The 110,195-nt window shown below is 46.7% G+C and overlaps 1 protein-coding gene across 1 annotated transcript; it reads right to left on the bottom strand.

The window, feature by feature from the left end:
* Positions 1-9,653: 9,653 nt before the first annotated feature.
* MARCHF4 (membrane associated ring-CH-type finger 4) lies at positions 9,654-81,979 on the bottom strand. The gene is made up of 4 exons (XM_081142841.1): positions 81,443-81,979; positions 30,645-30,800; positions 25,434-25,626; positions 9,654-11,413 (listed from the first exon to the last, which is right to left on the bottom strand). Exons 1-4 carry the CDS (start codon positions 81,962-81,964, stop codon positions 11,046-11,048), a joined length of 1,239 nt encoding a protein of 412 aa, XP_080998967.1. The 5' UTR covers positions 81,965-81,979; the 3' UTR covers positions 9,654-11,045.
* Positions 81,980-110,195: the final 28,216 nt, after the last annotated feature.

Here is a 110,195-nt window from a genome sequence, read left to right as displayed (position 1 = left end):
TGTAGACGTAAGTAACAGAGACTGCTGGAGATGTTGGTACTAGCACAAAGTAGAATTGCATTTAAAGGTGGAAGAGGGTGTCTTTGACTGGAGAGGAAGGATGGAGCCTTTTGATTTGGGGGTAGGCACCTGAAGCCTGGAGGCACGGTAAGAGCAGGTAGATAAGCCCGTTGTCCTTGCTGGTGACCAAGCAGAGCACTTGGATGAGGAATGACCTTGAAGTTGCTTTTTAGACTTAGTCTTTATGCAAGATGGCAACAGACATCCTTTGGGTCATCTGTTATTGGTGGCCTTAATCAGCAATTTTCCAATAAAACTGAGCTCACTATTTGTTCTAAGGGCTCCCACCTTGATGTTTTCCCAGCTGGGAGGGCTAGGCTGTGGGAACTAGGTTTGGCCGGCTCCCTGAAAAAAATCCACCTGCTGAGAGCTGCAGTTGTCTCCTTGCCGTCGTGATGGACGTGACACAGAGCATAAAAGTGGGGCAAGTGGAAGAATGAATTGAAATAAAGGAAATGAAGCACCCTGTGAAGAACCAGCAAACAAGACTATGTCAGCAGTGAAAGTCAAGGAGGCAAACACCGTCTGGCCCTGAAAGTGAATGGAGCAGGAAAGGATGGCCTCGCCTCCTGGGGATTCGTGCTCCAGGGGTTCAGAGTCGTGTTCACGCCTGCCTGAGACTAGCCTGGCTCGGGGCCAGGTGGGGGGCAGGTGTTAATACATTTCTGCAGAGCAGGATGTTGGACAGAGACTTTTCCCCCTTGTTAATACATCAGGCATAGTCTCATGTCATGGAAACTTCAGCAGGAAGGAGTTACAGCAGCTGCTTCATCCCCATCTCCGCACAGAGTGGAATTCAGGGACTTGAATACAGTGGAGTTGTCCATGAGAGGCACGGCTGGTTTGCACGTGACCACTTGCATTCATTCTTTCAGTCCTGCATCATCCATCCTTCCATTCACTCTTCCCTCTTCCTCTCCTTTACACCACCACAGCTTTAGTCCATTGCCAGGGCCTCCTGCCTGGCCAGCCTGCCTCCCTCTGAGCTCTCCTCCTTTCACATGACCACCAGAACCTCTTTTAAAGCCCTGATCTGCTCTGATCCCTCCTGATTGTCAGTGACTCCCCGCTTCTCACGTGCAACACCCCCCGTGATGGACCGGCTCCAACCAGCTGACCTCATCTCTTGCAGCATCAACTCTCCCCACACCCCAGCCTACACTGCATTCGTGTCCTACTTTTACAGGCCACTAATGAGCCACATTGCTTCTTGCTTTGGAGCCTTTGCTTATGCAGTTCCCTCATCCTGAAACATCTTCCCTTTGTCTTCTCCTACATTCCCTCACCTATATGCCTGCTGATATTACTTCAATCTAAAGACCAAGTGGGACTCGGCCAGTGTGGCTCAGCAGTTGAGCATCAACCTAGGCTCCAGGAGATTGTGGTTTGATTCCCGGTCAGGGCACATGCCTGGGTTGCAGGCTCGATCCTCAGCAGGGGACATGCAGGAGGCAGTCGATCAATGACCCTCTCATCATTGATGTTTCTACCTCTCTCTCTTCTTCTCCCCTCCTCTCCCTGAAATCAATAAAGACATATTTAAATAAAAAATAAATAAAAATAATGACCAAGCGTGGCAGCTATGAAAATGTGCAACTCCTATCTCGTGCTTCGGGGAGCGTGGTTGGCAATGCCCCCAGCTGCCACCCTGCCACCACCTTCATTTTGAGGCCGTGATTTCTGTGGGCTACTCCCAGCCAATGACCTTGCACAGTGGGTCACTAAGGCAACCCCATCCAACAAGATACGAGAGTCCTCCAATGGGTAACTTTGGTCCAAACCTTTTTGGAACTGCCCTGCAGTCTGAGACTCTTCCTACCTGCCCCTCCTTTTCCCACAGGTATCAGGCACACAGTGTGGTCTGAGGGCTCTTCCTGCCTTCTGCTCCCCCCACTAATAAATCCCTTGCCTGTCTAACCTTCTCTTTGCATCTGCTTTCCCAGGAACCTGAACTAAATTCACACCACCTCTTGTTTTGAAGACTTTCCTTACCTTCCTTGCAGAACTGAACCCTCTCTCCTTCACACCCTCCCCTCTCCCTTCTACGTACTTGTCATAATTACACCAATAACTCTTCACTGTAATTACCCGATCATATGGCTGCCTCCATCTCCCAGACTGTAGACTCCACGAGGCCACTGTCTTATTTGTCTTGTCACTGTCTTATTTGTCTTGTTAATCTCATTGCCTAGTATAGTGCCTGCTATATTCAGGTACATCATATATGTTTATGAAATGAATGAATAATTGATCTACGCATCCATTTATCAACTCCAGTTGTTCTAGACCACGCAGTAGGTGCAGAGGATACAGAAATTAATGGATGAGACTTCCTGCCTTTAAGACACTGAGCCTGGTTGGTGGGATTGGCATGCAGATGACTATTTTATAACTGAGAATGGAATAGGTGCTAGCAAAATGGTTCTAGCAAAATGAAATAAGGGGAAGGTGTGATTCATTTCTAGTGGGCAGTGGAGGAGGGGGGAGGCATCAGGAAACGCTTCCTAGAGAAAGCAGCGTGTGAACCGGGGCGTGTGGGATCCACAGCACTTTCCCACAGGCAGTTGAGAGGACCTGTCTTCCAGGCCAGAGATACCGCACACACCAGGGCACAGAGGGTGACGATGAGGACTATTTGTTAATTTCATTATGCAAATTTTCCAATACACAGAAACAAAAAGGATAGTGTCTCGCTTCTGTTACCTTTGGTCGTTGCTGCTGCCTAAGAAGGCTTTGTTTATTTGGTGTTTGTTTGCTCTGCCCGATTGCCGAGTGTCTCCATCTGCCTCGGAGCCCTCGCCATGTTTTTTCTGAGTTTCTCCACATTGTCAGTCCCCTTGACTGACTTTGCAGATTCACATCTGGCAGGCTCCGGGGCCAGGAAGATGCCTGGGAGGCTCCAGGCATTTGGCTGGACAGGCAGGAGCCTTCAGTGTCTGTCTCCAGCTGACAAGTCCCCAGGCAGAGGACTGACTGGCTCCTATTATCAGAGCCCAGTGGCTCCTGAGCCTGGAGTGGGCATGGGGAGGGGACGCAGGCATCACACCCCGTGTACACTGTCATCTGCTGTTGGAAGACATCCATCAGCTGCTGCCTAGGGAGGTGGGAGTAGGGAGGTGGGACAGAGAAGGGGAAAGAGCCAGGTGCCTGGAGCCTGGATGCCGCTGGCTCTTGCTGGCCAGCTTTGCCTGCAGCTTCTTCGGGCACACCCAGAGCGGCCTGGCAGGCGGCCCTCTCACGGTGCCTGGCTGCAGGCACCCGGCGCCTCTGGGCAGGCAGGCGCCTCACGTGTGTGCTGGCAGCAAGAGCTCAAGATCTCTGGGAGCCCCAGGGGCTGCTTTAGAAACACTCTGGTCTGGAGACCTGTGGAGGGCAGTGAAGGTGTGGGAGGCCACATCTTCAGCACAACATGAGAACTTCCTCCCTGCCCTTGCCCTCCCTCTGTTAGATCAGCGAATAAACTCTCAATGGTAAATTTCCTTATCTCAGGAACACAGAAACTTGGAGGCCCCCAGGAGTCTCTATTCCACACCCCTGCAGGGCTGCCCCTCCTCCCAAGAAAAGTTCTCAGGAAAGATAAGCCAGGACCTCCTCCAGGTACAAGGTACCTAATCTTCTCAAAAGAGTTTCATCATTGTTTTCAATGGTTACTCAATATCCCACTCTATATATGTACCACAATTTTGTTAATTACATAAATATTACATGAATTCATTCTGATTATTAAAATGCTAACCACATAAACAGGTGTTTCCACTGCACATGCCCTTAACTTCACCCTCTCCCGGAAATAAATAGCTCTAATCAGTTGGGTGGTACCCTTCCATATTCTTCTGGGGTACAGCATTTTAACATTGAAGTGTGGGTGGAGTTCTTGTTTTCTTCTGAAAAATTAAGAAAACTCGAGCACAGGGTGAGTCTGCTTCCCTTTTCTTCCTCACACCCTCCTCAACCATAGCTCCTCCTCTTCTCTGAACATCCTCAGAGCCTTTGGGTCAGAACTGAGTGTGACTGTGAGGTGTTTGGTCCATGGTTATGGGTCACTTAAAGAGGAGGGACTCATCCCAGTGACCAGTGGCAGGGGCCCAGGAGGATGCCGAGGGCCTCGCTTCTCATCGGGCTGGGGCTTGGGCAAGAGGAAAGCCTTTACCCAGTGGGTTCTTGTTCCCAGGGGGGCTGGGTGAGGAGTGGATAGGGAATGCTAGAGCGGGAGAGTGGATGCTTAGCCAACCAGCTGGCCATCGACCCAATGCAGCCCAGGCCCCAGGCTCAGATCTGGGGTGAAGCCAGTCCTAGATCCTCACCACTTAGAGCAGTCTTGAAGTGTCACCCAATTGTCCACGGTGCTCCAAGCACTTCTCATTTTCCATACTCCATTCTGCCAATAAAAGTGGAAGGAGATGTGTGGGGAGAAGGCTTAGGACCCTTGCATCACTGCTGTAGGAGCAGACTCTTACAGGTAGAATCATCCTTGATTGCTTATTACTGATGGATAAACGGGATAACTTGAGGAATAGTGCATAATGTGTCCTGTCCCCTCCTTTCTCTCACTCCCACAGTACAATGAATTCTGCTTACAAAGAGCATCATTACTCTTAGGACCTGGTTATTGTTCCATCCGGACCACACTGTTGTCCTCTTTTGTACATGTTGGATCTCACGCGTAAAACAAAGAAATAGTAGTAAATTATCCCATAAAAAATTCTATGATTCTGGTGGTTCCATGCTCTAGATGGGGACCGATTTCATTCTCCCGATAGAGAGGGACAAGGCTTCAGAATTGTGGGGTCCTCTGAAATTTTGTGGGCTAGGGCTAGAGCCCTCAACTCACCATTCTGCACCACTCGCTGGGAAACAGGGCCAAAAGTCTAGTCCTGACAAATAGGGTAAGTTTCTATTTTTATTTTTTTTTCCTAAAAGGAGAAGACTCTGTGATCCCTAGGGAACCTGGGCATTTGCCTATAAAAATGTGGTTGAAGTAAGTCCAGTGTCTTTTCAGAATTCTTCAGTGTCCAGATACAGCCAACTTTCTATTATTCCGGCTTTCATTCAGCCAGGATATTATCTGGACATCAAAAATCAATTTTTAGGTAAACTCATTTTTGGGGGGTAGGGGACAGAAATTGTTTATAATTATTTAGCCCCAATTTCCCCAAAATTTTCTATAGGCCTCTACCATGATGAGCTCCCTGCATTGGCTTGACTCAGATTTCCCTGAAACTAGTGCAGGTGTCCTGCAGGAGTGCAAGGGAATGCTTACAATCAAAGTTGGATAGTCCGGGATGGATTCCTGGCTGTTGGTGATGGGCTGGCTCCTAAACCTCTTTGCCTCAGTGTCCACATCTGTAAAATGAAAATAACAATGGTACTCGCTTCATCACTTGTGGGAATACTAAGAGGATTGATACATATAAAGTATTTCATTTGGTGCCTGGAACATGGAAAGGACCTCAGGTGTCAGCTAGCATTTTGCCCTATGCCTGGGCCGTACTCATGGATGACATGCAAGTGAATTCTCTGGCCACTTCTTGTTCTGCATCAATAATGCCACAGGAAGTCGGCACGTTTGTCTGGTGGTATGAAGGTTGATTTGCGCATCTGGAAGAGGAATGTAGTCTCTGGTCATCAGGGTGCACTTCTACTTCACCCCCCAGAGATGCATATAAAATATAAAAACCCAATTCATTCATTTTTGGACCCATTAGCTCCATTTCCCAAGGAAGCTACCATCCTCTTGGGTGAAGTCAAAAGTGGACTTTCCTTTTCTGCACTATGATTGAACTTGAGAGCTGGAATGTAAGTGGAAAGAAAAAGAGGCATGTCTCCTGCATGCTGAAGGTAGTCCTGTCCTCTTCCAGGAGTATCTTACTCATCCACAAATATTTCTCAAGCACCTAAAATACTCCATGCACTGTCGCACATCCTGGACATACAGCAATAAACAAGACAGACAAGGCCTTTGCAGTCTTGGAGCTTCCATCATTTTCAACAATCTCTAGGGTTCTATGAGAATTTTTCATTAATCCGATGTGTCTTCTTCAGTAGCATATTCTGAAGACAACCCTGCGTCACCACAGAATTCTGAGGTGCCCTGTGATTCACCAAAGACAATTTGATGGCCACTCTAGTTGTGGTGAATTGCACATCATTGCATTCTTTTTTTTCTTTTTGTATATTAATCTTTTTTTAATTTATCTTTATTGTTGAAAGTATTACAGGTGTCCCATTTTATCCCCCCAATTGACCCCCTCCACCTCGCTCCCACCCCCTCCCCTGGCCTTCACCCTGTTCTTGACTGTGTCCATGGGTTATGCATATATGCATATAACTTCTTTGGTTAATCTCTTCCCACCATCCACCCCCCTTCCCTCTTTCCTCTGAGACAGGACCGTCTGTTGCATGCATCAGTGTCTGTGGATCTATTTAGTTCATCAGATTCTTTTGTTCATTAGCTTCTTCTTGAAGAAAACCCTTCAACATTTCCTGTAGTGCTGGTCTGGTGGTGATGAACTCCTTTAGCTTTTTCTTATCTGTGAAGCTCTTTATCTGACCTTCAATTCTAAATGATAGCTTTGCTGGGTAGAGTAATCTTTGTTGTAGGTTCTTGTTTTTCATCACTTAGAATATTTCTTACCACTCCCTTCTGGCCTGCAAGGTTTCTATTGAGAAATCAGCTGACAGTCGGATGGGTGCTCCCTTGTAGGTAACTAACTGCTTTTCTCTTGCTACTTTTAAGATTCTCCCTTTGTCTTTAACCTTTGGCATTTTAATTATGATGTGTCTTGCTGTGGGCCTCTTTGGGTTCCTCTTGTTTGGGACCCTCTGTGCTTCCTGGACTTGTAAGTCTATTTCTTTCCCCAGGTAGGGGAAGTTTTCTGTAATTATTTTTTCAAATAGGTTTTCAATTTCTTGCTCTCTTTCTTCTCCTCTGGCACCCCAATAATATGAATATTGGGCCTTTTGAAGTTTTCCCAGAGGCTCCTTATACTATCTTCATATTTCTGGATTCTTTTTTCCTTTTTGCTCTTCTGGTTGGGTGTTTTTTGTTTCATCATGTTCCAAATTGCTGATTTGATTCTCAGCATCCTCTACGCTACTGTTGATTCCCTGTAAATTATTCTTCATTTCAGTTCATGTAGCCTTCATTTCAAATTGGTACTTTATTATGTCATTGATGGTCTCAGTTGTTTTCGTAATACTCTTACTAATATGCTTGAGCATCCTTATAAACAAAATTCTGAACTCTGCATCTGTTAGCTTGCTTGGCTCTTTTTCATTTAGTTCCTTTTCTAGAGATTTCTTCTGTTCTTTCCTTTGTGACATGTTTCTTTGCCTCCACATTTTGGATGCTTCCAGGTGTTTGTTTCTATGTATTAGGAGGAGCTGCTATGTCTCCTGGAATATGTAGAGTGGCTTTGTGTAGTAGGTGTTCTGTAGGGTCCAGTGGCTCAGCCTCCCTAGTCACCTGAGCTGAGCCTTCTAGGTTCTCCCCTGTGTGGGCTGTGTGCTCTGATCTGTTGTAGTTGAGCCTTGGTTGCTGTTGGTGTCACTGGGGGGAATTGACCCCCAGGCCAATTGGCTGTGAGGACCAGCTGCAACTACAGCCTAAGAGCTGCTGTGCTGGAGACACCTCTGTGAAGCAGGATTTACTTCAGTGGAGCTTTGGTGTTCACCAAGTGCTCCCCTTGAGTGTGTCACTTGTGGATGTAGAAGGGTTGTAATCAGTGTGGTCAAGTCTGACCACCAAGTGCACTGTCTCTGGGGCCTCCCAGGAGGTGCAAAGTCAGCCTCTGCCAGTGCCCTGCCCAGGGCCACCCAGCATGAGCTACACAGCAAACCGTAGGTGGCTGCTACTTGTGCTGGGCTTGGAGGTGCCCAGGAGAGGCCAAGCTATGAGCCAATGCAGGCTGCTGCTAGTGCCAGGCCTGGGGCCACTTATCAAGCCATGTGGGGCCCGCTGCTGCTTGTTTGAGAGATTTTAGGAAAGTCCCAAGCATGAGGCTGGAGAGGCCACTTGCACAGAGAAGCCCCTGGAAATGGCCTGGATGAGCGGCAGGTGGGGAGGGGCGGGGCCTCCGGGAATCACGGGGCGGGGCCAAAGGTGAGAGTCAGGTGCTGGCGATTCAAACATGGCGCCTGCCTGCGGGCTGTGCGTGGGGAGGATGCGACAAAGGAGCAACGGCCTCTGCCAGCCCTTCTGCCTGGGAGGAAGCCGCCCCTCCGCCTCCCGCCCGGATCTCAGGCAGGTTAGTCCCTCCCCGAGTGTCCCGGGTCCTTTCAGGCTGCTGCCCGGCGCTGGGCTCAGAGGGAGCGTCCGAGTGAGTCCGTGCCGGGCCCTTTAGAGGAGCTGCTGGGGCTCCCGCAGCCTCCGCGACCCTCAGGGACAGTCCCTGCTGGTTTCACAGCCCAAAGCTGTGGGGACGTCTCTTCCCGGCCCTGGAGCCCTGGGCTGGGGGCCTGCTGTGGGGCTGGGACCCCTCCCTCTTTCGGGAAACCTCCGCCGCGGAGATTCCCTCCCAGGTTTAACCCGCGGAACCGGGTGTGGGCCCGGCACATCTCAGGGATCCAGCCCCGACCCGCCCGCGTCTCCGTCCCTCCTCCTGGTCTCGATGCTTCTCCAGTTCCCTGGTTGTGAGGCTTCTGTGCAGCCAGATCTCAGGAGGTTCTGGGCGATGGTGGCTCTGTGTTTTAGTTGTCATTTTGATGTGGTCGCGGGAGGCGGCAGGTGCAGCTGTTACCTTGCCGCCATCTAGTTTCTCTCCTGTCATTGCATTCCAATACTTTTTTTGAAAAGATATCCATGTAAGACGTCTGTATTTTCCATAAATATTTAATTTACCTGAATGGCCTGTTCTGAGACCCCATAGAAATACACACCTCTACTCCACAGGAAATATTTCTACAGGTTTGTTGGTTTCACTCATTTATATGTCTTTTTTGTCGCCTCCTTTGGTCGCTCGCCAACTATTCTGTCCATCAGGGGAGGAGCCCTCCTAAACCTGCGCACATCCCACTGATGACATTGCTTGACCGACTGCCAGCCCTGAGGAAGGAGGCCCAGGTCAGGTGGCAGGGAGGAAAGATCTCGTCTGCTGCCTCACATGTCCAAGCCCTCTCCTGGGACCCTGACCTGGGGCTGTTGTCTGATAGTCAAAGGAAAAGTGTCAGGAGAATGAGGCACAAACACATTCACCCTCCTGTGGTTCTCTTGGCTTCTGTAAAATGACCTGATGGGATGAAAGCTCTCCAGGCTTCCTCCCAACACTGGTCCCTGCTTCTAGATTTCCTGGGCAGGAACCAGGGCATAGTTTGGGGAGTTGTTCTTTTCGACTTGAAGGAATCATCTGCAAGGAAGCCAAGAAGGAGCCAGGAGTCCCAGGGCTTCACAGCAGGCGCGCACACACACACACACACACACCTGCCCTACCCCACCCCATCTGTACCCTCAAAGCAGAAATGAAAACACCCTGATTTCTTTTTATGGGGGAGACGCTGGGGTGGAGAAGACAGGAGGGTGAGGGAAGGCAGGATTGTTCCACAGAGGGAGAAAGGGCCAGAGCAAGGAAAACTCACATATAGAAAAGGACACTAGTGGTAGGGAAAGAAATTTTATTTTCAAGCTTTTAAGAGAATAATACAAACAACAGAGAGTTTTAAAAAACCCTAAAAACTGGTTTAAAAAAGTACTTGACAGTGTCCCTTGAATACCCATGGATGATGCAGCCATTGTGCAATGACAACAGGAAACTCTGCAGGTGGCCACCCAGGCAGGGGCCTTCCCTGGCAGGGTCCCAGGAACCAGCGGGTGGGCTCGAGGGACAGTGTCGCACCTTGGTGCTCAGGAAGGACAAGGGAGCACTAGCACTGAGGGCTTAGCCAAACCGCCCAGGGGAGGGTCCCCAGCAGCAAGGAATACTTCGACTGGTCTCCACTCCACTAGCTGGAACACACCCGGCCAACTCCCTCCCACCCTGCCGCAGCTCTGGGCTAGTGCTGGCAGAAGGGGGCATGGCAGTGAGCGAGTCCTGGCCATGGGTGGGGCAGGTAGTAGGGAAAGTCGCTCCTGGATTGACAGCTTGAAGGCTGAAGTCACAGCAGCAGGACTGTGCTTGAGATGCCCATGGGAAATCTGTACTTTTCTCTAGGGGTGTGTGCGTGTGTGTGTGTGTGTGTGTCCTGTAAACATCTTTGAGCCAAATCACCATAAAATAAAGTAACAAGGGCACAAAAAGACAACCATCTCCAAACCTAAGCCCTCTTTAAGCCCACCTGAAATTGGGATTCCACTTTGGAAGGTTGGAGAGGGAGGAAAAGTCTCCCTCTTCCTCTGGCCGCTCACACGAACATCTCCCTCCCTATACTGTCCACCCAGAGTCCCTAAAGCCATCTGATTTAGAAATCCTGCCCATCCAGGTGAGCCCAGGGGCTGCAAAAAACTGTGTCATCCCTGCCAGCCCTCACCCGTCCCTCTCCCTCCCCCCACAGCCAGTGGGTCATGGCCCAGAGAGAAACCAAAACAAACTCAAGGGTAGAGCAGGGCAGGCTACAAGTGCTTTTCCTTCCTCGCCCTTTGCATTTTCTCCCTCCACAAGTGCACGTGGGCACCACCCCCCCAGACCGGCTCTGCCCTCTGCAGCCTCCACTTCTCCCAGGTGTTTTGTGCATGGGTTCATCTGGCCGATGTAGTTGTTGTGTGTTGCTAGGTTCAGTCTGTATTGCACTTCGTTGTGGAGTTTGTATTGGCTTTCCTTGCTCCTGTTGGAGAACCGTATTGACTGATTGGAAACCACGAAACCGCACCAGCATCACTCACCGAGGCTCCAATCCTGCCCTCCACCCTCTGCCTGCCCTCTGCTCTGGCCCCCGGGGAGCCACCTGGCCTCCCCACCCCTGCTCCCCAGACCAGCACCCCAGGGGGTCCAGCCCCTCCCCGGCTCGCCCTCCCCTCTTGTGCAGGTCACGGCCTCCCTTCCAGGTCTCTCCTCTCACACTGTCGTGACCCTCATGACGAGCTCTCGGCTGCTGCCCTGGGGGCTGCGCTGTTCATGAGGTCTTAGGTGACTCAAGATGTGCAGGATGGTGTAAGCACAGTGGTGATCAGACAGAGGGCCTGAGGGCTGGCTCGCTGCCCGGGCAGGGCCCTCCTCGGGGGCAGGGGTGTCCGCAGCCGCCTCTTCTGAGGAGAGGGCATTGGCCTGGGTAGACGAGGAGGTCCGGGGGTTTGTCCTGCCTCCTGACTTTTGATCCTCCAAGTCTTTCGTCTTATCATAGTTCAGCACTTTCCACTGCTGGTTGACAGCCTGCCACCGTTTAAAGATGCGGTACACGGAGGGTCCCTCGTGGATGATGAGACCTAAGGCAGCAGGGAGGACGAGAGCCACGTAAGGGAAAGCAAGTCAGAGTCTCCCTTTATTTAAAAATAGCCTTGGTGTGGGGCAAGCCAGATTTATATAGTTGATTTGTTCTTTTCAAACCTACCTTTCAGCACATGGTTCCCATCCCTACATTCCTAGGCTCAACGGGTGCAAACCACACCAAGCCCATGCAACAGCCGAGCACCTCCATGTGGCACCTTTGCCTCCCTCTCCTCTACCGGCCCACACCTTGACTTCACAAAATCCAAATCTGTTGTCCTTTGAGGCATAATATAAATTTAGGGTGGGACAAAAGTAGGTTTACAGTTAGTTGTTCGTGTGGAAAATAATACAATAATTGATAAATAATAATACAAGAATAAACTCTGTGTTTTGAGTACTCACAACTGTAGACCTACTTTTGCCCCACCCTGCATCTTTTCCTCTCTCTACCATGTATCCATGGCACCTGGTACTTAGTTGATGTTGAATGAATCCTGTGCTTTCAAAGGCACCATAAAAGAAACCCATGGTCATTCCATACCTGCCAAATGATGTCTGAAATTCCACTGATTAACTCTCTGTATAAATAGCCCAATGCCCCTGATATATACCCACCCCTGGAGAGAGAACTTTGATGCAGTTATATTGGCCAATGGGGAGGTAGAGTCAGAAATGCCATGTCAGACAATCAGGCAAATAAGTATTAATTGCGTACCTACTGTGTGCCAAGCACTAGAGACACTGCAGTGAGCAGGAGAGGCAGAGTCCTGCCCTCAGAGAGCTTACATTCATTCTAGTGGAGAGACACACAACAGACATGTAAACAAGCCAGTAGGACTACTTCAGGTACTGAAAAAATGCTATGAAGAAGATAAAGTTGTGTTAGATAGCCACCGACTGCAGATGTTAAAGGTCCTGTTTAGCAAGAGGGTGGTAGGAAAAAGGCCTTTTAGGGGAGGTGATATTTGAATTGAGACTTAAATAATGAGGAAGAATCCATACAAATCTCTGAAAAGAGAGCATTTAGTGGTAGGAATTGCAAGTGCAAAGGCCAAGGGATGGAAATGAATGAAAAGGGTCAGAAAAGAGGTCAGTGTGGCCTGGGTACATCGAATGAGTGGAGAAGTTCAGGGAGACAAGTGTAGAAGCCAATCCATGATAGTGCCTTGTAGGCCATGGCAAGGAACTTATGTTTTATCCTGAGTACAGTGGGAAACCATTGAAGGGTTTTATAGGAGGAATAATGTGAACTTACTCTCCAGAAAGTCCATTCTGGCTCTTGTGAAACAATAACTAAGAAGGAGCAGAAGACCAAGCAGGACGTGATGTAATGGTTCAAGTTGGAAATGAGGGTGGCCTAGACTAGGGTGACAGCCGTGGAGACAGGGAGCACAGTTGGAATCAGGATGTATGCTGGGGGTAGAGCTGACAGACTTGCTGACAGGTGAGGTGTGAGTTAAGAGAAAAATCTGACCAACTTGGAAGCTTTTGGCCTCATCTGTTAGTAGTGGTGCCATTTATCGAGATGTGAAAGGCACAGGGTAGGGAGTATGGATTTGTGTGGTGGCAGCAGTGACTGTATTAGTTTTCTACGGCTGCTGTAACAAATGACCATATATTTAGTGGCTTAAAATAACACAAATGTATTCTCTTATAGTTCTGGAGATCAAAAGTCTAAAATCAGTCTCACTTGGCTGATCTGAAGGTATCAGCAAGGCTGGTTCTTTCTGGTGGCTTCGAGGGGAGAATCCATTTTCATGCCTTCTTCAGCTTCCAGAAGTCACCTTGCTTCTTCCTTGCATCAGTCCACCTATTTCTTCCAAGTCATAGCTCCTACTACTCTTCTGTCTTCAAGTCTCCCTCTGCCTCCCTCTCATAAGAACACTGTGATTACATTGGCCCACCTGAATCATTGGGATAATCTCCCCAAGTTGAGATTCTTAAATTAATCACATCTGCAAAATCCCTTTTTACCATATAGGCAACATTAACAGGTTCCAGGGATTATGACCTGGATGTCTTTAGGGCATTATTTAGCCACAGTGATAATTCTATTTCATTCATAGTAAACTTAAGATGTCTGATAGAAATCTCACTGGAAGGACCAGCAAGGCAGTTGAATATATAAGTCTGAAGCTTAGGGAGGGGTCTGGCCTGGAGATAGAAGTCATCAGTGCAGAGGTAGAATTTGAAGCCTTAGGAATGGCCCAGATCTCCTGGGGAGAGTTGGTAAACAAGAGAAGAGAGCCGATGACAGAGCCCTGGGGCTGCAGATATGTAGAGGTTTGGTGGCGATTTGGTGGAGGTGGAATCAGCAAAGGAGGCTCTGGAGGAGCAATAAATGGTGTAGAAGCAAGACCAGTAAGTGTGGAGATCCAGAAGTCTAGAGAAAGACATGTTTTAGGAAAGAGAGAGTGGTAACTCTTTGAGATGCTGTTGAGAGGTCAGTGAAATGAGGAGTGACCATTGGGTTGGTGGGCACCTTGAAGGTAAGATGATAGAAGTGAATGTGGCAAAATCAGGTAGTTCTCATCCAAGTGCATCTTTTTCTTCCATGAAGTCATCAGCTAAGGAGGAAGGGATAAGGGAGGAAGTGCTGACAATTGCGGAGAAAAGAGAAAGTGAAAAATAATTATCTTGGAAAGTGGGAGAGTGAATTTACAAGGAAGATATGGCAGAATTATCTGATGGTGTTGGGTACTCACAAATTTGAAGTGAGCCTAGTCATTAGTTGTGTGATTTTTCTCTACACCTTCACCTGTTTGCTGGGTGCATTTATGGAGTGAGAACAGAGCTGGATGTAATTAGTGTAGACTGTTTCTCTAATCAAATAAGACAGGAGAGAGGGTGAGAATTATGGGTGTTTGCAACAGAGTAGTTACTACACTGGCTTATGGAGTCTAGACTGGGGAGGAGGGAAGTGAAGACACAAAAAGGGTGAAGAATAATGAAAAAAAGGAGCCGGGCCGGCATGGCTCAGTGGTTGAGCGTCGACCTAGGATCTGGGAGATCACGATTCAGTTCCCAGTCAGGGCACATGCCCGGGTTGTGGGCTCGATCCCCAGTCAGGGGCGTGCAGGAGGCAGCTGATCAGTGACTCTCTCATCACTGATGTTTCTCTCTCTCTCTCTCCCCCTTCTTCTCTCTGAAATCAATAAAGATATATTTTTTAAAAAAAGGAAAAAGGAAAGCTTTAGGATCAATGACAAGAGGTCTCTATGAAGTTGGAGAATTGCCTTTTTCAGCTTCTAGAAGTCTCCTGTGTTACTTGCCTCTTCCATGCATCAGTCAAGGAATCAGTAAACTACAAAGATGGAGGGTAGGTGATAATCAGAGAATGGGATGTTTAAATCCAGATCCAGAAGTGGTGTGGTTCTTGGTGAAGAGGTCTAGAGGATGGCCACTTGAGTGAAGCTGAGTGGCTGATTTTCTGCATCAGCCGTCCTCAGTGCTATCAGACCAAATGTCCTCTTTTTATAACAAATATATTTTAATATCCCCTTTCTTATCCTGAAACGAGATTCATAAGATAAGTCACTATGGTTGCTTTTTAAAGTAATAATAATAATATAATGCCCTATCAGATAAAGTAAAAAAAAGAAGGGAAGTCATTTATAACAAGACTATATAAATTTCAATATAAATGCTGGGGCACAACTACATTTCAAAACAAATGAAAAAACCCTCATACATTTCCCAAATTCCCACTAGAGGATGGTACCACCTCTATAGAGCAGAACCACTGATCTATAGAGATGCTGAAGTCAAGACTGGTGGGAGGAAGTGTATGGGCCACGGAGCATGAGTAGGCAGTCAGCAGCCAACACAGCCAGAAGGGGGAAGGGGTGGTAATATATGATGACACGCACTGCAAAGGGGCTGGGGTTTCTGAAGGACAAAGGAAGAGAAGTGGTTTGGAAGTGGTAATGCGAAGCAAGGGGGACATGGCCCCTACCTCCAGACTCCACAGGACAGTGTATGAGTGAGAAAGCAGCCACCACCTGAGACAGCCATGCAAGAAACACTGCCCCCAGGAGACAGTTATGTTGCAATTAAGGGAAGATGAAAGTAACACTTAGAGAAGAGGCTGCCAATGATGGGCCATGAGGTCCAGAGGGCACAATAGAAGGGCTGGGAAGATGGGGCCAGGAAAGGGATAATTGTCCATATTGTGAGGGTGGTCTTAGAGGCTGGGACCTGTGATGGTGAGTATCATGATTGGGGATGAGGCACAATGGAATTTATGGCAATTGTAAATCTAGGGGTGGCTGGTCTGGCCCCTGTGTTTAAGCACAGACTCATAGGAGCAAACAGCAATGAGTCACTCCAGCCTCCTTGATGTGAAGCAGAGACTGGATGGGAACTCCTCAAAGCCTCTCCAACTTCCAACACACTGTGATTCTAGGAGGTAAGACAGCTACCCACTGTCACTCTTTCCTCCAGTATTCCTTCCTAAAGCTCCTGAAAATTGCACTTTGTGCAGTAAGTCTTCAAGGGCTCGGTGAAGGAGAGACAATCTCCCTGTAGCTCAGTAGATCCTAATGTGTTGGGTATGTACCCCTTTGAGGATCTCATGGAAGTTAAGGACCATCTTCCTGGAAAAAAACAGACACACAAACTGTGCTTATAATTTTAGGGAGTTCATAAATCTGCAGACCACCATGGATCCCTTCACCAGCCTGCCTGATTATGGACAAGTAGGCTTCTTCTTTATTCACTCTCTCCCCCTCTCCCAATGTGCCAACTCGCTTCTTTCTTTCAACCTTTTGAATACATGCTGTGCATCCTTGGCAGTGTAGTGCTCATTTGTTCATTTATCCCACAAGCCTTGTTTGAACACTTGCTGTGCTCCTCCCCCTAGGTCATAAGCTCCTCGAGGATAGGAGGTGTGGTTGAGGTTTGGGCAGCTAACAGTTCCAGGAGACTAATAAAGCCTCAGTGATGATGGAGGAGACAGGGGCGTCGGGGAGAGAGAAGCAGGATCTTTTGAAGCCCTAAACTAACTCCAATAAGAGCCACTACACTTAATTCTTAATTAGCTTCTTGATCAGACAGTTTTACTCTGATTGAATAGGGTGGCTTAAATTTTTGGTCTGAATGCTGCCTTCTAATTATCTAACTGTCTAGTGTTCAGGAAGTAATTAAACCATTTTAATGGATAGGTGGCTGAAGGAGAGGAAGACACACATGTTTTTGTAGATAATGCTTGTTTGGCAAAAGTTGGAAAAGCACAAACTACTTCATTCGCATCTGCTCCCTGGCACTCCCTTGGCTTCCTGCTCTACAAATTACTTAGGATTCCTAGGGTGGCAGAATTTTAAAAAGGGGGCGGGGGAAGATGGGTGGAGCTCACCTGACTGGGACAGGCAAGCGGGCAAGGTTGAAGAGATGGAAGAGAAAGGAGATGGGTGGGAAATGGCAGTGGATAGAGAGAGAGAGACTGAAATCAGAACAGGGAAAGACAGCTACTGGTGAAGGGAGGCGGAGAAGCAGCAGGAGAAAACTGAAAGTTAGAGCGCATGGGAGTATTAGAAACCCAGTAAGTTCTGACTGAGCCTTTTTCTGGGGTTTTCTGTGTAACTTAACAATTACCTGGTAACCACCTACGAGGTGCCCAACCCTGAGCTGTATTTGTGGGAAATCCAGTTCCAGGGTTATCGCTGCCTTTGTCTTTCTAACGTCTCTCTTCTCCACAAAACTGTAGGCTCCACAGGTCGTCAGAACCTTTCATTTGTCATCATATCTCCCCCGGACCTCCAGCTGAAATGGCCCTTTGCTCAGCGCAGCCCATGAGGGAAGGTGGCCATTGTGAGTGGGTGGATGGTCCTGCCAGCGCGGCTCCCACGCTCGCCACTGTGGTGTCAGGGAGCTCTTCCTTCCAGACGTAGCATCCCCACCCTCCCCTGCTGAACCTTAGCCATTGGCTCTTGCTGTGTCCACAGCAGTAAGATACAGTTTAATTCCAGTTGCTATTTCCTATTATGTGCTTCTACGAGCGTCCAGTTTCCATCACATATGGAATTAAGAGGCCAAAGCTAACTGAGAAGTCTGTAGAGAAGCCTCTGGTCCCCTCCCCAATGCTAGAATCCCCCTCCCTGTCCCCATCTCCTGCTGGTTAAGAGGCATAAAAGGTGCAGACCACCCTCCACAGTGCTTCTCAAACTTTAGCACACACCAGAATCAACCAGGGAGTGTGTTAAAATACAAATTCCAAGGCTCCACCCCCAAAGAGTTTGACTTAGTAGGTCTGGGGTGAGGCCTACGAGTTTGCATTTGCAAGAAGCTCTCAGGCAGTGCCAGTGCTGCCCATGTGTGGACCCCACTTGTGTACCTAGAACATGGTCCTCATCCTGGCCTACTGCCTCACAAAGCCTCTACATTTTGAACAAAAAAAGGTAACTATAAGTAACTTTAAAATACTCTGCTTCAGATGTGACAGGATGAAAATGTCAGGCTACTATAGAAAAGGATTATTCCTCTCCGAGACCCAAAGACCTTTGGGCCCCACAATTTACTCACCAATGAACAGGCATTGACATTCAGAGCACTGTCACTTACTAGCCTGTGGCTTTAGGTAGGTTATTTCCTTTTTCTGAGTAAATTGGGGCTGATACCCCTTCCTTAGAGGGTTGTCATGAGGTTAAATCAAGTAATGAGCCCTGTGTGCTGATGCCTGGCACAGTGCCGAGCACACATTTAACACTCAATGCTACATAACACTGATTGTTGTGGGGACGGGGGAGATTATGGGACAGAAAAAGCCCACTCATATCTCTTTCCCTTCTTCACTGCCAACCCCATCCCCAAACACAAGCACCTGTTCTTCTACATCCTAACTGTCCTTCCCCAGTCTCAGGCTGAGTCATTGTTTATTGATGAGTAACATGCTGGAACTGAAAGGAGCTTTAGAGACCAACTGACTCCACAGAAGTAGAGATGAACCTTCACACCTGTTTCTCCTCTCCCACCACCAAGAGCCTTCAGTACTGACCTAGAGGAATGCACCCCTCCCCCTGCAGAATTACAGGCAGCTGTGGGGCAAGACACCTCCTAAGCCCCACCATTGCCAAACCCTCACCTTCCAGATGCTAACCCTCAAGGGGCTAGCCCTACCCATGACCTGCACCAAACAATGTATCAGGCAAGTGTGGGGAAGAAATCAATATAACTAGCTATCTGGGGCGGATTCAGAAGATGCTGCCCAGACAGGCCTGATTGGCAATCCACTTGCCCAATATTCTCCAGGGGTACAATATTCTAAGCTTCTCACAAGCTGAGCCAGGCTCTACTTCTCAGGGCCTCCCTGAGGAATTGGCGAGATGTGGGTCCAGGGTCCCATTTGGGCAGGCTCACCTGGACTTGAATGCTTTGAGTTACCTGACTTTTTCCACAAAGACTCAAAGGACAGAGGACACTGAATGCACTCAGTGAGGGCAAATGCAAAGCCACCTCCTGTTTCCATCTCTCAGTGCCTTGTCAGTGCCCAGGGAGAGATGTCCCCTGGGAGGTGACTTCTAAAAGAGTTCCCTTCCGAGCAGGGCCCCTGCTGGCCAGCTGACCTTGGTCAAGCTGTACAGAGTGTTTCTCAGTGCGCCAGCGTGAGAACATTCCAGGATCTCGGCATACTCAGGGTAGTGCAGAGACCTGTGAGAAGACCTTGGCTGGAAAATCACTGGCTCCTGAGGCTCTTTGACATGAAGTAAGCTTAACTCAGTAGGACTGAGTAGTGAAGAGAAATATCCTGGAGCCCCGAATATCTTTGCATTGGTATAATTAAAAGATCCATTCCTGTGAATTATGCCCTAAGATATTGTGGATAATTTTCTGTGGGGCTCCTTTATGAGGCTTAGAGTTCTCACTGTCTGGACAGATACAGACAGAATTGCATTTCTCAGTCACTCTGGATGGTGATGATGAAGGTGCTGGTGATGATGGTGATTGATGGTGATGATAGTCAATATTTATTGAACGCTTACTATGTCTGTCACTCTAAAACAGCTTTGCAAATATAGTCTACTTTTCATAGAAACCCAGTGAGGTAGATGCTACTTTCCAGAAGAGGAAACTGAACTCAGAGAGGCTAAATGTCCACAGACACACAGCTTGTACATAAAATAGGACATAAACCTAGGTTTATTTGAGACAGAACAGTGCTGTGTGTTTGGGCTGCTTCCTCTTCTGTGCTCAAGGTCAGATGCACCCTCCAGAAAGAGTCCAGCTATGGAGGAGATAATTTTTTTGGAAATTATATATGTGAATGTATATGTAATTTCTATTCTAATTCATAATAAGATGTGTTTTAATATATGTGTTACATTGCTATAACAGAGTAGATGAGGCTGTGGGCTTTGGAATCTGATGGAACTGGGTTTTAGTTGTATGACCTCGGGTGATTTACCTCTTAGCCTGTTTCACATCAAGAAAATGGGCATTATAATAGTAACTACAGCACAGAGTTATAGGGAATAAATAAGATGATGTACATAAAGTACTTTCACAATGCTTGGTACATAATGAATAATAAATGTTAGTTACTATTTTATTGTCACTATTATTGAGGGGGAAAGTGTGTGTGTGTGTGTGTCCCTTATCCATGTTCTCTTTTATTTTCTATTAGCTGGATATAAAAGACTCAAAAGTTCTGTGAGAGTTTGGAGCCACAAGATGGAAGCTATTGAAATTTGGAGGGTTATTTTTTTATATATATCTGCTGGAGTTATCCTAACTAAAATCACTTCAGTGTTAGATTAGAGGCCACAAGAGAAAAGGAAATTAGGGCATGTTTCGTGTGGTCTCCAAAATGTATTAGCTGGCTTGAGCATCCACCTTATTTATCAGATTGGGCTATTTCTAGTCACAAACCCACTGGCAACAGAGAGTCATGCCCCTCTGAGCCTGTTCCAAAGACTGTGCTGCAAGCACTGAAGACAGTTCTCAAGAGGTATTCCTAAAATATTTTGAGCCTGTCAGCACAACTGGATTAAGTGAATTATCACCCAAGGGGTCTCCTTTGAGGGGGACAGTGCTCACTTTGTGTGTCTGCTTCTAAACCACTCATCTTCATCCTCCAAGCACCCCGCAGCTCAGCTGTGGAGAGAGGTGGTCGTGCATGTTCTTGGGAAGCTGTGGGGGTGAGGGAGGGCATGGGTGAGATATGAGTTAATAGTTAATTCAGAAAGTTAGACAAACCACTTGCAGGTAATGGAACATGGACTGAACCTCACTTGCTCATTTGTGTGGTTGATGCCTATGGGTTGTTCGGCCTGGCCCACCATTACTGAGACTTCCTTACAGCCACAGTTGTCAACCTCTGAGAATTATGACATCTTCTCACAAAGGAAGTAACTTCAAAATCCTAGGATGTCAGACCTAGAAAGACCTTGGAGATTGTCAGAGTCAACCCTCTTATTTTACAGATAAGTTAACTGAGTTGTAGAAGGAGGAAGTAACTTGGTCATAGAGGTAGTTAGTAGTTGATCTTGTTTTAAAACCTAGATCTTCTATTTCCTAGTCTCTTCCACTGCATCAGGCTGCCTCCTCCATATTTTCAAAGCTTCCTAATAGGGGAATTAAAGGTTTGACAGGCAGATCATTTCTAGCCCAAAGGAGGGAAGAAAGGAAGGAATCTTTGTGGTATACATGTATTTTTAGTTAATGTGAATTAAAATGAAGTTTGAAAGATAATGTTGTTATAGTTCTGCTGCTACCACCCCCTGCCCACTTGCTATGAATCAGGATTTGAATTCCTTTATTTCAGAGGGCAGGTACCAGGTATTTCTAAATCATAGGAAACAACCTGAATAGACAGCGCACAGAGGAAGCTTTAACAAAAAGACTTTAAAAATAATTTTGTTAATGACCATATTCCACTGTTTTAAAGATTTGGAGCAAGCTCAGAAGTGTTGCTCTCCTTCCTCCCCTTGACCCCATTCCACTCACAAGTGAAAAACAAGCATGGTAAGGATGAGGTCCTCATTTTTGCAAAGTTGACTTTTTGATGGCCAATCTCTTGTGTCTCTGGTGTTAAAAAAAAAATAATATTTTTGGTGCCAAAGACCTTAATTAATTTGCTCTTGTTAAATTCTAATAACTTGACCCACTGGAGCAGAGAACGTCCCATTTGTTTTCTGTGAGGCTCTGTCAGCGTCTCTGCTGGGGCAGACGGCGTCATTAGAGATGACGGAAGAGAGGCAGGTGGAACGAGGACATTTAATGTAATCAGATCTTCTCATTGCGGGGACACGGGTGAGGGGACCCAAGACCTTCCAGAATACTGCTCCAAATAACAGCAGACTCTCAATTACGTGAGGACACGGGGTCAGGCTCTGAAGGCTTTGACTGGATTGGGCAAACCTTTATTGAGTCCCTACTAGGAGCGGAATCTACCCTGATCAGGTGCCTCCTCGCCTGGTCACTGATATTTAGGAAGTGCCTTCTTGTTTACATACACCATCTTAACCAGTCCTAGCAAAAGCTCTGAAGATGGTGTTATTGTTCCATTTCACAGATAAGGAAAGGGAAGCAGGGACTTTTGTGGGGGCCCTGGAAGCCATGCCAAGGTGGACCCTGTACCCACTGTTGTGACTCTCATCTCCTTCCTGAGCAATTAGTTGAGGGCCAAGAGACTAGCCCTGGGCTAGGATATGAAATGTCCTGCAAGGACTCACCTGCAGAAGTAAGCCAGACCTGCCTTGTGAAGGCCGTGTTCCTGTCCTACATTCCTCTATGTGAATCTGGTGCCAAGTGTGCCCACTGGTAGTTCTGTGAGTCTGAATATCTAGTTGAGCCTGGAAATGGAGAGAACTCTGGTAGACGTTGCAGGCTCCACCTGCTTCTCCTTTCCAGAGAGCCCCTAAAAAGCTGATAGTCTGTAACCTCTTGTGCAGTACTGTGTGTTTTTCCTCAACTGGCCAGCACATGCAGAGCAGGAGAAGTGACCCGTACTTGAACTTTACCCTCAAAACTACCAACATTGCAACTGATCATCAACACCATCATCTCAACCACCATAAGAATCTGTGCATTTCAGCTACTGCCTGTCACCTCCCTCTCCCTTCTCTAGGTTACTCCCCTTTTGATTCTGTCTCCCAGCATTTTCTCCTTGGACAGCCTCTCCTAGAAAAATAGCGAACTGAGAGTCCTACTCTGCTGCCCGACTCAGCCTGAGACAAATCTTCAGTCTCAGAGTTTTACCATCTGAAAAGTGGGAAGAATAATCCTTGCCCCAGGGGACGTGCTCTGACACTGAATTAGCTCTAGTTATAGCCAACAAAGTGATAGAATAGCCTAAACTTTTGAAAGATGATAGTCTGACTACTTTTTGATGGCACCAAAGGCAATTAGGGCCCTATGCATTCCTCTCCCATTCAGTGGCTGTCTCCAAGCAGTCACTGGCTTGTCGGAGCAGAATGGATTATGTTTTTCTAAAGGCTCAGCAGGAAGGAAAACAATTTGAAAACTCTCAGTATTTAGCCTGCTCTGCTTCTCCCAGAAACTGAGTGACTACATGTGACATGGATATAAGAAGAGAAAGAATTAGAGAGATAGAAGTGGGCCAGGTGACGGCAGACAGACAGAGAAGAGCCAAGAGAAAGACAGAGGAGGAGATGGTGCCGCGGAGCCCTACTTAGGAGGAGATACTATGAGCAGGAGAGACCAGAGCACCAGGCAGGCCAGAGTGGGGGTGCTGGGTGGCTCAGAGCCACAGGGAGCAGAGCAGGCCTGTTTGCAAGGGCTCTTCCTGTAAGTGGGCCCAGGTGTACCAAAGCAGCAGGTGTCATCTGCAGGTATCCCACAAGTGATGCCATGGGACTCCTCTATCTGATACGAAAGGGCTAATAGAAGGAGCACTGGACTGCCAGTCAGGAGACCTTGTTTCTAATCCCAGATGAACAATCTTGAGCAGATCACTTCCCTTCTCTGGGCCCCAGCTCTCTCAACTACAAAACAAGGGAGTTGTACTGGTCGATTGTACTATCTCTTCTATGTTTAATTCTCTCAGTCTTCAGATCTATGGAGCCCTGAGCGTTAGATGGTATTTATGCCCCTCTCTCTCACCCATGCTCCCACCAGAGAAGGGGGAGTATTCTTCTCTGCCCCACCACCTCTTTGATGTAAAACTTGTTGGCGACTTGCATTGGCCAATGTCTGTGGACAGGAGGAGCAGTGGGCAGTACTGAGCAGAAGCTTTGAGAAGCATTGCAAGTGTCAACCAGTCCTCTTGCGTCCCTGCACTTGGCTAGGAGAAGAACATATCCCTGTAGTCCCTGCTTCTTTAGTCTGGGTCCCAGCATGAGGAGATGCTCAGAGCAGGCCTAGACCCAATGCACAGTCAGAAGCTAAATCCAGCCAAGCCTAGCAGAGCCACAGCCATCTCTTAGACCCATGAATGGAAAATAAAGCTTGTTGTAAGGCCCTGCAATTTTGGAGTTGTTTGTCACTGCAGCCAAAGCTGACTAATATACTACGTGACAGGAAAGTATGTCTCATAGAAGCTCACATCGGGACAGATCAAAAGCCTGCCTGAAGGAGAATGAAGGGCAGCTGGAGGGGCCCCTACAGGAAGGCCCTCCGCTGCTTCCCCCTCCATGCCAGAGCCTCCTACCGCCATATGGAGACACACCTGGCTTTTGGCATCAAGAAACCAGGCTCAGCAGGAGTAGGAAGGGAGTTTTGTGGGAGAGGGAACTAAATTAGAATGCCTCAAGTCATTTTCCTCCCATTAACAGTCCTCTCTCTTCCACAGCCCTCCAAACCCGGGCAGTCTGTTTCTTTCACTGCCTACATGCCATAATTAAAAGTCTCTTGAACTGGGGGTTGATGTATTGGTTTTGCTAGCACGGAGAGGCAGCGAGATGCTAGACAAGTTTACAAGTTCCAGCATCGCTGGTCTCTAGCTACTGTAATCAGTATGCAAGTCTCCAACTTCTCCGGTTCTAATATTTAAAGACCCCTGAGACACTCACATTAATATCATCCCAGCCAAATTCTAGCTAATAGATGTTTTTCTGCCAAATGAAGCAATGTAGCATTTTGATATAATACACAAACGAATGCCCAGAGAAGACCGCTGTGGAGCTCTGATGCTGTCAGCATCATGGCCTAGGGGTAATCTGAGAGGTCTGGGTTAGGACATGCAGCCAGTGCTAAGCATGCTCCATGTCACTCAGAGAAAACCATGGCCACTCCCTGCCTCCTTAGCCACGTGGACGAAGACTTCAGAGTTGACAGTCACAGTCATTTGCTGGGAAAAACAAAAAGACCCAGCCCTTCACCAACCAACCTAACACGATGGAAGACAGGGGAACATAGATTTCAGAATGGGATAAGCAGGGACTCAAAGGGTGGGTTCCCAACTTTTTTCTAAAACACCAAAGCCTTTTAAACAGAATTGTACCTGAAATGGAAACGTATGTAAATAGATAAAAGAACAGAAACTAGGGGTGATGCAGGGGTGAAGATTCAGAGCCTGTCTGGGCAGGATTCTGGTTCCCTCTCCTGAAGGTGGCTCCTGAAGCTGGTGTGGAAGCCCAGGGCCACACACAGTTTGAAAACAACTAGACTAGAGAAATCTTGGGCATTGGAATAGGCTTATGGAAAGCTGGACCAAGGAAGCAGGCATCCTCAATACTGTGTCTGGGCATTTTGCTGTGAAGAGAATAGGATTAAATGTTCAGGCTTCCCGGGTTTGGCTTGGCACCCACGGGGTACACAGCAGAGAAGCCTTCCTCATCTGGCTTGAGGCAGACAGACTCACCAGCTGGCTTTTCACAATTCTTCTTAGTGGGCAGCCCCCTTATCCTGACCTTCAACCAGGCAGGACAGATGTGCTTAGATCTTCCTGCCCTTTCCTGCTCCCCCCGTCCCTGCTCACCTCTCAAATCTAAGCCTCTGGTCCCTCCTGAGCTCACAGCTTTCAAGGCTGCTTTGACCTTCCAGAGCGTGGGATCCCAGGGGATTTGTCTAACTCACTGCCGTGCAGCTTCCCACTCCCACAGAGGCAAGCCTCCCACTCACCGATGCACACCACATCCATGAACCCATACATCCCGTAGCAGATCTGGAAGAGGAGGTCCTGGCGCTGCCATTTTGCCGAGGGACTGAAGGTTGACCAGATGAGCCAAGAGATACTGGCGATGAGGAAGAGGGAGCCCAGGATGGCAGCTGCGATCTGCACCTTCTCAATGACTGTCAGGGAGATGGCCTGCCACTGGGGAGAGGAGAAGGGTAGGTTAGCTGATGCTCAGAGACCCTCACTCCACTCCCATCCCATTCCCATCCCTCTCCCTTTTGTCGCCTCAAGCTCTCACCACTGGTTTAGGATTTGCAGATTTCTGAGTTGTGGAGGAAACCTATGTCACACCACATGATCAAAAGTCATTGTAAAGATGGGGTTTGGGGCAGGCATGGCTAGGAAGGGAGTTGATTATGATACAGATGGCGAAATGGGAAGGAGGAAGTGGAAATGCAGAGCTAATGTGGGGGGTGTTCCAGGGCCCAGAATATTCTTTTCAGAGCAACACTGTTTACTTTTACACTAACAGGCACTGAGAGGACAGAGGCCTTTTACTACTTTTCTGCAACACTTGGCATGCCTTTAATGTACATGCTAGAGATACCAATTCAACAAACAGAGGACACAGGATGTGGGGGGGGGGGAGACAAGAAAACCAGTATAATCTACTGACTACATACGAACACTGAGATTTCTTTTTTTTTTTTGAACAGAAAAAGCATTATACTAACAGCAGTATTGTATTGATGGATGGGTTTGAAGGCTAAGGTGTGGGTGAGTGTCAACTCTGAAATTCTGCTATTCTATGGCTGGTCTAGGTAGCAGAGGCCTAAATGAGCCTGGAGTTGGATTTTAGTTTGGGATTTATTCATGCTGTCACTCAACAAATACGTACTGAGTGTTCTCTATGTGTCAGCCACTCTGCTAAGTGCTGGAGACAAAGTAGTAAGCAAAAACATATAAGATTTCTGCTCTCATGGAGCTTACAATCTAGAAACACAGACAACCAAATAATTACACATATAATTTATCAGGAGTAAGAAAGGGAGGTACATGGAACTGTGGAAGTCTAAAAAATGGGGATTTGACTTCCCAGAAGAAGTGGTGCTTGAGTTGAGTAGGAGTTTACTAGGGAAAGAAAGGAGAGGCGAGTGCTCTAGGCAGAGGAAAGAACATGTGCAAAGGCCCTGTGAGTATGAAAACCTGGAAGAACAGAGTGAGTGCAGCAGAGAGAGCAAAAAGGTTGTTGGGTGAGAAAGCTGGAAATAGATGAAGGGAAGACCATGTGGAATCTTGAAGAACAGGCACAGATTTCTGACTTTGTCTTAAGAGTAAATATGATGCTTTTGAACAGTTTTAAGCAGGGAAGTTGGACAATTTTATAAGAATCAGGTTTGGGAAGGTGGAGGGAAGGCCAATCTCCTGATTGTAGGAATTTGTGTAACACCTCACAGAGAACACCCCGGAGGGCATTGCAGCCTGAACTGGAGGAGGGTCAGGCTACCTTCCACTGCCAAGTGAGCCCTCACTAAGCATTCAATGACCTGGATGGGGCACTGATTCTGGCTCCAGCCAGGACTGACCAATGGCCCCCAAGGAACTGTAACCATTGGAAAACATTTCACTTGCTAGTCTAGATGTAGGACATCAGCCTTTACATTTAATTATACAGACAGCGTTCCATTACAGGTAATTGGGCCTTTAAATTTTCCACTGCTTCTCCCAGCCTAGGGTTACACATAACAAGGGCATTTTCCAGAAGAGGGCGGATCCTACAGACTTTGCTCATATAGGGCAAATGCTTTTTCCAGAGCCTGCCCCGCTGTCTGCGAAGAGGGTTCTTGACAGGGCTTTTTGTTTCTACCACCAATAACCCTCACCTTCTCCTGCTCCAGACTTTAAAAATCCCAAATTCAGAGGCACAGAAAGTTCCCCTAATTCCTCAAACCCCTTCTTACCAGCTCCCATGTCCCCTATGGAAACTAAACAGGGCTCCGACTACAATCAAGCATGATGAAGGAGCAGGGTGGGGTGCCACTGTCAAGGCTGTCCTCCTGTCTGTCCCACATGAGGCTCCCCAAGAGGCATTGGGAGCAGAAAGTGCAAGGAGAAAGCAGAGAACAAGGGACTGACGTCTCCGAGAGAGGCTGGGAAGGGGAGAAGGGCTCCCCCACCACCAGCCACCACGTGAGATTCTGAGTGCAGTATCCGGATTCTCGTGCCCCGCCTGTTCTCAGCACAGCGAACACACACACAAAGGGGGGGGGGGGCGCCACGCCTGCCTGGCTGCTTCCCTCCTTATGACAAGGGGCACAGGGCACGGGGCACGGGCCGTGACCCAATTCCAGCAGAGCTCTATCCCAACCTGAGGAGTATGACCTAGGGGAAGTCAATAAATGATAAAGATTCTCAAGTTTCCTTTTGTAAAAGTGGAAATAATCAGTCCCACTTCCTGGAGTATTATGAGGGTTAAATGAAATAACTCTTTATTCAGCGTTTGAAGGGTGTGAGCTGCATCATTTCTATTCTTCATTATGTTTCAGCAAAAATACAGTTATGCATGTCGAGGCCGGGTCTTCCTAAAGGTAAACGTACTCGGCAAACTCCGCGCTGTGCGCTAAAGGGTAGAGGTTAAGGGCCAGACTTGGGAGGTGGAGCCCCTGGAGGCAACCCTGTGCCACCAGGGCAACCCTGGGCACACTGCTGACCCCTCCGTGCCCCCATCATCTCATCCATAAATTGGGAGTAACAGTACCCACTGCATGGGGTTGTTTTCAGTGCTAAATGAGATCACATATGAGTACTTAGAAAGGCGGCTGGCCTCAGTAAGCACCAGCCAAACGTGAATGTAATTGCAGTTTCAGGTGTAGCAGAGAGGGTGAAAAACAGCCGCGAAGTCTTGAGACCACGGGGCCACCCTGAAACTCCTCCTTTCTCCGTAGCTCTTCTGCTAGACCCAGAGCTTACAGAAGGTCACTGAGGGAATATGCTGTCACGACTGCAGTTTCTCACAACTTTATATGGGGCCTGGAAGAAAGCTCCCCACCCTGAGCAGCGGTAGCCCCGGCACCCCACCCATTGCACTGCTCTCTCTCAGTGGGGCCTGCCTGCTCTATCCTGTACCATGGATGGTCTGCCTGGCCTGTGGGAGCAGAAGTTACCCACTGAGGCTCAACAGGCAACTGTCTCACACTTGGCTGGGCCCAAGGAGCACGGGACACACAACTGGGACAATTTGGGCCACAACCACACAACACTGCTGCTAGTCCAAACTACTTACTTCTGCTGCTGCTGTCTGGAAAAGTGAAATGGTTTTTACTGAGCACACACCATTGCATTTCCAAAAGCAGCAGAATCATAGTAGTAAGTTAGCAATAAATTAATAGGTCAATTTTGTCAATACTGCCGTTTGCTTACTGTACTTACGAGATTAAAATACCCTCCCCACCCCCGCCAAGAAAGAGTTATCCCTAAATGGTTTTTCATTTTACGAGTCAAAGGGCAATGCCTGATTTTGAGCCAAAGGGACATTTTGGGGTAGACTTGTAGGTTTGGACTCTGACCCTTCTCCAAGCTGGAATCAGCTGAGGAGGGGAGAGTTAATGCACCCAGGGCGTGGAATCAGCCGTCTCACAACACTGCTATTTTAAGATGCTGCAAGACTTGACACATGACTGAAGATGGAACCGGCACAGGGAGGGGCACCTCTTGTTCTGACCCCTTCTTCCACCATTAGGATGGCTGAGGTGTCTGGGGGTTTTAATGTCTCCTTCCAGAGCCCCTGGTCCACATGCATGTACTGTGTGTACACACACACACACACACACACACACACACACACACCCCACATTCCTGGCAGTGCCCCATGTACAACTGCATAGGGGCTAAAATAAAACACCCTGGATACTGCAGCTCCAGGTTTCCAACTGCCCCGCCCCCCACCCCATGCAGAGACCCCCACCCCACCATCCCCACCAAACCACCACCCTCCTGCGCTTGAAGGATCGACTCTCCCCTCCCCCTCAGGGAGGAGTGAAACCACTGTGCAGACTGCTCAGGTTCCCATCCCCGAGAGCCTGGTGGCTAATTGATTACGTAGCAGCTTAACTGGCTGACCATGCGTATGTGGAGGTATTTTCAGAAGCCAAGCGCTCTCTGCATGTGCGTGCCTGTGTGTGCCTCGGAGGGAGAGCTGTTTGAGTGTGAGGGTTTATGGGGTGGTACAGGGCCTGAGGGCTCCTCTGGGATGATGGCTGTGTCAGGGCAGAGTTGGAGGATGGGGTGAGGGGACTCCTTGGGTCTTAGAGGCCCAGCCCTGTCCGAGTCTGCTATGCAGACCCCACCCCCAGCCCTGCCCCTCCCTGCCCCTGCCCTTCGAAATAGCCTCCCCCTTTCTTTTCTCCCTTGTTACCCATGCTTCCCTCTGCCTCCCTCCCCTGTCTCTTCTCCATTCTTCTCTGGTCTCTTGTCACAAGGACCAGCAGAATCTATATGACCCCCGTCAACCTATAGCTTATCAGAAATGCAGAATCTCAGGGCCCGCCCCAGACTCCTGACTTGTGTCTGATTCCAGATGAACTGCATGTACATTAAGATGTGGGAAGTGCCACTGAGTCTCCTCTCTCCTTATTTCTTCTTTCCCCCCCCTTAGCTTCATCTTAGTCTGTCTCCTCACCCCTCCCGCCCTCTGTCTTTTTTCCATCCTGATCTCTTCTGCCCTCTGTTCCCTTCCCTTCCCTTCCCTTCCCTTCCCTTCCCTTCCCTTCCCTTCCCTTCCCTTCCCTTCCCTTCCCTGCCCTGCCCTGCCCTGCCCTGCCCTGCCCTGCCCTGCCCTGCCCTGCCCTGCCCTGCCCTCCCCCCTTCTTTCTCCCTTTTCCTTCCCCTGGCCTTTCCTTTCTGCTTCCACCCACCCACGCACCCACCCACCCTACCAGCACTCCCTTATTCTCTCCCCCATCGGGCTCACCACACTCCTTTCCTTCTGTATCTATTTCTCTCTCTTTGCCTCCTTCCTTTCTTCTCTTCTTGCTGAGGCTTAAAACCCCCACTCAAGTTCTTCCCTTTCCTCCTGCCCGAATGCCACCTGCGGTCTTGCCCACCTAGCCCACCTCGTTCCTCTTCTCCAAGCGGCCCTGACTCTAAGGTGTAATGGCCTGCTGCAGGAAAGCAGGGCTGTGAGAAGCCCCAGGCCAGCAGGCAGCCCCCCGTTGTACCTGCAGAGGATTCTTTGTGCTTATGGCAATGACGTGGTACTTGTAGTAGCACAGCTCGCAGCTCCAGCAGCCCCGCTCGCTGATCCACTTGATGAGGCAAGGCTGGTGGGTGCACTTGACGGAGCCGTCGCAGCGGCACGGGCTCAGCAGCTCCCCCTGCAGGGCGAGAGGCACAGGTGGTGAGGCCCAGAATTTGGACGGCAGGCCAGAGGGCGGTAGGCTCTGTAGGTGAGATCACGCCGTTGAAACCAGACCCCAGGCTTTGTTGGAAGGCCGCAGACCCCACAGAGGAGAACTGGGCTCCAGCCTCCCCACCCTGGGAGCCAGGAAGCTTCAGTGAACTCAACTAACAGTTCTAAACCTGGGGTCCGACTCGGTGCTGCCCAGTCCCAGGGTTTCTGTGAAAAAGAGTGGGTCGATTTCTAAGGAGCCTTCTTATCATCCAAAGGGGGCATCCGCCTCAGCTGGCTTCTCTTTAAAGGCTCAGCCAGGGGTCTCAAACTCAAATGCCCTCAGGGCCAGACAGGAAACACAAGTTTCAGAAGCCAGTTGGTGGGGGAATGGGGCAAATTGAAAGGCCCAGACACCAGTTAAAGGGACAGATACCATCAGACCCAGCCAGCTGTAGACATGGGAATCTATGTAGCAATTTTTTATGCAAAATCTCCTAATAGTTAAATATGAGCAGCTAGTGAAGTTTTAAAAACATATTGTGAGGGGCCTCTGCCTGAGTTTAGAGCTCTGATCCAGAGCCTTTACACTCTCCCCCAGGCCAGCTCATAGAGACACACGTCCCCCCTGCACAGCCTCTCCACCTGGCTCCCAGACTGATAAAACCATGGCAGGCGGGGACAGGCCTGAATCCCTGGGAGCCAGGAGCTTGGGCCTGGTCCCTCCTGGCAGCCTCAGGCCTTGCTGGGAGTGGCAAGGATGATCAGGACAGGGGAAGTGGAAGCAGGGAGGCAAGGACCCACTCAGCTTTTCCAATATTGGCAGAGCCTCTTCACTGTGGCTCCAGGCCCTTCCTACACCAGTTAGAGCATTTTATCCATCTGTCTCTGGGTTGCTACACTGTTACCCCTCACAGAGACAATAACTAATTCATCTTTATGCACCCTTAGCAGCTAGTACAGGGCCTGAAACAGACACTTGATCCACCTTTGACCATGGGATGCATGCGTATCTGTTTGATGGGCAAGAGGCTTTGCTTCTCTAGATAGGACATGGCCAGCTCTGGCTCCAGGTGGACAGCCATGGCACCCGGGGGAGGAGTAGAGATGGCAGGAGTTGCCCACATTGCTGGGCACTCACTGCTCCAAGAAAGGCCTAAGCACCCTGTATGGAGTAGCTGCTACGTGTCTCTGGGAAAGAAATAGGAGGAGGAGTGTGGAGAGAGGTGCTGGGGGAGAGGCGAAAGCACTCATTATTCATGGCAGCATTTCCTGGGCTCATTTATTCTAACAGGACGAGCTGAGTTTGATTAATCGGGTTGTTAAGCAGCCATGTCAAATTGCCGATCAGGTAAGAGACATTACTCTCGGTCCCTGGCAATGGTGCCAGGGGACAGTGAAGGCTGCACCCTTGCTTCCCAAGCAGCGGCCAGGAGACAAGGCAGGAAGGGCTGAGTCACAGCTGATAACAAGGCCTGGGCTCTCTTTCATGGCTCTGGACATGGGACCACTGGGGCTCACTGGAGCCCCTACCCCCAACCCAGCCTCAACATACTTATCTGAAAAGGGGAAGCATGACCTGGTCCCAGTGCCTGGCTATGGGCCCAAGAGGTCAAAGGTGTGTTGGTTCCCTTGGAGCTCCTGGTCCCTCACTGCCCCTTAGGACTGGACAACCCAAAGGCAGAATAGGGACTTTTCAGGCACCACAGATAGTAAAAGCAAGGATATCAAAACTGTAAGAAAAGGTTGACTTTGATGAAGGAAGCAATCCAGGATTTTAGAAAAGAAAAAAAATACATCTGCAAAGAAGCTACTTTAATCTTGGCATTTATGCAAGTTTTGTATTTTACGGTTTAGTATATTTTTATGTATACTGGGAAGAAAGCCATAATCTTTTTGTGTTTAGGGCTCTGAGAGGCCTTAACCTGGACGCTTCACCATCTTTGGCTGATCATAGCTGTATTGCTCAAGAACAGGAGGAGTAGAAATGAGCCAGCGGCCAGACGGACTCAGGTTAGACTTGACATTCTTTGCAGAAAACCTTGTTAAAGGCTAAGATAGTGGAACATGGAGACTGAGGTAGTCAACATCTCTCCACATAAGAGGGGCTTCTATCGAAGGGAAAGGTTGAATGACCAACTCAAGGTCACTTAGTCAGCCAGTGCCACAGCCAGAACGTGAAGCCAGGTCTTTCTGATGTTAGACTCCAAGTTTCTCACTGCACTTCCCGCTCATCTCCCTTCTGCATCCTGGTCCCTGCTGTCTCTCCCACACCTGTGCCCACTGGTCTCTTCCCTGTCTCTCCTTCCCAGATCCCACCCCCACCCTGGCCCAGCTCAGGCCCCACCACCAAGATACAGACTTGTTTCCTCTGGGATTGGGGCTGCTCCTGTGTAGAACTGGGCACATTGACTGGACGGAACCAGGATGTGAGGGAGGACCAGCCCCTCTGGTCCAGCCCCTGAGGCTCCAGCCTTTGGGCTGAGAGGATTACTATGATCTTGTCCCTGGAGCTCAGCAAACTCCACAGATCAACAAAGGGGCTTATTAAATGCAAAGGGCACCACACACTTCCTTGCTGATCTGCTTGGAGCTCTGGGGCCCAGGGACTGCCCTGGGAATGACTAAGGTGAGAAAAATCAGTCCTTTTTTAATCCCCAGGCCTCCGCTGGACACAGTGTGGGGGAGGGGAGAAAGCATGGGTTTTGGAGACACTCCTTAGATCTGAATGCCTCTTCACAGCTTACTGGCTGTGCAAACTTGGGCAAGTGTCTTAACCTCTCTGAGGCTGCATTTCCTCATCTTGCCATTGTGAGCAACTCTTACTTTCTCAAGGGTGGCTATAAGGATGGAGTGAGATCAAGCACACAAAATGCTGGGCACGGTGCCTGGCACAGAAAGTCTTCCTGTGAGAATATTACAGTTCTAACTTGAATTTCTCTAAAGACTTTAATTTCATAGTTCAGTTACAGTTCTACTACAGTTCTACTTGATTCTCCTACTGTCAAATAAGGTAAAGAAGGGAACCATGCCTTAAGTAAATGGTCTACTGAGCCCCAGAGAGGGGTTGAGATTAAGGAACTGTCTAAGAGTCCAGCTGGTGTGGCTCGGTCAGTGTCGTCCCATGCACCAAGAGGTCACAGGTTCGATTCTCAGTCAGGGCACATGCCTGGGTTGCAGGCTTGATCCCCAGTAGGGGGCGTGCAGGAGGCAGCCAATCAATGTTTCTCTCTCATCGATGTTTTTATATATCTCTCTCCCTCTCCTTTCCTCTCTATCTAAAACCAATTTTTAAAAAAACATATTTTTTAAAAAGTTAAAAAAAAAAAAAAAAAAAAGGACTGTCTAAGAGTCTGCCCCTCTGAGGTGGGTAGGGGGCCAGAAGATGGATCTCCTGACTTCTGGCTGAGAACAGTCCTCTGTGTTATCATGAGGTCACTGAGAGTGTTTGGGGGCCCCCATCCCTGGGGATGCTGAACAGAACAGCGTGAACCCCTGGATGGGTTAAGTGGGCTCATGCTAGAGGCAGAGGCAGGACAAGATGATCCACCGCCCTTGGCCGTGGCTGAGCTGGAGGGTGGGGAGAGAACAGAATGGGCTCTCCTTGGTGCCAATGACACAGCGAGTGGCAGGCGCAAGGCTCCCGTCGTTTCTCCATTCACAGATTTCTTTCTCTTTATTTTGGGCTTTATTTTTTCCCCCTCTCAGTCTGAAAGGACTTGCTTCTGGAGTCCTTAGGTTACCTAGTTGCCATGGCAGTGGCAGGTAAGCCAAAGAGTTCCCCTTCTACCCACACAGGCACCAAACATCCCTACCAACAAGCAGAAAAAGAGAAATCCAGTCTAGCAAAGTAAAGGCAGCCCCAGCCCTGCTGCAGTGTGCAGCTCTGGGAGGTCAAAACAAAGGAGATGATAGAAACACCAGCCTTTGGGTTGGAGTTTGGGGGCCTCTACCTTTGCTGAGACTAGTGTGCTGGATAAGAGTCTGGACTCTAATCCCAGGCAGAGTTGGGTGTATCCAGGCCCTTACAATCTGTGTGACCCTGAGCGAGTTGCTTAACCTCTCTGGGCTTCATTCAGTTATTCTTTTATTCATTAAATATTGACCTAATATGTCCTAAGTTCTGTTCTATCTGTCAGGGATACAGCAGTGAATGAAATTGTCTGTCTGAGAGAGACAGACAATAGAAAAGAAAAGAAAACTGTAACTGCCTAAGATGTTGTCATGTACTATGGAAGAAAATAAGCAGGGAAAAGGGCAGTGGAATACCAGGGAGATGGCGGGTTGAAATTTTAAATGTGGTGGCTATGGAAGGCTTCATCAAATGGGGACAGCTGAGTGGAGATCAAAGGAAGGTAAGGAAGCCACCCATGCAGGTGTCTGGGACTGAGCATTCCAGGCTGAGGGGACATCCAGTGCAAAGGCCCTGAGGCAGAAGCATGCTTGGCGTGTCCGTCCTAGGAACACCAAAGCGGCCGGTGTGTCTGCGATTGAGATGAGGGGAAGAGGGGTAGGAGGTAAGGTCAGAGATGTAGTGGGGATCAAAAATGGCACCAATCAAGTGAGGCTCATGAATTATTTACTGTGGATGAAATGAGAAATTATGAGAGTATTTTCAGCAGAGGACCTGCCTTGATCTGACTGCGTTTGATAGGATCACTCTGGCTGCTGTATTGAAAATAGACTAGAAGGAAGTAAAGGCTGAGCAGGAGACAGAAGGCTGGGGCAGTAATCCAGGCACGCAGGGATGGTGCTTGGGACCAGCATGGTCGCAGTGGAAGATCTGAGAAATGGTCAGTTTCTGAATATATTTCCAAGATACAGATATTAGGATTTGCTGATGGATTGGATACGGTGAATGAAAGGAGAAAAGTCGAGTATGCTGCTGATTTTTAGCTGAGCCATGAGAAAGACAGAGAGTTGCCTTCTATTGAGTTGGGAAAGACTGAGAGAAGGGCAGGTTTCAGAGGGTAGATTGGGAGCTCGGCTGTGGACATGTCAACTTTGAGATGTTTATTAAATGTCTAAGTGGAGACATCAAATAAGGACTGCAGTGTACATTAGTCTGGATTTGGGGGGAGAGGTCCAGGCTAACATACAAATTTGAGAGTCACTGGCATACAGATGGTGCTTAAAGCCGCGAGCTTGGGTGAAATCACCGAAGGAGTAAGGGCAGGTGGGAAAGAGGGGAGACACCAGGGCTGCTCCCTGGAGGAAGCCAAGATGTCAGAGCTTGGGAGATGGGACAGAATCAGTAGAAAAGACTGGGAGGGAAGGTCAGTGAGATGAGAAGAGAACATGATGTTCCAAAAACCAAAGAGGGAGTGATCTGCCCCGTCAAATGGGGCTGATGATGGGTCAGGTTGGATGAGAACTGAGAATTAACCAGATATTTGGCAAGTTTCCTTTGATTTCTCCCATGTTCCAGGGGAAATATGAAGCACAGTCATGAACTGGATGTGCAGGTGGGGAGGAGGTATTGGACACCTGAGAGTTAGTATAAAATCCAGGGGAGTTTGAGTGGTTAGAGCAGAGAAATCAGGAATGATTGTTGGAGCACTGAGAGTCCTTTCTACTAAAATGAAATGGCTAATCTGTGAAATTGAAGACTATATTGAAGTAAGAGAATATATTTAGCACCATGCCTGGCACACAGTAAGAGCTCAGTAAAGGCTGGTTAATATGTAAGGGGTTATAGTGCAGGATATAGCAGATCTTCACGTCTCTAAGCCCACCTTCTCGCTACTTCAAACACTGATCAATAGCCTCCTTTCCTTCCTTCCTCCTTTATATAGCATTCTTATTAATAATCCTAATGGTATACACATTCACAGTTCCAACAAATACTGTCATAGACATTCTACCATCCACTACCACAATAATTAAATGAGGCTAATAATTAATTCTCCTGTTTTACCTATGCAAACAGCCACTCAGAGAGGTCGTTCTTGCACAAGAGAAAGGCAGAGTAAGGCTCTGACACCCGTTCTGTCCACCAGGCTGCCTGTACCCCAGCATCTCTGCACCCCAGCAGCCTTGTCCATCAGATCCTTATCTTTCCAGCTCTGAACAAAGAGATGGCCTTGCTGGCTCCCCCATTAACATATAAACACAAAGGCAGAAATCCTTTGCCCATTTCCCCTCCCCTCTGAACCCTGTTCCCAGCAGTGTTCTTCAGGTACTAATTGATGTGGTGGTGGTGGGGGGGAACAAGATAGGGTTTGACTGCCCCCTCCCTCCCTCCTCACACCCCATCCTTGATGGAGAGGAGACATTGGTTAAGTAAAAATTAAGAGACAGAGGCTTCTGTAAGCATAGTAATACATTCAGGTTTTCTCTTTGTTGCAGTCTAGATTAATAAGGAAGGTTACTGTTGCCTATAGATGCTCCACTGTGAAGACTCAGAGGACCTTAAAGTCAGATTGTCCCCTCAAGGATGGACCCAGAACCTGTGCGTGTTGGGGTGCGGAGAATAGAAAAAGGTCACTGGGATTGTAGATATGAATAAGAAGAGATGCCAAAGAAAGTAGGGACTCTCCAATGTCCATCTTAGGTGGTCTCTGGACTTAGAGGGCCGATAGTTGACTAGATAGGGAGAGTAAAGAACTTTGTGTATCATTCCTTGGACTTGACATATTTGGGGGACCAGTTAACAGTAAGGACTACCAGTAACCCTTCCTCCCAACTTTATGGGCACAACCAAACCGGCCCATGATATTGACCAACTATTTGTGTCGCTGTAATCTGGTTTGATGGGGGAGGGTTGGGGAGAGAGGACACAGAAGAAGAGCACAGATGGGGCCAATGGGTGCAAGAAACCTAGAAGATTCCAAGTGTCTTCTTCCTGCAGGAGACCAGAGAACGATTTCTTGATTCCACAGACCTGTAAGAGGTCCATGTACACTGGTATTAGGCTCAAGAAAAATGACTTATCATGAAGACCTACTTCCCAGCAAAGGTTGTGACTCAAAGATGAATAGGAGAGAGTGTGACTGCTGCCTCCCCCTTATCTATGGGAGGCTGATCTGCAATATGACCTTCAAAGATCCTTGTGGCCCGAGGATCCATTAGTATACACAGATCAGCTAGTCTCAATTCTCTGTACATTGTGTCAAGCAGAGTATAAGCAGCTCTTTGCTTTCTGCCTGGAGCCCTTTCAGGCCAACCTGTTAGCTCTGCTCCCCACCCACAGCATTTACCATGCTCCCTTCCCAGCCAGGCCAGGCCTGAGCTGCTCACTGCCCCTGTCTGTGGCGCCAAGGCCAACCCTTGGCTTCAGGAGACTAATAGTGTATCCACACTGGCAGAAGGAAATATGCATTGGTGCAAGATAATTTGATTTAAAAGGAAAGAACTCTATTACTAAGTAGGAAAAAAAAAGATTTAAGGCCTTAATGAGCTGTAGTCATCTACATTAAATCCAATTAACCACATAATTATTTCTAGTTTTACTCTCATGCCAGCAGCTTACTTCACACACACATACACCCCTATAATCTGCCTTCCTCTTCATGGAAAACTTTCCAGCCTTCCTGTTTATCAAATAAAAAACAAAGAATACAAAAAAAAAAAAAAGACAAGGAAAACACACAGAGACCCAAACCAAATCCTCCAAACCATGTTTTTTCATTTTTATGACAATTATTTTTTTTCCAGCAGTGCTTTTCTCCCTATAATGTAACTGGTATAAGACAAATGTACCTATTCCCTCTAACAGCCTCTAAATTTACTCAACTGGTACTAGAAAGAACTTCACCTCACAATAATTGAATTTAAATGACGGTTAGTTCCATACAGTCAAACATGATCTGCATAATAAACAAACCAAGCAGTCCAAGGGCTGGTGGAAAGGTCATATTTTATGTTTGTTTACAATCGTATCTGTATTACTGGTGACCTAAATGTACAACAAACCATCTGTTTGTCTTTCTGTAAAACTCATTACCATCACCATCGTTACCAAAGAGCTCAAGTTAAAGGCTGATCTGCCCTCAGACCTCTGCCTGACTCAGTTGAAAAACACAATTTTGATAAACCTTGACTGGCCAGAATTGGTCTGTTTGTGTACAGCAGTGAACTGGGCTGCCTCCAAGGTTCCAGGCCACCAGGCTGGAATTTCAGAGATTCCAGGTCACTGTGTCCTTTCTTTCCCACAAGCTGGGCCACACCAAGGGCACAAGTCAGTGGCAGGTGAAGGGGCGAATACTCAGTTGCCCCAGGGGTCAGCCCTCCGCAGTCCCCGTGCACTGGCAGAGCAATGCCCAGCTCCAGCTGTGCAAAATCTTTATGTTATTCGAAGGGGCTGGAGTGAAATTCTACAAAAATTCATTTTCAGTCACTGTAACTAATATATCATTCAGTGTGTTTGGGGGATACAGCAGATGTTACAAGTGTAAACGAGCTATGATGACATGTTACATTTCGCAAATGTTCCAAATGGCTGACTTAAAGAACGAAAGAGCAGGGTCTTTCCTGGGTGTCAATTTCAGCCCCGACACCCTCTGGCTGGTGACCTTGGTTTAAGTTATCTAAGCCTCGATTCCTTGGGTCTCAGAGTTTAGCGTACATCAGAATCACCTGGGAAGCTGGTAAAGAATTCATATTCCCAGGCTCCGCTCCAGGTTCAGATTCCATGTAGACTCACTTCCCTCCCTTGAAGCAAGGTTTGCTAAGGCTCATTCTGTGAAGCTCTGGACCAGATACTCCTCAGCAAACCTGTCTCCTTTGTCGCTTTAAGACTCTTGTGTATACAAAGATAAAAATAAATGCCAATAGCTAGAACTTTATTGAGCACGTACTATGTGCCAAGCCCTGCATGCAAGCTTTGACTGCTGGATTCAGATCCTGGTTCTTCCCCTTACTCGATGAGGGACACTGTGCAAGTTACTTACCCACTCGGAGCCCCACTCCCGTCACCTGCATCTATACTGATGTACAAATGCTCCTGTGTATGCCTCTCTCACCAGCTCACACTGACTGAGCACGTGCTGGGGGCCAGATATTATTCTAAGCCCTTGACATGCACAAGGCGGCATAGTGTGGTCGCTGGGGCCAGTGGACCCAGAGTGGCCACTTTGAATCCTGGCTCAGCCCCTGATTACTGTGACCATGGCAACTTTGCTCAGAGATAAAGTGGGACCAAAGATACTTCCTGCCTCCTGGGTCTCATGAGGATTAAATGAGATAATACACAATGAGAAGTACTTCAAACCCTGCCTGACACATAGTGGGTGCTCACTTTAGGTCATTATTTATGATGTCTCATGGGCCCATCTATCCCGATTGAGTCTCTTCACATCCTAACAAGAGGAGGTGGGCAGAGGCCACCGCTCTCTCCCACTGAGCCAGGGGTCTCTGCAATCAGCTGCCTGGCGCCTGGATACGGAGTAAAGATCAGCCTGATGAATTCCAGGAGCCTCCAGGTGCTCCCCTCTGCCCTGTTATTTCAGGGGGAGAAAAAAGCTACCCTCCACCCAGCTGCCTCAGTGGATGTGTCTTAGGAGCCGCCCTCCCCAAGCCATCTCCCCCCCCACACACATGCTTTCCTATCTCCTGGGGGAGGGGGTAGATGAGAAAGTATTCAGCTTCCAGTGTATACAGCCATCACTTCTCTTCCCCTCCCCCTTCCAGGAAAGGCTGTGGACCTGTGTTCACGGCGTGAGGTACGGGCTTTGCGATGCCCTTGCAGGTCCAGGAATGGAGGGGACATAACAACAGGACAGGGAGGTTGAAATGGTCTTTGTCATGAAGAGCTTAGTAAGGAAAAGGGAAGTAAAAGAGGGAAAAAGAGGTCTTATCATTTCCTCTGCCTGCTTTGTAGAGAGATTACAGTAAACATTGAAATGGTTTTCAACTCTTTCTCTGGATGGGACTTGAATTTCTTTGTGATGAGCTTCATTCCAATTATACTCCATTTAGACTGAAAAACTTGAAGCCTAGCGTGGTCTTTCCTGGGTGGTGCTGAAATAGGGAAAAATGACAGCCCCCTGCCCCCCTCGGTTCAGAGCTTGAAAGGGTCCTCTCCACATCCCTAGGGACTGATGCCTCTCACAGGGAGACTCAGAGCCGCTGGAAACTCAGCCCAGTTCCGTTCACACCTCTCAGGGACGCGTGCTATTCCTGAAGTCCTGGCTCCAGCTCCCTGTCAGGGAAACGCTTGCTGAGTAGAATGCGAATTACTCTGGCGTGTGACTAGACTCAGTCTGTTGACTCCAAGCTTTTGCTAAGCTGCTCCAAGTGGTTGTAGCTTCTGTCATCTTGGCAATTTCAATTTTTGTCGGAAACAATTCTATATTCCTTACTTCTAGGGCTGGGAACAAGAGTCTTCAAAGGCCCTCCCCTCTATCCCCAGCCTCTGGTCAGATGGGGTGCTCCCGTACAGAGATAATGGCAGGAAAGGGGACCGCATGCTTATCAGTGCCTTCCAGTTTTCCCTTTCAGATCCATGTATGAAAACCAGTGCAGGACAAGGCCAAAGCTCACAGGTCAGCCCAAGCCTCTGGACTCAAGGACTGGGGTGAGGGGGATATTTATGGACCACCAGTGCTTCCCTCCAAAAGATTGAGACTATAGTCCATAGCCTCCTTCATGTCAGAGCCATTGAGTGGCCTCGGGTGGGCACTCAGCCCTGGTGCTGAGAACTCAAGGTGGCGCCTGCCCAGGAGACACACTCACCTGAGGATATGCTTTCTTAAACACGTCCATATTCTCAGCTTTTGCCATGGTTTGAGGTCTGCATTTCACTTAATTAGTGGCTGGTATGTAAAATATTACTTCCTTTTATTTCTCTTTAACCTCTTTTACATGACAAGGTGGTTCAGTGAGCAATCAAGATGCTATTTTCAACCAGTTTTCTGGGATTTGGCAACCCAAGACCATGTTCCCTCTCTGCTCGTACTTCATGATTGTTTAAAAATTTATTCATCTTCCCCTCAGCAGTCATCTATCCACACTTAAAAGTCCTATTTTTAGATTCTATTCTCATGTCATGCATCATTTCAATCATTTATTTCTAGACCTTCATCAATCTCTTAGGTTTTTAAGGCAAGTTTTCCTGCTATGTCCAAGACAGCCAAGAATCCACATGTCCAGAGACTGGGGGAGAAAAGGCCATATCTTAAAAATATATAGAGATTTATTATTAATCAAAATTTTCCTCATAACTATAGCCACCACCACCCACATACATCATTTCACCCAAAACCAGAAACATACAGCCTGTTTTTAATTTGCATTTTTCCATTCACACTATGTCATGAAAAACTTCTCATGGTGACCCATGATTTTGTGGATCATATCCAAGATTATATCCTTAAAAATCCAAGAATGGAATTACTAACTCAAAGAGCATGGGCATTGTTAAGGCTGTTGATACATGTTGTCGAATAGATCTTCAGAAAGATGACACCAGTTTCCATCCATATCATTACAGTATGTCAGCATCTGCTAATGTCGCCCCATGTTCAAGGTCTTGTCCTTTCTTCATAGTCTCATGGGCAACTGTTAGTAGTACCACAGCTGTGGCCCTGAGAAGGAAGGCTCAGCAAATGCAGGCAGTCTGTTCCTTTCTACCCTTCTTTCCACTGTAGGGAAGGAGCAGGAGGTGGTTGTGGGATGGGGCAGAGTTTAGTCGGGAATTTGCAGCAAAGCAGCCCAGGCATCCTTGGGAGAGAGTTTCAGCCATAAAAGAGAGTCAGGAGGCACCTAGGCAGCTGGAGGCTACAGAATCTTAGTCTGGGTGCTGTGGGGCTGCTTCTTCTCCAGGGAGCTGATGAAGTCTAGGGATGATTCAGAAGACTCTTGTCAAGGGTCTCAGGGTAGCCAGTCTCTGAGATGGCAAACTATGGGGCTAAGACACCCGGGGGAAGGGTCCCACAGTAAACACTCTGCACCTGGATAATTTCCCATCACTGCCTTTTAAGATACCTGAATATGGGAATACCATACTCCTCCCAGGAATACTGTGTGTGACTGGGCAGCTTTGTTGTAGAAAACATCGTAATCTAACCTGTGTTTTTCTGCTATTGCTTCAACCTTTTTCTACCTTTTCATGACAAATGGACAATGCATAGGCTTTAAGATCAATGTCTGTGTCTTCCATTTACTATTATCTGTTAGTTCTAGCTGCTAACTAACTATGCTCCCAAAATCAGTGGTTTAAAATAACCACGATTTATTATGTTTCACCCATCTACAAATTGGCTGAATGGCTCTGCTGATCTGGGTTAGCTCGTCTCGGCTGGGTTTGCTCAGGCATCTGTGAGTTGGCTAGTGGCTGGCTGATCTAGGATAGGATGGTCCACTTCTGCTTACACCTCTCTTAGCAGCCAGTAGGGCTTGTTCACACCCTGGTGGAAGCATTCCCACAAGCAAGAGAGGGCAAGCCCTGGTCACAAGCACTTTTCAAGCCTCTGCTTAAATAGTTTGCTAATATCCCATTGGTCAAAGCAAGTCATGTAGCCTTTCCAAGTCAGTGTGAGTGGGCATTACCAAAAGGAAATGACTATGGGAAAGCCTAAAGATCTAGGGCCATTAGTACAATCAATCTATCACATTAGCTCTGTGACCTTGGACACTTTCCTTAATCTCTCTGAGCCTTATTAGTTCCATCCTCTGTAAAAATGTAGAGTTCTTGCAGGATTCCTTGCTATAATGCATGTAAACTGTCTGGCACATAGAAAACATTCTATATGTGTTCATTTCCTTCTCTTCTCCCTTTCCATCATTTGGGATTTTCTCGTTTTTAAAAAATGTATTATTTCTGTGCATTATCTTCTACATTCAAAGCTTCAACATAATAACACAAAACATTATGCCTGTGGTTTCAGTTGAATCCCCAGCTCCTAGCCTGTGCCTACGAGCATAGGCCCTCGATTCATTCTGATAACCTGGAATTTGAATCCTAAGGCAATCAAGGGGTTTCTCTGCCCTTTCTTCCTGGGACTGTCCAGTTGAGAGATGATCTCCTAGCTCTTTGATCCAGCCCCACTGCCAAGAGAGAAACAGAAGGGCTAACACGTCTGTAATAACTGATGACTGAATAGAGGCAACAGGATGGGGAAGCTCCAGTTCCTAATTTAAAGGTGGCCTTGGAGGTAGAAAAAGTATCCTGCCCTCTCTTTAGCTAATCAGGCTCCAGAAGAGACATTAATTGCAGCCAGTTCATCCTGCTGGTGAGACCCAAGGCTGCCAGCTCCCTTGCTGGGAATGGAATAGAATTTTAATTGGCTGTGAAAGCATCGTGGCAGGAGGTTCATGAAAGAGTTGGTCCTCTCCCCTGGAGCAGGTGAGAGGCTTCAAGGGAAAGGCCCTGAGGAGGCACCGGGCAGTAAAGATCCTCCCCATTCAGGGGCCATAGTTCCAGGTGCAGGCTGGGCCCCAGCCAAGGTCAAGACCCTCTTGCACAGTGCACTTGGAATGGTCAGCCCAGGCGCACCGAGCACAGGACCTTTCCTCTGTGCTTCCTCTGACTTTCATGAGAAGAGCACTATGTAGGTGCTGTAACTTGTATAGCTAAGATGACCAGCATCCCCTTCCTCAGAGAGGCCTCCAACCTTAAGTGTACCCATCCTGGTGTGCATGTATGTGTGTGTGTGCGCGCGCGTGTACATGTGTGTCTCCATTTGTCCATTTGTGTGGTTTGAAGCAATGGCACAGCGTTTCTGTTCTGTCATTTCAGAGCAATGTTAATATTTTTTCACTCAAAAAATGAATGTGATGATGTTTGGTGAAACTATGTTCTTGAGGCAATGTGTGTGCTCTTTCTGCCTTGACATTTCCTAGGACACACATATAACATGTGATGATGTGTAGGTCAACGGATGCAACTAAGAAAAATAAGACAGTGTAAGCTTGTTAGCATAAACACACACTGATGCAGGTTGTGGTTTTCAAAGACTGTTGGTCAAGTTGTTTAACTTCCTTGTACCTTAGTTTCCTCCTCAGTAAAATGAAGGCAATAGTAATGGGACTGTTGGAAAACATAATGAGATATAGACAGCTTAGGATAATGCAGAGACTCAAAAAACGTTGTCATGAGTACATCTAGTGAAGAGGGAGCTGGGCACTGGCCACTGGGCCCTGTCAGCCTACTGGTATAGTAAACCTGTTGGCAGAAAGCAAAACAGAGAAACGAACAAAAAAAATGTACAAGCAAAATCAATGCTTCCAGAAAAGTATTTTGTGAGATTATAGCTTGATACAAATTCAGAATTTTCAATACTTTAAAACTTCATTAATACTTTATAACTTTATGAATACTTTAAAACTTAAAGTGATAAACTATCACGTAGTACTGCTAAACAGTTTGCTTTTATTATATATTTTGATGTTTATTATCAAATTTTTATTGGAAGTTTATCACAAATTTAGTTAGGGAAAGGAAGATGCATTGAAGGAGACTGTTGAAAATGGAATTTTGTAATTTATAAAGATATGAAGAAAAGCTTCTAAACAAAAACAAAACAACTCAGTTCCACTCCCACACTCGCCACCCCTTCCTCACTCTCACTCCTGCCTTCTCACTGGGGAATAAGGCTTCTTCCTGGGATAAGCTCAGAATATAGAAGTGAAAATAGTCAGAATAAGAGCAGTGGCCAAGAACAGCATCTGCTCTGAAATGGTGAGAAATTCATCTCTTAAAAAAGGCAGACAGAAGTCTTTGACCTTTGGGAAAAAGAGACCAAGGAAGATGGCATTGATTCATACCCTCAGGAGATGGAAAGGCATGTCATTATTGAAAACAGCCCTTTTCCCCTCCAAATCTGATTCCCAGGGCACACTTGGGTGCCCAGGCTCCTGTGCCTAATCTCTTCTAACTGGGACCACCAATGCTTGGGAAATTAACAGGACAACTCAGCAAGCAAGCACCCCATGGGTGCCATCCCTAATCATGCCCCGGCTTCTCAGTGGCAGGGAGCTCACTACCTCACAAGGCTACCCACTGCATTTTTAAATTGCTTTAATCGGCTAATGCTTGCTAGGGGAATAATAAATATTAGATTGCAAGGTAGAGGAGGGCAGGGCTGTGTACAAGCCATGATGATAAGACACTACAAAAGGTTGGAGGGTGATTAGGATTATGGTGATGTGCACCTGTATTGGGATGAATGGTATGCATGTGGAATCAGAAAAGGAGATAGGCAGATGCAAGTTTAAGGTTGCACATTTCGGGTTTGTCTGAATGCTCATGTGATCATGGTACATGGCCTGAGTGCCCTTTCCCATCACCTCTGCAACAGTTTCCCTGTCACCTGCCCCACCTCCCTTTTCGGGAGTAAATTTCTACCCTTATTCACCATAAACAGCACACGTCTTGCCTTGACTCTAACCCCCAGACAAAAACACCAGAAGCAAGAATAAAGGAGAGGCAGAAAAGAGGAAGGAAATGTGGGATAAAAGAGCCAAGCTGGGGTGCTTAAGAGCTGCTAAAAGACTCACCAAGAAAGCAGTGGAATGGAAATGGGACCTGTGGCTAAGAGCTCCGATTCCCTGAATCTTCAGCCTGCCACCTCTCTGCTCAGGGTTACCATAGGTCCATGTGGAAATGGAGCAACTTGTGCTGGAGGTGTCCTAGGTGTCCTGGTCGGACCAATCATGTGGAAGGAATCAAGAGCCGGTCGTCACCAACCATCCCACTGTACTCAGTCCTTTCCCTTTAGCCTGAATCCCTCAGAGGAATGACGCAGTATAAACCCTAGAGAACAGAGAGTCAGGGGGGCCACACACATCTTCTTCTGGTATCCCCCGTTTCTAATCACTGTCCTTATCAGGATATCCCAACACATCTGCCTCACTGCACCCCACCCCTCTTTCACCTAAATATTTCATAATAGTCACTGTTCTTATCATTATGATCCCAGTAGAGATTGTTTCAATGGCACCATTTGGATCTCAAGGGCATTTTGAGTCTGTGTTTACAATCGCAGTGTTTTAATGGACATTACATATGCCCAGACTTTCCTTCAGAATACATTTTCCACAGAGAATTACATTAAGCCAATTTAATTTTTGATCAATCTTTTTTAATATAGAGCAATTAAACTCTTTCCATTTTTTTTTTCTATTTCTCATCTAATGTTGAAATTTTTCATCGGGGCTAAATCATTTTATAAGTAAAATATGTGTATAAGGAAAATGTGCATTAAAATTCACTAATTACAGCTTCTGTCATTGAAAATTTTATTTTGTGGTCTTTATAATCCTCCCAAATTTAATTTTTTCTGGATCAAAGTTTGCAGATATGAATTTTGTCAAGAAGCTGTGAGTCTTCTGCCCAATTTTAATAAATAATAAATTTTACTGGGGGCAGTTCTTAGCCACTATCAGTTTTCTGGTATTGAATGTTTTTAAACATCATCAAAATGAAGATGTCCCGGCCCATAGAGGAAGGGTAGTTTAGTAACCGTCCAGTACAGCGGGCATCCAATACACATGATCTCATTTAAGTCTCCAGCAGTGCTGAGAGGTGAGTGCTATTATCCCCACTTTATAGACAAGTGAACTGAGGCTAAGAGGGGCAGATCATTCGCCCAGTGTCATACAGTGATGAACCTGGGAATTGGAAACTAAGCTTTTGAGTGTTAAAAGCTTTCATTTTTATTTATTTATTTTTTTTACCGTATCACAGTGTCTTTTTCTTCAATCAGAATTACACTTCTCTCTGTCTCTCTCTCTCTCTGTCTCTCTCTCACACACACACTCACATTCACACTCCCCCCCCCCCCCTTGTGCTCTGACAAAGCACCTCAGACTGCGGTCTGACGCTGGGCCTCGCCCCAGAGCAGCCGGACTCACTTTCTCTTCTCTCTCTGTTGAGTCCCACAGCCATCCCAGGGGACCACCTGGGAGGAGATTCTATTGGCAGCACCTTAAGGGGGGCCTCCTTAGGTTCACATCCGTGTGTGCCCCCAAGTTCCAGTGGAAACCTGAATGAAGTAGCTGTGTGTGTGTGTGTGTGTGTGTGTGTGTGTGTGTGTGTGTGTTTGCATGTGGGTGTGAGCAAATGGGTCCCACCCAGTATGGGGGAGCAGGCTGCTGCCCAGGGTGGGGGGAGGCCAGGCCTCTCAGCCCAGCCACTCACAGTGACTCACGGGGCCTCAACCTCCAGGTGGGGGGAATACATCAGCGTGTTGTTTTATTTAGTCAGGACAAGCACATCTATTCTGTGGAACACATCCAGACAGTTTCCTTTTTTACAAGTTACAGGGGGATGGGAAGGAAAGGAAATGGAGGGAGAGAGAGAGGGGGAGAGGGGCTTCTATTTTTAAACCCTTGCCAGGCATTAGTTCTGTGGAAGTTTCTGTGAGAAAGGAAGAAGGGGGGAGAAGGGGGAAGTGAACAAGGGTAGCTGAGAGAGGGGCAGGTCTAGGATGGCCGTTTTCAAACATACTTTTTTTTTTTTGTACGTAGCTGGAGCCTTTTCTTCAAATGTCTCCTATGAAGAATGCCAGTATTTAAAACAAAAGGGGAGCTGTGTTCACTGGCATGAAGGTGGGGATTCCAGATCCCCACCCACTGGGCCTTTCCCTGTGCACACAGTGGTCCTGTGAGCGCTCTACTAAAAACAGCTAAACCATGTGTCAGGCAAGTCACAGGAAGAGGGTCACACTTCCAGGCGTTCATTCGTTCCTCCTTCATTCACTCGTTCAGGAGCTTGTTGGCATATTATGTGCCCAGTGCCGTGCAAGGTGCTGGGGGACACTGTGGCTTATAAAACAGACCCTGGTCCCTGCGTACAGTTTCCTGAGGGCTGATGATGGGCCCCAGTAACCTACATAAGCAGACTGGACAGCAGAGCCTCACAGTGTGCCTGGTCCTGCCCACGATGTGGCTTGTGAGCCAGGACTACACTTTGTTTTCTGAACCCTGTGTCCAACCCTCCCACTAAGCACTGTGCTTCCCACCGTTTGTCCCTGAGAGTCCCCAGAAAGAGAGCTTGCAGGTTGACAGAGGAGCCCAGACGATGACGCTTGCATTCCACCCAGACAGTTATATATCATTCATAGCTCATTACCCTGAGCTAAAAAAGGAAAGCCACTTGACATAGCCAGCTGCTAATCCTCAGGGCACTGATCCTGGTTTGGTTCAAATTATACAACCCACTCTGGGCCCCCTGTTCCCAGCTTCCACTCCTTTCAAGAGGGCGTGGGCAGTCAGACCTATCAGGGTTCTTCTTCATGTTTGCTTCTTGTGAATGGCGTAGGCAAAGCATTGGAGAGGGAAGAGTATAGTTGTCATGGCCAAAATGAAGCCCCAGCACTGTTTGTAGACGCCCATTTCCTCTTCCTCACACTCATCCCCCGTAAGCATAAAAAATGAAGAGTTGATTCTAATGGCAACATATCTTTACAAAGCATCTGGTTCTGAAGATCCCACGGCAGTTTGCAGATGGTTTCTGGAAACCTAATTAATCCTCACAGTGTGTCTGTGAGGGGAGTGGTTTCCATCTAAATCTACCCTGAAGATGGAGCTGAACAAGACGGGTGGAAATTACAGCAGAAGGATTGCAAGCTAGAAGGGAGTCAGAATTACCAGATGGTGTGGATGTGAAATGCATTTTTATGGCAGCTGGTACACCTCTTTTTCCAAAATATTTTTTTAAATAGGAGAGAACTCCCTATAATGGACATAAGACACCCTCCTTTCTACACACCGCTCAACCCAGAAGGCTCATGTAAAGTTAACTTGCCTCCACCACACCCAGGTTTCAGGTGTGTGCCTGTGACCCAGCTTAACCAATTAGTGGATAACTATCCTAGGACACAGTGATTGATTTAGGGATGGGTCACAGGGCCCAAACCACCTGAGGAGGTCTTCCTAAGGATATTAAGTTTCAGAGGAAGACACTGTCTTAGTCTGAATTCATGAGCTGTAACTACAACATAAACTCAAGACTGTCAGAGACCACCTTGCTTCCCCATGAAGAGGCTGTGTCAGGCAGCCAGACTCAGCTACGTGGACCAAGGGATGGAACTGAAAATCTGATTCTCCTGCCATTTAAATGATTTGAGTTAACCCATGAACATCGATTGGATTTGGAAACTGGTATTAAGTTTGAAAGATTAATTGAAATTGAAACTACTAGAAATAAGGACCATTGGCTCCGGCCAAATTGTACCCAGTTCCTGTCACTTTGGCTTCCATGTTCTTTGGCTTAATACGCTCTCTATTTTACTGGATACAGGATTTTTGTCACTTACAACCAAGAGTGCAAACTGATACAGCTCCATTTCCCTGATCTCCAAGCCCCATCCCATCCCACTCACAAACAAACCCCCTTGTCTCAAGTGGCTGTGGTGCCTTCCTGTTTGGAACTGAGGAACTAGCAAGAAGAAGGAAGAATGACTAAGTGATATTTCAGGGCTCTCCTGGGCAAAGCATAGAGTCACTGTCCTAGATGACACCTTGGAGGGCACCTAACCAATACAACCACTCAAGTGATGCCAGGCCCCCTCTCAATTTTGTCACCAGGTTGTCCCCTAGCCATGGCCCCAGCGATGAGTATCCCTTCTCACCGAGGATGCCCTTTCACTCTGGGGCAGTTACAATCATTAGACAGTTGTTTCTTACAGTGCACTCAAATCTAGCTGTCTGTTATTTCCAGCTATTGGTCTTGCTTTCTGGGGTGACACAGAATATTTTGCTCTTTTTGCTTCATAATAACCTCAGGCAGTCACGGGCAGCCGGTCTCACGTCCCAGTCCTGTCTATGTATTCCAGCCATTTTCATGGCCCACAGCTTGATGTCCCTCCATCATGTCACCCTTTTATTAACCCGCTTCTGGAGGTGTATGCTCGTAAGGTCTCCATCCTGCACATAACAGGTGCTGGGCTGGCAAGAGAGACATGCAGGAGGGCTCTTACTTCCCTTTTCTGGATTCCGCATTTTAATGAGTGTAGTCCATACTGTGGCTAGATCCTGAATTTTTTCATGTCCTTATTGTCAGGCACTTAGGTTTTCTCACATTTTTCTTTAATGAACTACTGATGAGCCTTTTTTTTTTTTTTAAATCCTCACTCAAGGATATTTTTTTCCATTGCTTTTCAGAGAGAATGGAAGGGAGAGAGAGAGAGAAACATCAATGTGAGAGAAACACATAGATGGGCTGCCTTCCACATGTGCCCTGACTGACCGGGTCTGTGACCCTGGCCCAAATTGAACACAGGACCTTCAGTCCGAGGGCTGACGCTCTAACCACTGAGCCAAACTGGCTAGGGCTGATGAGCTTTTTTTAGTAGAGATTTCTAGAAATAAGATTATGAGCAGTTATATGGTGGACATTTGTCAGTTTCTTGCTTCTTCCTGGCAAATTCCATTCCAGAAACATTGTATCCATTTATTCTCCCATCCAGTAGCATATGAAGCACTTGTCTTACCACATTCTGCTCAGCATTATGGATTATAATTTCTTATACTGCAATGAATTTATTAGGAGAAAATGGTATCTAATTGTGGTTTTTAAAGTATATTTTTGGTAAAGTTGAAATTCTTTTAGGTTTAATAAAACAATTTTCAGATGGAGTAACATTGGTTCCTTTTTTTGTGACTTCTTCAATTTTTTTAGAGGTAAATGGTATCTAATTGCTCCTGGAAGTTGCATTGCCTTGATTATTAATAAAGTTGAACATTTTTAGTTCATTACAACAGTTTTTAAATAGAGTAAAATCAATTCTTTTGTGACTTCTTCCATTATTTTATGCATAGTGTATTACTTTCATAAATTGGAAAAACTACTGGCATAAAATCTTAAAGACTAAAAGTTATTGTCCCCATGAGCCTGACTGTAAAGCTGCCATAGCTACTCTACTGGTCGGTTTTGAAAGAGCAAATGGCACGTGGCATGAGACAGCACCGAGAAACATTAAAAGCACATGTAAGCAACTGTCACCATCTTTCTCCTCCTGTTTCTAACTCTCCATTTCTCGTCTTCGTTCACATCTGTTACATGTGGTCCCTGGATTTGGTACCACATTTAACAGTTGTGAAAGGTGTAGAGAACTCCAGTGTCTGAGGGTTATGGAGGGAGCATAGATTTTTCAGGGCTTCCAAAGGCTGATGTGAATATTGTATGAAACACACCAGGTATCGGATTCCCCTGCCATTGAAATGATTTGAACCAGCCAGTAAATACCATTAATTAAGGGTCCACTCTCGGCTAAGCCCTGAAACAAGCATTATGGGAAGCACTTAGCACTAAAGCAATAATGGAGCCAGGGAAGTCCTGGTAGAGAGAGCAGCTGATAGGGCTGGAGAGCCATCGATTCCATCCCTCTCCTGCACCCCAGGTTTCATTGCTTTGTTCCAAGGGAAATGGGGATTATGAGAGAACCAGTTTGCTTTACAATTGTGTGTTGTAATCGTCAGGTACTATTTGGAAAACTTAATTAGATCTCTAGTTCACACTTCAGACCAAAACAAATTCTAGATGGATTTAGCACTCCCAACAACTTTTAACAGAGACCTTTTGTGTATCAGCTACGTGCCAGACACCAGGTTAGGTGCTGGGAATACAAAGCAGATGTGGTTTCTGCCCTCCATAGAGTTTATGGCCTGGGGGCAGATACTGAGTAAGTAGGCAAATAAAATGTGTAACTACAATTCTTGATAAAACTTAGGAAGGAAAGCAATAGGGTGCTAAGAGAAAGAAAATGGGGGTTGGGAGAACCTTCTCTAGGTTATATAAGCAGGAAAAGCTTCTTGGGAGAGATGGTGGTTAAGCTGAAAGTTAAGGAATGAGAGGGAGCCACCCAGGCAAAGGGGCCTGCGGTCAAAAGACCATGAGAATTGAGAGAGCTGCAACACCCAAGAAAAAAAGTACAGATAAATATTTTTTCAACCCTGGACTAGAGAAGACCTTTCTAAATGTGGTTCCAAAAAAAGCTGAAACCACAGACGTTAGACCACATCTGAATTTTTAATTTCTTCATGGCCGAAACTGCGTAAAGTGAAAGACACATGGTAAACTAGGCAAAATTGATATCACTTGTATAAAATAAGTTATTATCTTTAACGTATAGAAAGTACTTCTAACTAAGTATCAGAAAGGTTGCCACTCCTAACAAGGGCAAGGGGAAGGTCAAGGGAATTCACAAAACTAGAAATAAATGGCCAATAAAGTAGGAAAAACTATTCAACTCCTCTAATCAATAAAGAAGTGCACATCAAAACAATTGTAAAAATCATTTTTCACTCATAAAACTGGTAAAGAAAAAAGATTGTAATCCCCAGAATTGAGGAGGGTAAAGACAGGCAGGGACTCTAGACCCTGGTCACAGGGATGTGCACTGTTATACTTTTCCTAGAGGACAGAGAGCAAAAGTCTTAAAAATATGCAAACTCTTCAACAATCCACTTCTAGGGATTTATCATATGGAAACACTCTCAGTTCTGCAGAAGGATCTAACTATGAGACTGTTCACTATAATACATTCTATCGTGATTAAAAACTCAGAGGCAACTTCAAGGGGTTCATTTATACAATGGAATACGCTAAAATCACTAAGAATGATTTTGTTAAATTTATATTCCATTGACATGGAAATGTGTTCAGGATGTTAAGTGCAAGATTCAGGTGAGAAAACAATACTTATGATAGGCCTGTATTTTGTTTTAAAATATGGTACATATGCATAGAAATGTCCTTAAAATGCTAATAATGGTTATCCCTGAGTAATGGGATTGCATGTAATTTTTACTTTTTTCTTTATACCTTCATGTGCTGTATGACCTTTTTAGAATGAGAAGGCTTATTTTTTATACTAAGAAAAAATAAAGCTGTTTTCATACTGAGGTGGGTAAAAAGTGAGTCAGCACAGCCCCCGTGGGCCAGCAGGGACTGGAAGATGATCCTGTCTGTTTCGCTTCCTTGGAGCAGGGCTGTTTGATCAGCATCACCTGAGCCCTCAGGAACTGGGCTAATTCTCCCAAGAAGCAAAATCCTCCTCCAGTCCCTTCCTATCCCCGGCTTAGACACAGTCACACCATCTGCATAAGCCCCCTGCTCAATGTTTTCTCTTTCCTGAGAAACAAAGCCCTTTGCCATCTCTGATTCATCACCCAGTTGGAGGCCAAGTCACTGGAGCTTCAGATGCAGGTGTCTGGGGTGCCCCAGCACGACACAACGCCTCCAGAATAAGGGCAGCCCTTCCCCTTAGGGGCTGTGAAATGTCAGGTGTGATTAGAAAGGTCACTTGTCCTGACAGCTCTCTGTGCTTCCTGGAGAGTAGCCTTCCTGCTGGGAACATTCTTAATTGTGTCTCCTGTTGAGGGGTCCTCACTGCTCACTCCCTTATAATAAAGGAGACCCTATTCTCTCCCCAGTTCTTCTTGAACGTGGGGGAAAAAATGCCAAGGAATGCAAAACCTTGCAAAGCAGAGCAGCTGATTCAAGAAAAAGATGAAAGGTGAATTTCAAGGAAAGGGTGTTGCAGGTACAAGAAGGGGGTTGTTTAGCTTAGGAAATAGGACCTTCATAGAAGATCTTTACCTCCTTATTCAAAACTCTAAGGCTTCCCACAAACTGGACTAACTACCTCCCATTCATTCATTTACTCATTTAAACAAATACTTAAACACCTACCATGTTCCAAGCAATAGAAATACAATGATAAATGCTAATAGAATGGTTCCCGCTCTCATGAAGCTTATGGTTTTCTGAGATGTATATATTCAATAATATACATATTCAATTATATATATTATAATATTCAGTAATATCCAAAATAAATTCGTAATTGCAATGATGGTAAGTCCAATGTAAGAGAGCTATGTGGAGCTATAAGAGCATGTAAGCGGGATGCTTGAGCCAAGATATGAATCATGGCTAGGCAGTAAGTAGGCAAAGAGAGGAGGGCAGGCACTAATAGAATTACCCAGCCACCCCCATCCTCTCTCCCTCTCAACATGCCATAGCAGAAACCTGAATCCTGTGTAATGGAGATGGGGCAGTACAGGAAATGGATCCTTTGGGTCTCATTCTTCTAAGAGAATGTAGCCCTGGGAACACTGAAAGTTTTATTCATTGAGGAGAAAGAAGAGATGAAGTGACGGGTGGTACAAAACTGGGACAAGGACATTGGTATTTTATCCTTTGATGTACGTCTTCTGGACTCCTTGGTGGCCCTGCTCATCAGGAGGGCCGCCACAGTCCCATCCACTGCATTTGCTTGAGCTACAAAAGGAGGCCGATTCCTCCAGGAAGATCCAGGCTTGGGCCAGGGCACCTGGATTGAGGAGCAAAGCATGGGCAAGATTTCCACCCCCAGTGACCAGCTCCCCTTGACTGAAACCAGTTACTTTTATCCAGTGACAACTGTCACAGCCATACATGGCGGGCCTGTGAACTGAGCTCTGTTAAACAGTCTCTATAACTGAGATAGCTGTGAAAGGAGGACTGGACTGATTAAAAGTGTTGTGCACAATGATGTATATTCAGAGGTGTATGTGTGTGTGTCCTGGTGAATAAAAATAAATTACCAAAGGTGGCTAGAGAAGTCCAAGGGGAGTCACAGACACGAGGACTAGCCTCTCCTGGAATGTATTTTCCAGGGCTAGCTTATCAGGAGGCAAGGAGAAAGCAAGAGATAGACATGAAGTCGTTGGGAGAGAAAACTAAAACCAAATGATTGATGACCGGTGATGAGATGCCTGGAATAGTCAGAGAAGCTGAAGGCTGGCTTGGGGTCCCTGGAATCTGGCCCCATCCTGGTTTAGCGCAAAGGTTTTTAATCTGGGGTCCATGAATGAGCTTCAGGGGACCTCTTAACCTCCTGAAATTGTAGTAGTATTTTGCACATATGTGTACATGAACATGTTTTCTGTGGGGAGGGCTAACATTTACATTTGAGCATCAGATGCGCAAATTAAGAACTGCTGGTTTCAAGAGATACTGACAATCAGTCTGGATGGGTCAGAGTGGGTTCTAAAGGTAGAAACATCTTGGCATGAGGTGTCCTTTCAGAAAACAAAGTTATTTATTATTAAGACTAAGGAAGTTGTAATTTTCCATGAGAAGGACCTACTGAGACTTCGAAGTACCCTTTCAGTCTTGTATGGAATTTGACCACCCTGCCCATAAGAACCCAGTGGTGACTCTTAGTGGCTTAAGTTTTCTGAATGATTATACCTAAAACTGAATAAGCAAAGTGTGATCATCGGCAGGTGTTTAAATTGGTGCTTCAGGAAGTTACATTTACATCCCTTCTGCATGCTCAAGCTCATAATAATTAATGTTCCCCTTCTTTGCAATCATCCAAATGATTAGAACACAGAGTAGAGTGAATGAGATCCCAGCACCCGAGTCCTTCAATCTGGACTTCAAGATTTGGTTCTTCTAGGCAGCAACTGGAGAAATTGGTAGATTATGTCATCACCCTGAGCTCCAGTTCCAACACCTAGCAAAATGGGAATAATAATATTACCTACCTGAGAAGGCATTGTGAGGCTAAAATAATTCCATTAATCCATGTAAGGTGCTTAGTAAAGTGTAAGTGCCTGGACAGGTTAGAATTGTAATTTACCCTATGCCTCCCTGTTTAAGTGTTGTTTTTATTTTGTGCTTTTGAAAATCGAGGTAAGTTTTTACAAGCACATGCATCTTTTCGATAAACAAAGGTGACATACTTTTTCTGTTGTCTATGTTGTGAAACTTCTTTTGTTTCCCAAATATTGAATTATATTGCAATATATATAACTTACCTATGAAAAATCTCCACCCTTCCTCTCTCCAACATACCGGATTCTAAAATAGCTTCTCCCCACCCCCAGCTCAATTTAAAACCTGGAAGGAACTTAGTGGAGTCATTTTGCCCCTCCCCCTGCATCCAGGAGAGGCTGTGCATAGAACTGTGTTATTTTTAGGTTTCCAGGGAAAGTGTTTCTACAACCTCCCTCATCACCTGTTTCAGCACTTAGCAATACTTAACACTAGAAATCTTGGTCCCTGTGAGTCTCTGACTTTTAAATGAGTAATAACAACTAATATTGATAAAATGCTTTAACAAGGACGGCAGACTGAGAAGAGGTGGGTAGAGATATGCAAACTTGGCAATGTGAGTGCACGTGGGGATGTGTTGAGAATGGGGGGTGTGACACAGCTGAGACTGTGTTCCTGCAGAGAATGAGCACTGCTCAGCTCCAGCCCATCAGTCACATGTGTGAAGCCAGGTCTACAGTTGCCAGATCTTTGGATTTTTTTCCCAGAGAGAAAGGCAGAAATCTGTATTTTTTATGTGAAATACGATTTTTTAAAACACTGGTTTGGTTAAAAAAAAGGAAATACTCTGTAGGCCAAAAGAGAAAAAAATGCTCACTGCCTGCATGCAGCCCATGGGTCAATTCGCAGTCCCTGCTTTAGAATTTATCTACACAGTGTTTTCACATTTACTATCTCATTTGACCTTAAATATACCTGTAAACAGGTAAGGTAAGCAGGTATACAAACTGGTTTTTAAGAGATGAAGAAACTGAGGCTCAGAAATATTACTGGGCTGTTCAAGCTACACAGCTGGCAGAAGCCAGGTCTTATGGTTCTGTTTCACTGTTTTTCCTGCTATGCCCCAGCTTGGGTTCCAGGAGTCATTAGACCCTTGTTTACATCTCAGCAAACAGGGCTGTCACCATAGTTTATCAGCTGTTTATGAAAAATGCAGGAAGAAATCAGGAACAACTCCAAGAGCAAATATGTGGACTGAGTATTGACTGCACAAAACAAAAACAGTGATAGTTATGGGTTTCAAATATTTGTAGAATTTGAATCCATGATAAAAAAAAAAAAATAACAAAAACAGCCAGAATCGGTTGCAATGGACGGAATGTTGATCCCCCTTCCCCGCCCCCCAGTTCGTATGTTAAAATCCTAACCCCCAAAGTGATGGTTTTAGGAGATAGGAACTTGGGAGGTAATTAGGTCAGGAGGGTGGAATGAGTGCCCCAGGGGGCTCTCTTGTCCTTGCCAAGAGAGAACACAAAGAGAAGATGGCAGTTTGCAGCCTGTAAGAGGGCTCTCACCAGAATCTCCACCATGCTGGCTCCTATCTCAGACTCTCAGCCTCCAGAACAGTGAGAAGTAAATAACTGTTGTGCATAAGCTGCCCTGTCTGTGGTACTTTGTTATAGTAGCCTAAACCATGATGGTCTAACAAATGATTTTATAACAGTGCCAAAGCAACCATTGGGTCCCCTATCTCACTCTTCTAAATCTAGGCGTAAAATAAGCTTAGCCAAAGTGATTTTCTTTTTTAACAGTAGCTAATATTGGCATGGTAGGCAGAATATAGCCCCTCCAAAATATCCATATCCTAAACCAGAGAACCCGTGAATGTATTACAAGACAGATGTGATTAAGGTTCTTCATCAGCTGACCTTATTAGAGAGATTACTCTAGATCATCCAGATGGGCCCCTAAAAGTGGAGGGGGAAGGCAGAAGAGTGCATGAGACACAGTCAACATGAGGAAGACTGACTGCTGTTGCTGGCTTTGAAGATGGAGAAGGGGGGGCATGAGACAAGGAATGTGGAGGCCTCTAGAAGCTGAGAAGGCCCTCAGTTTTCAGCCAGCAAGAAAACAAGGACTTCCATCCTATAATCGTAGGAAATTGGCTTCTGCCAAGAACCTGAATGAGCAGAAATGAATTCTCCCCTAAGGCCTCCAGAAAGGAGCACAATGTGCCAACATTTTGATTATAGTCCGGTGACTTTGCACTTACAAAACTATAAGACAATTAATTTGTGCTCTTTATAGCTACTACATTTGTAGCAATTTGTTGCAGCAGCAACAGAAAATGAAGATAGTGGCAAGGATGCAAGGAGATGGGACTTTCACAAAAGCAGGCCGTTTTATCAGAAAAGGATCTGCGAAAGCAGTGGATTTCCCAAATAGCCATTTAGTTCATAAGTCAGCAAATTGACCAAATTTACCCTAAAAGTAACTTGTGGATTCCAGATACTATGAGGATTGGTATGGAGATGGAAACTTCAGAACTGCTCCCATTGTTCTGATAACTATGTGCTATTTCTACTAATGATGTATGATTTATATGTTGGAAAAAATAAATGGTAACATCAACTTGGAAGCAATTTACAGAAAATTTATATAGTTTACGATTCAGGACAAATTGGTCAAAACATAAAAGAGATGATATCAATGACAGAATAGATTCACAAAATCTACTGTCATATTAGCCATAAATATGAAATAACTGATGGAGCCAAACGTTAATTGGCCCAAATCTTATAAACTCCAGAAGATGGGCTAAGCAAAAAATGACAGAAACAATCACATCAGTTAATTCCAGAAATTCACATTTATAGCCGATATGCCATTTGAGGAGCTGATGAAAGAACGCCCCAAATGACTAAAGACTGGACAAACAGAAATGACATGCAAGGGTGTCCAAAACAGTCCTATCACAGAAGAAATGCTGAAAATTGAAATTTTAACTGCTACATATGCAGTAAGGCTGATATGCAATTTGGAGAATTAGCAAATGAATGCTAAAAATGCATATAATTCAAAAAACATAAAAGATATTCACCAGCATACTAAAAAAATTGGAGGAAACAGCCCCTCTAATATGCAATCTTGACATTTTGGTTTCTAAAAAGGAATAACTAGGATATGATGACTTGGTGGGAGTTTGTGGAGGACTTGGCATGAAAGAGGAATCAGCAGAAAAAGAACACAGGAATCTAAGGAAAGTAATGAGCAGTGTGATGAGTGCCTGCTTCAACTGGATGGACATTACTGTCAATATAAATTACTGAGGAGGGATAAAAACTAAATCAGTTACTAATCCTAAAGATCTGGGCAATTTTAAGCTAAGACAGAAACTTAGAAGTGACCTTGGCATCCCTATCACATATTAAATTTTGTTTACTAATTGCTAGAAATAAATCAAAGAGACTATTGGGAAATTAGCTGAAAACTCATAGAAGTGCTAAAAGTGTGGCAACAGAAAATGATGTAAGAAAGAATTTAGAAGAAACTAGTAAAAACTGAAAGATTCCCATTTAAAATGCCAACATTGTGGTTTCTAATGAGGAATTATATATTTTTTAATTATTAAAGTTACTCACACACACACAAAACCCCATTTCAACAAACTGAGAAATTCTTAAACTGCTGCTGTAAGGACAAAATGACAACCGGTCCGCTCACATTTGAGGGCAGTCTCCAAAAGCTACGTGAAAACCTTCCTCTTCAATAGAAATTACTTTATAACAATGTAAAACAGTAGATTTATTTATTCTGTTAATTGTTACTTAATGGATTGGCTTTGGCTTGCCCTATCATCTATCTATCTTCTATCTATCATCTATCTATCTGTCTATCATCTATCATCTCTCTGTCTTCCTTGCTGGCGACTTGGTGAATTGGTCATTTGATGAACTGATTTTTGGTGAAATAGATCAACTCAGTGTTGGTAGTTTACCAAGAAGCATTTTCTCTATAGCAAATGGGGAAGGCAAATAATTTTTTTTTAATGGCAATTTGGCAATTCTTGTGAAAAGCTGTGAGCTGTGCATGTTCTTTGACCAGTAATTTTTCTTCTCGGAAATTATCTTAAAGAAATAATGTCAATGTACAAAAAGATGAGGCTACACAGATTTCATAATAAAATTTTCTAGTGCAGTAAAATATTAAAGACAAGCTAAACATTTAAATACTAGGGGTTTATTTAAATATATCAGTGAATGTGTACCGTGGATTGTTATAAAGCTTTATAATTTGTATTGTACAAGAGTATTTAACGTCTTGGAAAGTTGTTCAAGTATTACTAAGTTTAAAAAAATGAAACAGACTGACACTACTATAGTAAGAAAAAAGGCCATATGTGTAGGAGTGAGTGGATAAACTCCCAAATATTTACTGTGGTTATTTTGGGAATTGGCATGATGGAAAATTTTTATTTTCTTCTTTTTGCTTACCTGAGTTTTATACATTTGCCACACTGAATATATATTTCTTTAATAAAGAGAAAGAAGATTTTATTCACCCACTATCTTAGAAGCCAGGAGATCTGACGATCCTCACTATGAGTGTGACCTTGAATAAGCCCCTGCGCTTCTCTCCAAACCTTCAGGCTTCTAATTTTCCTTGAACTTCACGCTCTCCCCTGGTCTTTCCTTTACCTCCGCTAAAATTCTGTTAGTGACTCACTGCTGCTAGGAACCCACAGCTCATGAACTCTGGCATTGCTTGGAGACTATCTCTAACAGTTATATGTTCTATGTTGACCTCCTGAGCTTTCATCCCAAAATGTTGAGTGACAGGCGCTCGGGAGCGAGGGAAGCGGGAGGAGGACGCGGCTCCCAGGGGCCCACACTCCAGTGGAAGAGACAGATATTTGATCCCAAAGGTGCTGCAATGTGGTGGGCGCTCTACTAAATGTCTGAGCAGGGTGGTAGGAGACCACAGAGGTCAGTGGTGGCTCCAGGAGAGGTGAGATAGGAGTTGGATCCTGAAAGGAGGGACAGCATGAGCCTGCAGTTATGAGACACTTACTACAACCAGGCAATCGCACTGGGTCAGCCATGAGGCATCTTCGCCCCACTTTTCCTTAACAGTTGAGGACACTAAAGTCTAAGAGGGTGAGTAATGTGCCCCAGGTCCCTGTGCGGGTCACTCCTTGCCTTGCTCTGTTCTGCTTTATGTCGCAGGACACTGATCCCTGGGAACTATGCTTCCTAGGCTCCATGCCAACTGCTTCAGCCAAGTGGGAGGCTGGAGGGTGGGAATTAGGGAGAAGCCAGGGTAGTTCCCCATGCCCTCCCAGCTTCAGGTAGCAACGTCAGCAGCAGCTGTGTGGCCGCCTTGGTTCCAGTCGTCTCCACTGTCCCCGCCCCAAGCCTCCTCAGGGGCCCCAGGTCCCACAAGGAAGCCTGGGTCCCCAGGCCGCAGGACCTGCCCCTCCCTCCCTCCCTCCAGCTCAGGGATGGCGCTGCCTTACCCCACGGTTTCTCTGTTCAGCGGCAACCTGTCCTGTTTGGCCTGACAGCTCCACCACCTCCTCCGTAACTGGTTCCCCCGTGAATACTGGGCACGGCTGCTCTTTCCTGAACAGACAGGCCCTCGTCCATATAGTCACTCAGCTAAGCACGGCCTCACTGAGGGCACTTACGGCTCTTGGACTCCGAAGTCTGCAAAGATGATAGTGCACACCCACTGGGCACCTAAAAGTGCCAAGGTGTTTAAATGGATCGTCTACTGAATCTTCACAACAACCCTTGAACTGGGTGCTATTTTTATCTCCCGTTTACAATAAAAGAAGCTGAGGCACATAAAATAAAGCAACTTTCCCAAAGACACAGCACGCAAGTGGGGGCGGGGAGAGGTGGACTTGGGTGGTTTGAGTCCAGGGCCTGTGCCTCTAACCTCTTTGCTGGCCCCCGGCTGGACAGCAGAGAGCGGGAGGTGGGGGAGAGTCTGGAGAGAGGTGAGACTTAAGCACAAAGAGCACCGTGGTGACCTTGGGCCACTCTCTGACCTTCAGTATTGCAGTTCCTGAGCTATAGTTAAAGGGGACAAACCTGGTCATCAAGACCCCTCCCAGGTGCCCCCCAACAGGAGCCCCATCATGGTGGCACCTGTGAGAGAAGAAGGTGCTTGGCAGAGAGTATGCCAGGACGCCCAGGGCGCAGTGTGGCATGGCTCCGCCCTCCTGGCACCTGCCGGTTCCTCCTCTCCCTGGCCCTGCGTCCTCGACTGGGGAAGCCCGTGACCCCTCAGAGCGCCCACCGCCCTTCGGGCTCCTGCTCCCTTGGCATCTGCGAGTGGCAGGGAGCCCAGGTTGCTCTGACTCTGATTAGTGGGCGCCGAGCAGTTCCCGCGCCTCTTAGTGAATATGCCAGGACCCAAATCCACTCACCCTTTCACCCCCCCCCCCGAAGGCTCTCTTCTCTCAGCTGCTCAGCGAAGGGTTTTTCTCCAGCAAGAACGAGGGTGGCGCCGACCGGAGGGGCCCATTTACCGCCCTTCCCGCGCCCTCCCGCGCCCTCCTGTCTGCTCGCTCCCTCGCCCCCTCATGTGCCCACCGTGGGGCAGCCGCTCCCCGGGCTGCTGGGTGTTACTGGGGTCTCTCAAGTACGAGGCTGGCGTCCCGAGGGATCCCACAGAGCCCCTCCAGGGGACCCCATTATCACCTGGACTCCGCCGGGGTGACCGGGGACCTCGGAGCCCCGGGCAGGTGTGCATTTCGCTTCCACCCTCCCTCTGGGCTCCTGCCCCGGCGATTCTTCAACTGCCCCTTAAATCCCGCAGCAGCGGCCCACCAGCTGCCGCACCCCCCCCCCCCCAGCACCGCGCCCCCCTCCGAGGAGCCTGGACGGAGAAGCCCAGTTTCCAGCCAGCGCCGCCTCCCTCCTTTCCGAACCTCAGCCCCCGCGCCCCAGACAAAGGGAACCGGGAGTGGGGGGTGGGGCCGCGGTTCCGGGGAGCGCCCCGAGCCTCACAGAGCCCCATGGGTCCCGGCCTGACCCTGGAGCCAGGCTGCCTTCGTTTTCACGGCCAAGCCCAGGGGCCCCTGGGGGCCTGGGGGGCGGGGAGCTTCCCATCTGAGTTGCTTGTTTTTATCTAGGGTGACACAGAAATATAAAACCCCTAATTGTTTTGAAGGGCTGGCGCTTGTTTCAACGAGGAGCTCCCCGCGATGCCCTCCTGGCCCTCACCCCGACTGGGGCAGGGGGGTCTCCCGGGCCTCTGGTCCGGGTGAGCGAATGGGTCCCCTGAGCCAGTGATTCCAACTGCGCCCCACCCTTCCTTTGTAAGCAGCCAGCACCAGCCCTAGGCATCCCTCACTCCTTAATTCCAGCAGACACAGCACTTCCCAAGCTCCGAGGACCCCATGGCCAAAAAGGGAAAGAATTGTTCATGGCCCTCAGGAAGAGCTTCTGCTGTAGGAGAGAGCGATAGAATCCTAATAATTTCAACAGAAGAAATGGAGGTGGGGGGTGTGCATAAAAAAGTAAGTGGGTGGAGGGCACCAAATATTGGGGCTGCACTACCTCAGTCTACTCAGTGATATAAAAACTGAGGCCCAGAGAGGTGAGGCCACTTGCCCGAGGTCACCCAGCCAGGAGCAGCCCAGGGCTCACATTGAGGCCTCCTGGTTGCTCAGATTGGGCATCTGCATGTTTCCATACAGGCTCCACAGTTGTCAGTTCCCTCTTCCTCCCCTCATTCTCCCCTAAGCCGCTCAGCTTCTCAAAGCACCACTGACCTCCCTTCTGCTGCCAAAGCTCCAAGTTTTTGCCCCCTCCCCAAGTGCCTGGGGCCCAGGAAAGCAGTTGCTAGGAGCATTCCAAGGAGGCAAGCAAGCAGTGAGAGGTGCCAGCAGAATCATTTTCATTAATTTATACCATTTCCAGCTCCTCCAGTATGCCTGCTCCCTGCTGGTCCTTCCATGTCCTGACTGAGATTGCTGTTCTGTTTGTTTCTATTGTCTGAGAAATCAAATGGTTTTGATTACACCCACAGTCTCTTGTGCATGACTACATTTTGGCTGCCCACAAGGCACCAGGCACCATCTGTATTCCTTGGCCGCTGGCTTCTGGAGGAGGCCTGCTTGCTGCTGAGGAGCTGGAGGGGTGGGGACCCCACCAGACTCCACCCCACCCCCAGTGATTGCGTGTGAATTGAAGGGTGCAGGAGGAGCTAAGTAAAAGGGCAAGATCCAGGGTGGGCCAGTTTCCTGTTAGCTTCTAAAGAAGGGGAGGGATAGGAAACTAACATTTTTGAGAGCTTAAGACAGAGTCAGTCAGTCAGTCAGTCAGTCAGTCAGTCAACAACCATCTACTCTGTGCCAGGTCCTGCTCCCAACACTGGGGACTCAGAGGTGAACACAGGCACATACTCCAGTGCATCTGGGCATCAATGTTTTTCAAAACATTTACAACTGTACCTGCACAGACACCAACTAGTCAGTTGCCCTGTAGCCCTGGGAAGGGTCCCAGAGTTCCCCCTACTGTTGCTGAGTTTCGTTGAGGTCAGAGAGAGGGGGTCCCAAGGGAGGAGCTGGGGCGGCCAGGATAGTAGAGCCCCAGACAGCAGCTGCTCACCAGCCGGCACAGAAGAATTGCAATATTGCAGCAATACTGAATATCAACCATATACACAGAGGGTCACATTAGAGGATTGGGGAGGGACTTCAGCAAACTGCCCATGATTAGAGGCAACAGCTCATAACTGTCTCTTAGGAGGAAGGGGCCCAAAGAACCTGAATCTTCCAGTTTTTCAACTGTGCATTCTGCAGTTGTGTGTGTGTGTGTGTGTGTGTGTTCTTTAGATTAAAAATAAATTACATACTCAACCCACGTCAAAGAAAGTGTATCTTTGCCCACACAACCCCTGAGATCCCCCATTTTGAGCCCTCTAGCCTTAGGATCCCAGAAGCTGGGCTGGACTTGACAAGTTTAACTACAGTTAATCCTCACACCACCCATAATGCTCATGCTATTCCCTCCAGCTTACAGATAAGAAAAACCCAGGATGAATTTTCCATGGTGTGCAGAAGCCCACCAGGGTACCTCTCTGGTACCAGAGAGGGCGGGTGATTGAACCCAGAACTGCCTATCTCCAAGAGGAGAAGGGACCCCTTTGGATGCAACTAGGTTCTGATGCTCCGGTTGGGACCTGTCTTGTTGATGGATGGGCTGGGGCTAAGGGCAGACCCGCAGAGAGGCCAGCGAGGGAGCTGCTGCTGGCTGTGGCTGGCCTAGGATGGCTATGGAGTTCTAAGGAAGGAGTGTGGATCTGTGTAGAAGTGGGGTAGGTGTTCGAGAGAGATTCTAGAGTTTATCCCAGCCTGAGGAATGAATAATTTCGGTCATGGTGGGGAAGTCAGAGACTTTGCAAAGTTGGGGGTAGCCTGAGGTTCTATTTTCTACATGCCTGCAGAAAAGGTCCCCACACCCCTTCTTTCTCTGCACTGGGTCCCAGGCGCATGGTGACCATTTGCAACAGTACACCCTGCCCTTGAAGATGTTTGCTGCATCTGGGCTTGAACACAATCTCCTTCCACAGGTCTCCGGTGGGGCGACCACCTGGTGGATGCGCTCTTGTGATCTGCAAGGCCGTAGGATACTGATCATGATAAGAGGGAAGGACCAGCCAGGCAGAAGCCACCGCAAAATTAGCAAGTGAAACAAGAGGAAATGTAAGGAGGGATGAATGCTGGAATCCTCAGTGGGACCTAGTGACTGAATAGGTTTGGATGCAGTGAGAGGGAGAAGTCACAAAGGACGGGGAGGGGGAAAGGAACGCTGGAGAAATCGTTATCAATATATCGAGTTTGGGAGGAGGACTCCGTTTTCAGAAGAGAGTCTTACTGTGGTTTTAGAAATGTTGCAGGAGTATGGGAAGTGTTGTTTTTACTTTCCAATTTGGCAGTACAGAAAGGTAAACTAGAAGAGAAGTTTCTCAACTACTTTTTTACTAATCCTCAGCAAAAACTTAGGTTTCACATATAACGTACTCGCATTTTTTTCTTATTCTATTTTCCTACTCTATTCTATCTATTCTATTCGAATTTTTTCCTATTCTATTGCAGCTCAATCATGCAATTGATTTCATGTCCCCCCCCCCCCAAATGGCCCAAAGTCTGGACAAGACTTCACCAGAAGCAGATGGAATGGATGTTGAGCAGCCAGTCTTTGTATTCACTGCACATGGACATCCACAAAGACAGAACAGAAAGAGGAAAGCACATATGCAAAGAGGGGAGAATCAACAATGTCTCATATACAGAGGAATCAAGACGGGAGGGTTTCTAAAAGGCCATTTCTTTTTAAATTAGGTCATCAGGGACCTCCCCAGGACTATTTTCAGTCATTGGTGGATGTGGAGTGGGTCTGGGGAGATGAAAGAGCACTACACCTTCAGGGGTGTTGAAGACCTGAGCATGCCTGGATGCACAGGAGAGAGGGCCAGGGAAGAAGAAATCATGGAAAGTGTCCGAAGGGATGTGTGTGGGTGCGGGAGGGGGGTGGCAATGGATGAAGTGAAGCCCCGTGGAGATGGAAGACGCTGGTGTGAGCCAGACAAAGAGCACTGGTGTAGTCACTTTGGGAAGGAGGCAAGTAGGAGGGACAGGGAGAGACGAGATAAAGACAGACATTTGCAGAAGTGAAGAGGGAGTCATGACAGGAGGAAGTGGGGAGATGATGGAATGTGAATGACTGACCCCAATTTTCTCAGTAAAGTAAGAGGCCAGGTCCTCTGCTGAGAGTGAGGTTGAGATGATGAGAATGGGAAATGTTTGGAAATGTTATTGATGCTGGGAAGCATCAATAAACAAGGAAATTAAGAGGCATTCTGAATAGTTGGAGGACCAATCTAGGTGAGTCGGTCTGTGAAGCCCGATTTGCTGGTTTCGGAGCCCCCTGCTCTCTCCTCTCAGTGGTGGTTCCCTTCCTTCCCCAGAGTTGCGCACTGGGCTCCATCACCCGAGGGGTCAAAAGACGCTGCTGATTCCCTACTAAACCTAAATCGCCAAAGAACACGAACCATGATGTCCTGATTTCTTTTTTTTTTTTTTTTAAAAGAATCTTGCCTCTAGGCTTTCCAAAATAAGCTCCTTCTTTTAAACTTCTGATTCCACTTCCAATAAATCTCTTGACAGCACAGCCTAGCCCATCTGGACCAATCCATCAGCCCTTATCATCTCGCGGTATTTTTCTCTCCTTCCCCTCCCTGGGATTCACAACCTTGTCTGCACATTGGAATCGCATGGGGAGAGTTAAAAATACTGATGCCTGGTCCAACCCCTAGACATTGACTTAACCGGTCTGGGTTTGTGGCTGGGCAACTGTAGAATGCCCCTAGACAGTTCCAATATACCAGCTCAGGATGAGAACCACCAGGCCCCTAGCTGCTCAGTGTGATCTAAGGACTAGAAGCCCCATCATTGACCTGGGGACCTGGAGAAATGCAGAGCCTCGGGCTCTATTCCAGACCCTGAGGTTCAACAAGGACTCCAGGCAGTTCTTATGTACACTAAAGTCTGAGAAGCTCCATGCTAGAAATCTGATGCCTTAAGTCCTCGCTCCTGCCCTGTGTAAGATCAAAGAGGAGAGTCTCAGAGATCACACATCCTTGATTCTGAGCATCCTGGCAAACAGCTGATGGGTGCCTTCTCCTAGAGTGTGAAAACGGTACCTATCAGCCAATCCATCAACAAGTGCTTCCCCACTGACAGCAAGCAGACACGGGGGGGGGGGGGGGGGGGGGGGGCTAGGTACTGTGTTTAGCATTCTACAGTGTAGCTAGTCGGATCATTCTTGTGGGGTGACCAACTGTCCAAGTTTGCCTGGGACTGTCTCAGTTTTAGCACTGGGCGGCCCACATCTTGGAAAATGTGTCAGCCCCCGGGGAAACTGGAATGGTTGGCCACCCTATATTAAGCAACATTTAAAACTGATGCCCCCCTCATGCCCCCGACACACACCCCCATATACATACAGACCACCAAAGTAAGGTCTGCTTCTGTAGCACTCAGCGCCCCCAATAAAGTTAGGAGCTACAGTGTTTTTTGTGCATATAGTTAGTGCTTAGAAATGCCATACCTTTCAGTTATGGCAAATTTCAAAGGCATATAAAATTAGAGAAAATAGTAGAATAAACCATGTAGCCATCAGCCAGTTTCAGCATGTTTAACTCATGACGAGACCTGTATCATCTCTAGTAACTGGATTATTTGGAAGCAAATTCCAGCCATCAAATAAACAAATGCTTTTCTATTTAAATTGCATTTATAGGAAGAATGAAAATTAATTTAAATGATGAGGAACTTCACTCTAATGTTTTCGAAGGGGAGGGAAATAACCTTTGCGATTGTAACATCTACTCCTCCAGGGCCCATAATTTGGTTGGTTGGTTGGTTGGTTTTGTGGGGGAGTTGAGATTTTTTTAAAAATTTGTTTTTGTTTTTGCTGGCAAACACTTAATGGGTGTCAGAAGAAACAAGACAGCAAGTATTGCAAATATGTTAACACTGACCTTGCAAAGACTAGACTCTCTGGGCTCTCTCTGGAACAAAAATGCGCAAAGGCACTCTTTGGACCAACACCCTCAAGTGCCTTTTTCTTCTATACTAAGTAGCTGTATTCCACATGCAAACACATGCCCACTCCCTCACCCCCGCAGGCTCCCTGCTCACTGCCCCGCACCAACACGCACCCTCAGGAGCAGACTCCGCCGCACTCTCAAGCACACCTGCTCCCCTCGCCTGCAGCTGCCTGGCTGGGGCAGCTGTTTTTAAACATGTTGGAGAGCTCGGAGCCCAGCACTAGAAAGCTTTTCTTTCTAAAGTGGTACATGGCCCCATGGAGGCTGAAATCTGGGACTCCTGGAGGGGTCACCACAGGATGTATCAAAATATACAACCCACAGGCACTCAGCGCCAAAGTGCCGCTTCTGGGGGGAGGTTAAAAGTGTGAAGGAACGCTGCGTAATGGCCAGTGCTGGCGGTGCTGCTGCTGATCAACTCCGTGGACACGCTTAAGATCCCATACTGGGGAAACTTTCCTGCCCACTCAAGCCTTTTCCCGGCTCAGGTGTCTCTCAAAGCACTTAGCACACATCCTTAGACCTGGGGAAAGGTGGGAGGCATGTTTACCATCCTCCACAGATAGAGGGGGAAGGAGAGACCGGCAATACGTTGTAATTTTATTGTGTGTTTGTGTTGCCCAATATTTCAAGACCGGGAAGAGAGCTAATGTGCATTGGGAGCTCCAGTCATGCTCCGGAGTAGGTGCCATATACTTAAATTCTCAGGACAGTTCTATGACGTGTTCCTGTGTATTTGCTCCCTGACACAGGGAGAAGACACTGCGATTCAGAGGGTTTCACTGATTTGCCCAAAGTCACACAGCTAGGAAGTCCTAGAGCCTGGATTCTAACCCAAGTTTTCTAACCACCAAAGCCAGGCTCTTTTTCCTATACTAGTAATTCCCAATTTTTCCAGGTATGAAAACACCTCCCCATCTAAATAATTTTTATTTAACTTTTCACTTTGCAACAATTTCAGATACATTTGAAAATTTGTAAAAGTAACACAAAGAGTTCCCACAAGTCCTTCACTTAATTTTCCCAGTGGTTAACATCTTATAGAACCGGAGTGCAATGATCAAAATAATTGATGTGACACTATTAACTAACTCACACACCTTATTCAGGTGTCACCAACTGTCCCACTGATGTGCTTTACCTGGTCCAGATTCCAAACCAACTACATTGTGTGTAGTTGTCATATCTCCTTAGACTCCTCTGATCTGGGACATTTCTCCCATTGTTCTTCGTCTTTCATAACCTTGGCACTTCGGGAAAGTACTGGCCACTTGTTTTGTAGAAAGTCCTTCAATTTGGATCCCTTTCAGTGTTTAAAGTTTCACAAACCCTCAAGTGACTATTGTTGTACTTTAAGTATCTGTTGATTGAGAATACGATACTTATCGACAAGACGCTGCACTAAAGTGAAGGATGCTTTGGAGTTTGCTCATCACAATGGCTTCCGCAGGCAATTGAAAAATAGTATGCAGACATGTGAGATAATTTTACCTCGGCTCCCAGCAATGCTTGGGTATATTTCGTTTCATCTACTCCTGTGATATCTTGGCAGCTCCTCCTGAGGTTAGCCCACAGTTACACACACTGAGGTGGAAATTCTCAAAGAAAGTTTGAACAGTAAAAAGCTGATGAGGTCAGATAACACCACCAATTGTGGATTTATTGTATGTTTGTATTTCACACTATGCCAAGACTTTTTAAAAAATGTTTTTATTGGTTTTTAGAGAGAGAGAAAGAGAGAGAGAGGTCAATACAAGAGCTAAACACTGACCAGCTGCCTCCTGCAGGCCGCCTGCCGGAGATCGAGCCCACAACTGGGGCATGTGTCCTGACCAGGAATTGAACTGGCAATCTTTCGGTGCCCTGGACGGTGCCCAACCAACTGAGCCGCACCGGCCAGGGCCTATGCCAACACTTTTACATGCATTATATCATTTGAGCCATTTGAGTCTCACAACCACTTCTGAGACAGACACTATTCTATCATTTCCATTCTACGATGGAGGAAATGAGGAATCTGAGTCTGTGACTAGCTCAATGTCACACATCTGCACAGCAACACTGGGATTTGAAAACAGCTCTGCTTGGCCACGAAAGCCCCATGTTCTTATCCGCAGTGCTAATTTTCTCCAAAAGCATTTCTAATTCTTCACTTCCATTGTTCCTATGCCTGGAACAGTCTTCATCTCCCATTTCCCACATTCTTTCCCTGATCCATCTTTAAGGCCAAGCCCTAAGTCCATTCTTCCCGGGAGACTCACTCTATCAGCGGGGGGAGGAGTGGGATTTATTCCAGCCCCAGGTACGGCTCCTCCACCGCTGTGGCCTAAAAGGGGACAGCAGGACTAGAAGGGACTGGACATTCCTGAGTGCAACCTCCTTCTTTTAGAAATGAAGAAATAGTAACAAAACTGTTCATTATGTGCTTCCTGTGGGTCAGGCAGTGTGTTATCTCATTTAACTCTTACAACTCTAAAGAGGGAGGTACAAATACCGTTGAGGCAGAGACTTGTTGAGCTCACTCACATCTGGATTTCCTCTGTCCAGGCACCCAAGACACTCCCCAGCCTTACTGCTATTCGGCAGAGTTATGTTTCTAGATCCAGCCAATGAGCTGCAGGCAAAAGTGATGTCATTCCTGAGCTGAAGCCCTTCATTGTTTGTACTCAGTGAGCCATGAGGGAGCGAGCTGTGCTGCATCTGTGGTCCTGCTCTGGGACTTTAGGGCCCCCCCAGGGAAGACCGGGATTTGACTTTGCTCACGAACACCCTCCAAACACAATTCAGGAGTGGGGATTAATGGTTGTATTAGCCAGGGAAATTAACATTAGCAGAGCAACAGACAAACCCCCAGGTCTCAGTGTCCTAACGCAGATAAAGTTTGCACCTTCCCCCTGTTACGGTCCCATGTGAGTTAGACTTTTCCATTTTTTGCTACCCCATCTGAAATTTGTAGCTCTCCGATCACTCAGGCTGGGACAGAGAGGTGAAAGCAGCATTCCTTCCTGCTTCTGTCCTGAGGACACGAGGACACATGTCACTTCCTTCCTGGTCACGTGGTCCTGTGCCCCTGCCCCCTCCAGTGCCCACACCCCTGTTCCTTATATGTCTGGGAACCTCAGGGCTGGTAGAGGCATTTCTCCTCCCCATTTAGCTACTCCGCAAACTCCTGCTTCTACTCCTGAAGTGATCCCCTACTTCAGAACCGTCAGACTGAATTGAAAGTGCAGATTCTGAGGCACGCCCCCAGGACGATGGCCTGGGACTCTGCATTTTCCCCTTTCCTGAGGCGCTTCTTGGTGCCCCCACAAATGTTTCAGAACTGTTGTTGTAAAGTATGTAGCCCAGGACAGTGTTACCCAAGCTTCAGTCGCTTCTACTTTTCAACATATTCACGTGCCATCTATATTGTTATTTTCTTAACATTTTTCTCTAAGTGACTCACATTTTCACTTCAATAAATTTATTTATAAAGGAGTCTTCTTGCCTCTACCATAAATAAAAATACTGGTATCATTTACCAAAGAAAGAATAGACAAGCTGGGGTACATCCCTATCATAGAATATTATTCAGAGCTAAAAAGAAATGTGCTATCAAGCCATGAAAAGACATGGAGGAACTGTAAATGTACATTACTAAGTGAGAGGAGCCAATCTGAGAAGGCTGCATAGTATATGATTCCAACTACGTGACCAACCTGGAAAAGGCCAAGCCATATTGCCAGGAGTTTCAGGTCGGAGCACAGGATGAGTGGATAGATTTTTAAGGCAGTGAAACTACTCTGTATGATACTATAAAGGTGGATCCAAGCCAGATGCATTTGTCAAAACCCTTAGACTGTACAGCACCAACAGTGAACCCCAATGTAAACTATGGACTTTGGGTGACAATGTGTCAATGTTGGTTTGTCCGCTGTAACAAATGCACAGCTCTGGTGCAGGATGTTGATGGTTGGGGAAGGTGGAGGAGTGAGGGGCAGGTGAGCATGTGGGAACTCTGTAATTTCAGCTCAGTTTTACTTCGAACCGAAAACTGCTTTTAAAAAAATAAAGTCTATTGATTTTTAAAAAGAATAGACACACATAAATGCAAATGAAACCAGATGAACAGATTCCAGCCAGATATCACTGTGCATCCAGGGCTCTGAGCCTGACGCCTTCTCTCTTTGTTTACAGAGGAGGTTGACAAGGTTAGAAAGGTGTTAAAGACATACTATCACTCCAAAGATATTTTTTTATCCTGGACATAATCATAAGGCATGAGAGCAAACCGAAAAGAACACTGTTCTCACTTGAGGATCAATGTTATTTAACGACATGTCTCTCTGGGGTATCCATCCCATCCCAGGCTTTCAGAAACACCAGTCCAGGGGTGGGCCTGAATGCAAACATCTGGCTGTCACATTTTAAGCAAGCGTTTTTTTTCTGCCACTTCCTCTACATGTTCCTCTTGGTGTATGGTCTGCTCCTGCCCCCTAGGGACTCAGAACCCAGGAAAGTGTCTTTCTGCACAATTCATGCCAGGAAGAGAGTGCTGCTTAATAAAAATCAGTTAGGAACGTGGTAGTGATATAGATGGATAGAGACAGCTATGTTGGGTGTGAGGGACCAGGCAGGACAGGACGGTGGTTCTGCTGAGTCATTAGTACAGAGGCAACAGTCAGCTGAACAGAGAAACTGGCTGTAAATGTGCCTCCCTGATGTCAGGCACACACACAGCTGGGGACTCACTGTGTCGAAGCCTAGCCTTACAGCATCTAATTTTTTAAGGTTTTTGTAAAAGGGGAGTAGGAAAGGCAGCAGTGTGATCGAGGGGCCCCAAGCCAGGCCTCTGAGCCACACTGGCAGAATGGGGTAAGTATCACTCCAATTTAATGACCAGTTGCTGTGTGCCCAGAACTTTCATAAAGCATGTCCACACCTTAGGACAAGTGTTCAAGCTCAGAATTTTATTCCTGTTTTGTAAACAAGGAAATCTAGGTCAAGGGAGGTTAAATAAGTTGCCCGAGATCACCCAGCTGGGAAGGGCCCCAGTTGGGATTTAGATCCATGTCTTTCTGACTTCAGGGCCTCTGTTCTTCCCATTATCCTACAACAGAAGGAGAAAAGCTCTGCTTCTGGCCAGGCAGTCTCCAGCCAGGGTAATGATCACTATCATTAATCACCAGGACAAGAATCATCACTATTTGTCTTTATAGAAGCAGATAGCGAGGCTGGTTGGGGTACAAGGGATCACAAGGGATCATCTATATTTCCTTTGCCTGGCACTTTGTACACACACATGTGTGCACACATGCAAATGTACCTTCCACCATGTGTATACTAGGGACCAAATATAGCACTATTAGTCTGGGATGAACATGTGCTAGGAGGGAGGGGAAGGGATCAACAAATACTGAGATCCTCCTGCATGCAGAGGCCTATGCTAGCCACTGCGGTGGCTTCGAGAGGCGTCTTTTAGAAAAAACGATGTTGATTTTCTTCAACCACATCCAAAGTAACCTTTCCTGAAAGAAGGAAACTGATTTGAACTGTCCCCCTCAACTCCTCTGAGAATGGGCCCTGGAGAAATCCTCATAGGAGCAATGAGCTGGGTCCAAGACTGGGGCCCATATGTCCTCCTTGTGGGCTTGGATCTCGGAGTGGGACAGAGCCCATATTTGCAGATCTCCCCTTTTTTCTGACAGTTTGCATCTACCTGAAATTCAAATTGCAACTTACTCAACTTTGCCTATTTTGTCATGAGGCAGGCAGTCCCATGTGCACCCCAGTTTTACTCCTCACATATGCAGAGGGAGGTATCACATGGGTACTAAACATAATTGCACACGTAGACTAGCTTACATATGATACATCTCAGAGGAGGGTGCTGTGCAGCTCAGGCCGCATGGTATTCACTGGCCAGCTCCTTTACATCCGGGCGCAATTCCAACTTGGCTTCCTTCCCAGCAAACAAGAGGCAGCTCGCTCATTCCCACACTCCTTCTAGTATCCTCTCCCCCTCAAACCTACTCTCCCTCCCCCAACTCACAGGCCACAACTGGGCTTCTCCAGCATACCATCTGGAAATGAGAGAAGGGCGTGTGTATGTATGTGTGTGTGTGTGTGTGTGTGTGTGAGAGAGAGAGAGAGAGAGAGAGAGAGAGAGAGGGATTTCCAGTATCTCCTCTTTCTTCTCCAAGGCTGTTTTGAAATGCATATTTCACTCCTGCCTACCAGCTTTATTAAGTAGCTCTGTATGGTGGACTCAGCTAGAAGCCACACCCAATAAATTACCCAACCCACCACAAGGAGACACAGACTGGCAAGTGAAGGAGGATTATCCCAAAGTGCACACTGTTAGAGGATCTACAGGCAGCTGAGGTGAGAATCACTCCACAATTGTCAAGACACCAGATGTCTCTCCTATTCCAATCCCTAATTCAGTCTGTGGAAGCGAGACAGATGCACTCACTGTCTTATTTGTGCGTTTGCATGTGCACGTGTGTGCATGTAAATAATAGTTAGCTAAATCTTGGAAATAGCCAGGGACCCGATGGAAGGGTTTGGACATTCTTACATCATCTCCCAGTTAAAGAATTAGAGCACTGGTGAGAATCCTGAGTGAGAGGCCTTGGAGCTTCCAGATTAAACAGAACCAGGACTGGCTGAAGTTGGCACTGAAAAACAACAGTAGAAACACCCAGACGGGAAAACGAAAATGGCCTACTCATGACTCCGGGGGTAGGGTAACTGGGCTCCCCCTTTCCTGGGATGGTTCTGCATCTATAGGTCCGTGATGGTACCTGTTGTCTATTGTTCATGAAATGCTTGCTCTCCTACTGTGGTATGTGCATAGTGTAAATTCATGATTACAGCAATCACAGGATTGCCAACAGTGGGATTTCTGTGCACACAGGACAGAGACTATTCTTTGTGATCTTTGCTGAAGGCACATTTACATGATCCATGTACTGCATACACTGGGACTAGATACCCTGGGATAAGATGATCCCTTGAATTAGAAAGGGGTGCAGACTCATCTCTTTCTGCTTAGATTAAAAATCTCTCTAGACCTCCAAGCAATGTCATTGTAATGAACCCCAACTCTCAAGCTCAGAGGGATTTTGAGGGCCACTAGTCCCAGTCTCCCATTGGAACCCCCTTCTAAAGCAGCCTATAGTATCTTGTGACAGTTTTGGTAGAAAGTGCTTTCTAATATCAAAACCCAAGTTGGCTTCTCTGGAGATTCCATCACTGGCCAAGGCACTGCCCTTTATGATCCCACAGAGTAGATCTGCCCCCCTTCTGCACAGCACACTTCCAGCATTTGATCCCAGTGAGTACTTTTCTCCCTTGTAGTCTCTTCTCCCAGTTCCCCTACCTGTGGAGCTGCCTGCTGGATGAGCTCTAGAGGCTCATTCATTCAACAAATGCTTTAGAGTATAAAGCAGGAGCCAGGCACTGGATTGGGGGCTGATGACCGGATGAGTAAATACACAAGTTGCTGCTTTCAGGGATCGCACAGTCCCTCTGCAATGCATCCCTTAGACCCAGGCAAGAGGGCCCCTTGCTGTACAGGGCCCCACTCTGGCCCTTCTTCAGCTGCACCCTTCCCCGTAGGGTGAGGAGTCTGCAGGGTCAAGAAGCCACACCCTTCTTCTAGAATATGCTCTGATTACTGCCTGGGATTTCTGCTTATTGGGCCACAAGTTTGCTCCCAGGACCTTCAGGGTTCTTTTCTTCAAGTTACGTGGGAGAGGGACAAGGGGCAACTGTGTGGGGTGGCATGCATAGAGCTTGGACAAGCCAGCTGGAGTGTCCACATGCATGTGCTCAAGGCTCATCATGGTGCAGGGTTGAGCCAGCAATGGAAAGAGAATCAGAGTGGCCTGTAGTCCAAGGGCCAGCTATGCCCACTTGGCTGCACAGGATTAAGAGGAACCTAACAGTTCTAAATTCAAACTTGTCTTCCAGGATGTTTTGCAGGTATATTTGTCAGGATAGGGGATAAAATGCATTTCGTTTAACAGTTTGTTGGCTGTATTTATTACTTTTAAATATCTTGGCCTATGACATGTGAGCCTCTATCTATACTCTTGCCCCAGGATCCATGAATGTTAGGGATGAGTCTGTACTTCGTGGAGACAGATGTTATTAAATAATCACACAAAGAAATGCAAAATTGAACCACAGTGCTGAGAAAATAATGCACCAGTTGGCTCTCTTCTAAATGCTCTACTTGATCTCCATTCCCAGGGTTCTCATTGCATCTTGGGGTCTCCAGGTTTCCTTAAGCTCAAAAAAGCCCTTCTCTTATCCTCAATAACCCAAAACACTGACTAAAATATTCCACACTACTCTCGCCCCTTCTGAACATAGAGCTCGAGGGAAGCAGACCCCAGGAAGAATAAAAGAAGAGGTAGATGAAGCCTATTAATCTCTTCCAGGCTCATTTCCTGCTCTCCGTTAGGCCCAAAACAGGTGCCCCGCCACCACCACTGCCCTGGTGGATTTTATCTCTGTACCCTCCTCCCGGTGCTCCACAGCTGGCCCCGTCCAGGTACCCGTGTGTCTCACATCTCTTCTGCTTCTAGCTTTCTAAATTCAGCCTAAGTCTATTTCATCTCATCTGGTCTTCAGCAGCCACAGAGAAGAGAAGCCTTCTCTAGTTGGAGAAAAAGCGGCAAATTCTCACACCTGCCTCCCTGAATAGGAACCCTGCGCACTAGTCACTTTTAAACATGCATCTCTTCCTTGTACCCGATATTGCTGCAATTCACCTGTGACTCACTGTGTGTTCTTGACCTCTATGAGCCTCTGTGATGTCTGGGTTAGATTGTGCAGCTCTCATGGGGCAGGGCCTCAGCAGAGCAGCAGGCATGGGTGGGCACTTAATAAAGACTTGGGTGGTGGAAGCAGAGGAGCAGTGCTGTGCCTAGAGCATTGTGAGTGCACAAGGAACAACCTACTGACACAGCCAGACTGTGATCGCAGCAGTCCTCCTGCCAGACTGGGAGCCAGGGCATGTTTTTCCTTTTAAATGAGGCGGGGTGGGGGGCATTCTCTTGCTTCTGAGGCAACAACAACACACTGATCTGACAATACTGATGCTCAGAATGCCCTTATGAATTAGGGACTGTCATTATCCCAATTTTACAAACGAGGACCCCGAGGCACAGAGAGAGGCTATGCAGTTTGCTCAGATCTCAAATTGGGGCCATCTGGCTTCGGAAACCTCAGCTTACCCATCAAGGTTCACTGTCCCTCAAAGCGAACCAGAAAGGGAGAGTGAAGGGCTGGTGCCTGGGTTCCTGTCTCACGCTCTCATGATCCCTGACCCCTGCCCAACCTGAATGAAGGGCTGAGAGGAGAGGGTGGGCAGGTACTCCATCAGCTTTCCAGCGTGAAGCCAAGTTGTCTCTCAAAGCACTTGCTCGCACCTGTTCATCTCCCTCCTCCTGCCCTCTCTTCTGTTTCTCAAATACGCTCAGCTTGTTCACACTGAGGCCTTTGGACCTGCTGTTTCCTCCACCTGGAATGCTCTGCCCCAGACCTATGCATCAGGGGTCCTTCTCTCCATGTAGGTGTCAGCTCGGAGGGAGCACTCTTAGGGAGGCTGCTCCTGGTCACTGTATCTAATGTAGCCGCATCTTTCCCAAGCACTCCTCTTTCATTCTTGTCTCACTAATTTCCTGTTTCACTTTCATCAGGGCGCTCAACACCACCCCAAATCTCTTCCCTTATCTAGCAGTTTGTCAATGTCTGTGTCTCCGCTGGACTGCCAGATAAGGAGGGCAGAGACCTCAACTGTTTTGTCCACTCCTGCTACTCAGTGGCTAGAACAGCATCTGGCGCACTGTAAATGCCCAGTCCACATGTATTAAATGCGTGTGTAAATGAATGATGCAAAGTCCTTTATAAATAGGTGGTACTGGCTGGGTCCTTCAGCTGCCCCTCAGCACATACATTGTAAGCCCTTGGCAGGAAGAGACCCCATCGTGTCGGGCAGTCTTTTAGCTCCTGGAGTAGTGGCAGATGACTGGGGAGCTGTTCGTTTGGTTCCTTTGTTTGGACAGGGAAAAGACCAAGACATTCAGCACTGAGATTACAGACTGTCTGCGCTCCTTTCAGGGCCACATGTGGACAGCTGCTAGACCGCTCTGTCCCTGAACAGAAACTAAGACACAGAAATCTCAGCTTCTCTCTCTACCCCCACCCTCTCTTTCTCTCTCCCTTCTCTAGAAAGTTTTCCCCATCTCCTCCCCCTTTGTCTCCCTTCCTCATTGAGATGCTGTGGAGAAAAATGAACAAAAAAGTGGGGAAATGTGTTCCCCACATCTCACATGCATGACTCTTAACATGTCTATAACACAGTCTCATTATAATCTCCTGGCTCCTGCACAGATAAAGCAACCCTCCAAATATAGTGATAATATGCAGGAAACACTTGATTTGATTCTGTCTTAATGCTGACACGCTATCCTATTTCTCCCACGTAATGATAGAGCCCATTTCTTTCTTGGCCTTAGCTTTTTCAGCCCATGCTTTCTTTATGACACATCATTAGAATAATAAACAAGAAAGAAAAGCTTTTAATCTCCAGCCCAACCCTGTAGCACACGAGGGTGTTTCACAGTGTGCTTAATGATCTCATTTTTTTTCTTTTCTCAAGAAAATACTGTTTTTCTGTGATCGAAACACATGCCATTATGTATTAATCCCTTTCAAGGCATTCTCACGGTCGTTATCTCCTGGATCTTCCCAACGAATATAAAAAAAGGAGGGGCTTGCAGCCACACAAGTAGGAAAGGGGGCTCAGCGGCATAAAGCGATTGGACGTCCACACAGTAGGTGAAATTCCATCCCAAACAGGCCCCAAGTCCTGCTGTTCTCTATGGACAAGGGTGCTCTTACCAGCAGCCCCTGTGACATACAGACCTGAGCCAGCCCACATGGGAGAAGAAAGAAATAGCTTAAGAAGTTAAGAAGCTAAATAATTGCTTCTTTTGGAACACATGGGGCTCCTGATTGGGGCAAGACCCTGAGCAGGCATCCCCAAAGTGAGGCATCCCTCTTGCTCTCAGCCAAGCCCTTCTACCTTGTGTCTCTCCTGGAGGCCCCACACTGGAGGCCAAGTGAAGGGCTGAAAGAAGGGCACGGAGCAGGGATCCCGGACCTTCTACCCTCACAGGAGTCTCCAACTCTGCCCAGCACTTCATTTGGGACTTCAGGCAATCCTTATCACAAGAAGGAGGAATCCAGCCCTCAACCTCTCAGAGATATCTGTTCACTTTGAGAGCTACATCACCTCCCCTCATAATGCCCAGGCTATGGCCTCAGTCATCATCTGTCCCCGAAGTGCTTTCCCCATTCAGAGCAGAGATAAAATGAATGAAAATGTCAGCTGAGACTGCCTCTCACAGAGCAAGCCCTCAACCAGAACCAGGGCTACCCAGGAACACCAGCATGGCAGCCCAGCACACTACCATTGTTCAGGGAGCACCCAGAAGCCTTCCGTGCCCTTCCGGGAGTCAGTGAAGAAGTGACCGATGTGATCGCCTCAGCCTCCAGCATGACTAACTAGATCAGATGTTCAGATCCAGGATTCTCTGGGGAGTGTCGCCACAATATGACTCTAGAAGGAAGTGCACATGCTCTCCAGCACTGTGGACAGTAGGTTGGAAGTGGAGCTCGAAGGGGTGGGATAAGTATGTGTGTGAAAATCTGAATGAAGGGGGTGATGAGAACCATCGGACTTGGGAAGACTCTGGTCCATGAGGTACCTGCCGTCCCCTATCCTGGATGGGGAGCATGGAAGGGACCATCTAAGTTGATGTGATTCAGGCCTGAGAATGGGAATAGATATAACAAGATTCTCTCTGAGCTTCTCCATTTCCCTTAAACTCATTCTCACCCCACTTATCTACCTGCTTTCAATGTAGAAAAAACTTGAGTCTGCCAAGAAGTGTCTTAGCAAACAGTAGTCTCCTTGGACCTGGAATCCCTCTCCACTTCCCCTGCAGTGACTAAAACACACTGCTGAGGATGCAGGGTAATATGGGAGGGGGCAATCTCAAAATGAAAGGACAGCACAGGCTTGTGGGGTTGTATCTGTGAGGCTAGGCAAGAGGACAAGATCTCTGCACACTTTCATGAAAGGAAGAAGTCTGAATCTGGGACTGCAGGTGGGCGGGGAAAATGTCACCAACAACGAATCAGATAAAAAGACATCTTCACAACAAGCGTGAATGGGCCAGCAAGTTCCTTCATTTCATTGCTTCTGGCTTCTGGATCTTCTATTCTGAGGACACTTATGGATTTTTTTATTTTATTTTTTGGCAAGGCATTAAAGATACTAGCATTGGAAAGAAAACGCAAAAACTGAGATACAACTGAGCCACCAAACAGGCTCCACCAGGAACCAGACACCTCTTGGACAAACTTAACCGGAAGAAACATCATCGAGGAACCCTTAAAACTTAGAGTCCTCACATTAGACCCAACAGAATGGTTCCCCAGGGCAAGTAGGCAAGTAGCAATCTGCAAGATCTGGAGCTAGCAGAGGGAAAAGGGGTAAGTGGTCTCACCTGTTCCGGCCCCTGGAAGCAGATGCGGCACAGTGGGGTCCTCATGCCACTGTCCAGGCTGCTGCCCAGGGAGTAGCGGTCCTCAGCCTTCCCCTTACAGAAGTCATCTGAGGAGGCACTGCTGAGCAGCGAGGCAGGTGGCTCTGTGGCCGGGCCACCCCAGTCATCTTCCACAGAAGAAGGTGGCAAAGGTGGTGGAGGTGGCAGAGGAGGGGTCTCCCTGCCCACCCCTTCTCGGGGGCCCCTCCAGCCTGCCCACCCCCCGGCACCCAGAGCCGGGAGGGTGTTGTTGTTGGCCGTCAAACCAGGGGGCTGGGGGTCTCCGTGCATGGGCAGGGGCGCTGGAGGGGGGCGCCGCAGTAGGAAAACCTTCAGGTCATTGAAGAGCATGCGGCAGCGGCACTTGAGGAGACCCTGGTGGCGCAACATCTGGGGAGCCGGGGTGCACAGTCCGCAGTGGTACCAGGCACAGCAGTAGCAGCAGCAAAACCACCAGAACAGCCCGCTCAGGGGCATCCGCATGTGCCCAGTGGACGCAGAGAGCCCAGGAGGGGCAGCTGAAGTCTTTGCAGACAATAGGATGGTCCTGGAGGGTCCACAGGGTATCTGTGTTATGGGCCAGTCTGCTCTCTCCCTGGCTCCTCTTGTACTCCCTCCAAGTAGCAAATAAATTACCCCCAGGACTGAGCACTGTGAGTCACTGATTCTGAACTTTAGGGGAAAAGCCCAACAATAAAAGCTTTTCTTGCCCCCCACCCCACCCTTAGGCTTTACCCAAGGTGCCTCCTTTCTGCTTTGCCCTGGGGGCGCTGGTGGGCACAGGGAGATTAAAATGTTGAAGATGGGTGCTGGGGCCTTGAGATGAAGGTCTAATTGTTAGACAGTTCCCCAGGAGAGGATTATTGGGCTGTCCTCAAATTCCCAGGCAGCGGGAAACCTTTCTCCTTGTATATAAAAAAGTGGGGAAGATTATAAATCAAATTTGGAGTGGACGGAGCTGGGATTAGGGCAAAGTAGCTCAATGAAGAATTAGGACCGCCTGTGCGAGAGAGAAAAGATGGTTTTCCTCAGGTAGCAGGAGGTTGGCTGTGTGTGTGTGGGGGGGGGGGGGGGTAAGGTGGGAAGGAGAGAAGGTTGGGACAAGTTGTAACTCTCCTGGGCAGAAAACTGGGGCAATTAACCCCGAAGCACCAGCGTTGCTTTACAGAGAGCAGTCGGAGGGGGGAAGGGCTTACAGGTGAACTTGGGCCAGGGGCTTGTGCTTTGCCTCTGCAGCCACAGGGCTGCACAGAAAGGGGGAAGCCAATTAGGAGAAGAGAGGCGGGAGATGAGGGGCTGGGGAAGGGGAAAGAAGGGGGGGGGGGAAGAGCTTTTAACCCTTGCAAAACGCCTTCTTCCCGAGCGTGGCGACCCTGTCTAGAAGAAGGGCGTGTAAGCTCGGGAGGCAGTGGCGCGGAGGAAGGGGGTAGAGCAGACGGGCTCGGAGGAGGGGACGGAAGGGAGGAGTAGTTGCATGACCTCAGCCCTCAGCCCACCCTGCGGCAGCCTCAAAATCCGCGCCCCCTCCCCTCGGCTCCATCAAAAGTCCCTCCCGGCGAGGGGCCGGGGCCGGGCCCGGGCCCGGGGCCGGGGGAAGGGCAGGTCCGCGCGGGCGAGCGGCCTCGGGTTCGGCTCCTCTCCGTCCGCGGGGCGGCGGTCGCCCTCCCCGCGGGGCTCCGGGCCTGCCCGCGGCCGCCGGTGCTGCGGCGGAGGCGGTGGCGGCTGCGGGTCGGCGTCCGGGCGTCTCCGGGGCGGGGGCTGCTCTGGCTCGTCGTCTGGCTGCTGCTCGCCGTCCGGCGCGGCCGCGACTCCAGGCTTCATGATCCTCCCCCGGCTTCTCCTCCTTCCCGGGGGGCCGGCCCTGAGCCCCCGCGGCGGGACGGCGCTGCCATGCAACCGAGGCGGGGCGGGGCGGGGCGGGGCGCGCGTCGGCTGCGGGCGGCTGGGGCGTGAGCGCGGGGGAGGCGGAGAGGAGACGACACTAGTGGAAGAAGAATTCGGTTCTCGAATAATCGGGAGGGAGTGCTTCTGGCGGGGTGGGGGCCCGGGAGGGCGGCCGCCGGGTCCTCGCGGCGGCTCTGCCCCCGCCCCCGCCGAGGGCGGCTCGCCGGCCCCCGCGCCCCGCGCCCCCGCGCCGCCGCTCCCTCCCCGGCGCCGCCCCCGGCGGGCTGCGCTCGCCGCCGCTACCTCTCCCGCAGCTGCGACGAGGTGAGGGTCGTTTGCGGCGCCAGCGGAAGGCGGGGAGAGGGAAGCGGAGCGGCGTGGCCCGGGTGGGATGCAGTCAGCACTTGGCTCCGGCTTGGTGCTCGCTCGCGACTCCCCAAAACCGTGTATAAATATATCCCTCAAAAGCGGCGAGAGGAAGCAAATCAGATCGCAGGCTGCGGCCAGGTGTTGTCTCGCCTTCGCCGTTGCTCAGCACCCGCCGCCGCCACTGCGCCCCCTTGGCTCGGGTCCCAAAGGGGTGGCGCTGGAGAGGAGGTGGCGTGGGCTCTGAGTTGACCGTCCGAGGACTGGAAACAATGTTCTTGGAGAGAAGAGAGCCCGCGGCTGTCCCCGCCGCCGCCTTCAGCACCGGGCGGGCGGACAGCTCCCGCCCCGCGCGCGCCCGGCGGGCGGGGGCCTCGCGCAGACGCCGCCCCGGGAGGGAGCGGGGAAGGTGGACCCGGGGGAGGGGGCTGGAGGGAAGGGAGCGGAGGGGGGACCCGAGCGGGGCAGGGCGGGCAGGGACCGAGGGGAGGGGGGAGGCGGAGAGGGAGGGGTTTAGAAAGGAAGGGAGGAGGGAGCGAAGCGGAGGAAGAGGGAGAAAGGCGAGCGGGGAGGGGAGCGAGTCAGGTATTAACGTGCATTTCCCACCCCGCTGCGAAGTGTCCGTGGGTAGTACGGTTGTAGAACTTCTCCCCTCTGTGCACCATCACCGCACATACACAGACTTCCCCACCTGAACCAGAGTCCACTTCCCTGGCCGTATAAACCTTTTAGGCAGATATCAATCTGCAAGCTTTGGAAGAGATAAAGTTTTATGGTTCTCGAGCTGATGCTGCGACTTAATGGAGAACAAGCCCTTCATGACTAGGAACTCGTGAGAAAAATGCTTTAAACAAGGTGGAGAATGCCAATTTCTTCTAGAATTTAAGCTCCAAATGGCAGATATTTTTTAGGGAGGGTCTATTTTGATCCCATGTGGCTAGATCAGTGATGGCATCTAGTAGTTGCTCAATACATATTTGTTGAATGGATTTATGACCACCACCACCATCACCACAGTTATCATTAATTACTCCCAGCCGTAGACCTCTTTCAGATGTGGAGCACAAGAATCTAAAGTAATATTGCAGCCTCATCTTAACCAATGTTACCACTGACAAGAGGTAATTTGAAATGGATTTGAATTTCTTCCCTTATTTCTTTATCTGACTCATGTCACCCTACTCCATTCTTTTCAAGAAGTTTCTAGTGAGCAGGAAAGTGGGAAATTAGTAGAAAATTAGTCTCCAAATGTGAAGAGCAAGAAAAAGAAAACTTAAAGTGGTCTGTGCAAATGCTCAATGTTTGCAGCTCTGCTTTCTTGCCTTCTCTCACATACACACACACACACACACCTCCAAAGCCATAGACTTGGACAAGCTATCCCAATGAGTCATCCACACAGCTGTGATTATGTCTTTAGAAATGGTGGATCCATAGACAGAACAGCATTCAAAATCTCTGGACCAAAAATATCATTGGCATGAAATTCAGCCCTATGAATCAAAAGAAAATTACCCCTTTGCTGCCATCTCCTTGAATGATTCATTCTTATAAGCTCTAAGGAGCAAGGACCTAAGTCTAGGTCTTGGTTAACCCAGTGTGGCTGCTTGTTTGACTCATGCCTCAGCACCTACCAAGGCTGTTAAGACCTGGCCCAGAGAGAGTGACTTGAAGATGACACTGATGCTATTAATAAGTACAAAATACTGTGTCTATTACTGATATCATCAGCACATGACCACTGTGCTGTGAAAAGGAATTTCTTTGTTTAAAAAAATCCATCTACTCTCAAAGAAAATTCTCTGTGCTCCACATCTCCCTGTGCCTTCCTCTGACATTGTGCAAATCACACTCTATAATAACGGTCTCATCATATATTCATCTCCCTTTACAAGACTCAGAGGTCTTTGATGGCACAGACCAGTATTTATATCTGTATCATCAGCACATCACATAGCACCTAAAGTCTGGCGGGTGATCAAGAAAATAAACACTGGGTGAATGCATGAGCGAATGAATGAATGGCCTCTTAGTTTAATGAAGCTGCCATATTTCTCCCCTTCAAGCTAGACACATACATGCGAGGGCTCTCATACATGATGGAATATCTACTTTACCTAAAATCGATAATCTGGTTTTGTGCTGGTAAAATACTAGCTCCAAGTGTGGCATGCAAGTAAATTAGGACAGGAGATAGAAGAGCCATATGAAGCTTGTGTTCAGAGTCATAGAAAGGGGCGATATCCATAAGAAGACTGTCTTTCCCAACCCTCCCACTGAACACATAGGGATCTCTGGAAACAGAAAGCTACTAAGGATGGGAAACAACAACAGGGCTGTCTTCAGAAAGATTGAAAGGCTTGAGAGTTCTGTTTTAAATATAATGTAAATCCTGAAAAGCACTTCACTGTGTTAGAGTCTCCTTGTGCTGATGATGAAACAGCGGTTGTGAGCCCCAAGAGTAAAAGCCACAATAAAGAAAATGTTAAATCAATGAGTCTCCATTTAAGCATTCAAAAAATAGTTATTGAACACTAATCATAGACAAGGCATTGTGCTGGAAGATGTGGGGAACACAAAAATGAATAGGAATTGCATCCTCAAGGGTCTAGTTCTAGAAATGTTTACATAAGCATAATAGAAGGTATAAAATAATAAATGCTACACAGGTACGCAAAATTTGGGGGGTGTTTAGAACAAGATGGTAATTAGTGCTTACAACTTGGTAGCAATTAGGAGAGGTGGGGGAAGGTTAATATGCAGAGATCCGGGAAAGCCCTTTTCAAGAAATGACATCTGAACTGAGTTAAAATACGTAGACTTCAGAGGAGGGAAGCACGTGTGTGGCAGTGGGACCGTTGCATACATTAGCCCTTCCATTCGACTGGAGTGGAAGGTACTTGAAGGTAAGTAGCTGGAAATAAAGTCAGAAAGGTAGGCTGGAGCCAGATCACAGAAGGCCCTGAACACCACTCTAGGAGAAGATTGATTCATTGACCAGGTACTTGCTTTAATGGTTTTAAAGATTTGGAGCTGAAGGTGAAGGGCAGAAATAAACTTTATCTCTGAGCAGGTTAATTAACTGGATGGGATTTTACTGCTAACAGGTGAGAAGCAATCAATATTTTTCATTTCACGCCAGAAAGTTCTCAGCTTCTTAATAGATTTATTCTTTTAAACGAGGTTGTTTTCAGATATATTTCATTACATGCAGAGATGCTGGGGTCATGTGAATTAGAAGAGCAGAGGAATGAGAGCCTCCAAGGAATAGTCTTCAGGAAGAAATATTAAGAGATGCAAAGTTTCGAAAAGACTTATTATGGAGGCCATTGCGCTGGTTTTGCCAACCAGGGGAACCCTAAAAGGATCCCATGCTAGCAGCTATGGCTTCTTCTTCACCTAGACAGAGAGTGTTCAGGCCAGAAGGTGTTTTACAGAGGCTGGGGAAAAAGAGATCCAGAAAGATTAGGTGGCTCTGTCTCTAAGATCCTACAGCGAAGTGTCAGACAAGGGCTAGGACATATATGTCCTCTAATCCTCGATACAGTTTGCTTTGCTCTCCATTCTATTGCAGTTAACTCCCTTCAAACATAAAGTTCTTCAAAAATAATTGCAGAATTACTGTTCTCATGCAAATTACTAATAGCTACCACATACTGAGCCACACACCTTTTTCATAGGTACTTAGAAAGATTTGGGCACGTATTAAAAATAGAAATTCTTAAGGTGTCACCCCAAGCTTACTGAATAAGAATTTCTTGGGGAGCCACCTGGAATTCTCCATTTTACATGTGCCTTGACCAAGTGATTTTTTGATCCTCAAAACTACTTAGGTGGTAGATGTTTTCCACATCTTTTTTTTTTTTTTTAATATATTTTTATTGATTTTCAGAGAGAGGAAGGGAGAGGGAAAGAGAGAGAGAGAAACATCAATGATGAGAGAGTCATTGGTCGGCTGCCTCCCCCACACCCCCTTTCAGGGACTGAGCGCACAACCCGGGCATGTGCCCTGACCAGGAATCGAACTGCGATCTTCTGGATCATAGGTTGATGCTCAACCGCTGAGCCACGCCGGCCGGGCATCCACATCTTTTGGATAAAAAGAAAACAGAGGCTCAGAGAAACTAAGTCTAATGTTGTACAGTTGGTGAACACCGAAGTTGAGATTCTCATCAAAGCTGCTCTTAACCTAAAGTCTATGCTGTTCTTAGGAAGCAACACTGCCTTTTAAATTAAAATTTCAGGTACCAGATACAGTGCCCTATACAGTTATTTTCTGCCTGCCATACTGTGTCGCGTATCAAAAGATAGTTCAAAATTCAGGTTCAGGTGTGGTAGGAAGCTTCTAAAAGAGCTAGCAATGATCCCCACCTCCTGGTATTCGTGCCTTGTGTAGACCCTCCATTTGAGTGTAGGCTGAACCTAGTGACTTGTTTCTAATAAATAGAATACAACAAAAGTGATGGTATGTCCATTCAGAGATCAGGTTACATCAGTCACTGTGCCCATGCTTTCCATGCCTCAAGGTACTCTGACAGCAAACAGAGTTTGATCATTGACAAAACCATGCAAGTGTAGATGTGAGTGCTCACTAGAAAAAATAAGTATTTCAGTATGCTTACTTGGTGGGCTGAACTTAAAACCTAGGAGAGCTTCTTTCAAGCCTATGTGCCTTAAAGACCACCCTGGATGCTTGTTAAAAGTGTCAATTCCTGGGTAGATTCTTACCTCCAGAGATTCTGACTTGTTTGTCTAGCATGGGACTTGGGATATTTTTTTTGTCTAGTTCTTTGAGCGATTCTCAAACAGGTGGCACTTGAGTTCCACTGTGGAGAACACTGGTTTAGAAGATGAATTTCAAAGCTAGGATCCTACCCTCCTGTTATCAGGCACCACAGGAGCAGGCTGGCCACACCCGTGCTATGAGTTCATACTCTTCTCCAGACATGAGTGAGTACAGAGCAAGTTCCAAACCAATATCAAAAAGAGGCAAGACAGTGACATGGGAAAGGTGCAGAGGAGATACGTGTGCGTTCACCACCAGAGTCAGGACCATTCCTGGTGACAGGGGTTCATCAGATGAAGGCTTTGCTCTCACACAGTTCAGATCCTAGTGTGGAAAACAGATAAGTGGGCAAACAAGTAAGTTCATTTCATATGGTGGTAAGTGCTATAAAGAAACTAAACAGGGTAATGTGATGGGGAATGACCCACTGGCACAAGAGGTGACTGGCAGAAATAGGTGGAGAGAAAGGGCAAAATAAACTTGAATTGTGTTAAGAAACAGAAAATGTGGTGCTATTTGTTATTGCAGCATAACTTAACCATTCCAAGAATGGAAACAGTCTTGGGTTAGAGAAACAGCTTGGCCACTAATCAGCTACATGACTTCAGGGACTGGCTGCAGTCTGGGCCTCAGTTTCCCAGTCTGTAAAATGTTTGCTTGGGATCAGAAGAGCAACGTGGTTTGTTCTAGCTTCACCATTCTATGAAATACGCAGCAGTAACCTGAATTCAAACCAAACTCTCATATGTGGGTAGAAAATAAGTCTCTGGTTTCCTTCTCACTTCATGCCCTGGTCACTTGATATCCGCTCAGCACTTTCTCTTCCTCTCTAAGGCTCCTGACTGGTGCCTGAAACCACCTGCATGGTCTCCTCTCTCGGGCACATCCTCAGCCCAGAGCCATCTGTAGGAGTTTGCAGCTCAGGACACTCCTGGAGGGGATGACTGGCCAGCCTGCTCTGTGTCAGCCACAGCCCTGCTGCCCATCTCCTGCACCGATGACTGTGCAGGCTTTTCCGAGCTCTTTTTCTGGGAAGCCAAATGGTATTATTAAATATTCAAAAAGCCTGCAATAAAGCAGTGGACATGAAAGACAGTATCAGCTCCTCCATTGTGCTGAGAGGGCAGTTGCCTGCTCAGAGTCAGGCCGGGACAAAGGGAGAGGTGGTCTCAGCTGTAGACTCCCCAGGCTCCTCTGGATGTGCCTCTGATGTGTCCATTCCAATCTGGCCCCAGAGCACTAGGGCTTTTGTCCATCATGGGGAAAAAGCTCTCCACTGACCTGCCCTCTTCAGTAACATATCATCTTGCTCCAGTGACATGTGACCAATCATAGAATTCTAGGTGTCTACAATGCATGCATACACATACGTACATAGACCTAAACAGAAATGTAATCTGTATTTGCACCACAAACTGCCCTGGTTCACATGTGTGCATGGATACCCACACCCTGCAAACTTTAGCCCTGTCCACCTCGCCCATTTCAACAGAGAGCCCACTTAATGCAACATGGCTTTAAAAAGAGCCTGTTGGAAATGGCTGCCCAACGTGTACATGTAGGTCGATAGCCAGACAGATAGAAATATTGATTTTTAGATACATACATAGCAATAATAAAACCTTGGATTTATGTACCCTCCTTCCCCTGGGAAATTCACAGGATATGTCAAGTCTTCACACAAAAGTTGATCTGTGCCTGCGATGTGAGTCGGAATGGATATAAACACGCAGAGGACCCCATAGCACCCTGGTTTATGCCACCTTGTACCTCATACGCCCTGAGCATCTGAATTCACAACCCCCTAAAGTGGGGAAGACTTGGGTTCTAAGAATTATAACAAGATGGCTGTAGTACCATCCACGTGCATGTTGGATCACTATGTTCTGAGTAATGATACCTGGAGATTAAAAAAAAATTGTACCTACATTTCCTGCAGTGTTTATCATTTCCACCTTTTCAGATTCATATCATTATCGATATAGAGAGCTGTTGTTATGTGAATATATAATTGTGTGAAAATCCATTAAGCTATGTACTTAAGATTTATGCACTTTGCTCTGTATAAGTAAATACCAAATATCTCAGCGTAAAAATGTAAGAAAACAGAAAGTTGCCTCTTAAAATCCAGGATGCATTCTCATTTGCCTGAGCTCAGGGAGCAAAGGGTACCTAGTATGTGGGCATGTCTCAGTCTGTTAGGGTGGGACACTGCACCCTGATGCATAGTTCATGGTTGTGTGCACTTGGCCACTTCACTGAGCCTCTCTGTGCCCCATCTGCAAACAAAGTAGAACCAACCTCGTAGAGTGACATGAAGGCTAAATGAGAAAACTGTGGACGATCCTGCACATGGCGTTTGGCACGCAGTCAACTCTCAGTCACAGTTGGCTATTCGCATTATGATGGCGGAGACCCCCAACTCCTCATTTATGTGCCACAGCATCATTGATGTGCCACAAACCCTGCCCCCTCTAAACATCTGCAAAAGCAAAAAAGATTAAATATCATCAGAGGCCTAACTAATGATGTTTAATGTCCTATTCGTCCAACCCCATCCACAACAGCCAAATAAATAAATTTTGGTTTTCCAAATCCCCAGCTAGGTATCGAGTTATTCAACTTCCTCAGCAGACACGGCCTCTTCCCATCACCAGCTCCCCCGCCTAACACGCTGTCATTCCTCGGCTCTCCTTTCCTAACCTCGAGCCTCCACCTTCGGGTCCTGGTCCTGTCTCCCAGAAGGTCCCCTTCCTGCAGGTGTGTACCCAGAAAAACTAGCCCGGCCAGCATTTCTTCCCATTCATTCATGTGGGGACATGTATGTGAGTGGGGTGTGTGAGGGTGTTTGTGTAGAATGAGCAAAGCAGGGGCTTTGTAGTAAGAAAGGCCTGGGTATGGATTCGGGGCATGTCCCTCAGTACAAGTCACTTGGCCCTTCTGAGCCTTAGTTTCCTTATGTAGGAAATGGGACCCTTGGAGCGTTGTGAAATGGACTGAGGACACACATACCCAGTAAGTGCCTGGCACAGTGCCTGGCATTAACACTGCTGAAGAGAAACATGGACTAGTGGAAGCTAAGAAGGAATTTGTTGCCAGTTCCTTGCATAGGAGAATGTTTGCAGTTCTGTTGGGCAGGATAACTCCTTATTAGCTGACATAAAATCCCATGCGTCCTTGAGAATTATCCTCTCTGAACATTTTCATTGAGAGTTGGTCCATGCTAAGGCTGGCAAGATTTGTGCAATTCACACATACTCGTGAAATTTAAGAACATTATCTCTTACTGACAGACCATAATGACTGCAGTAAACAGGAAAGCCTCTGTTCTAATAAACAAGTAATTATAGTTGACAATAAATGTATAAACATGATGCTAATTAGCAAATCCTCTCATAGCCGTTCCCAGGGTAGGGACCCATGTACACATGCTTGGGAATATGGGTAAGACCGGCGCTGTGTTCTCATTCATAGGTAAGCAATAGGGGCCACCTACTTTGTCAATTTTTTTTTTTCTTATTAGAAAATATCTTCTTCAGTCAAGAAAATGAGGTCATTTTAGCACCTTGGTTTCCAATGTAATCTCTTTAAACTCAGGTTTCCTAGTAACCTTGAGGCACTGTGATTTATTACACAAAGTACCTTTAGATACGAGGACACTGGCCTCATTATCTGGGTTCTTTCCAAACTTAGATACAAAGACATGGCCTGTCGATCCTTGGGATTTGGAGTGATAGGTGATAGAAGGCTGAAAAGAGAAGGTGGTTAAGATTAAAAAATAGTCTTAAACCAATAAATTGGTTTTATTGAACCATGAAAGAGATAAGCCACACAGGGAGACAGTGACCCAAATGAAGATCCCATCCTGCTTGCAGGCAGAAGGGCTGTCTGGAACTTCTCTTCCAACACAGAGAGTATTCCCATTTATGCTTCCCTAGAGATGGGTTATAAAATTATTTTCAATGAGGAGCAGATACAGTTAATTCCCAGAAGCAAAAAATCCTGGAGGACCTAGCTATAAAGTTTTCTAAGGAATCCTCTTTTTTTTATTGATATGATGAACAAAGGAAAGATGGGTGTGATTTTTTTGCTAATCTCCTTTCTAAATCTTTTATTCCTCTAGTAAGACCCTTCACGAATATCACTTTTCTTTCTTAAGCTCCCTTTATCTCATCTTGTCGAGGCCAAAATTCTATCCAAGACATATTTTTAGGTAGTAAGCCAGGGAAAAGCAATATTGCTCAGTGCCTAAGGGCATTGACTTATGGTTCAAAAAGATTTGGTTTTGATCCCAGCTCCTCCACTATTTCAACCAGAACATGTTAAGTTAGGCTGCAGTAACAAACAGCACCATATTCTCTATTTCTTAACACAATAAAAGTTTGACTCTGCAGGGCATCTGCCTTCATGCAGTGCTCAGCAATCCAGGTTGCTTAAATCTTATGACATTGTCTCACCCTCTGTCCCCATCTCAATGCATGCTCATGTGACCATAGTGGCAGAGAAATCAAGCATTAAAGATCACATGTCAGCTGTGAAATGTGTCAGCCAGTAGTACCTCATCACTTGAAGTCACAACCCATTGGCAACACTAGTCACAAGACCCTCTGCAATTACAAAGAGAGATGAGTAACATAGTTTTCCATATATCCAGAAAGGAGAAGAGAATCAGAAATATCAGTGGCACCTGATATTAACAACCACAGTCACATACAAGCTGTTTTATGTTGAGCCAGTTACTTAACTCTGTGAGCCTCAGTTCCCTCTTCCATAAAATGGGAAAAACAGCAGTATTGAACCCATAAGTTCCTTGTATGGGTTAGATGAGATAAAGCATATAAAGTGCATGGCACAGTTTATGCATATCATAAGTGTTCAAGAAATGGCGGTCACCATTATCAAATACAGCATGGTGGCACACTTTCTACTTGCTTAGATAATACAGTAACAAGATTGAGAGGGATTGGAAGGAGAGAAGGAGAAGAGCCCTTGACACCATCATTTTAACTATTGCTTCCCAAGAAGTCTAAGCCCTAAGGAACAGGTGTGAGTGGCTCATGGAACACTGGGTGTGACCAAGGCTCATGATACCCTGGTATGACAATCCGACATGAGTGGATCTTGTACCTGCCATCTGCCCACTCTATCAGCCAGGATTCTTGGGGAGACCAGACAACACACTCAGAGACTTTCTAAGGAAGGTGCTATATACAGACATATAAGTAAGATTATGGGAAGCAATGGGGAGTTTTGAGTCATCCAAGAAGGTAACATGAGGGAGTTAATGCCACCTTTATGGGGCTTGAAGGAGAAAAGGGAGGAGGTAGTGATATGGACCTAAATGAAAGCAGCACCACGGAAGGGGAGCCACTCAACAGAAGTGTAGGCATAGTGGGATGTGGGCGCCGCCAGAACCATGACAAAACAAGGAAAATGAGGAGGGATAAATATCCTAATCTCTCCTCTTTCCCCTTCATCTCCTGATGATGCCAACCATGAACCAAAGCCAACCAGAAGCCAGAGGACAAAGGGACCGGGGCAATGCAGTCCCAAGAGCTCAGCTGCCCAGCACAGAAGCCATCTAAGGTTGGGGACACACAGCACACCTCTCTGTACCCCAGCTCTCTCTCTGCGTCTTTCTTAGCTGCCACCTCCTCCTCTTCCTCCTTCTCTGATCCTTCTGATTTCACTTTGCCAGGTTGACTGAGCATCTCTTTAGGTGAAAAGTGCTGTTTGGATAGAGGTAATTAAAGCCACGGGACTTCTACTCACCATGTGGAATGAGCAATTCACAGGCGCCAGCCCCAGAGTGTTCCTAGACAGTTCCATTGACCCCCTACTGCTGCTGCTGCTATTTTGAGTCCAAGCACAAACACAATTTTTGCCTCTGTAGTCTCTTGGTGAGAGGAGAGGGATGGTGGGCATCTGCTGTTTTTGTTGCCCAGCATCTATTCACCTCATCTTGATTACCATTCTCAGTTCTCTCTGGGATATCACCCTTTCCTCCCCAAATCTCAGCTCATATCTTCAAGTAGAGGTTGACTCACCCCTGGTCTAGAGGTGGAACATGTGGCCTAGGCTTAAGCCAATCATTTCTTCTCATTTTCCTGGACACAGTAATTGGTTCAGGGATGGATATATGACGCAGTCAGACCAATAAAATATAGTGAGATTTTGCTAGAACTATTGCTGTTTCCCAGGTAGAACATTGTAGAAGACATTAGAGTTGCTTGTCCACTAATCATTCCACCCTAGGCGATTATCTAAGCAAGGGGTTTTCAGCCTCAGCACTACTGGCATTTTGGACCAGATAGTTATATTTTTGTCAGGGGCTGTCCCATGAACTCTAGGATGTTGAGCAGCATCCTGTCTTCTACCCACCAGGTGCCAGTAGCACCCCCACTACATTTGTGACAACCAAATTGTCTTTAAATATTGTTAAATGGCTCCTGTGGGACATCTTCCCTGGTTGAAAAGCATTGGTCTAAGCTAACCACGGTCATTTAATTCCACTTCAGTGGTTGATGGAGGAATGGTCAAGTGGGGCAGCTCTGTTCCCTAAGACATGAGTAGTCTTCTAGGAGATTGTAGGAAATATTTCCTTTTTCTGAAGAAAGAGCTGGAGGAAGAGGTAGGTTTTTTTCCCTGCACATTGCAATGTTTAGATATGACACTGAATTTCAATAGCTGTTATGTCACCATGAGAGGAGCCTTTCTGAGAAAAGAATCGATATTGAAAATGAAGAAGTAGAAAAAACTTGCGTCCTTGATGACATTGTTGAGGCACTTAATTAACCAATCTGGATCTCACTATCTCTTTGGATTTCTTCTCATGTGAGGTGAAAAGTTTCCTTGTTGATTAAGCAAACTTGAGTTAGATTTTCTGCTGTTTGTAGCTCAAATTACCCCAATGGGCATATACTTCAACATGAGTGTATGTAACCCTGGGAGCTTCTGAATGTTCTCTTGTAATCATAAAGGGAAATCCTACCTAACACGAGAAAATACAGAGGATGCAGAGCTGAGAGGAGAGAGAAGAAATGTACTTTAGTGACAATGGTTTAAACATATGAGACAATACATTTTTTTTGCTTGGCTTTTTAGTCCATTAGAGTTGGGTTTTCTGTCCCTTGCAATAAAAAGGGAACTAACTGATACAGATGGAATAGGAATAGGGCCTCCAGCATCAGAAAGTAACCTCAGAGCAGACAAAAGATATAAGTACTTTGCATGAATGTCCACTCAGACTAATCTGAGCCCTTTGGCTGTGACTACACCAGCAAATGAAGTAAACGGGGCACTACCCAGCCTCCCCCCGCCCGCCTTTCCCACATAGACAACATGATACTTCTGCTTAAAATATTAGTAAAATTAAGGAAAGTATGAGCCTCGAATATAAACACTTGTCACAGTTTCAAGTTCTGCTGACTCATTATAGATTTTGCCTATATGCTCCATATAGATATTTGGCCTTATAGATGATATTCAATCTATAAAAGGAAAGAGTTAAAAGGAAACTTAGATACGTCCTATCCCACTTTCTCATTTTACAGAGGAGGAAACTGAGGCCCAGAGAGGGGAGATGATCTCCAAGGTCACACAGTTACAAAGTAGCAGAACCAGGACCAGAAGCCATGTGTCTTGACTATTCTACCCCTAATCATTCTCCTTCATTTCACCTTCCCAACACTGTCCCATTTTCTGAAACTGTCCTTGCAGAATTGGGCATTAGGCCTGACTTTCCCAGGATCCGGGTCTTATATTAGTGGCACCCATGAGAACACACACTTTAAAATCTTCTTTCTGGAGCAGCTGTGTCAGCAGCCCTGGGAAGCTCTGGGACAGGCGGGAGGGACCCTCACCCTTGGCTGGGACAGATGGCCAGTCTGGCGAGGCTGGACCGGCCGCCTGCTCTCCTTCAGGCTGAGTTGGAGCCAGCTGGATGCTGGAGGGTGGAATAACTGGAGACAGCAGAGTGGGAGGATGGGCTCTCCCAGTGGCAGGAGGCACAGAATCTTTTGTGCCACCAAAAAATTGAATCCAAATTTAAAGCTGACACAGGTGGAGTGGGTGGGCCTCTGTGATTTGATGGGTTCTCTGAGGTTCTGGTTGCCTAAAAATATCTTATCTACCCACCTGCCTAGGACACCCTCCCTTCTTATCAGGCCTGCAATTCCTACCATTCGAATCACGAAGGTTTTAGATGACAAAGGATGGAGCGTGTTTCCCAGCAGGTCACCATTAAAGCAGGTTTCCTGGGAATGGAAGGGAGGCCCTTGTGTCTGCTCCTTTTAGCACAAAGAGCTAATTCTGCCAAGAGCTGAGAGAAGACAAGAGTGGCCTACTTTGCAATTCTGACTCCTACTGAGACACTGGTCACTCCATTCATTCATGCCCATATAACCTGGGCCTTGAAGAAATTAGGCAGCAGGCTTTAATGAAAATAAGGCAAAGAAGCCTACAAGCAAAGCATCGTAGTCTGCCTTCTTTGCATTCCTATTTCATTTTTTCCCTGTGGAAATCTGGGTCCAAGTGAGATAGGGTATGTGACAAAACGGCTATAACCAACAAGGACTATCAAGGAGCTGGGAAGACCAACCCCCAATGGGTTTATGGCTTAGAACTGCCAGAAGACCAGCTCCATTCAGCATGGTGACTAACATCACCTTGCGGTCACCCTCGGCCCCAGTATGGGCTCACTGTAACACATTAGCATGCCAACCCACACACCTCACTGCCCTGAGGACTCAACATGGCCAAGGGGGCCTCTTCAGAAAAGTCTCCACCGCTCTTCTGGAAAAATCCTGAATATTCTTCCCCCTTATTTAATGCCTTACCCCTCGATTAAATGAGCCTCAAAAAAAGAAGTAAATCCCACTAGGGAGGGGCTGCTCTGCCTGTGGAGCGGCCTCTCTGTACTACTGCTTCACTAATAAGCTCTTTCACTTTCAACTCTATGCTGGCTCATATTTGAATTTCTTCTTGTCTTAGTCCAAGAACCCACAGTGGGCCATGGGCCTCCAGGTCAGTGGCCCCCCGGAACATGTGCATCACAAATTGGAGAACTTTTTTCCTTGCGTTCGCTGCAGCCAGACATCAGAGTGCTTCTAAGCTCTACAGCTCTGCTGTTGTTGTCCCCTAAATTCTTCCCCATTTCTTTTTGCCAACACTTCCCCTTGGCCAATCTCAGAGGAAATTAAAAATCCTGGCGTGCTCTTGAGAAGTATCCGGATGAAATAGTGGGGTACAGGGTGGGGCAATGGGAGAGATTCATGACCCTGTTGATTGATTCTGTCCACCCCCTTCCGACAGGTGTGAGCTTTCGCTCTGCTCTGTCAGATGCTGGGGCGAGGGAGAGAGATGGACAGGAGGGTCAGAGGGAACCATTGCTGACAGGAAGAGCCTGCCAAGCGGCAGAGTGATTAATGATCCTGGGCTTGTGGAGCACACAACAGCTGAAGGAGGGGCTGGGACTTGTGCTAAGAATTTATAGGCTCTGGCATCAAGGGGAAGCTCTCTGAATACTTAAGATGCTTGGTATAGGCCTTATTGGTTGGAATCAAGGTGTTTACCTCAATTGGATCAGATAATTTATTCATTCATTAGCAAAGTGCATGTGGACAGGACTAAAGAACCCAATTGAAGGAGTGGATTCATGTCTCACCATCCTGTGATTGTCTTATCTGGGCCAGATGTACCTGATGGGGGAAGGAGGAGGGCTTGTCCTTGAAGCATCTGGACACTCCCATTGTCAATCATCCTGGTGTGAATTTAATTGGATGCTAGCTATAAGGATATACGAAGAGAAATGTACATTGGGAAACAAAAAACATTGTTCTCCCTGGAGTAGGATATCTCTCTTGTTGGTGCCCCAAAGCCAAGAATAGCCCCGGGATATTTCTAGTATGAATGCCTGCTGGGCAGGGGGAGGGCTGCCCTCTGTCAACCTAGGCAAGCCAGGATCCAAGCAAGTAAACAGGTCTGGAGGATGAGCCTGATACCGAGCAAGAGTTTTTAATATTTCTGAATTTTCATCATTTCTTTCATTAATCCCAGAGAGAGAAAAGTCTCCTTAAGGTTCACAGCCTGTCTCTGTGATGCTATAGTGGCTGAGGGAAGTGGCTGATACTCGTTTGGGACCCAGCAGCAGATCAGTGAACAGCATCCCCTCCTTGAGGCCAGAGAAGTACAGCGAGTGGCTGTCACAGGACAGCCACACCCAGTAGGAATAGCATGAGAGTCCATGGCCAGGGCAGTGGCCCAGGATAAGGCAGAGTGAAATAACCTCATGGGCTTGTTCTTGGACATGGGTAAAGCAGATCTCTGGGAAGCTCTCTGACATGATTTGAGGGTCTCAGAAGGCTGGGTTCTCAACTCAGGCCACTGTGATTTGAAGCACTCTCTTTTGTAATACCAAACACATCCTTAGGGGCCCAACATTGTGTTGGGCTCTAGGGACACAGGGATGAATTAGACATGATCCCTTCCCTCAGGACCTTCTTACCTACATGACCTTACCTCACCCCTCCCAGTGTCTAGACCGAGGGTAGGAAAAGACATCTGAATCCTTGGCTCAGAGGCACCACTTGTTTCATGTCCATTGTCCATGTTTCCAGGCCCTTGGCTCGATTTTAGGAACCACAGGCTTACAAGATCTGAAAGAGAGGTTGGTGAGTGTATGGCTCAGCCTTCTGATGTCATAAACTTAGAAGCATCTAAATGGTAAGATCTGGTAGGGAAAAAGGCATCCAGACTGGCACCTTGGTAAACGGGAGCTTTCTGCAAGCGATAGGACAGCATCGCCCTGAAAGGAGGTGAGTCCTGTGGCCAAGTGTGCAGGCTCAGACACAAGGATTCAAATCCTAGTGCTGGCTCGGTGACCATGGGCCACAACTGAATCTCTCAAAGCCTTCATTTTCTCCTCCACAAATGGGGCAATAGTAGCAGCTACCCACAGGGAGTCTGTTGAGGATTAAATGAGGAAAATCTGTGTCAAGGGCTTAGCGCTGTGTATGGTACATTAAAAATGCTCTGTGAATTTCAATTATTTAAAGAAAGCTTTTTCTCAAAATGTGCTGGAGTAGATTGATTTGCCTTTTTTTCTGCTTTGAGTACATGTGAACTGTAAACTTTGCTACTTTTAATATCACCAGTCATTACCAACTGATGAGACTATTCTTGCCGAAGCTCTCGACTCTTCCATTTTCCTGCAACTCCAGTGATTTTTCCTGTATCTCACAGCTTCTGTTAAAATACTCTAAGCAAGAGGTAATGTCCCAGTTATCTGTTGTTGTGTAACACTACCCTACAATTTAGTGGCTTAAAACAACAACTGGCATATGTTATATATCATGAGTTTATGGGTCAAGATCTTGGGCAGGGCTCCACTCATCTTCTGCTCCATTTAGTGTTGACAGAAGTTACCCTGTTTGCATTGGTGCAAATGGCTAGAATTCTGGGTTCAGTTGGAATGGTCAAGTGCTTACACACAACCTCTCCAACAGCGCAGCTTAAGGCAGTCAGACTTCTTACCTGGAGACTCAGTGCTCTGCCGAGCTTCAGAATTCCCAGGGTATCATTTCTACCATGTGTAAGCAAGTCACCAAAGCCAGGTCCAAGAAGAGGAGAATTCGACTCCACCTCTCAAAGGTAAGAATAGCAGAGAATTTGCAGCCATACTTAGTCTACCAGAAGTAATGAGAGCGTACAGAGCAACAGTTTTAATGCAAATAAACAAATCATTGGGGGGAGATAAGAAGAAATAGGCATGATCGTTTATTCCCTCAGTGGATGGAGAAACTCTCTAAGCATAAAAGTATTAGAAAACACAAAGAACAATTTTGGTAGGGTTCAAACTTCTGTGTTTCAAAGGCATTGTAAACAAAGCCATAGAAAAATAGCTACAACATATAATAGTTCAATTTCTCTAAGGTAGAAAATTGATACAAATCAATAAGAAAAAATAAGTCCAGTAGTAAACTAGGCAAAGTAAATGAAGGCAATTTCCCCAAATGAGAAATACATGTGACTAATGACTATGTGGAAAAAATTCAATCTCAGTCCAAGCATAGAAATCAAAGATATTTTGTATTCTTTTTGACTTTGACTGACCAAAAATACTCTATTGAGTACTGGCAAAGATGTCAGGAGACAGGCATTCTCAACAACTTCCTGAAAATCAGCTTGATAATATATATCAAAAGCTTTTAAAATGTCATATTCTTTGAACCACTAATTCTGCTTCCAGGAAGTTATCCTAAAGAAATAATTATTAGTGTGCTCAAAGATCTAGAGACAAAGATAGTCATTACAGTATTGTACAAAATAAAACAATGGAAAAAATCTAACAATAAGACATTCCTTAAATAAATTATAATAGATTTGCATAATATAATACTATGTAGCCATTAGGAGCAAGGTAAAATGAGCTATTGACATGAGATAAATTTCATGATATATTGTTAAAGGAAAACTCTGCAGTTATGATTCAATTTTTGCAAGAGAAGTTATATTTATTTACATAGAAGTCAACATTGGTATACCAGACAAATATAATTGTTTCTGCTACTCAGAGCCACTGACAAGTGCAAACCTATTGGCTATTTCAAGGTGACTGTCATGGGTTGAATTGTGTCACCCCAAAAGATGCTGAAGTCCTAACCCTAATACCTTCAATCATGATGTTATTTGGAAATAAGATCTTTGCAGATGATGAAATTAAAATGAGGCCATTCAGGCGGACCCTAATCCAATGAAAATAGGAATTTGGACACAAACACATACACACAGAAAGAATGCCATGTGAAAATGAAGACAGAGATTGGGGTGATGCAGCAGAAGCCAAAAAAAACCCAACAGAGTTCCCCCAAAAAACAGATATTTAAAATTTCTTAGTTGTGATTTAATTTTTTTACATTTAATTTAATTTGATTCACATTTTAATTTTTAGTCTAGCCCAGCATCACCCCCCCCAAGGGGCATTTTGGAGAGGTGTGGCATGTTCGGGGTTGTCCCACTGATGGGTAGAAGTCCATTCCTGGCAAGTAGAGGTTGGGACCTGGGCACCTTGACCTTTGCAATCTGTGTGACAATCCTGCGCATGCCTTCCCCTGTGCCCCACACAACCTTAACATGTCCCACTAGATATTCATGGGGCTGGAAACTTATTTATAATCTGAGTTTTAGAATGCAATTTGGTTTTATATGTAAACAGAAGGGATTTTTAAAGTGGTTTTTAATATACACTAAGTATACACTAAGAATGGCACTACTGCGTAAATTACAGGAAGATTATGCTTTTCCAGGAGTTGCTCACTATTGTGGAAAATCACGTCACCAACAGAAACGCTGCTCGTGGCAACCGAGTCTCCAGTATCCCTGTATTAGTCTGCGTTCGTAGCTGTCACATTGGTGGTGATGGTGCTTTGGGAACTAGCATCTATTTCATTATGTCTTGCTGTGTAGTCCTCTCTGAGCTGCTTCCTCTTGAAATACACCCGCAGTTGCATTTCCTGGCCTCCTTCAACTCCAAGTGTCTCCCAGGCCCTCTTCCTGTCATGCCCGAGGCGGACCCCGAAATCTCCAGCCGTAGCTCCCTTAGAATGGCACCTGGAGTGGGGACAGGCAGGCATTGGACCTGGATTTCCTGATCTCCCGGACATTTGTGGGGAGAGAACCAGGGACGCCCCTGTGGGTGACAACGGAAAAGTAACCAGTGGGAGCTCACTGGGGGGAAACTTGTGTTGTGTCGCTCCTGCCACCACTGTCCCCCATTGCTGCCACCGTCATCCCCACCCACCTTATAACAAAGCTGCTAATTCACAAGCCTCGAGTTTAACTTATGTTTCCCCAGTGCCTCCACTATGCCAGCCTTCTCACAGTATTGTCCCGGTTCTATAGCAAGAAAACTGAGACTGGTGTTTTTACAGTATGGAAATGACCCTGAGAAATCCTCCCAGAGCCCTCGCCCTGCTTCCAGGAAGGGAGGGAGGGTCTGTTCCAAGTTCAGGCAAACACAGGTCTCCTCTCTTTCCATTCTCTTTGTCCCCTTTGTGCCTGTGCAGGCTTGGAGTAGATGGGCTCTGGGAGGAGTTCTGGCCAGATGGCAGGGTAATAAATAAATCTGATTTAATAATGTGTTGCTTTCCTCTTAATTAAAAGGCTTTTCCCTAAATGACTTGCTGATCAAGCAGCACACACTGGCTGGGCATGGAGTGGGGGGGCCGAGGGAGATCTAGACTGAGACATGGAGTTAGATGAAGAGGTCCCAGGCGGGCAGAAGCAGCCCCCCTACACAAGCCCGCTGGGCCAGCTTCAGGGGCTCTGTCTTCAGGTCTGAAATGTGTTCAATCTAATGATACAACCTTGGGTGCTGGTTCTTCTCTGGGTCCTGTGTTTGTCTGGAAGCTGACTTTTGAATTTCTGGGATCAAGATATAAGCTCCAGCCTGGTGTTGCTCAGTGGTTGAGGGTCAACCCGTGAACCAAGAGGTCCCTGGTTTGATTCCCAGTCAGGGCACAAGCCCGGGTTGCAGGCTTAATCTCCAGTAGGGGGCGTGCAAGATGCAACCAATTGATGTCTCCCTCTCATCTCATCGATGTTTCTACCTCTCTATCTCTCTCCCTTCCTCCCTCTCTAAAATCAATAAAAACATATTTTAAAATTTATATATATATATAAGTTCCATTTTACCTAATACATGGCTTGGAACTCAGTTTCCCCAAAGCCCCATCTGGCCTTGGGAGTGGTTAGATATGGACCATTTTGCATATGTAATGTTGCTTATACACTTTATATATAGGGGTGGTAGCAGGAGCAGGGGTGGGGCACCCATTGTTCCAACCACAGTAAAAATCTGCAGTTGCAATCAAATGATACTCTTTAATAAGCTCTCTATCTCTTCTGTGTAATTCAGCCCCTGTGACTAAAATCTGTTTTATAGCAATCATACAGAGGCATATTTTCAAGCCTCAGATGTAATTAGAACGTGTTGTTGATAAAGTGTTAGGTGAAGATTCAGACTTTGAGTTTGTTCATGAGGGACTGGTTTTGTTAATATTGATATCCCCCCTCCCCTTTAATTGCAGTTGAGAGTTATATTGAGATGCCAGATTCAATCAAAGTCCACATAACACCCCCACCTAGGGATTCCCGGTCCTCCCTTCCTCATTTAGACTTGTCAAAAGGACCCCAAAGATCATGTTATTTGGGAAAATATCCTGTCAATCTATAACTCTCTCTCTTAAACATTATTTCATTTAATTAACCAAATTTTCCTCAGCATTTGTGATTCTGTCAGATCGAATCATCCCTGTAACTACCACCTTCCCTATTATTTCTGGATGTCACATTCTTACTTATTTTTCAAAGGCCAGTTCAGATGTCTTAGCCTTCAGATACCTTAGCCTTCCTTGTTCTGTGCTCCCCTTGTACCCACTGTCACACCAGCCAGCAAGGAGGTCACCGATCCCCACAGCAATTCATTCTCTTTGTATTATGTTTCTGACTCATGTCTGCCTTCCTCCCCTAGACTTAGAGCTCCTTGAGACAAACATTTTCCTTTTAGTGCTTGTATTCCACCCATGGACAACAGCATCTTGCACAGAAATAATAAAGACTGAGTGGCAGAGGCTTCTTATTTCATTTCATTCATCTGCTGTTATTTATCAGAACCACAGTTTTCATTATTGGAGCATATTTTAAATATTAACAATGGAGTAATAGGTTACATCTATTGATAACTTACTATGTTCCATACAGTGGGCTCAGTGCTTTACATTATCTCATTTAATACTAACAGCAAGTCTCTGGGATAGGTACAATTATTTCCATTTTATAGACAAGGAAACCAACAAACAAAGAAATTAACTTACTTCAAGACAAATGCAAACAGCAGAGTGCAGAACAGCATGGACAGCATGTCATCACTTATAAAGAAAGTGGAAGAATAAATTTGCTTTTATCTAAACATGCATGAAATACATCCAGAAAAATATACCAAAAAGCGTGATGGTATTGGTTGCCTGTTGGGAAGGGAATTCGGTAGCTAAGTGACTGGGATGGGGGCAGGGACAGATTCAAGTTTTGGAGACGCATACAATTTGGGGACTTTTAAATAAAAAAATAGTACAGAATTAGGCACAGGACCTTAGAAGAGGCCTATGCAAATGAGGGTCCCTGAAGTTGAAGCTTGTGTAACTTCATGTTAAATCTGCTTCCAGCGGGAGAAAACATTTCACTGTTGTGCTCTTGTATGTATATGGAGTTTGAATCACATGAATGCGTTGCCTATTCAAAAATATATAGTTTTTTAAATTAATATATTTAAGTGCTATCTCTCCAACTGACGGCATAATACAGAACTTTAAACTTTTTCAAAACGCAAATTACTTTTTGTTTCAGCAGAGAGGGATGTGCCTGTAGCAAGCTGGAGGGGGCGCTGAGGAGGGATTCTGGAGCTCTGTTCACTGGAAGCCTGGCGGTGGAAGGTCGGATTTACTCCAGTCTGCAGAAGTAGAGGCTCCTGCCAGAAGTCTCAAAGGCCTGAATATAATACTTGGCTACTCATCAATTGCTGTACAAGTAAGGTTAAGAAGAGAGTCCCTGCTCTTTCAGAAGCTAACAAGAGAAAAATAAAGTAAAAACTCAAAGAATATTGAACTGATTGCTAAGAGGGAGCTGATTTCCAGGAAACCAGTGCTGGAGGACCAAAGAGGTGAGTGGACTGGATGCTAATGTTCTTTCCCAAATGGATCTGATGGCGCGTGGTTTTCTATTATTGCATCCAGGAGTGGGAGGCCCCTTACTGTAAACTACCTAGAAAGCATCCACTCTCTTAACCGCTCAATTAGGGTAATTTACCCTCATGATGAATGGGACTGCTCCTTCTCTCTGAGTTAGCCAGAGTGTGCCTCCATCTAATGCAGATGTAATAGGTCTGTTTGAAGCAGATGGTCGGCCTTGCGTCCTCAGCACACTAACTCCTGAACCGTCAGCTTGCAGCTTGGCTGCAGTTCCGTGGAAGGAATTGATCACAAGCCCCTCAGGTGAACAGAAACATAAAACACCTAGCAGCTCCCTCCATATGTCTTTCTCCTGTGGACAGAACCAATCTGAACTTGCAGAGAATTCGGAGTGGACACTAAGGAGAATCTTCTGACAGTAAAAATGTGAAATACTGGAGTCAGGGAAGGAAGAAGTGGCATTCCCCCCCAGGGCCTCTTAACCCCCCCCCCCCCCGAAATTCCTTAACAATTGGATGACCTTTTGTTTGTTTGTGTGATTTTGGGGGGGTCAGGAGTGGGGTCCTCTTTCTTTTTCTATTGAAGCAGGGAAGGCCGCATGAGTAAAAATCAAACAAATAAGAGTGGGGAAAGGCTAGGGGAGGGACATACAAAGTGCTTCACTTGTGCTCTTTAGGAATTGAAAACCAGGAGCAATTCAACACATTCAACATACTAATAAAAATAGCTTTAGCTCCATGATGTGGGCAGGCTGGATATGGGTTTAGAGGAGCACAGAGAAAAAAAGAATAATAAAAAAGTAATAAAAGTAACATAAAATTAAAAAGAAAAGCAGGTAAAGAGGGGCCCTGATACCGGCAGGCTTTCATGGACTATTATTTGCCCCCTAGTGGCCTTCAGGGATATTGCACCAAGCCAATGACAATCCAACCTTCAATTCTCACATCTGTATAAACAAACCGGGTGTCACCACTTGGGCAATATCCCATGGGATGGGTAAAACTATATCAAGAGTAGAATATTGAGCGAAGTCTAGTAGCTGTCCCCTTGCTATCAGACCCATGGAGCAGCATAGGAATGAGGAGTGGGAAGTAGGATGTTTGAGTTTGGGCTCCAGTGTTATCTATATCCTTGAACAGGCTACTTAGCTCGTCTTTGCCTCTATTTTCCACTAATAATCATGAAAGAACATTATTATTCCAACTCATATTCCTGTAAAGAAGCTGCCTAGTTTGCAAGGGAAAAAATAGCAGTTCATAAGAAAGATCAGTGTACTATCTCAACCTTCCAAGCGAACTTCACGTCCATTGCAGAGGGGCTCTGAGAGTGTGAGTGACCGCAGGACTCAGACATTCAGGCTTCCCGAGAAGGAGGCATGGTGCTGGCGCCTCCCCTCCAAGAAACTTTCCAAAGCAACTCTCTAGCCAGACCATCGTCCATCCCCAAAGGCCTTCCTGTTGGGCTACTTGTTCTGGTCCAGAGAAGGCTCCACTCATCAGCAAGAGCCATCTTAAACACACCTGAAAACACACCCTTCCAGTGTGAATCCATTCAGGGGCTGCCTGCTGCTCTCAGAACAAAATCCAAGCCTCTTTTCATGACCTGCAGGACCCTGAAATAATCTGTCCTACCTGCCTCTCCAGTCTCATCTTGTGTCTCTCTCCTCCCCTCACACCAGCCTGCAGCCACACAGGCCTTCTTCCAGGTCCTCAAACACACCCAGCTCTTTCCTCCCCGGCTCAGTGTGCTCTCTGCCTCTGGTTGAGAATCCTCCGCCCTCTGGCATGTGCTCGGCCGCCGCCTCCCCATTCAGGCCTCAGCTTCAGTGATTCCCCTTAAAGAGGCCATTCCTGACCACTGTGAACAGTTCCCTCTTTAGTCTCCATCTGGACCCTCTATTTAGGTCTTTTAAGCATTTATCATTTAGTGTATTCATTTATTTATTTTTTGGTCTGGCTCCCCAACTAGACTGTAAGCTTTCTGAAGAAAGGGTAACATCTCTGGGTTCTTACTTATTGTTGCAACCCCAGTGCCTTTGCACAGTATGTGGCCCATAGTGCATCCTTGAATTCTTGTTAAATGAATACATGCATGAATGGATGACTAGAGTAGAATTTGATATATTGGAGCAACAGAAAAAAGTGAAACTTTACAGGTCTAAGAAAACAGGAGCAGGGTGTCAGGGGGATGTTTTTGGCAAAGGATGTACAAGCTGCCTTAGCAGAAAATGTGCCAGATTTGGGAGAGAGGCTTGTAAAGTAATCACAGCCAGCAACACCACACAGTTGGAGAAACTAAGACGCTTAATAAGGAGAAAACTTACTTCAAATTATGGGATGGACCGTGTAGAAATAATACTGGAGTTTCTGTCTTTATAATACATTTAGAGTTTGGGGGCAGGGGAGGAGGGCTAGGGGAGGCAGGTGAGAGGAGGGAGAAAAACGGAACTGTCAGACTCAAAGCTATTAAGTCCATCAGAACGGAACAACCGCTCAGGAAGGTGAATTTCTTGGCTTATAAACCTCCTTATTGCTCCTCTGTGCTTTGGATATGCAAATGCCTTTGCCTATTGACAGCACCGGAGGAGGGAACAGCCTCCTAATCCACCCAAAGTCTTGCATCTGCTCCAGGATCTATCACAGTGCTCTAGGTGTAATTAGCCTGAGTCATGACATGCCCTTGAGGGGACTGTCAAATCTCCCTCTCCAAAGGCCTGTCAAGCCCTCTCTAGGGATCAGAAATGAGAAGAGGGAAGCCTCGAGTCTACATCACTAGCACATGAGCTCCAGTGAAAAGGACTTATGTCTGGTGTTGGTGCCCAGATATACCATCAGGCAAGGGCAGCCCTGTAACAACTATTTGTATAGTCAGTTAGTGTCTAGGAAGAGCCGACACTGGGACTGAGGTTCTTTGTTTCAGCCTGGCCTCCTCCTGGTCTGCGACATCGGGCACTGCTGACTCCTCTAGGTTTTTATAACACACAAAAGTGCTATATGGACTAGCAGCTGATCTGGCCTCTATTGCCTCACCTATGAAACCAGATAGGCTCTAAAGTCTCTCCTAGTTTTAAAATTTGATGTATCAGTATATCTGTGATTCATGCATCTTTCCATGTATATTTGTTTGCTGCTCAACTAAGTCCTGAGCCACTGGTAACAGGAGTGAACTCTTTTTATGACTGTCAAATAAAATATAGAACACCCAGTTAAATTTGAATTTCAGAGAAACAACAAGTTCTTTTTTAGTATAAGCATGTGCCATGTAGTATTTGGGACATTTGCAAAATCTGACAATTTGAGCTATTTGTCATCTGTCCTCCAAACACTGTAACCTTTGGGAGGGACAGAAACTGGATCTTCGTCATCTCTGGAATCCCTTACAAATGATGCTATTGACAAAGCGGAGGTGAATATTGAGTGCTCCCTGATTAGTTTACTCTCTGAAGATGATTTTTTATTTTTTATTTTTTTTACTGAATTCTTTTTTTAATTTCCCATTCTTGGAATTTTAGAAAGTTAGAGCTGGAAAGGGAATCGTGTCTTCTGAGAAGTTCAATTTCAGATTTTGAGTCCAACCGGGATTTGGGGAATAAGATCCATGAATCTATAGGAATTCTAGGATCCAAGGTCTACTTGTCCATATGCCCTCTTAGCATATATCAAAGGGCAGTATGTATATCATTTTACAGATGAGACGACGGAGCACAGCTGAATGAAGTGACTGCCATATGAATCAGTGGCAGGCATGGGTGAAGTGCACAGCACCAGCTCTCTTAGCAAATTAACTGACTCTGTGGGAGACAGGAAGGGCAAGGAGAGGTGTTCATCCGTTTCTGTTCACATTATATAGTAGGGAGTGGGGGCTGGCTGTAGAGAAATGAAAAGATCTATTTACCTCAAATAATAGCGACATCCCTCTCCCATCTGTTCTGAGATTTCACAGTTCACTAAGCACTCCTCCCATATTATTGCTTTGATCCTTACCACAAGGACATTTAGTGAGATGGTCTTGTTTTCTATTTTACTTTACAGGTGAGAAAATGGAATAACAGTCACTCTGTTTATGTGGCCAATAAAAGGAGTAGAGCTGAGATTTGAATGCTTTCTAATACTAAGTGTCACTCAAATCTGGTAAGACAGGCCAATGTCTTTGTCATTTTAAAAAGCTGATTTACTGTTTCAAAATTCACACAAAGTATATCTGATTATTTTAAGAAAATTCAAAGAATTCAGAAAAATATAGATTAAAATGCAGAAGAATATATATCTCATCCTACTCTTTGTCCTGAAATTTGGTGAGTTTTTTAATTTCCTTTTTCTATGAGTTTATACGCATTTATAGGTACAAATTTTTTTTTTAATGGATCAAACTATATACATTGCTTTGCTTTGATTTTTCTTGACAATATGTCTTGGCCATTTTTCAAAATTCTTAAGTAGAGATCTACCTCTTTGTTTTAAGATGAGCGATGTTTGAAAACAGAATAGCAACATTCATGTGCATACTGGTGATAGGAGAATATTATATTTACCACCAATGTGTAAAGTGTAGTTGATTGTGTAAGGGGACCGGTGCTGGTGCTCAGAAATGCAGTAAACTGACTCTGATAATGTCAGCTGATTAATTTCCCCTCAAAAGCAGGGTTTCAGAATCAGAATCACAAATCGCGTAACAAGCCCTTGAAAAAGTCATCGAATAGCTGTCTCAGTTTTCCCATCTGTAAAATGGGGATACGAATAATATGTGTTCCACAAAGTTATGGTGAGGATTAAGTAATTCACATTAAATAATTCCCATTGTGGCTCAGCACAATGCATCATGATGACGACAATGACGACGATAAGGACAACGAAGATGATGCCAACTCTCCTTCGGTCTGGCAATGATGGATAGGTGGGGCTTAACTTGCAAGGTTGTCAACGCCAGAAAGAATGCC

This window comes from Miniopterus schreibersii (genome assembly GCF_964146895.1).
Source record: "Miniopterus schreibersii genome assembly, chromosome: 7".
Taxonomy (NCBI): Eukaryota; Metazoa; Chordata; class Mammalia; order Chiroptera; family Miniopteridae; genus Miniopterus; species Miniopterus schreibersii.
The sequence above is the reverse complement of the archived record's forward strand: the minus strand, read 5'-3'. Positions and strand labels throughout refer to the sequence as shown.

Excerpts from the sequence above, each read along its gene's own strand:
- MARCHF4 (XM_081142841.1), bottom strand. The coding sequence starts at position 81,964 with ATGCGGATGCCCCTGAGCGGGCTGTTCTGGTGGTTTTGCTGCTGCTAC. Across the intron at positions 25,627-30,644 it reads GCACAAAGAATCCTCTGCAG|TGGCAGGCCATCTCCCTGAC; the intron begins GTACAACGGGGG and ends TCCTCTCCCCAG. Across the intron at positions 11,414-25,433 it reads CATGGATGTGGTGTGCATCG|GTCTCATCATCCACGAGGGA; the intron begins GTGAGTGGGAGG and ends CTGCTGCCTTAG.